This window comes from Heterodontus francisci, chromosome 3 (assembly GCF_036365525.1).
Source record: "Heterodontus francisci isolate sHetFra1 chromosome 3, sHetFra1.hap1, whole genome shotgun sequence".
In the NCBI taxonomy this organism is placed as follows: domain Eukaryota; kingdom Metazoa; phylum Chordata; class Chondrichthyes; order Heterodontiformes; family Heterodontidae; genus Heterodontus; species Heterodontus francisci.
Window position 1 is genome coordinate 134,075,710 of NC_090373.1, and position 121,896 is coordinate 134,197,605.

Genomic DNA, 121,896 nt, shown 5'->3' on the forward strand with positions numbered 1-121,896 from the left:
GTAATGTCACCTGTGCTAGCCTGGAATGACCCCAATGCAAAGAAATTTAAACTAATAGTTACTTTCCCTGCTACAGGGAAGGCCATTCTTTCTATGCACTGGGGCATAAGGTTGTCCTCCAGCATGGTACAAATCCCCTTACCACTTCCCTGACAAAGCCTTTGAAAAGCTTTAAACTGTAGAAATATTTAGGCCAAACCATCACCTGGATTCCCAAAGAGGTAAAAAACTTTGAGAACCTCTTTAGCTTTCTCATAAAGGAAGCCAGTGAGGCTAATGCATGGATCGTTCCGGGTGGCTAGCATCCCACTGGGGTAAGTACATTCTGCCACAGTTTGGTGGTCTCCTTGAGCAGATTGGTGCCTGCTATGCACGCCTAGGGCACCCATCTGGTATATTCAAATTAAGTGATCTTCACTGACACCACAAACGTTTCAATGTGAGTGCCAGAGTTCACAGGCTGGAGCATTCTGGTATTTATGGTAGTATGTTGGACCATGGAGTTTCACCCGCATAGCTGTTTTAGAATCTAGACCACCTGCCACAGCAACTAGCCGAAAAGGCATAAAAAAGTTCAGGATGTACATTTACATATGTTTACGGTCACCTTTAGTGGAAAATCTACCATTGTCAGACTGTGTGAAAATCCAGCCCAATATTTGTCATGAACACTTCTGCATTTTGGAATTTTCCATTTGGATCAACACTGCGTGTAAAACTAAATTTATTCTGATGCCTCCTAAACACACAACTGGATTTTCCCTTCTTCCTTCCCCCCACAATAGATCCAACTATAAATAGCAGGATGAATCTTCCTGAAAGCTCTTCTTAGATTTACAGTTAGCAGGCCCAGAAGAGACAGATCAGTTAATCTGTGGTCAGCACCAAGCCAAAAATAAAAAAAGCAGAAATGTTTTGTTTAACAGGAAAGTCTGTGTATGTTCTGCTCCCAAAGATGACAAAATATCCATAAATAAATTTGTTTAAACCAAACAGAACACAACATTTAGACAGACCAAGATCATAAATAAACATGTGTGTTTCTGAATGTATATATACTATCAATATATGTAACAATTTCAATCTCCCTCCTGCAATGGTTCAGGGTGAAAACCCACTCTATGGAATTTTACTGTCATCGAACTATATTGAGAAAGCAGATCCCAGGTCCAGTCTCTGATTCATCCTGAGTTAGCTTATCTCAGCTAGATTGCTAAAGCAGGCATCACTATTCTGAGGCTAGGAAAAGAATAATTAGCTAGTGTTCCTACTGTCTTTGTATAGAAATAATAGAAATTTACAGCACTGAAGGAGGCCATTCGGTCCATCATGTCTGCACCAGCCAACAAGTAGCCATCCAGCCTTATCCCACTTTCCAACTCGTGGTCTGTAGCCTTGTAGGTATGGCACTTCAAGTGCAAATCCAAGTACCTTTTAAATGTTGTGAGGGTTTCTGCCTTTACCACCCTTTCAGGCAGTGAGTTCCAGATCCCCACCACCCTCTGGGTGAAAAGAATTTCCCATTGAATCCCCTCTAAAGCTCCTACCTCTTATTCTGAATCTATGTCCCCTGGTTATGGATCCCTCAGCCAAGGGGAATAGGGTCTTCCTATCTATTCTATATAGACTATTCATAATTTTATACATTTTAATTAAGTCTCCCCTCAACCTCCTTTGTTCCAAAAAAAACACACGAGCCTATCAAATCTTTTCTCAAAATTAAAATTCTCCAGTCCAGGCAACACCAACATAAATCTCCTCTGTATCTTCTCTAGTGCAATTATATCTTTCCTATAGTGCAGTGACCTGAATTGCACACAGTAGTTCAGCTGTGACCTATGTAGAGTTTTATACAGTTCCAACATTACCTCTCAGCTCTTCTATTCAGCTATTAAAGACAAGTGTCCAGTATGTCTTCTTGATCACCTTATCTACCTGTCCAGCCACCTTCAGAGATCTGTGGACATGTACTCCAATGTCCCTCTGTTCTTTTACACTTCTCAGTATTCTACCATTTTTTGTGTATTTCTTTGCCTTGTTAGCCTTCCCCAAATGCATCACCTCACAATTCTCTGGATTGATTTCCATTTGCCACTATTCCACCCACCTGACTAGTCCACTGATATCTTCCTGCAGTCTACAGCTTTCTTTTTCATTATCAACCACACAGCTAATTTTTGAATCGTCTGCAAACTTTTTAATCAGACCCCCTACATTAAAGTCCAAATCATTGATATATACCACAAAAGGCAAGAGACCTAATACTGAGTCCTGCAGAACCCCACTGGAAACAGCCTTCTAGTCACAAAAATACCCATCGACTGTTACCCTTTGCTTCATGCCTCTGAGCCAATTTTAGATCCAACTTGCCACTTTGCCTTGAATCCTATGGGCGTTTGCTTTTGTGACCAGTCTGACATGAGGGACCTTATCAAAAGCCTTGCTAAAATCTATATAGACTACATCAAATTGTTATGACCGACTGCTCCAGTCAAAGCCCCCAATCAAAATTTAGGATTCTGATTGTGGTGGGAGAAACGCACTGATAATTCAATCCCGTCCCTCCACAGATCACCTAACATATCATTTTAAACTTGCCAAATTAAAGAAAGACACAGCCAAATTCTACCATCTATTAACCCCCGAATGAGGCTAACCAAACCAGGTGTCTTTAAATCAACAATTTAACTGTTTAGTTAAAAAGAGCTAAATTCTTAAACACTATGAAGAGATAAACATTTAAAATGGAAAAAAATTAGAGTCCTTGCAAATTTACAGTCCAATGTTGCTTGAAGTCCTCACAGCTGTCCTATGGGGAAAAAAGGTGCTTCAACAGTAGAACAGTCCATAGTCTAATTCCATCAGTAAGTGCTGCTTTCCTTCTCCTTTTCAACAATTAACAACTTGCAAACACTTTCAATAGAATCAATCTGACTTTAGAGTTTTTTTGAGGGATGAAGGATTGTCACAGTCTAACTTCGCTTCCTTCAGTTTAAATTATCAGAGATCTCTGTTTTGGCTTGATTTTTTTCGAATTTTGAGAGATAATAATAATTAAACAGACTAAGTTCTCTCCCTTCAGTTTAAATGGCTGAGAGCTCTTTTTTCAAGTGCTAACACTAGCTGTCTGTCTGTGTTCTCTGTTAGAACAGACTGTCGTCAACTATAAGCCAGTTCAAAATTGAATTGCAACAAATGTATCGCATGATGCTCAATCCAAGTGGCTGTATCCATGGTAATGAGAATGCAACCTTTGAATCACAGTTTCTGAATTGCTGTATCCAAGGTAACGAAAATGCACCTTCTCGGTAACTCTGGAGGCCTACTGTTTCTTAAAGCAGTACGCTCCTTTTCCAGCCTTAAAGACAAACCGCATATTCCCCAGAGAAAAAAAAACTACAGGACCATGACAAAATGCACTACCCTCATCGACCCTCCTTGTTATCTCCCCAGAAAAATTCAATCATGTTAGTCAGACATGACCTTCCCTTAACAAATCCGTGCTGACTGTCTTTGATTAATCCGTGTCTTTCTAAATGAAGATTTTTTGCGTCCTTCAGAAGTTTTTTCCAGTAATTTTCACACCACCAAGGTTAGGCTGACTGGCCTGTAATTACTCGGTATATCCCTTTCTCCCTTTTCAAACAATGGTACAATGTTAACTGTCCTCCAGTCCTCGGCACCATACCTGTAGACAGAAAGGATTGGAAAGTGATGGTCAGAGCCTCCATTATTTCTTCTCTTGCTTCCCTTAACACCTTCAGATATCTTTCATCCAAGCCTGGGCAATTTCAAAGTTGTTAAACCCCTTAATATTTCCTCTTATTTCCTATGTTAATTTTATCTACTATTTCACACTTCTGCTCCCTGATTGCAATGTCTGCATCGTTCCTCTCTTTTGTGAAAACAGACAGAAAGTATTCATCAAGAACCACACCAACGTCCTCCACTTCTACACACAGGTTACCTTTATGGTCCCTAATAGGCCCTACTCTTTCTTTAATTATCCTCTTGCTCTTTCTGCATTTACAAAAAATCTTTGGGTTTTCCTTGATTTTACTTTTTTTCATATTTCAATATTTTTCATGCTCTCTTGCTTTCCTAATTTCCTTTTTAACTTCACCCCTACACTTTTTATACTCCTCTAGGTTTTCTGCAGTTTTGAGCCCTTTGTATCTATCATAAGCTTCCCTTTTTTCTTTATCCTCTCCTTCAAGCCCCTTGACATCCAGGGAGCTCTGGATTTGTTGGTCCTACCCTTTTTCTTTAAGAGAACATACTTGTTCTGAACCCTCACTCTCTCTTCATTAAATGCCTCCCACTGATTTGGCTTGATTTGCCTTCAAGTAGCTGCTTCCAGTCCACTTTAGCTAAATTACATCTCAGCTTAATAAAATTAGCTTTCCCCCGATTGAGATCTTTTATTCCTAGTCTACCTTTGTCCTTTTCCATAACTACACTAAATCTAACTAAATTATGATCACTTCCACCAAAATGCTCCCCAACTGATATCCCTTCCAACTGCCCAGCTTCATTCCCTAAAGCTAAGTCCAGAACTGCACCCTTAGTTGTTGGACTTGCTACCTACTGGCTAAAAAAAGGTTCTCCTGAATGCATTTTAAGAATTTTGCTTCTTCTAAGTTTTCACACTAATTATATCCCAGTTAATATGAGGGTAGTTGAAATCCCCCATTATCACTGCCCTATCTCCCACTGACAGTTTAGGGATCTATAGTACCCTCCCAGTAGTGTGATTGCCCCTTTTTTCTTCTTCAGTTCAACCCATATAGCCTCATTTGATGATCCTTTTACCATATCATCCTTCGTCACAGATATAATTGTTTCTTTAATCAATATTGCAACCTCCTCTTTTTTTTTTCCCCCTCTGTCTTGTCTGAAAACCCTGTAACCAGGAATGTTAAGCTACCATTCATCATTCATCCCTTCCATTGTCTCAGTAATAGCTATATCATACTCCCATGTGTCACTCTATGCACTCAGCTTATCTGCCTTATTCCCTAGACTTCTTGCATTGAAATATACACCATCTAGCACTGCCAAACTCTCTTGGTGTCTATTTGCTAGCCTTTGTTTCATCTGTCACCCAAACAGGTTTACTAATTTTCTGCCCTTCAACTTTGCAACTTTTCTTCATTCCCTCTGAATCTACTGATTTCTATGATTACTCTCAGGTTTCTGTACCCCTGCCAACCTAGTTGAAACCCTCCCTAAAAGCACTAGCAAAACCCCCAGTGAGGATATTGTTTCCGGCCCTGTTGCCGGATAGGCCCACTGAGTCAGATGGTAGGCCCATTTGAAATGTTAATTGGGGTCCTGTGATGTACAGAGCACCCTGATTACCATTCTTGATCTGAAATGGGTGAATTGGCACTGCGCACTCGCTGACCAGTGTCAGCTGGTGACACGGCCAAGGAGGGTCCTGGAAATAAATACTTACATTCTTACTGGTACCAGAAGTAGGAGTGCTCCTTCAGGTTGCACAAATACATCCTGGGCTGCTGCCACTCGGCTCGCCACACTCCAGACACAATGGCCTCCCTTTTTACCCATCTTTACAGATGATATTGCGATGGTTTGGAGCCGACTTGCTGACCCCGGGTGCTTGATCTCCAGCCCTAGCCCTCTGGTCTGATGCTAATGAGGTCCAACTCTCAAAATGGACGAGGCCTCTTTCTGGGACGACCAGTCCACCAGCTGGCACTTTACACTGGCCAGTCGCCCAAAGTCTGTTCAGGGAGAAAACCAACCCCATTTAGTAGGTGTGGGAGTGGGTGCGAAATTCATGGCAATAAGTGAAACACGAGACGTCATTCAGGAAATGCGGTTTCAGCAATGCCCTAATGGCAGTGAAGATGGCGCACTGTTTAAAGAAAGTGACAGTTCACATAACACCAGTGATGATGTGTATGTCAGCAATAATGCAGAATTTTTCAGCTTCCATGATTAGTAAGACTTCACGCTGCATTGTTGTTTTTGTTTCATGATGGTAAATGTTAATATTAAATAGCTACATGCACTGAAATATTTTTTTCTTGGCTATTTCTTTCTAAAATGCTGCTGTGTCTTATAGTCTAGCAAATACTGTATAAGGCTATGCGGAATAGTGGGATTCATTTTGGAAGAGCCAGCACAATTAAAGTCAGGTCAAAAAGCCTTGTTCTGTGCTGTAAATGTCTTTGGAACAATGGATTACTTTTTAAAGGTCTGCATTTGGATGACTGACTGCTCCAGAAGACACTATTTCATTTCCAGCATGCACAACATTATTTGGCCTTTGCTGGACAACCACTATAGTAGAACAAAGAACAAAGAACAAAGATAATTACAGCACAGGAACAGGCCCTTCGGCCCTCCAAGCCTGCGCCGATCCAGATCCTCTCTCTAAACATGTCGCCTATTTTCTAAGGTTCTGTATCTCTTTTCTTCCTGCCCATTCATGTATCTGTCTAGATACATCTTAAAAGACTCCATCGTGCCCGCATCTACCACCTCCGCTGGCAATGCGTTCCAGGTGCCCACCACCCTCTGCGTAAAGAACTTTCCACGCATATCCCCCCTAAACTTTTCCCCTTTCACTTTGAACTCGTGTCCTCTAGTAATTGAAACCCCCACTCTGGGAAAAAGCCTCTTGCTATCCACCCTGTCTATACCTCTCATGATTTTGTACACCTCAATCAGGTCCCCCCTCAACCTCCGTCTTTCTAATGAAAATAATCCTAATCTGCTCAACCTCTCTTCATAGCTAGCGCCCTCCATACCAGGCAACATCCTGGTGAACCTCCTCTGCACCCTCTCCAAAGCATCCACATCCTTTTGATAATGTGGCGACCAGAACTGTACGCAGTATTCCAAATGTGGCCGAACCAAAGTCCTATACAACTGTAACATGACCTGCCAACTCTTGTACTCAATGCCCCGTCCGATGAAGGAAAGCATGCCGTATGCCTTCTTGACCACTCTATTTACCTGCGTTGCCACCTTCAGGGAACAGTGGACCTGAACACCCAAATCTCTCTGGACATCAATTTTCCCCAGGACTTTTCCATTTACTGTATAGTTCACTCTTGAATTGGATCTTCCAAAATGCATCACCTCGCATTTGCCCTGATTGAACTCCATCTGCCATTTCTCTGCCCAACTCTCCAATCTATCTATATTCTGCTGTATTCTCTGACAGTCCCCTTCACTATCTGCTACTCCACCAATCTTAGTGTCGTCTGCAAATTTGCTAATCAGTCCACCTATACTTTCCTCCAAATCATTAATGTATATCACAAACAACAGTGGTCCCAGCACGGATCCCTGTGGAACACCACTGGTCACACGTCTCCATTTTGAGAAACTCCCTTCTACTGCTACTCTCTGTCTCCTGTTGCCCAGCCAGTTCTTTATCCATCTAGCTAGTACACCTTGGACCCCAAGCGCCTTCACTTTCTCCATCAGCCTGCCATGGGGAACCTTATCAAACGCCTTACTGAAGTCCATGTATATGACATCGACAGCCCTTCCCTCATCAATCAACTTTGTCACTTCCTCAAAGAATTCTATTAAGTTGGTAAGACATGACCTTCCCTGCACAAAACCATGTTGCCTATCACTGATGAGCCCATTTTCTTCCAAATGGGAATAGATCCTATCCCTCAGTATCTTCTCCAGCAGCTTCCCTACCACTGACGTCAGGCTCACCGGTCTATAATTACCTGGATTATCCCTGCTACCCTTCTTAAACAAGGGGACAACATTAGCAATTCTCCAGTCCTCCGGGACCTCACCCGTGTTTAAGGATGCTGCAAAGATATCTGTTAAGGCCCCAGCTATTTCCTCTCTCGCTTCCCTCAGTAACCTGGGATAGATCCCATCCGGACCTGGGGACTTGTCCACCTTAATGCCCTTTAGAATACCCAACACTTCCTCCCTCCTTATGCCGACTTGACCTAGAGTAATCAAACATCTGTTCCTAACCTCAACATCCGTCATGTCCCTCTCCTCGGTGAATACCGATGCAAAGTACTCGTTTAGAATCTCACCCATTTTCTCTGAGTCCAAGCATAACATTCCTCCTTTGTCCTTGAGTGGGCCAATCCTTTCTCTAGTTACCCTCTTTCTCCTTATATATGAATAAAAGGCTTTGGGATTTTCCTTAACCCTGTTTGCTAAAGATATTTCATGACCCCTTTTAGCCCTCTTAATTCCTCGTTTCAGATTGGTCCTACATTCCCGATATTCTTTCAAAGCTTCGTCTTTCATCAGCCGCCTAGACCTTATGTATGCTTCCTTTTTCCTCTTAGCTAGTCTCACAATGGCTTATCACAAGCAGTTATATAGATAACCTCCAGTGATATAACCCACAACTTATGCAATTGGAGTTGACCCATTTGGCTGTTGCTTTGCTTTGGATTGATGCAATTTGCATTTAACATTTATTTGGTTGATAGAGACTTGTAGTGTAGTTTTCCCGTTTACTGAACTGACATTCAGTTGGATCAAATGCTCTCATTGGGAGGAATTTTCCTGGTCCTGTGGAGGTGGGTTTGGAGGTGGCAGGGACAGGAAAATAGTGGAAAACCCCGATGGGACAGTTCCTCGATGTGGTCCAGCCTCTGGGAGAGTTTCCAGGGCAGGCTGCACTGGAATCAGCAACCCACTTGACGGAGGTAGGCAGCCAAACAAGGCAACTAAGGCCTTAATTAAGAGGCATTTTGTGAGAGTAATGCAAGTTTGCCAGCACCACACACATTGTTGCCCGGGCCCCCTGCTGTGTTGTGAGCCTGGCAATGCTTCAGATGCGGCCTCTCGGCAGGAGGTCAAAGGACCATCAGAGGCTGCTGTAAATGCCAATATCAGGGCAATGCAAAGCTCAAAGGGGTGCACTTGTGGCCAAATGCATTCCTGTGGAGGGGTTCCTGCTCAAAGTATTTCACCTATTTCTCCTACTTTGCAGGATTGAAGTGAAAGGAAGATTTGTATTTATCAAGTGGCTTTCACAACCTCAGGACATCCCAAAATGATTTACAGACAATGATTTTTTAAAAAGTTTTAAACCTGCTTCCAATCTGCCCACTTCCAGTTTTAATGGAGTTAGGTTCGGGCGGTGGGGGGGGGGGGGATGGGGGGGGCGGTGGTGTAGGTTGGCAGGTGGGGGCAGTGCTGGCAGCCAAACTGCTCTCAGGTGGCCTTGTTCCTCCATTTTAACAGCATTTTTATTTTTAACCCATGGAGGCTGTTATGTCTTCTGGTTCCCATAAGTTAAAAATAATCACACTTTAGACTTGGAAAGGCTGGAGCTCTTTGTTTATTTCACTCAGCCTGCCATACTGCCTGGGAGGGACTGTCTGTAGACTGGTGTCACATGACTCTTCTGTGCAGCCTTGAATATGGCCCCCTGGAAGACTTATACATAAAAATTATTTTCTAGCTAATTAGTTCCTAGCTCTTTACAGATAATATAACAATATATAACATCCCTTTTTCTTTAAAAAACACAATGCCTCGATGTTGTGCAGGTTGCTCCTGGTGTCATAGAAGTCGTGCTTACCTTTGCTAATGTTGTGTCACTTGCTGGTGACGTTGATGTTGTCTCGCTGGATAGTGATCTTTCCAGTTTTGTTGATGGTGTTTTCTGTTCAGGTGTAAGCCGAATATGGACTCTCCTCATTTGCTTACCAGTTCTAGTCTCAATGATGTATGGACTTGGAGTCGCAGCTGCACCAACAACTTTTGCTGGGCTCCAGGTTTTCATGATTGGATCCTGTACATGTACAGTTTGTCCTTTCAACAGCTCAGGTAGGGATTGAATATGCTTGTTGAAGCGTTGCTCTCCTCTCACCTGTGCTTCAGTGAGTTGTTGTCTCACTTCCTCCTGGTCACTTGAAAGATGTATTTTGCTTGGGAGAGTTGTCTTATATTTTCTTCCATTTAACAGATCTGCAGGTGATTTCATGTCAGCCTTGAGAGGTGTGGATCAGAGTGACAATAAGTCCACATTTGGGTCTTCCTTCATCTCTTGGAATTTCACAAGTGTTCTTTTGACCATCTGGACGCCTTTCTATAAATCCGTGTCCCCGTGGGTCGTGTGGTGATGAGGTGATGGTGTTGAACCCATACTGGTCAGTTAATTCCTTAAATTCTCTGGATGTGAATTGGGTGCCATTGTTAAATGTTAATCTTTCAGGGATCCTTTGCTCAGCAAACAGAATACTGATGAGATGATTGTTGTGGCTCTCAAGTCTTTCACCTTCCAGATAAAAGGGAACTTTGAGTAGTCTTTTCTTTTCTTTCTTTTGGGCCTCCTTATCTCGAGAGACAATGGATACGCGCCTGGAGGTGGTCAGTGGTTTGTGAAGCAGCGCCTGGAGTGGCTATAAAGGCCAATTCTGGAGTGACAGGCTCTTCCACAGGTGCTGCAGAGAAATTTGTTTGTTGGGGCTGTTGCACAGTTGGCTCTCCCCTTGCGCCTCTGTCTTTTTTCCTGCCAACTACTAAGTCTCTTCGACTCGCCACAATTTAGCCCTGTCTTTATGGCTGCCCGCCAGCTCTGGCGAATGCTGGCAACTGACTCCCACGACTTGTGATCAATGTCACACGATTTCATGTCGCGTTTGCAGACGTCTTTATAACGGAGACATGGACGGCCGGTGGGTCTGATACCAGTGGCGAGCTCGCTGTACAATGTGTCTTTGGGGATCCTGCCATCTTCCATGCGGCTCACATGGCCAAGCCATCTCAAGCGCCGCTGACTCAGTAGTGTGTATAAGCTGGGGGTGTTGGCCGCTTCAAGGACTTCTGTGTTGGAGATATAGTCCTGCCACCTGATGCCAAGTATTCTCCGAAGGCAGCGAAGATGGAATGAATTGAGACGTCGCTCTTGGCTGGCATACGTTGTCCAGGTCTCGCTGCCGTAGAGCAAGGTACTGAGGACACAGGCCTGATACACTCGGACTTTTGTGTTCCGTGTCAGTGCGCCATTTTCCCACACTCTCTTGGCCAGTCTGGACATAGCAGTGGAAGCCTTACCCATGCGCTTGTTGATTTCTGCATCTAGAGACAGGTTACTGGTGATAGTTGAGCCTAGGTAGGTGAACTCTTGAACCACTTCCAGAGCGTGGTCGCCAATATTGATGGATGGAGCATTTCTGACATCCTGCCCCATGATGTTCGTTTTCTTGAGGCTGATGGTTAGGCCAAATTCATTGCAGGCAGACGCAAACCTGTCGATGAGACTCTGCAGGCATTCTTCAGTGTGAGATGTTAAAGCAGCATCGTCAGCAAAGAGGAGTTCTCTGATGAGGACTTTCTTTACTTTGGACTTCGCTCTTAGACGGGCAAGGTTGAACAACCTGCCCCCTGATCTTGTGTGGAGGAAAATTCCTTCTTCAGAGGATTTGAACGCATGTGAAAGCAGCAGGGAGAAGAAAATCCCAAAAAGTGTGGGTGCGAGAACACAGCCCTGTTTCACACCACTTAGGATAGGAAAGGGCTCTGATGAGGAGCCACCATGTTGAATTGTGCCTTTCATATTGTCATGGAATGAGGTGATGATACTTAGTAGCTTTGGTGGACATCCGATCTTTTCTAGTAGTCTGAAGAGACCACGTCTGCTGACGAGGTCAAAGGCTTTGGTGAGATCAATGAAAGCAATGTAGAGGGGCATCTGTTGTTCACGGCATTTCTCCTGTATCTGACGAAGGGAGAACAGCATGTCAATAGTCGATCTCTCTGCACGAAAGCCACACTGTGCCTCAGGGTAGACGCGCTCGGCCAGCTTCTGGAGCCTGTTCAGAGCGACTCGAGCAAAGACTTTCCCCACTATGCTGAGCAGGGAGATTCCACGGTAGTTGGTGCAGTCACCGCGGTCACCTTTGTTTTTATAGAGGGTGATGATGTTGGCATCGCGCATGTCCTGGGGTACTGCTCCCTCGTCCCAGCACAGGCATAGCAGTTCATGTAGTGCTGAGAGTATAGCAGGCTTGGCACTCTTGATTATTTCAGGGGTAATGCTGTCCTTCCCAGGGGCTTTTCCGCTGGCTAGGGAATCAATGGCATCACTGAGTTCCGATTTGGTTGGCTGTATGTCCAGCTCATCCATGACTGGTAGAGGCTGGGCTGCATTGAGGGCAGTCTCAGTGACAGCATTCTCCCTGGAGTACAGTTCTAGGTAGTGCTCAACCCAGCGGTCCATCTGTTTGCGTTGGTCAGTGATTATGTCCCCCGATTTAGATTTGAGGGGGGTGATCTTCTTGATGGTTGGCCCAAGAGCTCTCTTCATGCCATCATACATTCCTCTGATGTTTCCGGTGTCTGAGGCCAGCTGAATATGACTGCATAGGTGTTGCCAGTAGTCGTTTGCGCAACGCCTAGCTGTTCTTTGTGCAGTACTTCTGGCTGCTTTAAGTGCTGCGGATGTTAAATCGCTGGGGGCTTTCTTGTAGTTCAAAAGTGCAATGCGCTTAGCGGCTATGACAGGTTCCAGCTCTTCATTATGAGATTGAAACCAGTCTGCATTTCTCTTCGCACTTTTGCCGTAGGTGGTCAAAGCTGACTCATAGATGGCGTCTCTGATGTGGGCCCACTTGGTCTCAGCATCCCCTGTGGGAGTGTTTTGAAGGGCTGTTACAAGTGAATTTAGAAATTTTTGTAACAGCTGTGGGTGAGAAATTCTGCTCGTGTTGATGCGCGGGTGGCCCTTCTGCTTGGAATGATGCAACTTCTTTGGTCTGAGTCTAACCTTGCTGCACACCAGGGAGTGGTCGGTGTCGCAGTCCGCACTGTGGAAGCTGCGTGTGATTTGAACACTGTTTAAGGCGGCTCGCCTTGTGACAATGAGGTCTAGCTGGTGCCAACGATGTGATCTTGGGTGCCTCCATGAAACCTGGTGACAGGGTTTAGTGTGAAAGAACGAGTTGGTGATGCAGAGGTTGATAGGTACACAACTCAAGCAGTCTCTGCCCGTTCTCATTCATCCTTCCAACGCCATAGCGCCCAAGGCAGGAGGGCCATGAGTCATGGTCGGCCCCAACCCTGGCATTAAAGTCCCCCAGCAGGAATAGGTGTTCGGTGTTGGGGATGCTGCTAATGATGTTATGGAGTTGTTCATAGAACTGGTCTTTAGCTTCAGGTGCGGAACAGAGTGTTGGAGCATAGATGCTGAGTAGGTGTACTGGACCAGAGGTGGTGAGCAGTCGGATGGACAGTATGCGTTCCGAGCCATTTGAGGGAGGCTCTATCATGCTGAGCAAGGAGTTTCTGATGGCGAAGCCCACTCCATGCTGTCTTGGTTCTTCAGGATCCCTGCCCTGCCAGAAGAAGGTGTAGTCTTGCTCTGCTAGAGAGCCACTCGCGGGGAGGCGAGTCTCCTGAAGTGCTGCAATGTCCACATTGAGTCTACTGAGCTCGTTGTTAATGATGGCGGTCTTCCGAGAATCGTTGATTTGTGTAAGGTCTTCCGACAGGCCAGGACACATAGTTCTGACGTTCCAGCTTGCAAAGCGAAGGGCTGGTACCTTCTTTCCTTTTTTCATGTTGTTTGGTGCGGTGTATCAGTCCACCTTTCGGGCAATGACCCTGAGCTCCAAGCACCCATTGAAGCAGGCAGACTGTGGCGGGACAGAACCTTATTGACCGGGGGCTGCCCGGTTTGAGGCGGGCGGTAGCTGTCCAGTGAGGTGCAATGACCTCTCCCACCGACAAAGGCAACCCGTGGCGCCCAGTTTCTACGCCAATTTATCTGGACTTATAACCCGTAACTGCTGCCTTCCGTGTTGTTTCAGTCGCTGTGAGGCAACTATGGAGTGACCTCTCCATGGCGCATGCCTGGGCAAATTTATGGAGGTTGAGAGTTGCCCAGTCGTCAAAACCCCCCTCTCGGCCTTTCTGGTGGGGTCCAAAGGAGTGCAGGACACGACGTTTGGCACCAGTATGGCTGCAGGAACTGCCGGAAACATGCCAAAGGTGACACATGACCGCCTACGGGGTTCCGCTCTGGATTTTCTGTTAGGGTTTACTCCCTTAGCCTTGGTCTCTCCCGAGACGCCCACAAGGCAGTGGGGTTGTTGGGGCCCCTACACAGGTGTAGGATGGTGCCGGTGGGGGGGGGGTGCAGGGGAAGGGGGTGCGGGGTGAAGATGGTGCGAGGGGGGGGCGGGCTGGGACGGGGTTGTGAGGGGGTGAGCTGAGAGGGTGGAGCAGGGAAGGGGACGGGGGTGGGGGGGGGGTGGAAGGGGGGTAAAGGGGGGGGGGGAGGGGGGGTGGAATCTGGTGCAGGTAATAAGCCATTTCCTCAGTGCCCACCATCGACGTCCGGAAAGCTCATCCACGTCCTTCGGGAGGTGAAGCATCATTTGGCAGACTTAGAGGTGATTACATTTGCTAAGGGTTTTTTTTTTGCAGTGGTTTAAATAAAGGCATGCAGCATTGCCGACAGTGCGCTGCAGATGCTCTCCGAGCCATCTCCCGCGGGCGCTTTGAAGTTGCGGCCGGGGGGGCCGCTCGTGGATGTTTTGGGTGTTCGGGGCACCTTTTCACAGGACTTCTCTCGGGTCCCGCAGCTCCTTCTTCACCTCAATGGACTTACCGCATGCCGTGGCTGCAGACACTCTGGACTGTGAAGACAGCAGGATCGGAGATTAAAGTATCGGCAGCTGTTCTCGTCAGTTTCATCCGGATCAATTTCATTGAGAAAACAAAGAGCAGGTGTGGCTGGGGGAGGGCAGTGGGCCCAGGTAACATACACTAAACTAACTGTTAACTTTTAGATAGGGCTAAAATGAACTGATTTAAAGAGCCAGGGGAATTTAAACAGTTTCAGAGGGCAGATTGGGGGAGAAAACGTTAGGGATGGGAGCAGATGGCCATGGATAGAGTTGAACAGCAAGGGAGCTTCCTAGGGAGCTTCCAGCCCAGGAGCCATCTTGAAAGCCAGCTACTTTGAGTAGTAGTCTGCGATTATGAGATACGTTCTTGATTATGTGTGAATAAATCGGCTCCTACAGTATGTCATGGTCTATGTGGTACTTCAGTAGCTATCATCTCCTCTATCTGCTGTGTGTTTCTGTACTTCTGGCATACATTGCATGTAGACACCATATTTTCGATATCTTTGTATATGCCTATCTAGAACACAGCTGATCTGGCTCTGAGCTTACACTTCTCCATTCCCATGTGACCTTCATGTATCTTCTGGAGAAGTTCTTCTTGCATTACTTTGGGTATGATTATTCTGGATCCGGCCAGAAGAACACCATCTTCTAGTGAGATGTCATCTCTGATAGACCAGTACTGCGTATTGCTGGCTGTGTTTGCTGTATCCTATCAGGCCATCCCTGGATCATTTGCTGAGATAGCATCTGTAACTCCTCGTCTTTTGCTGGTCTCATCTCTAATTTGGTTTGGTTTCAGTGGTGTTATGTTCACCAGGTGATAAATCTTTATACCTAGATCTTCTTTGCTTCTGATCGGAGGGCGCTTTTCAATGGGTGTACAATCTTCAACCCTCAGTGTCACCTCCTTCACCTCATGGTTTACCGAGATAATCTGAAGTTCTTTGCAACTGCTCAACTCCAGGATAGCAGGATCATTTGTTTCAGTGACATCTTTTCCTTTGTGTGTCCCACTGATTTGGAACTGTCAGTTCCCCCGTATGCTGTTAGATGGTTTCAAAGCAACTTTCCTTGGATAGACATTTTCTTACAAATTTTCAGAAAAGATCTTCTGATATAGTCTGAGCGGGATGATGTTATTCCAGTATCAATCTTCACCTTCAGATTTATCATTGTGGGCTTATTTCTCACCCTCTTCCTGATCTGCATGGTTGTGTGAATTTCTTTTCTCTGGGAACTGTCGCATCCAGACATTTTGTGTAGTTGCACGGTTCCAATGTCTATTGTGTTCTCAAACTTGGCTATCTTCCAGAGTATGGATGTTTTGGTTTCTTTTCCTATTCATTCGCCCTATTGCGCTCTCTCTCTGGTGACTCATCTACCACCTTCTTCCTTTGTTCTGCACACCTTTTCCCAGTGATTGGCCTTTCCACAAGCTCTGCAGATTGATCCGTATGCGGGACATTCCCTTCCTACTGTGAATTCATGTGGTTGTTCACAGTAAAGGCCTGCTCAGGTCTTTACTGCAAATTAACCTGACCCGAGCCTGACAGAACCACATCTGACCCTAGCCTGACCTGGCCCGCGTCCTTTGACTTTTTCCTGCGCCCGACCCAACCCGACCACCAGAATATAATCAACTTTATTGAAGGGGTTGTGCTCTACCTTGGATGGAATTGCTTACTACAGACTAGTGTGGAGTCCAAATGCACATTTCCCGCTTGATGTCTTGGCTGTCACTGTGTCCGACATGGCTTGACCCGACCTGAGCCTGAATGCCGGACCCGGAAGAGCGACCCGACCCGAACCCGACACATGTTGTTAGGCCCGGTCGGGTTCGGGTCGGGTAGCCGCGTGCTAGTTTACAGTTCCTGCATGTCTTTCTCTCTCTCTCTGATGTGCTTCCTTTGTTGTTGTTTCACCACATCAAGCCTGCTGCCTTTCTCTTGGCTTAACTGAAGGCTAGCCGTTTGGGTAGTCAGTGTCTTCATCTGTCTGCTCGTGGCTTCATGTGCTCTGGCAGTGTCTACAGCCTGCGATATTGTGAGCTTGTCCTTTCCAATTAGAGCTTCTGTACTTCAGGATGTGCAGAACCCCAAATGAGCTGATCTATCAGCCTTTCATCTGTGTCCTTAAATTTACATTTTCTGGCTGCATTTTTCAATCTTGTTACGAAATTGTCAATAGGCTCATCTAGTTTCTGTCTAGGCCTTGAAATTCATACAGATAGGATGATTTGATTTTGGCTGGAGATGGATGCGGAATGTTTCAAAAAATTTGTCTGGATTTCTGCTGTCCTCATCACTCAGCTTCCATCTATTAAACAAAGTTAATCCTTTTTCTCCTGCCCATCTCCTCTTCGCTAGTGCCTTTTAGAAAATTACTGAATGTCAATCTGCACTTTTGTTTAAATTTCTCAAATGCCTCTATGACATGATCAGCTTCTCAATTCATTATGGGCTGTAGCTGTGCATTCATTGCTGTGCGGATGGTCATGTCGTTTTTGTATGATTCACTCAGTTTCTCTCTCTCTGGCACTAATTATGATCAATTTTTTCAATCTCAAAAGTCAGCATTAAATTAGTTTAAAATTTAAAATTTACCTACAGACACCTGCTGCCACCATATTATGTCTTCTGGTTCCCATAAGTTAGAAATAATCACACATTAGACTTGGAAAACATGGAGCTCCTTGTTTATCTCATTCAGCTTCCATGCTGTCTGGTAGGACTACCTGTAGACCTGTGTAATGTTACATGTCACATGATTCTCCAGTGCAGCCATGAATGTGGCTTCCTGGAACATTGGAACAATAACAATTAGTTCCGAGTGTTACGACCAGGTGAGAAAGGTGTCTGGGGGTCCCTCTCAGCCTTCACCTCGTCTTACCATAACAGGGTTTAATTTTAAACACATTGTGTTTTAGCTCCTCCTTGGTGAATCCTTGATCACCACTTTTCAATGATAAAGCAAAGAAACCAGCACAAACAGGTTTTCTAAGGTTTAAAGAAGAAAAGTTGGAATTTATTAAACTTGAACTTAAACTCAAATTTGGTTGACGCCTACAGATACACGACGTGCATACGCTCGCATGCATATACAATACACACATGCAAATAGAAACAGAAAAGAGCAGAAGAAAAATAAAGTGGAAAAATTTGAGGCAATCTCTGAAGAGCTTTTGTTACAGTTCTTTGAGCTCACTGTAGAGTCCTTGGTTGTAGATAGATCTTGCTTTTTGTTGGGGCCCAGTATTCTTCTTAAACCTTGTTCGCTGTAAGAGACTTTTCTCTCTTGAGATTCATGCATCTTCAGTGGATTCAGAGGCTTGTGAGAAAGAGATTGGAGCAGACAGGAGAGATCTTTTCAGCCCAGGAGCAAACAGTCTTTCTGAGTTCAAACTCTCTGTGGCTAGTTCAAAAGACCCTGGAACAGCCAGTTAGTCATGTGACCAGCTGGTCTAACCGCTCCTGGATTATATCACTTGAGCAGTCTCTGGAATGCTCCTCTTACACACAATACCTGGTGTTCAAGGTCCATTGTGGATTGAATGTGTCAAGGAATGGTCCTTTGTCCTTCCAAGCACTGTCTGTTAATATGCAAATATCTTTTCCAACCACAGCTGATCTGTTCAACAAGTCATTTCCTCGTTCCAGCAACAATTTAAGATCAATGTTCATGACAAAATTAATGTGCCTCATTCTTGGCAGGTGGGGGCCTAGCATGACACTAGCTAATTAGTTCCTAGCTCTTTACAACTAATATAACAACATATAACATAGTCCATGTTTCCCAGGACTCTGAAATCCTGGCAGGTAAAAGGAGTTCAGAAGGGTCCTTTCATGAAGAAACTGTTTTTACAGTGCTGCTTGTGTTCCAGGAGGAGCAGAAGTGTTTCTTCAAGGTACAACAAGCTAACCAACTGGAATATAATGTGAAAAAATGTGAAGTTATCCACTTTGGTAGGAAAAACAGAAATGTGGAGTATTTCTTAAATGGTGAGAGATTGGGAAGTGTTGATGTCCAAAGGGACCGAGGTGTCCTTGTTCATGAGTCACTGAAAGCTAACATGCAGGTGCAGTAAGCAATTAGGAAGGCAAATGGTATGTTGGATTAAAACAAGAAATGCTGGAAAAACTCAGCAGGTCTGGCAGCATCTTTGGAGAGAGAAGCAGAGTTAATGTTTCAGGTCAGTGACCCTTCATCAGAATGGCCCAATGGTATGTTGGCCTTTATTGAATGAGAATTTGAGTACAGGAGTAAAGCAGTCTTGCTGCAATTGTATCGAACCTTGGTGAGACTGGACCTGGAGTATTGTGTATAATTTTGGTCTCCTTACCTAAGGAAGAATATACTTGTCATAGAGGGAGTGCAATGAAGGTTCACCATACTGATCCCTGGGATGGCAGGATTGTCTTATGATGAGAGATGGAGGAGACTGGGCCTAAATTCGCTTGAGTTTAGAAGAATGAGAGGTAATCTCATTGAAACATACAAAATTCTTACATGGCTCGACAGGATAGGATGTTTCCCCTGGCTGGAGTGGGGGTGGGTGGGGGGTCTAGAACTAGGAGACACAGTCTCAGAAAAAGGAGTTGGCCATTTAGGACTGTGATGAGGAGGAATTTCTTCACTCAGAGGGTGGCAAAGCTTTGGAATTCTCTACCCCAAAGGGCTGTGGAGCCTCAGTCATTGAGTATATTCTAGACTGAGATTGATAGATTTCTACATTTTAAAGGCACCAAGGGATATATGGATAGTTTGGGAAAATGGTGTTGCAGTAGAAGATCAGCCATGATCTAATCGAATGGCAGAGTGGGCTCGTGGGGCTGAAAGGCCGATTCCTGCTCCTATTTCCAATGTTCCTATCTCCAACTCCCCCGGAATCTCTGACTCCCTCGATCTTTTACTCTGCCCACTGCCCTGCAATCTCCATCTACCCTGATCTCTGACTCCACGACCTCTCCAGGATCTCTGACTCCCCAGTCTCTGACTCTCCCCACAGCCCTGCAATCTCCAACTCCCCACTATTTCTGACTCCCTGAATCCCCCCACTCCCCCTGGATCTCCGACTCCTATGCTCTCTAATTCCGCCCACTACCCTGCAAGTTCCGATTCCCCCGATCTCCAACTCCGACCACTACCCTGCAATCTCGGACTCCCCCGATCTCTGACTCCCCAATCCCAGATCTCCGACTCCCCCAGCTTCCCCGGGATCTCTGACTCCTCCATGACCTCCGACTCACCCCAAACCCCTTGCTTCTGTGATCAGCTGACCGCCAGCACACTCACACCACTTTCCCCCCACCGTCCCCCCTTGTGTTCTCCTGTTTATCTGGCATCTGCACACAGGTTGTTTTCCCTACATTACAACAGTAACTACATTTCAAAAGTACTTCCGAATGGATTGTTCCCTCCGTGACACCCTCGCCCACTCCTCCATTAACCCCACCACCTCATCCCCTTCCCACGGCACCTTCCCCTGCAATCGCAGGAGGTGTAATACCTGCCCATTTACCTCCTCTCTCTTCACTATCCCAGGTGCCAAACACTCCTTTCAGGTGAAGCAGCGATTTACTTGTACTTCTTTCAATGTAGTATACTGTATTCGCTGCTCACACTGTGGTCTCCTCTACGTTGGGGAGACCAAAAGCAGACTGGGTGACCTCCGGAACATCTCCGCTCAGTCCGCAAGCAGGACCCCGAGCTTCCGGTTGCTTGCCATTTCAACACTCCCCCCTACTCTCATGCTCACATCTCTGTCCTGGGATTGCTGCAGTGTTCCAGTGAACATCAACGCAAGCTCGAGGAACAGCATCTCATTTACTGATTAGGCACACTACAGCCTGCTGGACTGAACATTGAGTTCAATAATTTCAGAGCATGACGGGCCCCCCCACTTTACTTTTATTTTTAGTTATTTTTTTCTTTTTCCTTTTTTAATATTTTTCTGTGTTTATTTTATTTTATTTCATCTTAGTTTGTTCAGTTTGCTTACACTCTTTTTTTCATGTTTGTACTTGCGGCTGTTCAATTTTCAGTCCGTTAACACCCTTTCTGTACTAATGCTTTGTCTTTCAACACACCATTAATATATCTTTGCTCCATGACCTTCTAGTCAGCTATTCAGTGACCTTGTCCTATCTACACCTTCTCCTTTGTTATCTCTTGCCCCACCCCCACTTTACCTGCTTATAACCTTTTACATTTCTAATATCTGCCAGTTCTGAAGAAGAGTCACTGACCTGAAATATTAACTCTGCTTCTCTCTCCACAGATGCTGCCAGACCTGCTGAGTATTTCCAGCATTTCTTGTTTTTATTTCAGATTTCCAGCATCCGCAGTATTTTGCTTTTAATTTCAAAAGTACTTAATTAGCTGTAAAGTGCTTTTGGACATCCCGAGGTTGTGAAAGTCACTTCATAAATGTGAGTCTTTCTTTCTTGTTAATTTGGCGAGAAAACCTGCTGAAGAAATTGAAAAGATGTCTCACAGTTCATTTCTGAAGGAGTGCCCTTTACTTCCAGGTTTCCCATCTGGAAATCCTACCACTGGCAGAAGATTCAGTGGGATGTGGCTACAACAGTTTGTTGCTAATGTTAATACATTAAGAAGTCTTTCCAACCAGAAGAATTGGATCTTTGAAAGGCATCAGGCCAACATGGCTGTGATTCATGTTTCTGCACACAAAAACATTATTAGCACTCACTTGAGAGATTTAGGGAGCTCCAGGAGGGAAATAAAAATCATAAAAAATACGCTGAGAAAAAGATTTGGCTGCCTCAGGTTTTTAGAAAAAAGATTTTCAAACAAACTCACTTCCTAGGAGCAATTATAAAAGGTAATCAAAGCGGGTGCTATTGGATAATGCAGCTACACACTGCAGAGTTTAATCTAACGCTAAATCACTTCATGGACCGAGTTGTTAAAACTTCATTAGACTTTGTTGTACAATGAACCTGGTAGAACCTGTAACTCGAGTGATTTAACAGCTCACAAGGCCACTTGGAAACACAGCAAAGCACCATAGCAACTGCATACGCTGAAAGCATCGTTGAGTTGTGTTTGGAAGCATTTTGACTCAATGGGAGACCAGCTGACATTTTATTTCTGTAAAAATGATTATATATGGCAGGGGAAAAAAGTTGTTGTAAAAAAATGGAAGCGATGAAGTTCCCCGGCGTCGTCAGTGTGTAAATAGTGCAGCCTGCCTGCACCCACGCTTTTTTTCACAACCAGTGACTCATATTTTTACTTGATTTTTGGTCAGCTTGTAAGACTTTCACCAATGCCAAACTCTTTCAGACATCCAACTTGTAACATCATACTGCCAAATATAATAATAACTATTTCACATTGAGCAAGGGCAGAGAGTCTTTTTTTAATGGAACCATTTCACCAGAGTATTTTGCCTTTGTCTGTCATTAACTTGAATCTGGATTTTGTTTATCACAGAGTTGTCTCACCTCATTTATTTGGGGTCAGAATTTCTCATTTTGACTTAAAAATGTGAGCTACTAATAATAGCACAGCATCTTGAAAATAAGCACAGCGCTGTACATTTAAAGGGGTGTGTGATGTGCCTCACACTTGTTGACCATGATCATTACTCCTATAACTTCCAGGACATTGAAAGTCTGCTTCGGTCTCTTTTCCACAATATCCATCCTTCTAACTTCTTCGCAAAACATACTCTGTTAAATGCTTGAAATATTAATGTGGGAACAGATATGTTACACAAGTGAAGAATTTCTTCAATAAATTGGGCTCTGAATTAGCAGGCATTTGCTTTATGTATGCATTATATGATCATCTACTGATGTTGCATCCTGTAATTTCTCAGCTTGTGTTTCTGTTCCACGATACTGCAGCATAGAGTTTAAAGATTACTGAAGCACCAAAGCAGCAGCAGCAACAGTGAACATTCCCAGTTTAACCACGTGTGCAAAAATCCAAACCCAAGGAAAGAAAATAAATGCATTGAGCAAGTCACTCAGACTTTGTTAGTGAAGCAGTGACACCTACAGACTTGGGGGCAAAACACAAATGTGAAAAGCCAACCAGCACAGGCAATGACTGTGCACACAAAGCTGGGGCAGGAAGTACTAGAATCATAGAAACTTACAGCACAGAAGGAGGCCATTTGGCTCATCGTGTCTGTGCTGGCTTTTTGAAAGAACTCATGCTTAGTTCCACAACCCCATATTTTGTTCGTAAACCATCCTTAAATACTTGCCCAACTCCATTTTAAAATTGTTTATGGAATTAGCTTCCACTGCCTTTTCAGATAGAGTGTTGCAGATCCTGACAAGTTGGAGTGAAAACATTTCTCCTCATCTCCCTGCTAGATCATTTGCCAATGATTTTAAATCTATGACCTCTTGTTATTGGTCCACTCACCAAAGAGAATAGATTTTCTCTATCGACTCTATCAAAACCTCTCAACAACTTGAAAACTTCCAATAGGTCACCTCTTAACCTTCTCTGTTCCAAGGAGAACAGCCCTAACTTTTCCAACCTCTCCTCATAACTGAAGTCCCTCATCCCTGGTAAACATCCTCTATACTCTTTATGAGAAATTTATATCTTTCCTGAAATGTGGTTCCCAGAATTGTCCACAGTACTCCAGCTGAGGCCTAACCAGTGATTTATAAAGTTCTAGCATGATCTTTTTGCTTTTATATTCTCTTCTTCCATTTATAAGAGTAACCCATTCTTTTTTAACTATCTTACCAACTTGCCCTGCCACATTTAAAGATTTGTATATGTGGACACCAAGGTCTCTCTGCTCAAATACAGTTTTACAAATCATGCTATTTATATTCACCTGCCTTTCCTTATTAGTCCTCCAAACTGCATCACTCCACACTTCTCTGCATTGAACTCAATCCATTTCACCATCCTGTTTATGTCATCATAAAGCCTATAACTGTCCTCATCACTTTCTACAAACTTTGCCAAGTTTGGCATCATCTACAAACTTTAAAATGCTGCTTCCTACACCCGAGTCTAGGTGGCTTATAAAATTAAAAACAGTAATGCATCCCAAACTGACTGTTTGGGAACACTGCAGCAAACCACCTCCCAGTCTGAAAAAGGTTCATCCACCTCCTTTGCTTCCTGTCACTATCCATACCACCACTTTCCCCGTAATTCTATGGGCTCCCAACTTCTTAATAACACATCTCCTCTGTGGCATTTTGTCGAATACTTTCCTAGAGTCCATATATACAACAGTTAATGCACTACCTTGATTAACCTACTCTGTTACCTCACCAAAGAACTCAATTGAGTTAGTCAGACACAATTTAGCTTTAACAAGTCCAAGATGGCCTCCTTCTGTGCTGTAAATTTCTATGATTCTAGTACTTCCTGCCCCAGCTTTGTGTGCACAAATCTTTCCAAATTAAATTTTATTTTGTCTCTCATAATGGTTTCCAATAACTGCCCCATCACTGATGTTAGGCTGATAGGCCAATGGTTTCCTGGTATATCCCTCTCCCCTTTCCTGAATAATGGTATAACATTAAGAACTCTCCAATCCTCCTGCATTATCCCTGTTCCAATAAGGATTGAAGGATAAAAACAGAAAATGCTAGAAATACTCAACAGGTCAGGGCAGCATATGTGGAGAGAGAAACAGAGTTAACAATTCAGGTCGATGCTTTTCTATCCTTACTAGCAAAGTGAATAACCTCACACTTCCCCACATTATACTTCATCTGCCACCTTGTCTATATCTCTTTGCAGCCTCTTTGTGTCCTACAGTTTACATTCCAACCTAATTTTTGTATCATTAGCAAACTTCGATACATTACTTTTCATTAATATAGATTGTAAATAGCTGAGGCCCCAGCACTGATCCTTGCAGCACTCCACTAGTTACAGCCTGCCAACTTGAAAATTCCACATTTATCCCTACTTTCTGTTCCCTGTCCATTAACCCATCCACCATCCATACTAATATATTACCCCCAACTCCATGAGTCCTTATCTTGCGTATTAACCTTTTCTGTGCCTTTTTGAAATCCAAGTATACCACATCTTCTGGTTTCCCTTTATCTATCCTAATAGCTACATCCACAAAAAACTCTAATAAATTTGTCAACGTAATTTTGTTTTTGTAAAACCATGTTGACTTTGACAGATCATACTGTTATTTTCTAAGTGCATTGTTAAGATTTTCTTAACAATAGTTTCCAACATTTTCCCAATGACTGCTGTCAGGCCAACTTACCTGCAGTTTCTAGTTTTCTCTATCTCTCCTTTCTTGAATAGCAGTGTTACATTTGCTAATTTGCAATCTGCTGGGACCGTTCTAGAATCTAGGAAATTTTGGAAAATAGTAACCAGTGCATCCACAACTGCTGCAGTTGCCTCTTTTAGAACCATCAGGTCCTGGGGATTTGTCGGCTTTTAATCCCTTATGTTTCTCCAATACTTTTTCTCTGTTAATATTAATTACCTAATGTTACCTTATGTAAATAATTACCTATGTACAAGCTTCTATAGGTATGTAAAAAGGACAAGATTAGCAAAGACAAATGTGGACAAAAATGGCAGGGAAACTAAACCAATACTTTGTGTCTGTCTTCATGGAGGAAGATATAGAAAATCTCCCAGGAATACTAGAGAACCAAGGGACTAGCGAGAATAAGGAACTGAAATAAATTAGTTTTAGTAAAAAGTAGTACTGGAGAAATTAATGGGATTGAAAGTTGATAGATCACCTGGACCCGATGATCTACATCCCAGCGTGTTGAAAGAGGTGGCTGTAGAGATAGTGGTTGCATTGGTGATCATCTTCCAAAATTCTATAGATTCTGGAACGGTTCCAGCAGATTCGAAGGTAGCAAGTGTAAACCCGCTATTTAAGAAAGGAGGGAGAGAGCAAACAGGGAACTACAGACCTGTTAGCCTTACATCAGTCGTTGGGAAAATGCTAGAAACTAGAATAAAGGATGTGATAACTGGACACTTATAAAATAATGGTAGGATTGGGCAGAGTCAACATGGATTTATGAAAGGGAAATTATGTTTGACAAACCTGTTACAGTTTTTTGAGGATGTAACTAGCAGAATAGACAAGGGGAAACCAGTGTATTTGGATGTGGTGTATTTGGAATTTCAAAAGGCTTTCAATGAGGTCCCACACTTGGCGCTGAATTTTACAGACCCCCCCCCCACCAACAGCAGAGGTCACGGCAGCGGCGGCTGGCAAATGCCTCCGGGAGAGGGCTGCCATGCATCCCGACACCGGGAAGACCCGGCCCGATGTTGCCGGTGGCGGCAAGGCCTTGTGGTGCCCACCCCCCACACTGCTTGGCAATGGGACCACCATTTAGATATTTGAATTAATTAAAATCAATGAATTAATGAGACCTATGTTCCCGCCGTCTGTCCCGGTGCGATCCTTGTGCCGTTGGCCAGCACTCCCGTACCTTCGGATCCCCATCCGGGGAACCGAAGTAGAACACTGGTGGGGAGGGGGGAGGAGGTAAGTTTCTCAGTGTGGGGGGAGGGAAGCAGGGTCAAAGTAATATCATTGGTGTAGAGGATGGTCGGAAGGGTTATAGTTTAAAGTTTATGTACTTTGAGGAGGAGAAAGGTCAGATGGACAAGGTAAGTGTTTTGGAGGGGGAGAGGGCAAGTAATTAATTTAACTGTTATTGGGGTGGGTGGAAGAGAGGTGGAATAAATGTATTTAATTTTTTTAATTAAATGCATCTTTAACTATTTAATTGGAATGGCAGGGCTTGAAGTTAGAGCACAGGCAGTTGATGTCAATGCTGGGGACGGACAGCCTGCCCCCGCCATGTCATCGGGTTGGAGAGTGGCCCACCCTGGCTACTTAAATGAGCCGCCACGATATTAAGCGCAGCAGCTCCGTGACGTGCAGGCCGCCATTATTTTCACCCACCACCGATTTCAGCGGCGGGAGTATAACTTTCAGCCCTAGAGATTAGTGGACAAAATCAGAGCACATGAAATTGGGGGTAAAATACTGGCATGGATTGAGAATTGGTTAATGGACAGAAAACAGAGAGTTGGAATAAACAGGTCATTCTCAAGTTTACAGGTGTGACTAGTGGGGTACCGCAAGGATCAGTGCTTGGGCCCCAGCTATTCACAATCTATATCAATGATTTGGATGTGGGGACCAAATGTAACATTTCCAAGTTTGCTGATGACACAGAACTAGGTGGGAATTTGAGTTGTGAGGAGGATGCAAAGAGGCTTCAAGGGGATTTAGACAGGCTAAGTGAGTGGGCAAGAACATAGCAGATGGAATATAATGTGGAAAAATGTGAAGTTATTCACGTCAGCAAGAAAAACAGAAATGTGGAGTATTTCTTAAATGGTGAGAGATTGGGAAGTGTTGATGTCCAAAGAGACCTGGGTGTACACACAGACATACACACTAATTGAAAGGTTAATCTTGATATTGTTGTCACTGTGAAGCTTTACACCAATGGTAATTCAGTAATACTGTCCAGCAATATTGAATGGCGTGATATCCCAATTTCTGCCTGGACCCAAATTTCAATGTAAACATTGAGGGGAGGATGGCTTTCAGAATACGTGCTCATACATACAGGGCAGCACAGGTATGAAAACACATGCTTATATATCTATGGGAGTGTGGGTATGAGAATACAGGTATTCAATAGGGTGGATGCTGAAAAACTATTCCCTCTCCTGGAGGAGTCCAGAACAAGGGGGCACCATCTTTAAATTACAGCTAGACAGAGACAGAACTGAAAGAGACCTAAGGGTTTTAGGCGACTTGATGCTCCTTATATTCAATTACTTCAGAACAAAAACCAACTAAGGAAGTGGAAATTAAACTAGAAAGCCAAACACTAAAATAAAAATCAATAAAAATTATATCCAAACTGTAATTTTCTTGATAGACCACACCTTGAGCATTGTGTCCATTAAGCCCAGGAGGCAGTTCAGAAAAAATCTCAGAAAAAAGTCCCGAGAATGACTCCTAGTGTCAGAATACTGCGATATGAGAAAAGACTGGAGCTTTTGCTCCTTGAAAGTTGTGAGTGAAGTTGCAGGGCAATTTTACCAGGCCCTTGCATGTGGGTTTGGAGGCGGGGGTGGGTGGGGGCTATGGAGGATGGGAGCGAGGAAAGTTAGAAAAAAATGAGATTGGACAGCCTCCTCCCACAGATCATGGAAGTACTTTTGTGTGCTGACAGCGACCCATCCGGCAGTGGTGGCAAGCCAATTCAGGTTGTTAATAAAGCAATTAGCAGGCATTTTCTGAGTGTAATTTTACCAGTGGTGCATGGGACTCCCACAGTGTCCGCAGCTTATCCATTCCCAGGAGACAAGTGGGGCGGCACAGTGGCGCAGTGGTTAGCACCGCAGCCTCACAGCTCCAGCGACCCGGGTTCAATTCCGGGCACTGCCTGTGTGGAGTTTGCAAGTTCTCCCTGTGTCTGCGTGGGTTTCCTCCGGGTGCTCCGGTTTCCTCCCACATGCCAAAGACTTGCAGGTTGATAGGTAAATTGGCCATTAGAAATTGCCCCTAGTATAGGTAGGTGGTAGGGAAATATATAGGGATAGGTGGGGATGTGATAGGAATATGGGATTAGTGTAGGATTAGTGTAAAACGGGTGGTTGATGGTCGGCACAGACTCGGTGGGCCGAAGGGCCTGTTTCAGTGCTGTATCTCTAAACTAAACTAAAGTGCACAGCAGGAGATCGGAGCGCTATGAAAATAATATGCAATCTGTACATTAAAGGTGCAACTTTGCAAACTTGTGGCAGAGGCATGCAATTACATGATTATCTTCTGGAGACTGATGTCACGGATAGTTCTGGTGGTGAAGAAATGGCTGCCATTTCCTCTAGCCATTTCACACCTCCATTTTGTCTCACCCTCTCTCATCTCATTCACCTCAGCAGCAGTCTCACTGTGAAGGCTGCCAACCACCCTTGTTATCGCACTGAATCACCCTCCTATCTCCTCAACCACCCCGCCATCCCGAATTGGATGGCAATCCTAGAGGCATTCTCTTAATTGGACCTCTCCCACAAGATTGCACCAGCAGCCTCACTGCTGCGGCAATAAGGTTCACAAACCCAAAATGGTCCCGCTGTCCAGAAAAACCTAACGTGGGAAAATACAGCCCTGAGGTCCTGATTTTCCTCATCCCCTTGCCTGTCAAAGTAGACTCACTTGATATGGCCTGAACCCACTTGTACTTCCAGGTTCAGATCATGAGTGTGGACCTGATGTTCCCAAGCAATCAGAAGGTTGGATTTGGAAAAGACCTCACCTCTGGTTGGGCTCCCAATGCCACACAGGCCCTGCTCAGATCCTGTAGGTTTGGAATTGTAACTTCCTAAAGTGGTTCTACAATGTGAGCGCACCATTGCAGCATGAGTCTGATGGCAATGACAATATAGGACTTACCAATTAGGCTTTTACGAACTATTAAGTGGCCTTTTTTAATTCTTTCTCCCAACAATAAATAATAACACAAAATACGCTGCTCTTTTTACTTTGATTTAAACCAATGCAGAAATAAGCCTGAGGATAAAAGCATTCATGAAAGATAAAATTAAGTGCAAAGTAATTTAAATACACTTCATGTGAGTGCAGCCTGATGGCATAATGGCTAAAATGCCTGCTTTATAACCAGGTGGCATCATGTTTGAATATGAACAAAAGTGCACTAGAAACCTGTTTGGAATATTTCCAGTAACAACTTGACATATTTCTAAATGGAGGAGTAATAGAAATGCCAAAATTCAGATACATGCAGAATGCAGAGAAGGATGGAGAGCAAGCGGTTAGTGACTGCACAGAAATGAGACATTTTAGGGCAGAAATTGGTATATGTACAGCAACTTCTGGGTGCAAGGTTCTGAGCCTGATCTGTCATGGTTGCCATTATATTAGTCCTCACTGTTTTAGTCTTCCCTTGCGGCGGCCTTGGAGCAGCATTGCCCCAGTTTAAATGTGCAAAGAAGAGCCCTGCACCTGTTTCAGGATCTTTCTGCAATAGTCATCAAAAATTAGGTGCTGCATGTACTGTGAAAACTCCGACCAGCAGGGGCAGCATTTGAGCTGTGCAACCCATGCAATTAAACAGGGCCCTGAGGCAGTCAGAGGCCCTGAGAAGATCCAGTGATGTTTAAGTATCATTGTCTAATAAAATCTAGGGACAAGGCAAACACTGCTTTTGTCAACTAATTTTTCCAGTTCTACAGTGGCTAACCAGCAAACTACAGAGGAGTCAGGGGAAACAGGAGTGCTGCTGCCAGATACACAGCATTGCAATGGGCTGCTACTGGCCCTCGGTCATGGCATCCCAACCACTCCTCTGCCGTTCTCCTCCCCACCTCCCAACACTTACCTGATGGCCACTGCCGACAAGGCAGGCAGTGCAAATTGCTCCCACGGGGTGCAGTGAGCTGCCTCGGGAAGTGCAACACACCCTGGCAGCTCACCGCAATTATTAAAATGAGGCCTGAGGACCAATTTAAGTAGATTCTCTTCGGGTGCGCACTGCAGTGATGCTGCTGGATTTGCATCCTTATTCAGTTGTGAACCAGTTTCTACCCTTTTGAGTAAAATGTCGAGACCTTGGAGAGGAAGCAGAAGAGATTTACAAGAATGATATGAGGGAAGAGGGACTTCAGTTATGTGGAGAGTCTGGAGAAGCTGGGATTGTTCTCCTGAGAGCAGAGAAGATTAAGGGATGATTCGATAGAAATATCCAAAATCAGGAGAGGTTTTGATAGAGAAAATTAGGAGAAACTGTTTCCAGTGGTAGGAGACTCAGTAACCAGAAGACACAGATTTAAGGCAAAAGAACCATGAGGGAAAAAAATTATGTAGTGAGTTATGATCTGGATTGCCCTGCCTGAAGGGGTGTGGAAGCAGATTTAATAATGACTCTCAAAAGGATAAATACGTAAAGGGGAAAAATTTGCAGGGCTATGGGAAAAGAGAAGGGGAGTGAGGATAATTGGATAGTTCTTTCAAGGAGCCAACACAGGAACGATAGGCCGAGTGGCCTCTTTCTGTGCTGTATGATTCTTATAATCCAATTATTTATTTATTTAATGAATTCATTCAGGAACAAAATTCCTTTGAAAGTTGGAATTATTCTCCTTAGAACAGAGAAGGTTAAGGGGAGAATTAATAGTGGTTTTGATAGAGTAGACAGGCAGCAACTGTTTCCACTGGCAGCAGGGGATGTAATGAGAAGCTTTTTATGTTGTCTGATGCAACATAAATGAGATGTGTGGGGTTCAAGTTGCTGAAGATCTCAAATAGGTTTATTAAACAACTAACTATTAACAGAACACTGCCTCTTGGTGTTACAGTTACAGAGTGAATCTAGCATGCAGTCACATGACTGCATTCTGGTACTTAGCTCATTAGCATACTAAGATCTTAAAGGGACATCACCCTGAAAGGCAATCACACAACAGGGGAATGCGACCAAGTGAATAGTTCTTACACTGATACGATGGGCTAAATGGTCTCCTTCTGTGTATTATACTTCTCTGAGTCTCAAAGAAACAGACTCATCATCATTGGTCTGACTGAGAGCTACAGGTGTTACAAATACTTATATAGACCTGCAAATTAGTTAAAAATACTGATGCAGGTGAAAGATAAAAAGAAGTAGAATACAACAATCCATTCATTTCAGGAATGAAGCTAACTAGTGTTTTTGTTTTTTAATAAACCTGTGATTCTTTGTTTTTTGTCCCTAACTGCATAATGCCTCTGTAGCATTGGATTTTCCATCAAGTTAATCTTTGCATTAAGGGGAAGGGTAAATTTCCAGCTGACAATATTATAGTGACACCAAGTGGCTTTTTATGGTACAATGAGTGATCTTTTAGGCTTAATGATGAGCACAACCAGGCCACAATTTGGGGTTGCGATTTCTTGTGTATTTGTGCCCAAAGACACAGGTGTAGGCCATTCAGCCCCTCGAGCCTGTTCCACATTTCAATCAGAACATGACTGGTCTGTCCCTCAACCCATTCACCCACATTTGATCCAAATCCCTTAATACTTTTACCAAACAAAATTCTGTTGATTCAGTCACAAAAATTCCAATTAACCCAGCAAGCACAGCCTAATCTTTTGGGCAGGGTGTGGGGGTTTGGGAGGGGGGGGAGGGGTTGGTGGGGGGGCTGGGGACAAGTTCCAGTTTTCTATGACTCTTTTTGTGTAAACAAGTACTTCCTGATATCATTCCTAAATGGCCTAGCTCTAATTTTCAGATTACGCCTCCTCCCAGATCCCCTATCAGAGGAAGTAGTTTCTCTGTATCTAGCTTATTGAATCCCTTTATCATTTCAAATATGTCAATTAGATCACAACTCAACCTTCTAAACTCAAACTTAAAGTCCTCATAATTTCACCCTTTAAGCCCTAAAGGCACATGTAATCGGGGTAAATATCTGCCATGAAAGATTGAGGAAACTCAGACACAGGTGTGTTATGCATGTAATTTTGCTAACCCCGAATTTCCATGATCTTGTATGCCTGTCTATTGATCCCTACGGTTGAATGTACTTCCGCTCATTAGCAAGCACGTGTCAAAGATATACAACTTGAATTTCTGAAATTACACAGGTTTAAAGTGGGGGTAAAATTGCACCCATAGTTTTAGGTGCAGCAGGTCACAAAGTCATCTTTCTGGTGTTTTATTGTGTGTTTTAATCAATTATTTTATCCGCACAAAAATTTGCCTTTACTATAATTCTTCCCCACTGCAGAATTCCTCTATCACCACAGTCTCTGTGTAGATGCTGATTAATGAGAAAATCTGGAGAATGTGCTGTCTAAAAATTGGTTGAGTCTCACAATTTGTGTACTCTTTGGAGGCAATGTCAAAACTCATGTGGAATGGGTTCTTGACTTGCAGCCATAACAAGTAAAAGGCAAGATGTCAGGAAATCATACAATTTTGGAAAAATGAACTGCTAATCTGTAAGGACTTGTACAAACCTCTTGGAAACTCATACAACTCGATAGCTTTACACATTTCCTTCACACTGCTGTGAGCTGTGAATGTGAACTCAACTGCTTCTTCCTTTGATGCTCAGAGCTGAAGTATCCCCTTTAAAATGGCACTATTTCACTAGTTCAGAATCAATTAGCTGTTTTTATATTTGAATGGATTTGCTGATTAGTAAATTGCTGATTTGTTAATTTAATGTGTGATACAGTTTACAAGATATTCCAAATCATAGTGCAAATCCAACTTTAAAATTAATGATATTTACTGGATGTAGTGTTTTGAGAATTGCATTGTGCATATTGTTCACTTGAGGCTACCTTGCACTAAAGGCCTGCTACCCAACCCAAACCTGACGGGACCTGATGACAATGTGTCGGGTTCGGGTCAGGTCAGGTTGCTCTTCCAGGTCCAGCTTTTGGGTTCGGGTCAGGTCGGACTGGGTCTGGGTCGGGCTGGGTCCGGGTCAGACACACACAGCAAGAATTGCATTTTGCTCTGCTGGTAAGTGTTAAAAGTAAAAAACCTACCTGAGCTGGGAGTCTGGGACGTCAAGGAGGGAAATTCTGAGTCTGCGCAGTGAGCGAGTGAGCGTCTCTATGACGTCATCACATTCATGCTGCAGCTTCCTGCAGATTTGGAGTCGCAAGGTAGGTAAAGTGAACATTCCAGTGGTCAGATTGGGCTCGGGTTGGGTCAGGTGCGGGGAAAAATGGAGGGATTTGGGCCGGGTCAGGCTCGAGTCCGATGTGGTTCTGTTGGGTTCGGGTTGGGTTTTTTTTTCGTGACCTGAGCAGGCTTTTACCATGCACACATGAGCCAGCAGAGGAAGCCAAAAGAGAAAGTGAAAGTAAAACAGAATAAAGAAGACTCCATTATGTTCAACACCATACTGTCTCTGTATCAATCTTTGCCTCATATTTCTTATTGAATGTGGCTAAACCTCACTCCAGCCCTGAAAACATCACACTGGATATACAAATTTCTCTTAGCTTTTTATAGGTGTACAGGTTAAAGGAACAACAGCATAGTCCAAGTCTAAGTAATACACATTTAATTATATAGACCTCCCCATGAGGGTCCAATAGACATTCACTAATAGAATGTTGTTATTTCTGTGCATTCAATTCAAAATCCTCTAGTTATCTCTGCCACATAACTGTTGGTTAACATTATTATGAAAGAATCATGCAAACATCTTACAAGCATCGCTTTTGTACAATTTGATGCCCCGAGGAAAATCCAATACACATTATAAGTAGATAAACTATTTAATAACCTTTCACAGGTGACAATAGATGGTTCACTATAACAAAATAATTTATACAAATAATCTGAACATTCAAAACAGCAGTCACGGAGTGGGAGGTGAAGACTACTTGCTTTGAGTTCCCTCTCAATACATGGCCTGATTTTAACTCTGTCTAAGTGGATGGGTTTTGAATGAGTTGGACCCAGAATGCTGTTGTGAGGAGGCAGCGAGTGGAGGCTAGGTGCTCCGTCAGAGGGAAAGTCACTTGGTTACTCTCAGAAAGCAGTGTTGATGGAAGCCTACCAGTCAATTTCCTTTTTGGCTTCTTATTTGGTGTGTAATGCAGGACATTGTAGATGGGAATCAGAGCAAAACTAAACTCACTTTGACACAAATTTATGGCACAGTTACAAAACACATGTTGGATTCAATGATGTCATCCTTTCCACAGTGTTCTACAATGCAATTAATGTGTTAACAGTTTGACAAGGTGCTGCACATGAGACTATTGGGGAAGACTCAGTGGTATGATATTTGGGTCAATACAACAAGTTGATTAAAAATTAGTTAAAAAGGGGAAACAGAGAATAGGAGTTATTGTCAGTTTTTCAGAGTGGTTGGAAGTGGGTCACAGTTTTCCACAGGTTCTGTTTTGGGACTGCTTCTTTGCACTGTATACATCAATGATTTAGATATTGTGCTATAGGGGATGGTGTTCAAATTTGCAAACAATATTAAAATGGGGGAACAAAGAAAATAATTCTAAGGGCCAAAAGAAGCTTCATGGGGATATTGATAAAGAAAAAAAGACCCAACAATTATACAGTGCCTTTCACAACCTCCGGACACCCCAAAACGCTTCAAGCCTATTAAGTACTTTTGAAGTGCAGTCAAGTGTTGTAATGTAGGAAAATGTGACAGCAAATGTCCCAAAACCAGCAATGAGATAATGACCAGATTACCTTTTCTTAGTGACGTTAGTTGAGGGATAAATATTGACTAGGACACCAAGGAGAACTCCCCTCCTTTTATTCAAATATTTTCATGGGATCTTTGAGGTCCACCTGAAAGAGTGCCTCATCCAAAACTTATAACATGCAGTATTCCATCAGTACTAATGCTCCCTCTAAGCCCCATGGGGGCACAGCTGCGCAGCAATCGGGAATGTGCCGCGCAAGGAACAAACAGGCCACGCACAAGCAAGCTCCCCTTAAAATGCACGCATGCACAACAACATGTCAATCTTAAAGGGACCGCGCAGTGCAACAAGCCAACCACACACAGCAAACAGAAATTAGAGAGGTCATTGCTCAGTACTGCTGCAAAAATAGTGGAATGCACAAAAAGGTAACAGAAGGAACTCAATGTCAGTAAATATGCTGTGGTACATATTGGAAAAAAAAGTAATAATTATATTTTGAATGGAGGAAATCTAGGTTTGGGCTCCACTTTGACGGAATAGAGAGGGTGCAGTGCAGATTGACGAAGATGCTACTCAGTATTAGGAATTACAAATATGTCGAAAGACATGAAAATTGGTGTCTGTTTTTGTTAGATCAGAGGAGATTAAAGTGTAATTTGATAGAACTTTTAAAATCATGGTATAGGGTTTATATGAACAGGCTGTTTGCAATGGTGAAGTGGTCTAGAAGAAGTGGACATAGATGCAAGATTAAATGTAAGAGATTTAGGACAGAGAGAAAGAGAAAGGTTTTCCTTTAAAAACAGAAAGTCGTGAAGTGTACACTACCAGAGTTAATGACTGAAGGAGAGATCATGTCAACATTTAAGAATACTTTCGATTGGTGGTTGAAGGAAAGCGAAATAAAGGGATATGGGAATAGAGTGGACACATGGGTATTAGGCCTACAGTAATAAAAGCAAAATACTGCAGATGCTGGAAATCTGAAATGAAAACAAAATGCTGGAAATACTCAGCAGGTCTGGCAGCATCTGTGGAGTGAGAAACAGGTTTAATGTTTCAGGTTAGTGACCTTTCATCAGAACTCTGATGAAAGGTCACAGATCTGAAACGTTAACTCTGTTTGTCTCTCCACAATGCTGCCAGACCTGCTGAGTATTGCCAGCACTTTGTTTTCATTATTAGGACTAGCAGTCATGTGCAGGGTAAACACCAACAAGGTTTCTACATATTTTATATTTTCAATGAAAACGATACAGTCAAACTATCCTCTAAATTTTGGGGGAAGGTATTTATTCTAAGCAAGTCATGGAACAAAATCATAAATTTGTTCTTCATAAAGAGTGTCATAATTCCTACCCTGGACTTTGTGGAGTCTTGCAATAGGAACAATAGTAATGTCATTTCATTCTGCTTTTGGTTATCCATGAGAAAAGCTCAGGATCACGCTTGCAGACTGAACAGAGATGTTCCACAAAGTGGTTACCCACTCTGCATTTGGTCTCCGCAATGTAGAGCAGACTGCATCGTGAGCAGCCAATACAATGTACTAAATTAAAAGCTTGTACTTCTTTCAATTTAGTATACTCTATTCACTGCTCAAGATGCAGTCTCCTCTACACAGCGGAGACCAAATACAGATTGGGTGATTGCTTTGCAGAACACTTCCATTTCATGTGACCTCCCCCAAGCTTCATGTTGCTTGTCATTTTAATTCTCCACCCCACTCCCACTCTGACCTCTCTGTCCTCAGCCTCCTACACTGTTCCAGTGTAACTCAATGTAAGCTTAAGGAACAGCACCTCATCTTTCGATTAAGAGCCTGACAGCCTACTAGACTCAACACTGAGTTTGACAATTTCAGATCATATCCTCTGCTCCCATTTTTTCTGATGGCAGCCATTGGTGATGAGTCTGTTATTCCCATTTATACTTCCTCTAGACCCATCTCTTGTTTCTTTACTTGTCCCATTATCATCTTTTGTCTGGTACAATCATCCCTTTCTTCATTTAATTTCTCCTGCCTTTCCCCATCCCCCCTTTCCCTGTCTCTTACTTCCTTAAAACCTGTTGGATCCAGTTCTGCCCAATGTTACCTCTAATTTTTCTTTGTTGTGCCTGGATTGTTCATTGCACTGTGCGGTCCCTATACGATTGCTGCTCAGCTGCACATGTGCACATCTTGAACATGGCCAGTTTGCAGCACTGCATGGTATGTTCTGATTGCTGCACTTCCATGCACCGTGCAGCTTAGAGGGAACATTAGTTCTGACTAAAGGTCATCAACCTGAAACGTTGGGCTGAATTTTATGGGCCCCATAGGGACGGGACGGAGGCAGGGGGCCCAAATAATTGCGTGATAAGGCAGGGGGTGGAGTGCCTGTCACCTTCCAGGTGCCTTCCAATTTAATCCAGGGTAGGGAAGGCTGAGAATGGCCTTCCTGCCCCAGGAAAATTGAGGCCCTTAAGTGGCCATCTCCACCTCAATTTAATGGAGGACGGAGGGGCCCGCCGCTGCATGGAGATGCTGCCAGGTAAAGCGGCCTCCTAGCTGGGCCAGGGACGGTAGCTCCTTTTGGGACAATCCAGGGCCCTTGGTGGGCCCCCCAGGTGGCGATTGCCGCCTCCTCCCAGGAAGACTCCCGCCCTCAGCAAACCTCCCCCCGCCCCCTGCCAACGTGTCGTCGGGGTGCCGGTGACCCCAACCCCACTTACCTCTCCCGGGGCTTTTTCCCCCCTTTGACACTGCAGGGCCACCTGTGGCCGTGGCTGTGGCCACTGCTCCCGGTACTGCAGAGCAGCTGGCTTTCTGATTGACGGCAGCTCTTGGAGGCAGGAGCTCGTGCCTTAAAAGGACAGCGTCCCCAATGGCAGGTAGTTAATTGTCTACCAACCATGGAATTACATGGGGTCCGACGGAAGGCCAAGGCAGCACCTCCCCTCAACTAGCAGCACACCTCCAGGACCCTCGTTGCCAGAATAAAATTCAGCCTATTAACTCTGTTTCTCTCTCCACAGATGCTGCTTGACTTCTTAAGTATGTCCAGCATTTTCTGTTTTAATTGACTTGTTTGATGTATCTGTGCACTATGAAGTGACTGAATTTGAACTGACTACACTTAAGAAGGAAATTAGGAGGGCAAAAAGAGGCCATGAGATTTCCCTGGCAGATAAGATAAAGGAGAATCCTAAAAGATTCTATGAGTATATTAAGAGTAACAGGGTAGTTAGGGAGAGAGTAGGTCCCCTTAAGGATCAGTGTGGCAATCTATGTGTGGAGCCACGGGAAATGAGCGAGGTCTTAAATGAATATTTTTCGTCCGTATTTACCGTGGAGAAGGTCATGGAAGCTAGTGAGTTTAAGGGAAGGAACACCGATATTCTGGAGCATATCAACATTACAAAGGAAGAGGTGTTGGAGGTTTTGAAGCGCATTAAGGTGGATAAATCCGCAGGGCCTGACCAGGTGTATCCTAGGATGCTATGGGAAGCAAGGGAGGAGATTGCTGGGGCCCTGGCAGAGATTTTTGTATCATCGTAAGCCACGAGTGAGGTACCGGAAGACTGGAGGATAGCTAATGTTGTGCCTTTATTTAAGAAGGGCAGCAGGGATAAGGCAGGGAACTACAGGCCGGTAAGCCTTACATCAGTGGTGGGAAAGTTATTGGAAGGGATTCTGAGAGACAGGATTTATATGCATCTGGAAAGGCATGGTCTGATTATGGATAGTCAGCATGGCTTTGTGCGTGGGAAATCATGTCTCACGAATTAGATTGAGTTTTTTGAGGAGGTGACCAAGAGGATTGACGAGGGCAGGGCGATGGACATTGTCTACATGGACTTTAGCAAGGCCTTTGACAAGGTCCCGCATGGTAGGCTGGTCCAGAAGGTTCGAACACATGGGATCCAGGGTGAGCTAGCAAATTGGATACAAAATTGGCTTGGTGATAGGAGGCAGAGAGTGGTAGTGGAGGGTTGTTTTTCAGATTGGAGGCCAGTGACCAGTGGTGTGCTGCAGGGATCGGTGCTGGGCCCTCTGTTGTTTGTCATATATATTAATGACTTGGATGTGAATGTAAGGGGCATGATTAGTAAGTTTGCAGATGACACCAAAATTGGTGGTATAGTGGACAGTGAAGAAGGTTGTCTAAGGTTACAACAGGATTTAGATCAACTGGGAAAGTGGGCAAGGGATTGGCAAATGGAATTTAAATGCAGACAAGTGTGAAGTGATGCATTTTGGGAAGTTAAACCAGGGCAGGACATATACAGTGAATGGCAGGGCCCTGGGGAGTGTTGTTGAGCAGAGAGACCTTGGGGCGCAAGTACATAGTTCCCTGAAAGTGACAACACAGGTAGACAGGGTGGTGAAGAAGGCGTATGGCATGCTTGCCTTCATTGGCCGAGGCATTGAGTACAAGAGTTGGGACATCAGGTTACAGTTGTAGATAACGTTGGTTAGGCCGCATTTGGAGTACTGTGTGCAGTTCTGGTTGCCGCACTACAGGAAAGATGTGATTAAGCTCGAGAGGGTACAGAAAAGATTCACAAGGATGTTGCCTGGTTTGGAGGGCTTGAGTTATAAAGAGAGATTGGATAGGCTGGGTCTGTTTTCCCTGGAGCGAAGGAGGCTGAGAGGGGACATGATAGAGGTATATAAAATCATGAGAGGCATGGATAGGGTAGATAGCCAGAGTCTGTACCCCATGGTAGGAGTGACTAAAACTGGAGGGCATAGATTTAAGGTGAGAGGGAGGAGGTTTAAAGGGGATCAAAGGGGTAAACTTTTCACACAAAGAATAGTGGGTATCTGGAATGAGCTTCCTGAGGAGGTGGTGGAGGCAGGAACAATAGCGACTTTTAAGAGGCATCTGGACAGATACTTGAATGAGCAAGGCATAGGAGGATATGGAATTAATGCAGGCAGGTGGGATTAGTATAGATAGGCATTATGGTCGGCATGGACGCGATGGGTCGAAGGGCCTGTTTCTATGCTGTACAACTCTATAACTCTATGACTAATTTGCTGATGTCCCCTGCGATAGCTTGGAATGAACCTAAGATATAGAGATTCAGGGCTCCTAAAGCCGTAATCACTGATGGCAATGTTATCCTGATAATGTAAGTTGTCTGCCAGTCCAGTTCCAGCACAACGCCATCACTGTCACTTGAGAAAGTATGCCTGCACATGTAGTTACTTTCTAAGGACATTGCCAGGTGGCAATGCCAGGAACTGCAGACACAGCCGCCTGGCTAATGGAAGGTGCAGACAGTGTTGCGTGCTTCCTTTTATCCTTTTTTTCATTCTCCAAAAACACAAAAAGAAATGAATCCTCTAGATCTTGCCATAGTTAGATATTTAGTTGTTGAAAACAAATACCTTGCAGCAAAAAATGTAAACAAATAAATGAGTAAAAGAAAATTGTACAACAAAATAATTGCTACTGCAGTTTTCAAAGTTCCAAACTTGAAGTTCAAAGTTAAATATGCTTCAATAAAAAATCCAATTAAAAAACCCTTCATAACTGACATTAGAAGGCCACTATACGTCTGACTTCCTTTGCCCAATTTATACAGGCAAGCTGCACACAGTTGAACACACCTTTCAAAAAATTGGGGACTCATTAAAATACACTTGCCATTGATTTTAGTACTTAAATGAAGATCTTAGCAACTGGAAGAATGCGTAATTTGTGAACTGGGTGTGAAACATACGAATAGTTCTCCTCAACCAATTTCCCAAGTCCGCAAGCTAGAAAATATGTCCTGAAGTGCAGCATGCTCCATTATACTTCGGGCAATTGTTTTACTTCCATGAGATTTTTTATGATAACTCAGTTTCTGTGTTGGTGTAAGGCATTTATGCAAAAATAGTGATATATCTGTGGTTTTACATTGCTAATTTGAGGGTGCTTCGAGGTTTGACAGATAGTGTGAGAATATCTCCAAGAGGTGCCTCTTTGGTTTCACACCCACCATAGTTTAACTGTAAGCAGTGGGAAACCAACTTTCTAAGTTTTAATGCAAAAGCAAAATACTGCAGATGCTGGAAATCTGATATAAAAACAGAAAATGCTGGAAATATTCAGCAGGTTACAGTCACAGACCTGAAACGTTAACTCTGTTTCTCTCTCCACAAATGCATATTTCCGGCACTTTCTGTTTTTGTTTCTAAGTTTCAATCGCAAAGTGGATTACCTTTACAGTTTTGAATGGTTGATTTGCCTCTTCATACTGCCCAATTATCAGTCGGCACTGGGAAGGGTGGGAGCAGAAAAGAGAGGAGGGACCCATTAAACTGAATCCCTGCTCACTTTTGCATACCAAGAATTTTCTGGTGCCCCGCCGCCGCCGAATGCCAGAATCACCCACCCAAATGGGGCAAATGCATTTATATGAGGCAGTGATGATATGGCGGCATCATTCATCCCCTATCCAGCTAATACTACTGGATATTAATGACAGCTGTATAAAATGGGTGTTCAACATAGATAGGTGCTAAGGAAAAGCTGAGATTCCCTAGTGTAGCTACTGTTTCTTTGCACTGTGTTTCCCCTTGTGCAAGTGTATGATGTGTGCCCTCTTAAACATTGTCTCATGTGACTCCTTGATGTTACGTAAATAACAGCAGACCATGAGCTGGCTGGCTACTGTTTTCCTCCAGAAGCCTATTGGTACTGACAAGGCCCTCATCTTACAACAAGTAGATCCTGAGATGAACCTGTTTTAGGCTACATCTTTTATGCTGCTACAAGGGTAGCCTGATCCTGCGTCCTCTCTATCACATTTGTAGACATCTGAGGAGGTTGGTAGGCAGGTACGTGTGCTGATATCGTGAGAATTGGCAGCATAATTTGAGAGCATTCCTGTCCTGCCATGAGTACTGGGGACCGGTTCTGTATGAACACAGTTTGGTGGGAAACTCTGGCCTCTTGTGCATCCCTGATTTTAATCACTCCACCATTAGTGGCCGTGCCTTCAGTAGTCCAAGCCCCAAGCTCTGCAATACTCTCTCTAAACCTCTCTGCCCCTCCACCTCGCTTTCCTCCTTTAAGACCCTCCTATAATCAATTACAGCTCTGAGGAGGGATGATATGTTAAATGAATTATCAAATGAGGCCATATGGGTTGATCTCCAAAATAAAAAAGGGGCAACCACACTACTAGGAGTGTACTATAGACCCCCAAATAGTGAGAGGGAGATAGAAGAACAAATATGTAGGCAAATTTCAGAGTGCAAAAACAATAGGGCAAAAATAGTTGGGGATTTCAACTACCCTAATATCAATGCGATACAAACAGTGTGAAGGGCACAGAGGGCATAAAATTCTTGAACTGCATTCAAGAGAACTTTTTTAGCCAGCACGTAACAAGCCGAATGAGAGGGGGTGCAATTCTAGATTTAGTCTTAGGAAATGAAGCTGGGCAAGTGGATGAAGTAGCAGTGGGTGACCATTTTGGAGATAGTGACCATAACACAGTTAGATTTAGCATTATTATGGAAATCGACAAGGATAGAACAGGAGTAAAAGTTCTAAATTGGGGGATGGTAAATTTTATGAAGCTGAGAGGTGATCTGGCAAAAGTGGACTGGATACAGCTACTTGAAGGAAAATCAATGGCAAACCAGTGGGAGGCATTCAAAAGTGAGATTCTACTGGCACAGTGTAGACATGTTCCCATAAAGAAAACGGGTGGCATGGCCAAATCTAGAGCCCTCTGGTTATCTGGAAGCTTACAGGGTAAGATAGTAGAAAAAGAAAGCTTATGACAGTCAGAAAAAACTTAATACTTCAGAAAGCCTAGAGGAGTTTAGAAAGTGCGCGTGTGAAGTAAAAAAGGTAATTAGGAAAGCAAAGAGAGGATATGAAAAATTATTGGCAGATAAAATCAAGGAAAACCCAAAGATGTTTTATCAGTACATTAAGAGCAAGAGGCTAACTAAGGAAAGGGTAGGGCCTATCAGGGATGTACAAGATCACTTATGCGTGGATGTAGAAGATATGGGCAGGGTTCTTAATGAGTACTTTGTCTCTGTCTTCACAAAGGAGAGGGATGGTGCAGACACTGTAGTTAAAAAGGAGTGTGAAATATTAGATATGATAAGCATAATGAGAGAGGAAGTATTAGAGGGTCTGACATCCTTGAAAGTGGATAAATCACCAGCACCCAGATGGACTTTACCCAGGCTGTTAAAGGAAGACAGGGAGGAAATAGTGGATGCTCTGAGGATCATCTTCAAATCCTCACTAGATACAGGTGAGGTACCAGAGGATTGGAGGTCTGCAAACATTGTCAAAATCAATCCTGAGAGATAGGATAAACTATCCCTTAGAAATGCATGGATTAATCAGGGATAGTCAGCATGGATTTTGTTGAAGGAAGGTCATGTCTTACTAACTTAATTGAATTTTTTGAGGAAGTAACAAGGAAGATTGATGCGGGTAGTGCAGTGGATGTTGTCTATATGGATTTCAGAAAGGCACTTGACAAGGTCCCACATGGTAGATGGGTCAGAAAAGTAAAAGCCCATGGGATACAGGGGAATGTGGTGAGTTGGATCCAAAATTGGCTCAGTGACAGGAAACACAGGGTAATGGTTGATGGATGTTTTTGAGAATGGAAGGTGGTTTCCAGTGGTGTTCCACAGGGCTCAATGTTGGGTCCCTTGCTGTTTGTGGTATATATTAATGAATTGAACTCAAATGTGGGAGGCATGATCGGAAAATTTGCAGATGACACAAAAATTGGCAGTACAGTTGATAGTGAAGAGGATAGTCGTAGACTCCATTAAGATATCAATGGTTTGGTTGAGTGGGCGGAAAAGTGGCAAATGGAATTCAATCTGAAGAAGTGTGAGGTAATGCATTTGGGAAGGGCAAACAAAGCGAGGGAATACACAATAAACAAGAGGATATTGAGAAGGGTAGAGGAAGTGAAAGAGCTTGGAGTGCATGTCCACAGGTCCCTGAAGGTGGTAGGACAGGTAGATAATGTGGTGACGAAAGCATATGGAATGCTTTCCTTTATTGGCCGAGGCATTGAATTCAAAAGCAGGGATGTGATGCTGGAACTGGATAAACGCTGGTTAGGCCACAGCTGGAGTATTGCATACAGTTCTGGTCACCACATTACAGGAAGGACAAAATTGCTCTGGAGAGAGTACAGAGGAGATTTACAAGAATGTTGCCAGGGCTTGAAAATTACAGCTATGAGAAAATATTGGATAGACTAGGGTTATTATCTTTAGAACAGAGGAGGCTGACGGGTGAATTAATTGAGGTGTATAAAACTATGAGGGGCCTGTTTCCCCTAGTGGAGAGGTCAGTTACCTGGTGGCACAGATTAAAGGTGATTGGTAGAAAAATTAGAGGGGACATATGGAAAAGCTCTTTCACCCAGAGGGTGGTGGGTGTCTGGAATTCAATGCCTGGATCAGTGGTGGAGGCAGAAACCCTCAACTGTTTTGAAAGGTACCTGGGACATGCACCTGAAGTGCTGTAACCTGCAAGGCTACGGGTCAGGTCCTGGAAGGTGGGATTAGATTGGGCAGCTAGTTTTTTCAGCCGGCGCAGGCACCATGGGCTGAATGGCCTCTTTCTGTGCCGTATCTTTTCTATGGTTCTATGGTTCTAAAACCTACATCTTTGTTCAAGCTTTTGGTCATCTGACCTAACAACTCCTTTTGTGGCTTGGAGTCATACTTTCTTTTATAATGTTCCTGTAAAGCACCTTGGGACATTTTATTATGTTAAAGGCGCTATAGTAATATAAGTTGTTGTTGAAAGCAGATAAATGTTGCCAATCAGTGCAGTAAAGCTGCTAGAGATGGTTGTCTGCAACCAGTCACTGAGCCTGCTGAAGCCTGAAGAGACAGCCCACTTCACTCTGGCACCCAAAGTCTCTATGGCAGCCATCTGGCCATTCAGGGGAATCTTTGACCATCCTATCCTTGACCATCTCGATTGTGGAGGCCTCCGATGGTGATCAAACTTGAGCTTTACACACTCCGAGAGGACTGCAAGGCTAGTGTGTACCACCCAAAGATGCTGCCATATTGCAAGGGTTAATCTGTTGTGTTTCTAAATTTGCAGCATTCTGCAGGTGCAGTCAGTGAAAGCATTTATTGTCACATAACTGGCTAAAGAGCTTTAATACCCTTGAATTAGAGTACAGTACATATCATTGGTAACTCAATCGTCACCCTATTGACCACCTTAAACATTCACTCCCTCCACCATTGGTGCAATGTGACTGCAGTGTGTACCAGATGCACTGCAGCAACTTACAAAGGTTTCTTCAAAAGCACCTTCCAAACCTGTGACTTCCAACACCCAGAAGGACAAAGCCAGCAGATGCAAGGGAACAGCAACAAGCTGCATGTTCCCCTTCAAGTCTCACATCATCCTGACTTGGAAATAAATTGCTGTTTGTTCATAGTCGCTGGGCCAAAATCCTGGAACTCCTGAGCTAACAGCACTGTGGGTGTACATACACCACACATGGTTCAACAAGGCGGCTCACCACCAATTTCTCAAGGGCATTTAGGATGGACAAGAAATGCTGACCTTGCCATAGATGCCAACATCCTATGCAAGAATAAACAGACAAATAGTTGCTTTTCTCTCCATTATAAGGAAACTTGAGATGCCTCATGAATACGGTCTTGGGCATGGGCTTGACGTTGAGAGTGATGACCCTGCCTCACTAAGGAACCTTTTAATCCCTCATAGACCACCCCTCAACTAGGTGACATGGAACCAGCCCAGTTCTGTACTCCAGCAGGTTCCACACCCCTGGGCAGGGGAATGCCCATTTTTAGTTAACTGTAACATAAAAAGAAAACTGGTTTACCAATAAAACAACTGCGTAGTGAATTTGTGACTGAAATCCTACTTCTCTTTATTCTGTTAAGCAGAGAAATCCCCGGAGGCATGCAATGAAACCTGAGCCAAGCTGAGCTGGGAAATGACTGTGCGATTACAGAAAGTGAAACTTCGCCTCACGTTGGTGCCTTTATTGCACCAAGACAGAACTTATGATAATGTTTCTTTGAAGTCGGCTGGACGGGATGCTTCGAAGTGGATTTCTGAGTCTTACTTTGTCTCTGTGCCTGTGTTGTGTGCCCCGGGATAGTCTGGGGTTGTCAGCACTTCTTCAGAAGAGCAACTCAAGGGGATCCAGTGAGAATGTCCTGAATACAAGTTAGTGAAATGTGTTTCTTGACTTGTTTGGGTTTAGGGTTTTTTTTGCTGTTATGTTCTGTTCTGTATGTGAAGTGTTGGGCGATGCATTTTTTTTTGTGCTTTCACTGACAACTTCTGGGGTATTATAATAATAATAAGAGAAAACAGACGGTCTCTTTTACATAAATTAAAAAGTAAACAGTATCTGCTGATGCACAGAGTGGTATTGAAAGAAGTACATCATGATAGAGGGCCAAACGTTGGGAATTTGATGAGACTGGGAATTCTCTGGTAAATATTGGTGAGCATATCTCAAACTGAAATTTAGTTTAACATTTGAATTTTAATTAGAACTTTAAAAACTGTAATAGAAACTGTAAGCTCGTAAACAGAAATTGCCTGTCAGTGACAGTCAACTGCGAATCGGCTGTAAGTGATTGCCTGAAGAGGTGCGAATTACTGTGTGGAGGAATGTGAGTCAGCAGTTGTAACTTGTGGTGTGGCTCAAAAAGATGTATAAAGTAAACAGTACCTGCAGACGCACAGAGTGGATCTGAAAGGAGTGCATTAAAAATAAAGTGCAAAAGGAGGCAGTAAGTTTTACATTTTTTGTCTGGTGTTTTACTGCTTAGTACAAGTTAGTGTGTAGAAAGAAATAAAAGGTAGATATAAATAATATAAATAATCTAGACTAAAGTATGGCAGAGCAGGCTGTGTGTCTGAACTGCACGATGTGGGAGTTTCTGGACAGAGACTGTCCTGAGCAAACACATCTGTAGTCGATGTCTCCATTTCAAATCTCTCTGAATCAGAGTTATTGAGCTGGATTGTGAGTTGGAGACAGTCCAACACACAAGGGAGGGGCAGCAGCATCTGGACGGTTGGCTACAAACATCGGTCACACCTTACAAAGAGGTGCAGGTTCAGAATGGGGTTGGTGCGACTGATAGCGTGCAGAGAAAGGGGAATGCAGGTGATCTAGAGAACGAGGATCCACAGAAACTGATCCGATCCAGCAGGTACAGTGTACTTGCTACACGTGGAGATGAGACTGTTGGAAGGACAACCAGTATGTGGATCATGATATCTTGGAGTAGGAAGCTGTCCAAAGTGAGGAGGAGAAGAGGGGAAGTGTAATGTGATAGTTAGAACAAAGAACAAAGAACAGTACAGAACAGGAACAGGCCATTTGGCCCTCCAAGCCTGCGCCGATCATGATGCCTGTCTAAAATAAAACCTTCTGCACTTCTGGGGTCCATATCCCTCTATTCCCATCCTATTCATATATTTGTCAAGATGCCTCTTAAACGTCGCTATCGTACCTGCTTCCGCCACCTTCCCCGGCAGAAAGTTCCAGGCACTCACCACCCTCTGTGTAAAGAACTTGCCTCGCACATCCCCTCTAAACTTTGCCCCTCTCACCTTAAACCTATGTCCCCTAACAACTGACTCTTCCACCCTGAGAAAAAGCTTCTGACTATGCACTCTGTCCATGCCACTCATAACTTTGTAAACCTCTATCAGGTTGCCCCTCCACCTCCGTCGTTCCAGTGAAAGCGATCTGAGTTTATCCATAGCGAATACCCTCCAGACCAGGGAACATCCTAGTAAACCTCTTCTGTACCCTCTCCAAAGCCACCACATCCTTCTGGTAGTGTGGCGACCAGAATTGCATGCAATATTCCAAGCGTGGCCTAACTAAGGTTCTGTACAGCTGCAGCACAACTTGCCAATTTTATACTCAATGCCCCGACTGATGAAGGCAAGCATGTCATATCCCTTCTTGACTACCTTATCCACCTGCGTTGCCACTTTCAGTGATAGTTGTAGGGGATTCAATAATTAGAGGGACAGATAGCATTTATTGTAAGCAGGATCAAGAGTCCCACTTGGCACTAGGCCTCCCTGGTGCCATGGTGAGGGACATCTCAAACTGGCTTGAAAGTGTATTGGAGAGGAAGGGGGAGGTTCCAGTTGTTGTGATCCATGTTGGGACCAACAACACAGGGAAGAGTAGGCAAGAGGCCCTTTTTGGAGTACTAGAAACTAGGAGCTAAATAAAAGAGTAGAATCTCAAGAGTTATAATCTCTGAGTTATTACCCAAACCACATACAAATTGCTACAGGGAAAAGCAGACTAGGAAGGTGAACATGTGGTTGGTGTGAGAAAAAACGGTTATATTTCATAGGACACTGACGGCAATGCTGGCACAGAAAGGAATTGCACCATTGGGATGGGCACCACCTGAATCAGGCTGGGATTAGAGTCCTAGCAGAAAGCGAAAATAGGACAATCACAAGAACTTTAAATTAGTAAATGGGAGACATGGGTCAGTTGAGAAAGGAGGTATAAATAATAGTTCCAAAACAAATAAAAGGGAAGAGAATAGAGCAATAGTTTGAAATTGTGCTTTAGCCACTACAGATAAAGAGAAATCTGAATGATGTAAGATAATTAAAGCAGAAGAGAGAAGTTAAAAACACATGTGAGTAAAACATTAGACCAGAAGGACAGGTTAAGGAGTATGGTCCAAATAAACGTTCCTTATACAAATGCACAGAGTATAAGAAACACATTAAATGAATGGCAGATGCAGATTCATGTTGGAGGGTATGGTATTACTGAGACGTGGCTGCAAGGTGGTCAGAACCGAACACTAAATATACCAGGTTATAAGGCCTAAAGGAAAGATAGAGAATATGGTAGAAAGAGAGGAGTAGTCTTAGTGATTAAGGACGAAATCACTTCAATGATAAGAGAGGATATAATGAGAAGTAAGCAGGCAGTGGAAACTTTATGGGTACAATTAGGAAAAAGGATTTAAGACTGTAGTGGGAGTTGGGCATAGGCCTCCTGGTAGCAGCTACGAAGTGGTAGATTGTACAAATGCAGACCTTAGACAAGCATGTAGCAAAGGCAGAGTAGTTTTAATGTGGTATTTTAACTTTCATATAGATCGTGATAGCAGGCTTACATGTCAGTTAGTGAATCTCTTGAGTTTATTCAGAATAGTTTTCTGCAACAGTATGTCCTATAACCAACAAGAGGGCATCCTATATTAGATTTAATAATGAGTAACAAGACAAACAGTGCATGAACATTTATCTAATAGTGACCATAATATGGTCGAGGAAAGGGAGAAATGCAAAACAGCTACTAAGATTCTAGATACAGTTAAGGCTGACTTTGATACAATGAGACAGAGTCTGTCCACAGTAAACTGGGCAAATCTGATAATGGATAAAAAGACTGATGTTCAAAAAAGAATTTAATGTGATGCAGAACCAGTTTATACCACTAAAGTGTACTTGCCAAAAAAAAATTATGCTTCCATCCCAAGGATTTAAAGGAAGTAGGTGAGAACGTTGCCGATGCCCTAACTATAATCTTCCATAGTTCTTTCAATTTGGGAACCATTCCTTTAGATTACGCTATTTAAGGGAAGTCAGGGAATTATAGTTAGCCTAACATCTGTTATTGGGAAATTACTGGAGTGTATAATTAATGATAGGGTGGCTAAACACCTTGAAAATTTTCAGCTGATCAAAGAGAGCAAACATGGATTTGTAAAGGGTAGGCCATGCCTAATAAACCTAATTGAATTTTGTGTAGACTACAATGTGGACAGGGGAATGTTTATGGAGGTTTAAATGGACTTCTAGAAGGCATTTGATAAAGTCCATCATAACAGACTGTTAACTAAAGTGGAAGTCAATGGAACTGAAGGCAAATTATTGACATAGTTAGGAAATTGGCTGAGTGACAGCAGAGTAGGGACAATGGGCAGGTACATTAAAATGGCATGAACACATACAGAAAATAATCACAAAGGCTCCTGGAATGCTTGCCTTTATATTTAGAGGTCTTGAAGTCATGCTTTAGCTTTACAAAGCCCTGGTTAGACCACACCTGAAGATCAGATTTTTTCGAGTACTGAGCAGTTCTGGGCACCACACCTCAGGAAGGATATATTGGCCTTAGAGGGAGTGCAGCATAGGTTCACCAGAATGATATCGGGACTCCAAGGGTGAAATTACGAGGAGAGATTACACAAACTAGAGTTGTATTCCCTGAAATTTAGAAGGTTAGGGGGTCATTTGATGGAAGTTTTCAAGACGTTAAGGGGAAAAGACAGGTTAGATAGAGAGAAACTGGCTGGGATTTTACGATGGGCGGACGGGAGCTTCCGCCTCACCTGGGGATCCGTATCATACGGTTCCCTGGGCTTTAATTGTCCCAAGGCAGGACTTCCACCTCCTTGAGGGAGGAAGTCCCGCCTCATTGAGCTGCTGGCCAATCAGCAGGCCTGAAGCTCTTAGTCCCAGCAGCACCACCGGGAGCGGTGGCCACTGCTGGGACTGCAGCCCAGCCAATCGCAGAGGAAGACATGGAGCCAGGTGTTAAGGTACGTTTTTGTTGCTTCGCCAGGGGTAATTGGTTGGGCCCTGGCGAGGCAAGGGTGGGCGGTTGGGTGGAAGGAGGTCATGTTGGGTGCTGGGAGCGGTTGGGTAGTGGGGGTGGCCCTCCATCAGGCATAGGGTGCTCGATCATGAGGGTCCCTCACCCCCAGGACGGTCAGCAGCCACCTGGTTTTCCCAGGCAGCTTTTCCCGGATCTAGGACGCCCGCTTTCCACGCGTAAAATCCGAGCGAAGCCTTGATTGGCCTGGGGCGGGTGGGCCGTTTTACCACCCATCTACATAGAGGGTGGCGGAGGCAGGAGCAGGTCAGGAAAGCCTCCCGGAGCCTCCCGATCCATTTTACGCCACCCCCACCGCCCCCCCACCATCCCGCTCGTTGGGGTGGCGTAAAATTCCGGCCACTATTTCTGCTGGTTACGGGGTGCGGGGATTAGGACTAGGGGTCATGGTTTAAAAATTAGAGCCAGACCTTCAGGAGTGAAATTAGGAAACACTTCTACACACAAAGGCTGGTAGAAGTTTGGAACTCTATTATTTCTATTCTGAGACTGTCTGGGGGAGACTACCAGTCATATCCTGCCAATTTAAATACATACCTCTCATCCCTACTCTGTCTTCTACCTTGTAACCAATTCATTACTCATGAAAACAGGTTTCCTCCAATTCTGAATGAGATCATGGCTGCTCTGTGACCTAGCTCCATATACCCGCTTTCCCCCCAATATCCCGCTGTTGTCAGGTTCAGTGTCATACACAGAAGTCGACAATGGAAATTTGTACCAGTTGCAGAATTGTTCACTGATTTAATGTGTGGCAAAGATTCAGGGCATTCTGAAGGAAGGGTTACAGAATACATGACTCCATGATGCAAATGCAACAGACTAATTTAGAACACATTATAAGGCAACACTACAAGTATTATATGAAAAATTTAAAATGGCTTGAAGTATCCTGCAGGGCTGTTGCACCTGTTTTGATGAAGTAAACTGGAACAAACATTGATCCATTTATAGTTTCTAGAAGTCTAAGCACTTGGGACATCCTGACGAAGTAATAAGGTTCTATATAAATGCAAGATCTTTCTTACCAATCCTGGCTACTTTCCTCCTTTTGGTGAAATGATTGCTATGCAAATTATGCACAATTGGAGAAAATCAGCACTGGGTGGCCTCACAGCAACAGAAATTCAGAAACTTGCAGTATACCCATACAATCTGCTCATTTGCGTGAGTACAGAGCGGTTTCAGGTGGATGTCAATGTGAAAGCAGAAGCACAACTCGGGCTGAGCTTCTGACCTAATACCCAAGACTGCTGACACCTGGAATTGTGAAGCCAATGCCATCTCTAGTAAATAGTCTTCAGAAATTGATCTTCACACTGGCTTCCCTATAACTCCAGTCCTGTGTGAACCCATTTTAAGAACACTTAGGGAGTCCATTAGACCTCTCGACACTTTTTAAAATTATTGATCACACTTGTCACTAAGCTTAGCATCACCCACAGCAAGGTACAGCCAACAGCAAAACATCATTCAATCTGAGACTGGTATCTGTAGCATAACAATCTGACAGTAAAGCATTTTGGAACATAGAGTCTTTTATTTACAGCGCAGAAGGAGGCCATTTGACTCATCGAGTCCATGCCAGCACTCCATGGAGCTGTGCAGTCAGTCTCACTCCCCGGCTCCATCCCCATAGCCCTGCAAGTCTATTTCTCTCAGGTGGCCATCCAACTTCCTCTTGAAGTCATTGATTGTCTCCGCTTCCACCACCCTTGTGGGCAGCGAATTCCAGGTCATTACCACCCGCTGTGTAAAAAAGTGCTTCCTCATATTCCCCTGGCATCTTTTGCCACAAACTTCAATCTGTGTCCCCTAGTCCTTTTACCATTTATTAATGGGAACGGTATTTCCTGTCTAACTTATCTAAGCCTGTCATAATCTTATACACTTTTATTAAATCTCCCCTTAGTCTCTTTTGTTCTAAGGAGAACAGCCCCAGCTTTTCCAACCTAACCTTGTAACTAAAATCTTCCATCACTGGAACCATTCTGGTAAATCTCCTCTGCACCCTCAGATCCTTCCTGAAGTTTGGTGACCAGAACTGGATGCAATACTCCAGTTGGGGCCTAACCAGAGCTTTATTAAGTTTCAGCATAACTTCTCTGCTTTTGTACTCAAAGCCACTATTTGTAAAGCCCAAGATCTCATATGTTTTACTAACCACTCTCTCAATACGTCCTGCCACCTACAAAGATCTATGCACATGCACCCCCAAGTCCCTCTGTTCCTGCACACTCTTGACAGCTGTGCCATTAAGTATATATTGCTTCTCCCTATTCCTTCTGCCAAAATACATCACCTCACACTTGTCAGTATTAAATTCCATCTGCCGCCTCTCTGCACATTCTGCTAGCCTATCTATGTCCTGTTGCTGGTGGTTCATAACATCCTCACTGTTTGCCACACTTCCAAGTTTATTAATCAGTAAATTTTGAGATTCTACTCTGTATTCCAAGATCCAAGTCATTTATATATAGAAAATAAATTCATGGAATTTGCAACAGTATGCCATGTTAATTTACTAGAATATTACCCAGCCTTTGTCTGGAGATATTAAAAAATTAATAATGCAGCAAAACTTTGATGTCTCCAAAATAGCCAAATACCCATATAAATATCAGCAGGTCCTGCAAGTTTTCCATATTAGCCACAGGATAACAATATAATTGCTGACGAGGAACAGCATTTGGCCCATCTGAGTAGCAGGAAGTTCCTGTATTCCAGCATCTAATTATTTCATAAATGCATTTTCACCTCCACCAGAAAGTCTATTCCATATATCAACTATATTTTGGGTGAAGAAGAATTTCCTGCTTTCAGGCCTAAATACCATATAATCAGGGAGGTTGTCATACATCAAACATGATAATAAGTTACACTGTGTGTGGTGTGTAAACATGCATCAGATGTAAACCTATCTGAAATAAATCTATCAAATTCCACTAAAAGATAACATGGCCTGAATCATCACAGCTGCCCCTTTGGTTTAACAGTGTTAATGGTGTGGAAGGTGACCAAAAACATCTCCTGTCTTGTGGGTGATGGTTTTGATTTTGTGGGTGAGCCAATGATGTTCTGAATGAATATATCAGTGGTGTAAGTATTGGAAGTTGTGCATTTTACATTTATCCTCATGATTTCAGCTTGAATGCACAGAGGGTGCAGTGATGGATATGACCTGCAGATGGCAGCATCACTGTAGACTTGTAAAGGTTGGACGTGACTGAATGCTGTTACGAGAAAAATATGTAATACTCGCCTAACAAATTTATCTCTGCTATTTTAATGGAGACACCGATCAGTTTGGTTTAAATAAGTTAATGCTTCTGTTGAGATAACAAAGAGGAATTGATACATGATTACTAAGCTTTTATACATTGCCAACAATAATTTCTAGTCAAAGGTGTAATCTCATCAAAGTATATAAATTATAAAATGATAAAGCTTTACTGTGCCCAGAATATTAATCAAAATGTGCCAAAAAAAAACTAGGTCCAGAAGAAAGGTAATTAGTGCAAAATATATTTCAAACAGATATTAGAAAAAAACTACACAGAGAGTGTGAAATAGGAGAATCAGAATAATCTACCAGACAAGTCCATAGAATCCATGTCAAGCTAACTTGATTGAATTTTTTGAGGAGGTGACTAGATGTGTAGATGAGGGTAAAGCAGTTGATGTAGTCTACATGGACTTCAGTAAGGCTTTTGATAAGGCCCCACATGGGAGATTGGTTAAGAAGCCCATGGGATCCAGGGCAATTTGGCAAAATGGATCCAAAATTGGCTTAGTGGCAGGAGGCAGAGGGTGATGGTCGAGGGTTGTTTTTGCGAGTGGAAGCCTGTGACCAGTGGTGTACCACAGGGATCGGTGTTGGGACCCTTGCTGTTTGTAGTGTACATTAATGATTTAGATGTGAATATAGGAGGTATGATCAGTAAGTTCACAGATGACACGAAAATTGGTGGTGTCGTAAATAGTGAGGAGGAAAGCCTTAGATTACAGGATGATATAGATGGGCTGGTAAAGTGGGCGGAGCTGTGGCAAATGGGATTTAATCCTGAGAAGTGTGAGGTGATGCATTTTGGGAGGACTAACACGGCAAGGGAATATACAATGGATGGTAGGACCCTAGGAAGTACAGAAGGTCAGAGGGACCTTGGTGTACTTGTCCATAGATCAATGAAGGCAGCAGCACAGGTAGATAAGGTGGTTAGGAAGGCATATGGGATACTTGCCTTTATTAGCTGAGGCATAGAATATAAGAGCAGGGAGGTTATGATGGAGCTGTATAAAACGCTAGTTAGACCACAGCTGGAGTACTGTGTACAGTTCTGGGCACCACACTATAGGATGGATGTGATTGCACTGGAGAGGGTGCAGAGGAGATTCATCAGGATGCTGCCTGGGCTGGAGAGGTTCAGCTACAAAGAGAGACTGAAAAGGCTAGGGTTGTTTTCCTTAGAACAGAGAAGGGTGAGGGGGGACATGATTGAAGTATACAAATTATGAGGGGCATTGATAGGTTAGATAGGAAGAGACTTTTTCCCTTAGCGGAAGGGTCAATAACCAGGGGGCATAAATTTAAGGTAAGGAGCAGGAGGTTTAGAGGGGATTTGAGGAAAAAAATTTTCACCCAGAGGGTGGTTGGAATCTGGAATACACTGCCTGAAGTGGTGGTAGAGGCAGGAACCCTCACAACATTTAAGAAGTATTTAGATGAGCACTTGAAATGCCATAGCATACAAGGCTACGGGCCAAGTGCTGGAAAATGGGATTAGAATAGTTAGGTGCATGATGACCGCCACAGATACGATGGGCCCAAGAGCTGTTTCTATGCTGTATACCTCTATGACTCTATGAGAAGTAAAAATATTAGTGTTATTTAAAGTATAGTTAGATGCTATGTTGGGAGAGTTGATGTATTGGAGGAATGAACTTGAACAGGTCAAATAATTTCCTCTCACCTCTGTCTACTTTTAACATTTAAAAATCTGTCAACAAAGGTCATTAAAAAATGCAGTATTTTTGCTGTGATCTCTGAATGCACCATTACCGCTCGTGTACTCCAAGGATCTATCCTTGCCCCCCCCTCCTATTTGTCATCTATGCTACCCCTCATCCAAAAACACATCAATTTCCACATGTAAGCTGACAACACCTTGCTCTCCCTCACCACTATTTCTCTGGACACCTCCACTGTCCCTACATTGTCAGACTATTTATCCGACATCAGTACTGGACAAGCAGAAATTTCCTCCAATTAAATTTTGGGAAGACCAAAGACATTGTCTTCAGTTCCCATCACAAATTCTGTTCCCTAGCTATCAGCTCCATCCTTTTCCTTGACAACTGTCTGAGACTAAACCAGCCTGTTCACAACCTCGGTGTCATATTTGACCCAGAGGAGAGTTTCCGATCACATAGCCACATCATCATTAAGACTGCCTATTTCCATCTGGGTAACATCCCCCTACTCTGTCCCTACCTCAGCTCATCTACTGCCGACCATTCCAACACACTCCTGGCTGGCCTCTTGCATTCTACCCTCCATAAACTTGAGGTCATCCAAAACTCTGCTGTCTGTGTCCTAACTTGCAACAAGTCCTGTTAACCTATCACTGCTGTGCTCACTGACCTACATTGGTTCCTGGTTAAGCAATGCCTTGATTTTAAAATACTCATCCTTATTTTCAAATCCTCCATGGCCTCGCCCCTCCCTATCTCTGTAATCTCCTCCAGCCTCACAACCCTCTGACATATCTGCGCTCCTCTAATTCTGACCTCTTGAGCATCCTTGATTTTAATCATTCCACCACTTATGTGACTTGGGGTCAAATTTTGCATCGTAATGTTCCTGTGGGATCCTTGGGATGTTTTATTACATTACAGGTGCTATATAAGTACAAGTTGTTATTGTTGTTGTCTTCCCACCAGATTGAAAACATACAAGGGAAGTATGGAAATATTGAAATGGCTGTGACATTATGTACATAGTAGAAATAACAGTTGCACTCTGCTGCTTCTGACTCACCCACTAGTGCTACTTCCACAATGGGCTCATGTATTGAAGGTGCCTTACACTAGCTTTCTATTTGGTGCTGCTTTTTCTGCACTGTCTTTAATGTCTGAATATTCTTACGATAGTGCAACAACCAGAATTGTACAACCTACCAAAGGTGGGGCCATTCCAATGCCTTGTACAGACACCTCCTCCGATTTCTCCTGTATCCATCAGGCTTTCTGTCCCAAGATCCAAGATTTCCTTGTTTTAGCTGTGTACATTGCATAGTTTCAGTGAGTTATCCACCAATACATCCAGAATCCCCTCCTGTCCTGTGCCCAGTACTCTAGAGCCATTTATTTTATATTCCTACATTACACTTTCTCTAATTTCATTACCTTTCATTATCTCATATTAAATATAATTTGCCAGTCCTCAACCTACCTTCCCCAACTATCCATATCCCTTTGTAATTGCTTTATTCTTATCATTTGAATCTCAGTAAATTTGGTGCCACTTGACAGTTTTGTTCTTTCCCGAACACCGATTCCCTTGCCACATTAATTCAGAGACATTCACAATTACTCTTTACTTTCTCTGGTTTAGCCAAGTGTTAATCCACCTCAGAAATATGACAATTGTTTCATGCTGTCTTACATGATGCAGCACAAAACCAAAGGTCATGCTGAAATCTGACTAAATCCCAATCACAGAATCTCTGTTATCAACAACAATCATTGAATCAGCAAAGAAGGAGGCCATTCGGCCCCATAGTCCCTTTGGCGACTCTTTGGAAGAGCTATCCAATTAGCCCCACTCCCCTGCCCTTTCCGCATAATCCTGTAAACTTTTCCCTTTCAAGTGTTTATCCAATTCCCTTTTGAAAGTGATTATTGAATCGGCATTTACCACCCTTTCAGGCAGTGCATTCCAGGTCACAACAACTCACTGCGTTAAAAAAAAATATTTCCTCACGTCATCTCTGGCTGTTTTGCCAATTACCTTACATCTGTGTCCTTTGGTTACTGACCCATTGGCCTTTGGCTGCACCACTTCTGATTACTACTAAACCCTCTGCAGCAAATTCTGATTCAGAATGCAGGAAAATATGGAGTAAGACATCAGCGGCTAGATGACAAAAAATGCAGTCATTTCATGGATGACAAGGTGTGTCATTTCCTCAATGAACTCCAGTGAATATGTTAGGCATGTTCACAAGCATGCAGGCAGAAAACCTAAGGGAATTCATTGGACACTATGCTTCTGGTTCCTTACATTGGCAAGGCAAAGTCAGAAGCAGTATTTCCAAACAGACCCTGGCTCTCATAATTACCAGCACTATGTATATATGGTTACGAGTAATGTTCAGTCTGTATGGTTGTTCTAGGAGTCTTTAAGTCAGCTGACGACTATTTGCTCCAGCACAGAAACTTATTTTGCTAGAATGTGGTGACAGTGAGTCATAGGACTATAAATTCCATTACCATAGAGTGCAAAGGACAAGTTGAGTATTGCTCAAGTTCCAGTTAAGGCTGAATCAAGCAGGTAGGTGGCAAGTGGTGAAGCAGGGAGAATGGGCAAATCTTAAAGTGTATGGGGGTGGGAAGAGTAAAGAATAAGTATATTGAAGGGGTAACAAAGGGTATTTCAGTCAAGTGTATTTTAAGACAGGTGGGAGAGTGTTTAAGGAGAAGGATGATGAAGAAAATAATACACAAATTTAGGAGGAAAAATGGTCCTAAGCAGTTTATCAGCAAGGCATTAATTAAAAGGGAGAGAGAAAATTTCCCTCAGCAAAATCTGAGAAGTAAATATTACTGGCTATAAAATATTCAGGAGAAATAGGGAATTAAAAAATGGAGGATGAGTGATTGTTAATTAAGCACATGACTGCATCCATACAACAGAAAGATTTTAATGGCAGTGATGCTCAGATGAAGCCTATTTGGACTGAGTTAAGAAGTAACAAGGGATCTGTTACTGCATTAGGTGTACACTCTAGACAACTGGATAAAGGGAAAGGAATTAAGGATGAAATTATAGGCAATTTAGAGAGGCTTGATGGAGTAACAGAGTTGTGTCACTGCCATGTCGAGATTAGAGCATGGCTACCCGACCGGACCCGACGACGTGTGTCAGGTTCAGGATGGGTCGGGTCGCTCTTCCGGGTCTGGCATTTGGGCTCGGGTCTGGTCGGGCTGGGTCGGACATAGTGACAGCCAGGATGTCAAGGCGGGAAACGTGCATTTGGACTCTGCACTAGTCTGCAGTGAGTGATTCCATCCAAGGTAGAGCACAACTTCTTTAATATAATCAACTTTATTCCGGTGGTTGTGTCGGGTCGGGTCGGGCCAGGCGCGGGAAAAAATTAAAGGACTTGGGCCGGGTCGGGCTTGGGTTGGATGTGTTCTGTTGCAGACCTGAGCAGGCCTGTAGTCTAGATGCAACTAGTATCTATCTCAGTCATAAAGCGCTTAACCTCATCACAATCCCTGTATTGAGATCAACTAAACATTGAAAGGAAGGACACGAGATCAACAGAATCAGAATAAGTCTCACTGCAACCAGATTCACATCTCAGGTAATTGACCAAATCAAGTTCTGCCAAGAGGTGTTAAAAAACAACCACTACCAGGTCCTCCCATTACAATAAATGCCATTTACTTTCAGTTCCCTGCGAGCGTATCTTTTGTCATACCTGCATTATAATGCTATCTATAATGGTAACCGTGTCTCTCTGTAACAGTGGACAAATGAGATGGTGAGGTTTATCTAAGGCAGCTTCTTCTGGGACCAATGGAGCCAGCAACATTGTGGTATCAATACATCTGCTGTCTGAGTATATACAGGCTGCCATCATTTCTGACCACAAGCAGACTGAATGCTCAGCTTACCTGTACAGACAGCATTGTAATGTTATTGCCGCTGGCCTGTTTGGATCTTATCTGGCCAGAGAATACACAATGACAAACTGTTTCTTACCAACAGCTAACTAAAGATGTTCAAGACCACTTACATCACTGGGCACATTCCATGAGTGTGGTAGCCAAAAGCTGTCCATAAGTATGTTATTAATTACCACACTTTACAGCCCCGATTTTAACTATGGGGCATGTTCGTGCGAATGGGTTGCGAGGTTCTCCTAGAATTTGTCTTTAAACCTGAGTTTGTTGTTGTCTAGTCACTATTTTTTTATCTCGTTCCCCCTCTTACTCTATGTGCCATCCAGCACTATAGACTTGGACCCTTCTCTTCTATTCTTCAGTTTGAAAAAAAGCTAAAATCCAAAATTAAAGTGATTTGGATCTTTAGCTCGATGAAGATCTCAGAATCACAGAATCACAGAATAATACAGTGCAGAAGAGTCCCTTCGGCCCATCGAGTTTGCACCGATGCATTAAAGACACCTGACCTGTCTACTTAATCCCATTTGCCAGCATTTGGCCCATATCCTTGAAGCTCATTCTTGCACGGAGTGAGAAGGTAGGACTCCCAACCATGACCTATCTGGCTTTGCAATTCCAAATGTGTTAATGTTTTGATGGCTTTTTAATATTCACAGATTTTTTATTTTATTTGGCAGATTCAGTTTCATTTTAATCTGGACAGAATGTGTGATTGGTTAGACTTTTTATGAATGATGAATATAATCATTTTAACTATAATGTTCTAACTAATGAAATGTCAGCAGATGTTTTAAATATTAATTTGTAACAGTGAGTTGCAATGATTGTTGAGGCCAGCAGGAAACCGACTATTACTTCACATTTCTAAGAGGCTTCCAACCATATTTCTTAATTCACACTTTCTTTGTGGCGGCAGTGGTGCCAGTTTGAGCATCATCAGGATGATTGATGAGATTAATGCCGCTCACAAGTGTAAACCCACTTCCGTCAGTAAGAGGTGTTAACAAATAGATAGCAGAAATGCTGGAACTCAGTGCTGCCGGAAGTCTGTGGCTGAAGCTGTTTTGCTGAAAGTTACTCTTGATTGTGGTTAAAAGAAGCAAGCCATGCATCTATCTATCTATATATTATATATTAAAATCTCTAAATTCTCCAAAGAGAAAAATAGAGAAGAAAAATCCAAATAGTTTATTTTACAACTCCATTGGCTGTGAAATCGGATGAGCACAGAATCCACTGGGAAATAGGCATTGAAAGGGAATGTGAGCTGGTCGGTGCCAGCTAGAGAAATGCTGGTAATTGGGCCTCAGGTTTATCTGCTTAAAAGCAGCAAGCTGTGGATGCTAATTTAGCGCTCCAGTGAAGCTCACTGGTCAAGGCCTCTGGAAATTGTCCAGCTCCAACACCGACAGATTCATGAGGTTGGGGGCAGTAGGGGGAGGGGTGATATTCATTCTTCTCCTTGCTCCATTTAAATGTAAAACAAAATAATTTGCCTTTTTGTCAGTGGCCTCTAGTTAGGCCACAGTAGACCCGGAGAAACTTAGCAAGCAGTGCACGGTGTATGCTCTGGCCAGTTTATGCTGAATTTGGAAGTGGGGACCTAAAATGGCCATTTGGACCCCGATTTGCATATTTAAGGGCCCAAACACCTGTTACGAGCCAGCGCACTAGACACTGGAAGTTATCAACTTTCAATTTGGCATTCGCCATACTCTGTGGGGAGGCCAGGCAAAAGAGATCGTGGCCAGAAATTGGTCTCTAATGCTAACTGTCATCCAAAAACGGGCATGATGGGCAGCTGCTTCTCCCCCATTGTCTTCCTAACCAAACCAGAAAAGGTTTGAGGAACAGAAGAGTTGATGGTACAAATTGCATCAAATGTACCATAGCATCATTCAAGCAAGATTTCTTCACAGTGACAAAGACCCTTTCAAATGACATTCCCTTGTCATTGTTATCATGAGTATATGTTACATAAAGTACTAACTTTCCTGCATTTTCTGTTTTTATTTGAACCCTCTGCTTCCCCTGGTGTGCTATATTCCTTGTCCCTCAGTGGCAAAAAGCGATTATCCAGCAGTCTGCACTGCATTGCTGCAACTTCCCTTTTATAGGGACTGTGCCTTTAAAAAGGGAAGGCTGCCTCGAGCACATGCTTTCTTCCTAACTGTACTTGTCCCCCTGGAGTATGCAGAGGACAACGGCATAGAATCCGGGTTGGATTTTCAATCTGGGATCATTTCAGAGTCCCAACCCCACACCGTATCAGTGTCAGTGATGCAATGCAATTTTTAAAGGTAAAGGCTCTAATTGGCCTGGAGGCAAGTTCACCACCCAATTAGTGGCGTCGGGCACAGGCTGGAGGTGGGAACTCTAAACAAAAGGTGATTTTAAAAGGCAAATGGTAGCCATGACTGGGCTTGCTGTTGCCTTTGAAAATGGAGCAGCAGAGTGAGCAGAGGGCCAGCAGTGACCTTGACGGCTGCAGGTTTGCGACTGCCATGGGTACTGCTAGGCCGCAGATCATTGTGGACAAGAGCACAAATAACAGAGATCAACTGTCTGGATAGGCACAGTCTCCTCGCGGACTTGCGTTCTGTCATTTGCAAGTAGCTGACTCTTGGGTGGTACACGCGATGTTGTGGGTAACACCTTCTTCCCCTTGCAGCCCCTCACTTTGCTCCCCGGCCTCCTCCTGACCTCAGAAGATGCTTCCTCGCTAGTCTCTCCAATGTAAGAGTAGCCTGCTCCCATCCTAACTTCACCTGCCACTCATTGGTTTACCAGGACTTCCTCAAACCACCTCTGATGCCCAAGTGATGCCAGCAGCCTCACGTCCATCTCAAGAGTCCAAACACTCACTTCACAAAGGAAAGCCTTTCAGCACCAGCAATGGCAACTCTGTGCTACTGCATGAGCAACTGAATTTAAATGTCCTGTTCTATACAACTTTTGCACACTGCAGTCATGAGCACTCATGGCTCCCCACTGTGTTCCTGACAGCTGTGCTCTAGTGGGCTCAATTTTACAGCCCCCTCCCCCAACCCCCAATATCAGGGAAAATGCATCCGGGAGAGGCCTGCCATGGGCCTCAATGCGGGAAGGCCTGGCCCAATATTGCCAGCGGCGGCGAGGCCTCGTGGAAGCCCCTCCGCTGCTCAGCAATGGGAGCAAATTTAAATATTTAAGTGTATTTAAATCAATGAATTAATTACTTACCCACTTCTGCTGTCCATTCCGGAATGATATTGCTGCGGGTGGCAGTGCCTTCGGATAGCTGTCTGGGGATCCGATGCAGGACACTGGTAGGGCGGGGGGAGCAGGTAAGTATTTGAGTGCGGTGGAGGGGTGGGAGCGGCGCACTGTGAGAGTGGCGGCCTTCTGGCATGGGAGTGCCGCCGCACAGCCCCCGCAATATTATGCGTGGGGGCTGATTTAAATAGAGGGGTCGGAGCGACCGCCCCCAAAGACGTAGAGGGGACGGCCTCCGTGCCCCGGCAACTGCGTCCAATGCCACCGCACAGCCGCCAGCACCATTTTTAAAGGGCTTCGGGCCCTGACAGCTGATTTAAAATTTTAAAGGAACCAGCACTTTAAATATCAATAAAAACATTAACTTCAACATAAAAGCACTACTTCCACACCCACAATGATCACAAAATAAATTTATTTCCCTCCCCCCACTCCCCTGAAAAACCATTTTTGACAATCCCGACCTTTAAACCCCAAACTTTGCACTCTTTGCCCTTCAACCCCTTCCCACCATCCCCACTGTCAATAAAAAATGTTTTCCCCCCTCCTCCACCCCTCCCGCCCTGAAAATTTTATTCCTCCCCCCTCCCCACCAGGTTCTCACTTTGGAACTCCATACAGGTTGCATTCGGCGGCTGTAAAATCAGCGTGGGACGGCCACCGTCTGCAGGTAAGTAATATGCGGCGGGCCCTTCTCGACATCACAGGTCGAGGCGGGCCTCTCCCCACAGAATTTTGCTGGCCTCTCCACCACAACCCACGGTGTCGAGGGGCTGATAAAATTCAGCCCCAGGGCTGAGCTGAAGCTGCTTGTAGCCACGCTACAAACATGGAAATGAAGTGGATTGGTGCATTTTGTGTCTCATACACCTCATTTCCAATGGCCCAGGCATGCTGCGAATAGCGGCTCCGGTGCCCACAAGTCAGGGTGAATGAATTTCATGCCCAATGAACCAAGTCAGGTAAATGGATTTAGGATACAGAGCAGCCATGATCTCATTGAATGGTGGAAGAGGCTCGAGGGGCTGGATTGACAACTCCCATTCCTATGTTCCTATAGGAATGGCAAGTTTTCAGCAGAGCGCTGGCAGAAGTGAATGGTGCAGTGGAAAATCCACCCCACAGTATGGCTTCAGTGGACATTGCTGCTTGTGACATGTGCAGTGGGATGCTGATGGCAGGGTGGTCTCAGGATCACAGAAGCAAAGGAGATACGCCATTCCCAGAGCAGGTTACCCCAGCCAGCAATCGACCAGAGTAGATGCAGCTACCCGGATAACACAGAGATCAGTGACTTGGGTTTTGATTCAACACCAATTTATCACATGTTTTTAGATTAGAAATGTATTTCATATGCACTTGCACAACAGTAGTTTCAGAAGAGTCAGGAACATGTAACATCTGAACTGTAAGTGTTGCCTCACTCTAGCTCCATCTTGGTCTTACATTGTATACCTCTGACACCAGTCTGCATGGTACTTCTCATAAACCACACTTACTGGTATACATTATTGGCATAATTCAGGGGATAGCTTTTGTCTGAATTTGAGAATATCTGTTAGTTTAATTGATTTCTTATAATGTATCTTTGAGATCCCATTCTCCAATAACTCTAATGATTCCACAAATCTATAATCTGGCAAGATGGTGGCTGTTGTTCCAGGCTCACAAGCACTGAACTGTGCACAATTCAGCATTTAATTTGCTGTATCTCTAAATAAATAAATAATAAAATAAATAATAATATCACTGATAAATGTCCTCCACTTGAAAATAAAGCTAACTTTTATGGCAGTAGCCCAGTATCAATAAAATTAAAAATGGCTTCTCAAGAAATGGTAGGTTGGGAAATGTTTTTTTTTTAATCAGCCAGATGTAATAAGCATTCTTTTGTGAAGCTGAGGTTAAATAGGTTTAGTTATCTTGTTGAGACAGACTGAACAAAGCTATGCTCCCTGTTGTACTTCATATGAGAATGCTAGATGTTGACACTTCACACCCAAAATAGAAAGTGTTCCATTGCACAGAAGGGAAATTCCTTACCTCAAAAAGCACATTTTAAAGAAAGTTAGTCGAAGAGACTTAGTAGTTGGTAGGAAAAAAGACAGAGGCACAAGGAGAGAGCCAACTGTGCAACAGCCCCGACAAACAAATTTCTCTGCAGCACCTGTGGAAGAGCCTGTCACTCTAGAATTGGCCTTTATAGCCACTCCAGGCGCTACTTCACAAACCACTGACCACCTCCAGGTGCGTATCCATTGTCTCTCGAGATAAGGAGGCCCAAAAGAAGAAGTCTCAATGTTATTGATAGAAATGGATAGACTGACAACCTCCTCCCCACCTCTCCCCCAAATGACTAGTATAGGCGCTTGGTAGTACAGAATCTGAGTATTTTTGAAAGAAGAGACATGCTGTTGAAGCTTTTCATCTTGCACTCATCAGGACAGATGCAAGAATGCCAAATGTAAAAGGGAGCAGTAATTTATACTGCATGAGAAAAGGATGCTGATTGGTTGCTTAGTCAACTCTGATTGGTCAAGGCATTGACATTGAAAATGCACCAGGAAACTATTGTCCCCCCAGGCTTTTGTTTAAAACAGCACGTTGTTACGACCAAGGCAGGAATAATGCACTGTCAATTCAGTCCCAATCCTCCACAGGTCCCAGCATATTATTAAAGTTTTCCCACCTACTGGAAATTAGCCAAATTAAACACTTTAGTAACCCCCAGAACAAAACAGACCAAACCAGGTATCTTTAAACAACAGTAACAAATTAACTCTTTATTAATAATCTAAATCTTAAATACTATTGAGATAAATTTATGTCCAAAGACCTTATAACTTCTTATTTATTCTAACTCCCCCATTCACACACATACATTCAAAAATCAATGGTTTACCGGTTTTTAAAAATTAGCTGTTTCTTAAGAATAAATAAATAACTGGGCTGTAAGTCTTTGTGAGTTACGTTCCTGGTTGATGGGGTGTCCAGATTAGAACAATCAGATGCCACTTGAAGTCTCCATGCGAATTCGATGAAACAGTCCTTCAATAGATAGGCATTCAAAGCACTTCAGCTGCAGCAGATGTCACACAGTTCTTTCAACATGGAGTATAACAACAGGTCTATATTTGGATTTTAAAATTGGTAGTTTTTCAGTCGAAACTTTACTGCGAATTCCAGAAAACACAGTCAAGAGAGAGTCAATCTTGAAGCAAAGACTTCTTAGGTTGGAAGTAAAGAAAAAGAATTTTGCTACCTCCAGCAATACAAATGTTCACTTCAAAGAGTTTTTTTTTTCTTCTGAGGCAATTAACACAGCCTGTAGCTCATTGTAGAATTTCTGCTGAGAGAAATAGACAGCTCCTTCCTCCAGTAAGCAGGCCTCGCTGGTGTCTCTCTAGTTCAAACCTGTTGAAGTTGGTTTTTACACACAGTCAAAAGTTACTGTACACCATGTGACCTCTCTCTCCTGGTGTGGCCCAGGGAACAGGTGCAGCTGTGGCACAGTGTTCTCAGAAATCTAAAACTTCTCTCTCGGTCTGAAAGGTACACTGTTTTTAACAGAGTCTTAAAAGCTCACTGTTTTAAACAGAGGAAAAAAATAGTTCTGAGACAATGTCCCTTCAGCTGTTCACAATAGGCAGAGTACTGATCGTATTCAAGCAGCCCGTGCTTGCAAAACTCAGAACATAATGTCTAATATTAGATTGGACAGCACTTAGCGAAAAATCCTGAGTGTGATAAGAATTACACTAACAACCAATTTAAGATTTTCAGTCAGGCTCACTTACACTTGCTAGAAGTAGATATATTCATATGCAGGGATGTGTCCTCTTTTTTGAATTAAACAAAAGCATGGGAGAAAATAGTTGCATTTTCCTGGTGCATTTTCCATGGCAAAGCCTCGACCAATCAGAGTCAACTTGCCAACCAATCAGCATGCTTTTTTCTCATTCAGTATCAATTGTTACTCCCTTTGACATATGGCATTCTTGCATTTGTCCTGATGGCCAGGATTTTATATGACCCCCAAGGCGGGGTCGGAGGCGGGGGGGCACAGAGTATCATGATGAAGGGGGTGCAGTGGGGGGGGTGCAGAGGGCCCGTCGCCTCCTCATCACCAAGCATTCTTCCCCAGTGGAATAGGCTGATGATGGCCTTCCCACCCAAAGGCCAATTGAGGCCCTTAAGTGGCCTATTAACAGCCAATTAAGAGCCTCTTCCCACCGCTGCTGGGATCTTGTCAGCGGCGGGGGCGGGAAGGAGGTACCTCCACCATGCAGGGAGGATGCCTTATAGCCTGAGGTACCCTCTCTGCAGGCTTGGGGGCGTAATCCCTCCTTCGTGGGCAATTTGTTGCCCATGCAGAATCCCCACCGGGAACCACTATATCCCCCAGGACCCCTCCCCCTATTGGACAGGCCCCGGCAACCCTGCCTCACTTACCTGAGGTCTGGTGTTCCAGCGCTGGGACTCGGTCCAAGGCTTCTGCAGTACCGCTCCCAATGGCGCTCCCAATACTGCTGATTGGCTGGCAATTCTTTGAAGCGGGATCCTCACCTTTAAATGGATGGGATCCCGGCTCATGAAACTTAGAGATTAAAAGACGGGAGAATCACTCCAGGAGCAGGCAAGAAATGGCCGAGGCAGGCTTCCCCTGTCTTTTCAACCCGACGCCATGAGTCCCGCCTCCAACACAAAATCCAGCCCAATGAGTGCAAGACGAAAAGCTTCGGCAGCAAATCTCTTCTTTCAGCAATACAATGACGTAGGCTTTTACCTTTATTTTCATGTCAAGGACATTTATCAAGCTCTGTGGGATTCTGTGTCAGAAGCAACTTCAACACAAATATTCCTTGACTAACTATATGCAGGGCTGTTGTTTTATAGTGGCTGAGTAGGGTAGATTTTCTGATCAATTTTGCCCAATCTTGAATGTAAATCAATGTGAACTTGATTGGAAACTTAGACTGAGTCCAATCCACTCTTCACTCACCTTTGGCCGTATCTAACAGTTCATTCACACAGGAAGCATCTTTCAGTTTGTGGGTAGATGTTTCTAAATGAGGCCAGAAGTACGTCATAATGTTGTACATCCAATTTTCATCATTCTGGCTCCTTAGTACTGTTTGTAATACTTGCTCATATTAACCAGATGTCGAGGGGTTCTGGGTACCAAGATGCAAATACAAGTAAGTTTAAAGTGACCAAAAACTATCAGGCCCTTTCTCAGTTGTTTTTGGCAATTTGGGCAGGATTTTATCCTGCCCTTGGAGACAGGAATGGAGGCAGGGGTTGGGGGGTGGGGGGGCACACAAAATAGCATGGTAATGTCAGGCGGCATGCCTGATGTTGTCCTGCCCCCATGCCATTTTGCTCAGGACGGGGAAAACCCTTAGGATGAGGGGCCTGCTGTCACATGGAGGTACTGCCAGGTGATACCAGGTGGCCTCCTAGCTGGCTCGGGGGGGGGGGGGTCCCTACTCTGGGGCAATCCATGGTCCAAGGCAACAATGGCCGACCTGTGGCAAGAACCCTCCCCCGCCCTCACCAATCCTAACCCCCCTGCCCCTCACTGGGGGATGCCTGACCCCGGCCCCACTTACCTGCATCCCGGAGTCTCCTCCACCTTCAACACTGCATGCCTCCTACAGTACTGCCAGTAGTTACTGCTCCCTTAAAGGGACTGCGCCCCCAACGGCTAGCAGTTAATTGGCTGCCTGCCATGGAACTCCACCGGGGGTTCGACATTGGACCAAGGCAGGGTCTCCCCCATCCTGCCAGCCCACCCCGGGACACCTGTCACTGGGATAAAATCCAGCCCTTTATTTTTCTGTTGCCACTTAAATTTTAAGAAGCCTGTCTGGCTAATGTTTTGGTGTTGTCTTTATCTTCACACAACATATTGGGGCAAGGTTTTGGAGCAAAGGACAGGAGTTTGTTTTTTCATTCATGGGATATGGACCTCGCTGGCAAGACCACCATTTATTGCCCATCATTAATGAGCTGCCTTCTTGAACTGCTGCAGTCTGTGTCATGTAGATACAACCCGCAGTGCACAGCGCTGTCAGTGAGTTGGTTCCAGGAATTTGACCAAGTGGTGATGAAAATACCCTCCCATCAAGGAGAATCAAAACCTGTGTGATAAATGGATATTTGGTCCTTATACTAGTCCAGCTAACTGTTTGAATGCAGTCCCAGCAGTGGTTCCAACCCTGGCAGAACATTACCTAGCAAAATGCTGAATTTATTTTAAAAAGAACTTAGCAGTAAATACTACATGTATGTTTTGGTCAGGAAACAACAATATCAACAACAAGCTTTTATATTGCACCTTTAATGTAGTAAAATATCCAAAGGCACTTCACAGGGACTTTGTCAAACAAAATTTGATACTGAACCACATAAACAGATATTAGGGCAGATAACAGAAAGCTTGGTCAAAGAGGTAGGTTTTAAGGACCATCTTACAGGAGGAAAGAGAGGTAGAGAGGCAGAAAGGTTTATGGAGGGAATTCCTGTATCTCTAAATAAAATAAATACCCAGTTTCTCATCATAGTTCAGTCTCTTTATCCCAGATATAATATAAATTGTTGCTAACCTTTCTCCAAGGCCAATATATTCTTCTTATGTTGGGATACTTAACCCTAAACCATACTCCAAATGAGGTCTGAGCCTGTATAATTGCATTAGTACTTACTCTTGTAATGAAGACCAGCATCCCAATTATGGGACCTGGACACCAAAATCCCTCTGCTTATGTACCTCTTTTTACTTCCCCACATAGTTTAGTTTAGTTTCGAGATACAGCACTGAAACAGGCCCTTCGGCCCACCGAGTCTGTGCCGACCATCAACCACCCATTTATACTAATCCTTCACTAATCCCATATTCCTACCACAACCCCACCTGTTCCTATATTTTCCTACCACCTACCTGTTTTAGGGGCAATTTATAATGGCCAATTTACCTACCAACCTGCAAGTCTTTTGGCTTGTGGGAGGAAACCGGAGCACCCGGAGAAAACCCACGCAGACACAGGGAGAACTTGCAAACTCCACACAGGCAGTACCCAGAATTGAACCCGGGTCGCTGGAGCTGTGAGGCTGCGGTGCTAACCACTGCGCCACTGTGCCAGCATCCCAATTATGGGACCTGGACACCAAAATCTCTCTGCTTATGTACCTCTTTTTACTTCCCCACATAGATTGAATTCTGTATTTTTTGCCAAAGATTTACAACACTATCCTTTGTAATGTTAAACTGACCCCATCATTATTCTGCCCCCTTGCTTAATCCTTTTCCAATCTTTTGCTACCTTCTTCACAATTCACAATGCCTCCTGGGTTAACATCATTTGCAAATTCAAATCTGCTCAGGTGACATGCTTGTCTCAGTGGTGGAACTCTTGCCTCTGAGGCAGAGGATGTGGTTTCAAGCCACCACCACCACCCCCAACAGAAAGTTAAGTATATGATCTAAGTAGGTAATTCAGTGAAGAACTGATAGGGTAGACAGAGCCTCAGTTTCACATTTCATCTGAAAGACAGTACCTCAGATAGTGCACTGGTGTTAAACTGAGGCTCTGTCTGTCAAGATTCCATGACATCATTCAAAGAAGAGCAGGGAATTCTCCCTGGTGTCCAGACCAATATTTATCCCTCAAAAGGTTCAGGGGTCTGTCACAGCACTATGTTTTCTGGATGCCTCTGCATTGGGGCTCTCAGAAAGCTTTCACACTGACAATACCCCCATCTGTCTTACTTAATAAGGGTCTGGGGTGTGCAGCTGAAAATGCTTCCTTAATAATATCAATATGACAGGCCTGTGCCTAATGCTGGTGTGGGTCAAGCTCAGCCAGTTCACCAGGTCTCTACCCCTTTTCCTTAACCTTTGTGCTTGGATAAATGGGCATTTCCTGAAGGAAAGAATCAAGAAAATCAACCATTAAGTCAACAGGAAGAACGTAAGATTGAATAGCAAGTTACTGGAGCAGAACTGAGCTGGTTGACTTTAGGTGGTCAAGTTAGCATAGGATGACTATCCTGACCCTACCACACATCAATTTAACTAACCTGTAACTAAACTTTAAAACTAAAAAAAACTAAGTCAAACCTGCAAAATCTTTGTTTAATACCTCCTTGCAGAGAAATTGGGGTGATATTGGACTTGAAATTACTTTTATTCTTCCATTCAATATAGGAAGCTCCTCAATTTAGAAGGCAATCTTTAGACCATATGATTAAGATGAATTTTGTGAATTCTCAGTGCAGTTAAAAAATAATAACATAGTGACAATGTTGCAGAACCAACTTCATAGCAGTTAGTTCCTTAAATGCATTGGGTGCATATGTTTAACAAAATATTGTTTCCTTATTGCTGAAAAAAGAGACATGGGCCAGAATTTTACGGTGGGCGGGGGGCCCATCCACTGGCCGAAAAGTCAATGGTGAGCCCTCCTCCGCCAGGCCTGGGGATCCAGACTGGATTGTACACTCCCCAGGCCCTTAATTGGTCTCAGGTGGGACTTTCAGCGGGCCAGCAGCTCTTAGGCCCAGCAACATCAACGGGAATGGTGGCCACTGCTCGGACTACACCCAGCTTCAGGTTGAAGATGAAGGACAGCCCCAGAAAAAATGTAAGTTTTGTGGGCCTCGACAGAGACAGTCGGTTGGGCCCCGGCGAGGCAAGGGGGATCTGTTGGGGGGGTGGGGGGAGGTGTGTTGTGCGTTAGGGCCAGTTGGGGCTTCGGGGGCAGCCCTCCGTGGGGCACAGGGTGCCCCATCAGGAAGCCCCCCCCCAGTCCGCAAGAAGGCTGCCTAGTTTCATCAGGCAGGCTTTCTGAGGTCTCAGCCACCTGTCTGTCAAGTGTAAAATACCCATGGCAACTGGCAGAGGCCCTTAAGTGGCAGCTCATTGGCCACTTAAGAGCTTTGGTTGATCTGGGGCAGGCGGGCCGTTTCTTGCCACCGCCGCCCCGCGTAAATTGGAAGCGGTGGTGGGAGCGGGTTGGGAAGGGCTCTCCCAGCCTTTCACTCCATTTTACTCCCACCCCCACTGCGCCCCCCCCCCCCACCCCCCACCACCAGCCCAGTCTTTTGGGGGGTGTAAAATTCCGGCCACACTGTCAAAGCTTTTTGTCTTGCAGTCATCAAGACAGATGCAAGAATGCCAAATTTCAAAGGGAGAAAAGGATGCCGATTGGTTGGCAAGTTGACTCTAATTGGTCTAGGCATTGCCATAGAATCACAGAATTGTTGCAGTGCAGAAGGAGGCTATTTTTCCCATCATATTTGCACCGGCTCTCTGAAAGAGCAATTCACTCAGTTCCATTCCCCTGCCTTCTCACCACAACCCTGTACATTCTTCCTTTTCATATAATTGTCTAATTTCCTTTTGAATGTTTCAATTGAACCTGCATCTACCACACTCTCAGGCGATGCATTCCAGACCTTCACCACTTGCTGCGTGAAAAAGTTTTTCCTCATGTCACATTTGCTTCTCTTACCATATACTTTAAATCTGTGCCCTCTCTTTCTCAATCCTTTCACAGGTGGCACAGTGGTTAGCACCGTGGTTAGCACTGCAGCCTCACAGTTCCAGCAACCTGGGTTCATTTCTGGGTACTGCCTGTGCAGAGTTTGCAAGTTCTCCAAGTGACCTGCGTGGGTTTCCTCTGGGTGTTCTGGTTTCCTCCCACATGCCAAAGACTTGCAGGTTGATAGGTAAATTGGCCATTGTAAATTGCCCCTAGTGTAGGTAGGTGGTAGGAGAATTGAGGGAAGGTGGGGATGTGAGAGTGAAATGGGATTAATGTAGGATTAGTATAAATGGATGGTTGGCACAGACTCGGTGGGCCAAAGGGCCTGTTTCAGTACTGTATCACTCTATGAGTGGGAACAGTTTCTCTCTAGCTACTACTCTATCCACACCCCTCAGGGTTTTGAATACCTCTATCAAATCACTTCTCAGCCTTCTACTCCAAAGAAAACAATCCTAACTTCTCCAATTTATCTTCATAACTGAAGTTCCTCATCCCTGGAACCATTCTCATAAATCTTTTCTGTACTCTCTCCAATGCCTTCACATCTTTCCTAAAGTGCGGCACCCAGAACTGGCCACAATACTCCAGCTGGGGCCGGACTAGTGTCTTAAATAAGTGCAACATAACTTTGTTGCTCTTGTCCTCTATGCTGCCATTACGAAAGCCTTGGATACAGTATGCTTTATTAACTGCTCTCTCTACCTGTCCTGCCACCTTCAACTACTTGATAAAAGGCCAAAAAGGTGACCTATGTGTATGGGTGGAAGATGTTGGTATTGTTCTTAATGAATACTTCGCGTCTGTCTTCACTAAAGAGGGGGATAATGCATATATTGTGGTTAAGGAAGTGGCGTATTGGATGTGATAAACATAGGGAGAGAGGAAGTATTAATGGGATTAGCATCCTTGAAAGTTGATAAATCACCAGGGCCGAATGAAATGTACCCCAGACTGTTAAAAGAAGCAAGAGAGGAAATAGCAGAAGGGCTGACCATCATTTTCCAGTCCTCACTGGATACAAGTGTGGTGCTGGAGGATTGGAGAACTGCTAACATTGTACCTCTGTTTAAAAAGGGAGCAAGGGATAGACCGAATAATCACTGACCAGTCAGTCTAACCTCAGTAGTGGGCAAATTATTGGAATCAATTCTGAGAGACAGGATAAACTGTTACTTATAAAGGCATGAATTAATCAAGGACAGTCAGCATGGATTTGTTAAGGGAAGATCTTGTCTGACAAATTTGATCAAATTTTTTGAAGAAGTAACAAGGAAGATAGATGAAGGTAGTGCAATTGATTTGGTCCACATGGATTTTAGCAAGGCTTTTGACAAGGTCCCACATGGCAGACTGGTTAAAACAAATAAAATTCCATGGGCCAATTATAGCCAATGTTGTTCCTTTGTTTAAGAAGGGTAGCAAGGATAATCCAGAAAATTATAGGCCGGTAAGCCTTACGTCAGTGGTAGGGAAATTATTAGAGAGGATTCTTCGGGAAAGGATTTACTCCCATTTGGAAACAAATGAACTTATTAGCAAGAGGCAGCATGGTTTTGTGAAGGGGAGGTTGTGTCTCACTAACTTGATTGAGTTTTTTGAGGAAGTGACGAAGATGATTGATGAAGGAAGGGCAGTGGATGTTGTCTATATGGACTTCAGTAAAGCCTTTGACAAGGTCCCTCATGGCAGACTGGTATAAAAGGTGAAGTCATACGGGATCAGAGGTGAGCTGGCAAGATGGATACAGAACTGGCTCGATCATAGAAGACAGAGGGTAGCAGTGGAAGGCTGCTTTTCTGAATGGAGGGATGCGACTAGTGGTGTTCCACAGGGATCAGTGCTGGGACCTTTGCTCTTTGTAGTATATATAAATGATTTGGAGGAAAATGTAGCTGGTCTGATTAGTAAGTTTGCGGACGACACAAAGGTTGGTGGAGTTGCGGATAGTGATGAGGATTGTCAGAGGATACAGCAGGATATAGATTGGTTGGAGACTTGGGCGGAGAAATGGCAGATGGAGTTTAATCCGGACAAGTGTGAGGTAATGCATTTTGGAAGATCTAATACAGGTGGGAAGTATACAGTAAATGGCAGAACCCTTAGGAGTATTGACAGGCAGAGAGATCTGGGCGTACAGGTCCACAAGTCACTGAAAGTGGCAACGCAGGTGGATAAGGTAGTCAAGAAGGCATACGGCATGCTTGCCTTCATCAGTCGGGGCATAGAATATAAAAATTGGCAAGTCATGCTGCAGCTGTACAGAACTTTAGTTAGGCCACACTTAGAATATTGTGTGCAATTCTGGTCGCCACACTACCAGAAGGACGTGGAGGCTTTGGAGAGGGTACAGAAGAGGTTTACCACAATATTGCCTGGTCTGAAGGGCATTGGCTATGAGGAGAGGTTGGATAAACTCGGATTGTTTTCACTGGAGCGACGGAGGTGGAGGGGCGACATGATAGAGGTTTACAAAGTTATGAGTGGCATGGACAGAGTGGATAGTCAGAAGCTTTTTCCCAGGGTGGAAGAGTCAGTTACTAGGGGACATAGGTTTAAGGTGCGAGGGGCAAAGTTTAGAGGGGATATGCGAGGCAAGTTCTTTACACAGAGGGTGGTGAGTGCCTGGAACTTGCTGCCGGGGGAGGTGGTGGAAGCAGGTACGATAGCGACGTTTAAGAGGCATCTTGACAAATACATGAATAGGATGGGAATAGAGGGATACGGTCCCCGGAAGTGCAGAAGGTTTTAGTTTAGGCAGGCATGAAGATCGGCGCAGGCTTGGAGAGCCGAATGGCTTGTTCCTGTGCTGTACTGTTCTTTGTTCTTTGTACTTTGGGATCCAGGGAAATGCAGCATGGTGGATACAAAATTGGCTCAGTGGCAGGAAACAAAGGATAATTGTTGATGGGTGTTTTTGCAACAGGAGGACTGTTTCCAGTGGTGTTCCACAGGGCTCAGTACTGGGTCCCCTGCTTTTTATGGTACATATTAATGATTTGGACATAAATGTAGGGGGAATGATCAAGAAGTTTGCAGACGACACAAAGATTGGCCATCTGGTAGATAGCGAGGAGGATAGCCATAGGCTGCAAGACCATATTGATGGTCTTGTCAGATGGGCAGAAAAGAGGCAAATGGAATTCAACCTGGAGAAGTGTGAGGTGATGCATTTCGGGAGTTCAGACAAAGCAAAGGAATAAAAGATTAATGGGAAAATACTGATAATTGTAGAGAAAGTGAGGGACCTTGGAGTGAATGTCCGCAGATCCCTCAAGGTAGCAGGGCAGGTGGATAAGGTGGATAAAAAGGCATATGGAATCCTTTCCTTTATTAACCGAGGTATAGAATATAAGAGCAGGGAGGTTATGCTGGAACTGTATAAATCTTTAGTTAGGCCACAACTTGAGTACTGTGTGCATATCTGGTCACCTCATTACAGAAAGAATGTAATTGCACTAGAGAAGGTACAGAGGAGATTTACGAGGATGTTACCAGGACCGGAAAAATGCAGCTATGAGGAAAGATTGGATAGGCTGGGGTTGTTCTCCTTGGAACAGAGAAGGCTGAGAGGAGATCTGATTGAAATGTACAAAATTTTGAGGGGCCTGGATAGAGTGGAGGTAAAGTGCCTATTTACCTTAGCAGAGAGGTCAGTGACTATAGGGCATAGATTTAAAGTAATTGGTAGAAAGATTAGAGTGGAGATGAGGAAAAAGATTTTCACCCAGAGGGTGGTGATGGTCTGGCCCTCACTGCCTGTAAGGATAGTTGAGGCAGAAACCCTCAATTTATTCAAAAGGAATCTGGATGTGCACCTCAAGTGCCGATATCTGCAGGGCTGCGGACCAAATGTTGGAATGTGGAATTAGACTGGGTGATCGTTTTTTTGGCCGGCACAGACACAATGGGCAAAGTGGCCTTTTCCTGTTCCATAAACGTTTGATGATTCTATGCACATATACGCCCAGGTACCTCTGCTCCTGCACCCACTTTAGAATTGGACCCTTTATTTTATATTGTCTCTGCATATTCTTCCTACCAAAATGAATCACTTCACATTTCTCTGCATTGAACCTCAACTGCCAACTCTCTGCCCATTCCACCAACTTGTCTGTGTCCTTTTGGAGTTCTATACTATCCTTCTCACAGTTCACAATGCTTCCAAGTTTCGTATCATCTGAAAATTTTGAAATTGTGCCCTGTACACCAGGTCATTAATAATTATTAGGAAAGCAAGGGTCCTAACACTGACTCCTGGAGAACTCCACTACAAACCTTCCTCCAGCCTGAAAAACATCTATTAACCACTACTCTTTGTTTCCTGTCACTCAGCCAATTCCGTATCCATGTTGCCACCGTTCCTTTCATTCCATGAGCTATAACTTTGCTCACAAGTCTGTTGTGTGGCATTGTATCAAACGGCTTTGAAAGTCCATGTACACCACATCAACAGCATTGCCCTCAACAACACTCTCTGTTACCTCCTCAAAAAACCCCAGCAAGTTGGTTAAACATGATTTTCCCTTAAGAAATTCACGCTGGCTTTCTTTAATTAACCCGCATTTGTCCATGTGTCTATTCATTTTGTCCTGAACTATTCTTTCTAGAAGTTTCCCCACTACCGAAGTTAAACTGACTGGCCTGTAGTTGCTGGGCTTATCTTTACACCCTTTTTTGAACAAGGGTGTCATGTTTGCAATTCTCCAGTCCTCTGGCACCACCCCCGAGTCTAAGGAAGACTGAAAAATTACAGCCAATGCCTGCACGAATTCCATCCTCACTTCCCTCAGTATCCTTGAATGCATCTCATTCAGTCCTGGTGCTTTATCCACTTTAAGAACAGACAGCCTATCTAATACATACCCTTTATCAATTTTAAAACCTTCTAGTGTCTGAATTACCTACTGTTTCACCATTGCTTGGGTTGCATCTTCTTCCTTGGTAAAGACAGATGCAAAGTATTCATTTCATATCTCAGCTATGCCCTCTTCCTCCATGCATAAATCCCCTTTATGGGCCCTGATCGGCCCCACTCCTCCTTTTACCACCCTTTTATTATTTATATGTCTATAGAAAACTTTGGGATTTCCTTGCTAGCTAGTTGCCAGTCTCTTCATGCTCTCTCTTTGCTTCTCTTATTTGCTTTTTCACGTCCCCTCTGGACCTTCTATATTCAGCCTGGTACTCAATAGTATTTTTTACCTGGCATCTGTCATAAGCACACGTTTTCTTCTTTACCTTAATCTCTACCTCTTTTGTCATCCAGGGAGCTCTGGATTTGTTTAACCTACCTTTTCCCTTTGAGGGAACATTCCTTGACTGTGCCCAAACTATTTCTTCTTTGAAGGTTGCCCATTGTTCAGCTACTGTTTTTCCTGCCAACCTTTGACTCCAATTTAATCGCCCCAGCTCCATTCTTACCTCATTGAAGTTGGCTTTCCCCCAATTAATTATTCTTACTCTGGATTGTTCTTTGTCCTTTTCCATAGTCAGCCTAAACCTTATGATACAATGATCACTGTCCCCTAAATAATCTCCTACTGATACTTGATCCACTTGGCACACCCTCATTCCCAAGAACCAGGTTTAGCACTGCCTGCTTTCTCGTTGGACTAGAAACATACTACTGTAGAAAATTATTCTGAACACACTCTAGGAATTCTTGCCCCTCACTGCCCTTTACACTACTACTATCCCAGTCTATGTTTGGATAATTAAAGTCCCCCATTATAACTACCCTATAATTTTTGCACCTCTCTGTAATTTCCTTGTAAATTTGTTCCTCCATGTCCTTCCCACTAGTTGGTGGCCTCTGGACAACATCGAGCAATGTAACTGCACCTTTTTTGTTCCTTAACTCTAGCCAAATTGATTCTGTCCTCAACCACTCTGGCACATCCTTTTTCTCCAGCACTGCAATGTTATCAATTTAAAAAACTTCCAGTGTCTAAATTAATCAATACCGCCACCCCTCCCCTTGTTTCCCTTTCCTATCTTTCCTGAAACACCTTGTATCCAGGAATATTTAACACCCAGTTCTGCCCTTCTTTGAGCCAGGTTTCTGTTATGGCCACAACATCATGCTTCCACATGGCAATCTGCACCTGTACCTCACCAATCTTATTTACCATACGCCGTGCATTCACATACATGCACATTAACCCTGAGAGTTTATTACTTTCTCCCTTACTCTGATCCCACCTAATAACATACTATTCCCTACTCTTGTGCTATCTATCTCCCCCAGTATTCTGTGCACCTTGGTATTCCTCCTTGATACTCGTTCCTGGCTCCTACACCCCTGACAAGTTACCAGTTTTGCTTCCCTCCAATCTGAACTCTCTCTCAGGTTCTCATCCCCCTGACAATTTAGTTTAAACCCTCTCCAACAGCACTAGCAAATCTCCCTGCGAGGATATTAGTCCCGGTCCTGCTAAAGTGCAACCCGTCCATCTTGTACAGGTCCCACCTGCCACAGAACCGGTCCCAATGTTTCAGAAATCTGATTCCCTCCCTCCACCAGTTCTCCAGTCATGTGTTTAATCCCTCAATTCTCCTATTCCTATGCTCACTTGCACATGGGACTGGGAGTAATCCTGAGATTACTGCTCTTGAGGTCCTGCTTTTTAATCTCCTTCCTAGCTCCCTAAAATCTGCTTTCAGGACCTCATCCCCCTTTCCTACTTAAGCTATTGGTATCAATGTGGACCAGGACCTCTGGCTGTTCACCCTCCCCCAGAAGAATGTCCTGTAGCCACTCCGTGAGATCCTTCACCCTGGAACCAGGGAGACAACGTACCATCCTGGAGGCACGTTTACTGCCGCAGAAATGCCTGTCTGTTCCCCTAAATAACAAATCCCCAATCACTACTGCTCTTCCAATTTGCTTAATTCAGATACTCCTAATTTATTTTTGCTGTCTGGTGGCTTGGGTGACAGATTTTGTGGGGAGCCTATTGTATCTGTCACTATACTGGGGACAGGGCCAGGCTTTAGGTGGGCAGCTGGAGCAGTCTGTTCTGCTTCAAGAAGTGAAACCAGCAAATGGTCTTGGTATATAAATGCAAGTTTTTGCTTTTGGCCGGCAGCATGTCAGAATCCATGAGGAAAGTCATTATCACCCTCATCTAAAAGCGGAAGGGTGAGAGGACAGAAATCAGAAATTGGCAGTCCATCTCACTGCTTAATGTAGACTACAAGATTCCATCCAAGGTCATCGTCAGTTGGGTCACGTCTGCTCTGCAGTTGGCGATTCACCCCAATCAAATCTATACTGTACCTGGCAGGAAGATCTCTGACAGCCTCGCACTACTCAGGGATATGATTCCCTATGTATGGGATGGGGGGGTGGGGTGGGGGGGGTGCGCGCGGTGGTGGATACCTGCCTCATCAGCTGGCCATTGACAGAATATCATACACCCACATGATGGACATACTCTCCAAGATGGAGTTTGGGGAGGGAATCCGCAATTGGATCCAACTGCTCTATACAAACATTAGTAGCGCAGTTTCAATCAATGGGTGGGAATCGGAAAGTTTTCCGATCAAATCTGGAGTCAGGCAGGGCTGTCCTGTCTCCCCTGTCTTGTTCATGTGCTGTATTGAACCTTTCACCAAGTCCATTAGGAAGGATGTGGGCATAAGAGGGGTGACAATCCCAGGCAATGGAGGTACTCAGGTCAAAGCCTCCCTGTACATGGATGACGTCACTGTCTTCTGCTCGGATCTGCTGTCAGATCTGCAGACTGATGAGCATCTGTGACCAGTTCGAACTGGCCTCGGGAGCCAAAGTAAATTGCGGCAAGAGTGAGGCATGTTCTTTGGGAACTGGGCTGACCGATCCTTTATCCCCTTCATTTCAGGTGAGACCACCTGAAGTTGCTGGGGATATGGTTCGGAAGGGCCGGGGCATGTGCCAAAAACTGGAAGGAGGTAATAGCCATGGTGAAACAGAAACTGGGCATGTGGGAGCGATGCTACCTTTCCATTGTGGGTTAGAACCTGGTCACAGGTGCGGGCGCTCTCGGTGTTACTGTACATGGTGCAGGTCTGGCCCATACCCTGCTCCTGTGCCATGGTGGCCACCTGAGCCATCTTCCGCCTTATCTGCAGATCGAAAATGGGCCATGTCAGCAGGGACACGATGTTCAAACCTCCATATAAAGGGGGAAAGAAAAGTGCTCAACGTCACCCTCATCCTGATGGCCACCTTTGTCTGCGGCTGCATCAAGCTGATGTGTAGACATTCCAGCATGCAAACACCAAGGGGGGGATTTTATGTAGGTGATGGGGGTCTCAGCCATTGGCTGAAGAGCCGGCGAGAGCTCACACCGCCTCCTCTGGGGAAGGTGCGCCGCATTAAGTGCAAATTAGGCACTTAGGTGGACAGAGGTAAGCCTTTCCGGGGTTAAGGACCCCCACGACGAAACTGAGAGCTGCCAGCAAATCAGAGGCCAGCAGCTCTTTTACTGAGCAGCTGAGGAGGTGATGGCTCCTGCCAGTAATGCGCCCACCAGAGGCCTTGGATCGTCGAGGGACCCAGGCCACAGTTGAGTCATGAAGGGAGGGGTTTCGAGAGGTGGGGTTTGCAGGGGAGGGGAGTGTAGGGGGTTCAGCAGCAAGGGAAGGGGGTAGCTCTCAGTGGGCATGCCTCTTCCCAATGCTGGATCCCTCGATCAGGCACTAAGTACCTTTTAACCAGGGCTCCCCACTCCCCCACCAGAGCTGGCAAGCAACCCACAAAGCAGGTCTGGAAAGAGATGTAGTGGTTTTTGTAGTGGTTCATCCTGAGCAGCTCCGTAAAACAGGACTCTGTGCTCTACAGGCTTTTTACAGGGACGCACACCGAGATAAAAATCAACTGCTGCTGGAGGACCCGAAACTTGCTGGTCATCCAGTGCAAATAGTTGTCCATGACCGAGTGTTGCACACTGGCGCACACAAGATCCCGGACTATGTGCTGAGGGACGTACTAACGCTTGGGACAGCTGCCGCAATGGCTGAATGGGGAAAGGCTACTGTGTAACGCCCTCCCACCATAGTATAATCAGGGGCTGGAACCCATGTAAAACTCCTCGGACTGTATGCACCAGAGAATGTTTTTGGTATGTCATGCAAATGTACAATGTAAATATAGCTTGTAATGTCAAAGGTAGTGAGGAAGATTATTTATTGTATTGCATTGTTTTGTAATGTATTTTTACAAATTTTATGAATGATGTATATGTTTGGGGGGAAAGAAATGCACGTTTTTGTTGTTTTTGTAAGGGATAAGGATTGTTATTCAACTTCAAAATTTAAAAATGTCTGGGGTGCACTCATGTTATGACGATGTTAGTGACTCTGTCCAAATAGTTCTAAATGGAAGGGTATCTCCTTTTAAATGAAAACAGGAAGTACAGGCACTGTACAGCAGGTCAGTCGACATCTGAAAGAAAAAGTTCAAGTTAATATTTTGCATGGGACCCATCATCAGAAATGAGTAAGCGCTGACATTTTAGTATACCATCTCTTTCAGAACTCGTTGCATTTCCAGTATTTCTGTTTCTATTTTACTATTTTTACCATTGCTGATTTTTTTAATGAGTCCTTGCACTGTCTGTGTTGACACACCGCAGTGATCTTTTATCAGAAGGGACTGCAGATAGAATGTGAGAGTCAGGTGTAAAAGCTGTTTTGGAGCATTTAAGGTTTCACAATAAAATTGAATCATGTTATTCTCAAGATGGTAGCCCAAAATATGAGGGAAATGACAGCACGAGTTTCATTTTAATGAGACTACCACCACTTCAACTGCTACTTAGAAGTTAGCCTTGACTAATACCTGACCCAGTCACAGTGCTGTTGTGTCTGAGTCAGAAGCGTGAGTTCAACTCCCACTCCAGAAACTTGATAACATTAAAATAAAAGCAAAATACTGCGGATGCTGGAAATCTGACATAAAAACAAGAAATGCTGGAACCACTCAGCAGGTCTGGCAGCATCTGTGGAAAGAGAAGCAGAGTTAACGTTTCGGGTAAGTGACCCTTTTTCGGAACTCCGAAGAAGGTTCTGAAGAAGGGTCACTGACCCGAAACGTTAACTCTGCTTCTCTTTCCACAGATGCTGCCAGACCTGCTGAGTGGGTCCAGCATTTCTTGTTTTTATTAACTTGATAACATTATCTAGGGTGACAATATGAGGGAGTGCTGGAGGTGCAGTCCTTTGGATAAATTGGTGAGCAGAAGACTTGTCTACTCTCTCACATGCCTGTAAAAGATCCCATGGCACTATTTGAAAATGAGCCATGTTGCTTTCCAGTGTCCTGGTTAACATTTATCCCTCAACCAAATACATTAATACTGTCATTTATCACCTTGCTGCTTGTGGGACCTTGCTGTACCCAAATCGGCTGCAGTAACTGCACTTAAAAAGTACATAATTGGCTGTGAAGTACACTTGGGACGTCCTGCGGTTATGAAAGGCGCTATGTAAATGCAAGTCTTTCTTGCAACAAAATGGAGCTCTCACGTTAACCATGTATAGGTGCAATCATTCGCTTGAATGTCTGAGGTTGTATTGTCATCAGATTGCTCACATCTGTTTCTCAGATGGCTGCGAAAACTCCTCTTTGTGAAACTACAAAATCCTTACTCTTGGCCACGGTTTGATCCTGGCAATTATGAGTTGCATTGAGCTGAATGCTGAGACACCTGCAGATCTGTATAATGCACTCTTGCCTTGGGACACTGAGCCGTTCTGTTGCATTTGTTTATATACTGCACAACAACACTTTTTAATTCTTTGACTGTTGACATGTTCAAGGAAACTTCTAAGTACCTGAGCTGACACATTCTATTTGTTTTCAGCCTCACATAACCTTGTTTTGAAAAAAATTAGCATAACATTGATCAAGCAATTCAAACATCAGCAATAATTTTGTAACTATAAGACCTACCCTACACATTCAAAATAAATAATGTAACTGAGGTCAAATGAAAACAACAAACTGGTAAATATTCCATCTTATGTAGCACCATTGCTGCTGATGTAATACCCAGCCGACATAAGTTCTTTCGAGCTGAGTGAGAACATAATAGGTGGAATTGGTGGACCTGGGAACATCCGCCCCAAAGCGGTGGGGAAGGGAGGGGGAGTGGGTGGAAGGTTTGAATCCGCCTGGAATTTGGGCTAAATTTATCAAGGGGTGAAATACACCCTAAATTGTAGCCCTCAAAAATGCAATGCAGTTAAGTTCTGCCCTATAGGTTAGCTATGTAACCTGCATGCAATTATCCAAACATACGTATTGATGCAGCGTTGCTAACATTAGGTTAGTAATGCAAATGGAGAGTTGCAGTTACACTTCCTGTTGGGACCTCTGGGGACCGAGGTCGCAGAACTAACTGAGTTTCCTTCATTGTGATGCTACTTAATTGTAAAACCTGCAGTGATAATAAAGCAGAAGTTAGTGATAAAAGTTGAATTAAGCTTTTATATTTAGTTCAGCCATGTTATAAGGTGTTTTCCCACCATTTTCCTTCACATTAATGCCCTATCTTTTACTTTGCAAGAAGAAAACTCAAACAGCCTCCTATCAGACTAATCTATTTCTGCCAATTGAGAAAAGTCTGCTCATATTTTCAATTATCACTTTTCAATCAGCAGTAGGCAGTATGGGTGACTGCTAAGCAATCATTTGAACATGTGGTGTATGAATCTCTGCCATATCACCCCTTCCCCTGACCCACAATCATCTCTAGAATTAATACCCTAAGATTTGATAAAAGGTGTTCTTCCTGCCAGTTTGCAGCTGAAGAATATTGCAGCAATAGAGAAAAATATCTTGAGGCATGTCAGAAGCACCCTATAATATGCTTCCTTTACTGATCAACAGTAATTAAATGGACAAAGCTCCTTCTGTCTTAACCGTTCCCCTCTGCTCCCCATAGTTTTGCCCTTGTTTCAGTCTAAACTGGTTTGTTATAAAATAAGCTATTTACTGCTGGTCCATTTCCACTTTAATTCTCAAACCAAATATGATCGCATCTTGTAAACTCCTTACATTGTTGGCCCTTCATAGGTTTTATGCAATATAGTATTAACCTGGAGTAAGGGTCACTTGAATACATCTAAATGTTACTCTACCTTCTATTAATTAAACTCTTCATTTGCAAATTGGCATCAAAATAAGAATTTATGTGATTGCTATGTAGGGTTTAATCTTTTATTGTTACACAGACCAGTGCAGTACTATTACTCAGGACTAGGTATAAAATTTCAATCTTCGCCACATATTCAAAACTTAGCATAATATAGATAGTAATGATAATGGCTATGTATACTTTCCCTTTATAAAGATATTTATTATGTTATCCTTTAAAGAATTGAAAGCTGTGTACATTCAGTACTTCTTCTATTGATCCATAAACTTGAATATTTTTTGCACTGACAACTATAGTACAGTGTAACTGTCCTCAGTAGAATAGGCTTTTCCAGTCCTGGCTTAATCTCGCTTCCTTAACCCATGACGCAGAGTTCTCTGTTTCAATTTCATGAAGGTACAGATCATTTTTGTAATAGACATTGCCCATTTTCCACAGCAGGATGCGGGAACCACAGTTTTTTTAAATATTTGTTCTTGGGATGTGACCAATGCTGCCAAGACCCATTTTATTGTCAGTTCCTACCTGTCCTGAAAAAGTGGGGGGGCCTTCTCCTTGAATCACTGCAAGCCTTGTGCTCCCACATTGTGTTAGGTAGTGAATTCCAGGATGACAGAGTAGTGATATGTGTCCAAACCATGATGGTGTGTTCCTTGGAAGGTAACTTGAAGACAATGGTGTTCAATGATATTACTGCCCTTGCCTTTCTCAGTGGTGCAGGGTATGGAGCTGGTGTCAAAGAAAACTTAGAAGGCTGAATTTTCCTGGCCCCGTGGTGGCAAGCTTGGAGCCGGGAGTGGGGGAGGTGGGGGTGGGGGGTGTGCTGGAATTAAGGGGGAAAGCACGGGACAATTCCCCGATGCATTCCTGCCACCAAAGAACTTTCTCAGGGCGGGCGGAGATCTGGATCAGCTGACCAGACCACCGAGGCTAATTTACATAGTTAAGTCCCAAATCAGGTGTGATGTTTCAAGGTTGCTGGCAGTGGAGAGGTCTCCCGCTACATGCGGAGGCCGCCAGCCCATTGGAGGCAGCCTCTCTTCGGGTGCCATTGTAGCCAGAGGCTCCATTCAATGGGGACGTTGCAGTGCTAATAAATGGTCACAATTGCAGCAGTGCCCGTTACTGTGGGGGGCTTTCCCCCTCCTGTTCGATGGCCCTAAACCTTTTGTCCCTTCTTAGATCCCCATTTGTGGCCAGCGACCAAGAATGGAGGAGTCCTCACACCTCTCTACATACTTCAGCAGTGCCCCACCTCTGAGGAGACTTCAAGGCTGCTGGTCCTCTGATTGGGCTGGCAGCATCAGGAGCCCACCCACTGTCCTTAATAGGACAGTGAGCGTGGAGGCAACTAATTAGGCTGCCTCTGGGAATATTGCTGAGCATGTCCCGCTGTCGGCAAGTGAGAGCTCGGGACCCTCATTTGTACACAAGCAACTCTGCGTTGTCGATGTTAACACATCCATTGAAGACACAGCCTGGAACTTCTAAACTCATAACATCAATGAAGCATTGCTGTCACCATTGAGGAACCCTTGATCTCCGTCTCCACCTCATATCTCTTCTTGTCCTGCTATCAATAAAAGGAGTCATTATTAATATAGTGCTCAAAAAGGAAAACAGTGCACAGGTACAGTAAGAAGACACCCCATTGAAGCATTCAATGCTCCATGGAGCGCTGTGGCCTCTGCACTCAGCCACTTCTATGTGGTGTTCCCCCATGGCCTTGGAGCAGGTGGAGACAGCCTTCTTAGTCGCCTCAGCTTGCAGCCAAGATGCACGTGGCGGTCATCCTCGTTATGAGGTGCCAGTGGGGCATCTCCAGAGGCTGCTCCACCTGAATTATTGCAGGGGCAGCCTCCATAACTGGGCCCTGATGCACAGAGGCACGCACTGTCAGATGGGCCAAGGAGGCCGAGGATGATGTTGACACCCCATGAGGGGCACCATCATCCTCCTCAGTGGCATCCTCAACCCTTGGCGGGCAGTCTGCATGACTGGAGAGAAGCACCAACTGGGGCACGACTGGCATCCACTCCAAATATCTCTCAACCATCATTGCCACTGATTGGCCCAGACAAGATAGTGTGGCATGCATCCTATGGACGTCAGTGCACAGTTCCTGTATGCACTCCAACCACTGCCACACATTGCTGTGCTTGGGCGTGGCTACTCTCTCTATGGAGGAGCTCATGCACTCATAGGCCTGAGCCATAATGGCGCACATGAGCTTGATGGTCTCCTCCATTCTCTACTCATGACCCCGCACTGCCTCAGGGAATTCCAGGTTGCTGGTCTAGGTAGGAGCCTCTTTTCCTGTGACTCCTGAGGCTCTGTATCTGTGCCCAACTGAGCAGGGCTGTGTTCATGTTCCCTCCTCCGAGGGAACTGCCCAGAGCTGCCTCTGTCTCTGGCACCTCCTCCTGCATATTAGTGCCATGTTCCTCACCCAGTGCCACGCTATCTAAACACATGCGAAAACTCACTGAAGTGAGAGTATCTGCACTAGCGGACGGTGTGCTTGTTAGGTGTGGTGGTGCTGCCTCTACTCCTTGGTCGTCATCTGGGATTGCAGAGGGAGACGGAGAATGTCTCAAGAGCTGGATCTCTGCACCTGTGGAAGAAATCATGTGAGTTAGCCTTGTAGTGCAGAAGTCTCTGCAGTGTTGAAACTTCCCAATGCAATTCAGTGTGCGGCATGCTGTCAGGCAGGGTGGAATACTAATGCACTCCCTTAATGAGTGTTTTGCCCTCTGTATTCAGCATCTGCAGACTCCAGCTTGACTATCAGTATCTGAGCTGGTGGCTGTGACTGTGAAATCGAATCACAGTGTGTCTTCATCATTACTCTCTTCTTGCTCATTCTTCACTGTCTGAGCAGAGTGCAGTTCTTGGGTATCTGAAATGAAACATGGACAAGTGTAAGGCTGTGGTGAGGGCAAATGAGAAAAGTGCATGTTTACACAATCTTTCAGAACAGATCATGGGATGATAGAAGGAACATTAGGCATGTGGATTCCTTCATCTTCTGTGGCTTCAGCCCTGCCGCTGGCCACAGCCTCAGCAATGCCTACTCTCATAATGGCCAAGAACGCCTCCTCCATGCAGTTAGAACATGCAGACTTGCCTGTCTTCTTTTCGTTAGCTCCTGCTGTCTCCTGTTATGTGCCACATTCTCCTACAACAGAGAGGAAAGTCTGTCAGTGAGGTGTTGTACAATCTATTTGGCTGATGTGATAGTCATGTTTGAATAGCTGCCAGTGTGTGCAAGCTGTGAGATGTATGTTTAAGGCTTGCAATAGTGCTAAGTGTGTGAGAGTGAGGTGAAACCTATGAATGTTAGGAGAATCACTTAAACGGCTCCCAGCACCTATTCCAGCCACAATGTATTGTTACAACCAGGTGAGAAGGGGTCTAGGGGTTTCCTCTCAGACTTTGCCTGGTTTCACCGTAACAGGGTTTAATTTTAAAACACTGTGTTTTTAGTTCCCCCTTAGTGAACCCTTGTTCACTGCTCCAATTGTAAGGCAAAGAAATCAAACCGATTTCCTTAGATTTAAACAAGAAACGTAGAAGTTTATTAATCTTAAACTCTAATCCGGTTAGCGACTACGAATACATGATGCAACCACTCCAGCATGCATACGTGATAAACACACACGCAGATAGAGACAGAAAAGTAGAAAAGAATAAAGGGGAAAAGTTTAAGGCAATATCTGGTAGTTACAGTCCTTTAAGTTCAATGTGGAGTCTTTGGTTGCCGGTAAGTCTTGCAATTTGTTGGGACCCAGTTCACACTTCAACTTGTTCTGATGAAGGAGTCTTTTCTCTCTCGAGGTTTATGTGTCTTCCTTGGGTGCGGTGGCTTGGGAGAAAGAGAGGAGAGAAAGAGGCTTCCTTGTTCCAGCTTCAGTTGCAAACTCTGCTTCTGTTCCTTTCTGTATAGCACAATTCAAAAAACACCAGGTTACCCAGCAGGTTAGTCATGTGACTAGCTCCTTATTTGGAACAATCTCTCCTGCGAGCTTTGTGGACTGTATTACCTTAGCAGTCTCTGGAATGCACTTCCTTACGCCTTCAATGTCTGGTGATCAAAATCCATTTGGGTTAATTGGAGCAGGGAATAGTCCTTTGTCTCCACAAGCAGCGTCTCTTCGTTTGCAAATGTTCTTCCAGCCCAGTGTCTGGTGACCTTCAAACAAGTCATTTCTTCACTCCAGCAACAGTTGAAAATCAATGTTCATATGATAAAAGTAATATGCCTCATTCTTGGCAGGTGGGGGTCTAGCTAGCTTTAAGTAATGGTAGGCACTTAACGATATTAAGCCAATTGGCATCCAGCCAAAGGACAGCATGGGGAGCTTTGGCTGCATGCAGCAATCCTGATGATGAGCAGGGAGCACACAGTTGCTGGGCTGCCTGCATTACACTGAACTGGGGTGGGGGGTTTAATTGCACATCGCAAATCCCTGCACCCATTTTCTTTATACACCCTTTCTTACCACTGCTATGTGACAACTCTACTGTGAGTCTTTCTTGTTTCTCAGCTCTCCTGTGAACTTTATTGCACTTGTATGAACAGGTTTTTTTCATTCATTCACAGGATGTGGGTGTTACTGGCAAGGTTAGCATTTGTTAACCATCTCTAATTACCCTTGAGAAAGTGCTGGTGAGCCACTTCCTTGAAAAGAACTGAGTGGATTGCTAGGTGAGTCTAGAATCACATAAAGGCTAGAATGTCAGCTGTGGCTCAGTTGGTGGTGTTCTTACCTCTGTGTCACAAGGTTCTAAATTCAAGCCCCACTCCAGGACAGGAGCACAAAAATCAAGGCTGACACTCAAGTGCAGTACTGTGGGTGCGCTGCACTCTCAGAGGTGCTATTTTTCAGATGAGATATTAAACCAAGATCCTGTCTGCTCTCTCAGATGGATGTAAAAGATCCCATGGCACTATTTTGAAGGAGAGTCAATATTTCTCCCTCGATCAACATCACAAAAACAGATTATCTGGTCATTCTCACATTGCTGTTTGTGGGAGTTTGCTGTGTGCAAATTAGCTGCTGCGTTTCCTACAACAGTGACTAAACTGCATAAATATGTCATTGGCTGTAAAGTGCTTTGTGATGTCTGGTGGTCGTGAAAGACACTATATAAATAAAAGTCCTTTTAGAGGATATTATTGAATCAGAAGGGTTTTTATGATATCCTGGTAGCTAAATGGTCACCATTTACAGAGACTATCTTTTTATTCCAGATTAATTTAATTTTAAAAAAAACTGTATTTAAATTCCTCAGCTGCCATGGTGAGATTTGAACTCATGCCTCCAGATCATTAGTCCAGGCCTCTGCATTACTAGTCCAGTAACAACTACTGTCCATTCCCCTCAATGGTGTCTCTTTTCTACGAATGCCCTTGTAATAACACCAGTAAATATCAATGATCTTTGACTCAGTAAAAAACTGTTCAATGGGGTAGTGGCGGGTGTCCATGTGATGGATCCAGGAATACGTCCTACCAGAGTTGGGGACCCTAATTTAGACAGGGTTAATTTTTCAAAATTCTACTCCATGTGGAGAGGTATCCTCCATGGTGAAGGTGAGAATTTTGGCCAGACACTCCCAGATATGGGCAAATTATATATTCAAATTAAATGCAAGCTAAAGAAATACACCCTCTTTTCATTTGAGTCACTACTAGAACAGAGGTGAGGATGTTGCCTGACCCAGGTGTTCTATGTTGCTAAAGTGAATGGGAGTGGGTTCTATGAATTTTTTTAGTTGCAGGGTCAGTGCAGTCACTCTCAAAGCAATGGATTTTATAGGCCCAAAAGACTGGCGCAAACATGCAACAGTGTTTCACCCCCATTTTCACAAGATTCTTCGGCAGAGACAGGAGAACCCATTACCAACATTCCCTTTAAAATGTTGTTGTTGTGCACAGCCAGTTTTTACAAATGCTCAATCCCTTTTTTTTTGCATGACCATACAAGCGCTGTATTTACATAGAACAACGTCTGCATGGTGTCTTCCAGGCTGCCATGCGGTTGCGCATGTGTCGCTGAACGGGCACATTGCTCACTACCAGTGTTCAAATGAGCCCGAGGAAAGAAGATCAGCTGAGGTTAGGGATGCATTTTGTGCCCATTGTGAGACAACCCAGTGCTGGGTCAAAATGGCGGGGAAATCCTGCCTCGGCCAGCTGGAGCCCCCCTCACCAGGAGCAATTCTACAGTGTTGGACCAATTGACAGCCTGGCGCCAGGATCCCTGTCCCTTTAAAGATGGGGATTCTGCTCCATGGGCTGCCGGCCAATCAGCTGGCCAACAGCTCAGCAGTGTCAGTAGCGATACCAGGAGTGGTGGCCACTGCCAGTTCTGCAGAGGCCTCGGACCCAGGCCCAGCACTGAAGACCTGGACCTCAAGTAAGTGAGGCGAGGTCGCTGGGGCCTGCCAGTCTGGCCTTGGCGAGGTGGGGGGAGGGTGGACTTTTAGTGCAGGGGGAGGGGGTTCAGGTTGGTGCACACAGAGGAGGGCCTCCCCATCCCAAGCCTGCAGGGAGGTCGCCTCATTTTACTAGGCAACCTCCCTGCATGACAGATAACCCCCACTCCCCAACACCCCTGCTGCTGGTTAAATTCCAACGGCGGCAGGAAGAGGTCCTTAAGTGGACGTTAATAGGCCATTTAAGGACCTGAATTGGACTCTGTGGGGGAAGGCTGTCATTGGCCTAACTTGCCCCTGACAAAATTGTGTTGTGATGGGGAGGCGACGGGCCCTCCGCTTCCTGCCTCCTGTCACGATTCTATGGGCTCCCCCCCATCTCCGAACCCATCTCGGGGGGCCCATAAAATTCAGTCCAAATGTCCTGCTCTTTTCCCAGTGATGGACCCAACAACAAAAGGACAGAAATTCTAGCTTGCCTGCCAACATGCACCCTTGTGTATTGGCAAAGAGCCAGAATAAATTATTTCATGTTATTTCCCTGGACAGTAACCAGTCAGATGTTTTGGAGAATGGGAATTTCCAACCATAATATTTGTTTTGAAAAATATTTGGAAGAGAGTATGGGTACCATTTCTATTTTATTTCTTTGAAAAATGCATAAGCCTTTAAGTCAATATGTCAGCACACAAAACGTAAAGGGAAGCGCAAGATTTTTGTTTCATTTTGCTTCCAAATCTGATATTGGGAGCTTTCTTGCAGAAATGCAATTGGGAATTCAGATGAAATTCTTTACCCAAAGAGTAATAAGAATGTGGAACTCTCTACCAAAGGGAATGTTGAAATGAACAGTATGGATGCATTTAAGGAGAAGCTAGACTAGCATATGAGGGAGATGGGAATAGAGGGTTCCAATGATAGATTTAGATGAGAAAGATGGGAAGAAGCTCGAGTGGAGCATAAATGCCAACATGGACTGGCTGAATGGCCTGTTTCTGTGCCGTATATCCTATGTAATCCTATGCAATATAAGGGCACTATAACTTGTTAGGAAGGGAGTTCCAGGTTTTTGACCTGCTATGTGTTTTTAAATCACGAATGGAACTCCAGTTTTTTAATGACAGGAGTGTCACACAGTCTCCAGGAACTTGTTCAGGGATTTGCCTGATCTGCCACCATAACTTCATCAGAAGATTGGTAGAAACTTCAGATGGATGTATAAACAGGATTTCTGCCAACATTCCTCTGAAGGCACAGTTGCTGATTGGAAAAACCCTTTAGGGAATGCTGGATAAGAGTTTTAAACAAGTTGATCTCTTGAGCATTGTTAATGGACAAAACAAATTATGGGAGTGAATTTCCCCAAGGTTTACAGTGCATTGATGATGTATAAATGGGGGGGAATTTTTTAAGCAAGGATATTCAAGTAGAAATAATTTCCACCAATGGGCTGAATTTAGTGTGACCGTTTGGAGCAGGAATGGTGGCTTGCAGGGCCGGAGAATCAGGTCAGACAAGTCCACCCAGAAATCTGATGTCATGACATCAGTTCTGACCTAGTGACGGGAAATTGCCAAGCCGGCCTCGATGCCCCAATGTGACAGGATTGCAATTTAAATTGCAGAATACTTAATTAACATATTAGCATTTAATTCATCGCGATTTAATACGGGGGTTGGAATTAAGTAGATGACGGGCAGCCCTCACAAGCATTCGGATTCCCAGCCATTGAAAGCTAGCAGCACAGAGGCGAGGCCTCAGTGTCACGAGGGTAGGCAGCCATGACCAGCACTGCATAGGGGGAGAGGGAGGAGCGGAGGCCCTTGTCGGTGTCCAGTGCTGTGCACTCTGCAGGAGGGGGGACCAGGATCTCGGGTGGTCTGCAAGTGGGGGTCTGGGTCTCGGGTGGGAGCGCTGAGCAGGGTCTTGGGTGGGAGGGCTGGGTGAGTGGTGTCTCAGGTGGGAGTACCAGGTGAGCAGCGTCTCAGTTTTGGGTGGCTGCATCAAGTGTCCAAACTGTTGGGTGAGAGGGTCCAGTGCGCATACTGCTGGATGAGATGGTCAGCTATCAGCAAGAGTGGGCACTGAGGGCCATCAGGGAGTCTCCCAGGAGAAGCAGCAAAACCACAGCTGCCAAGGCAGGTTTGTCTCTGCATCGTCAGCACTCTGGAGGCCCCTGATCACCTGGCATGGGCAACCTATACCCTGTATCTTTGAACCCCTGTGGCATGATGCAGTGCCTCTGATGGAGGGAGGGCCAAGAGGTAGCTGCGCCTGCCCGTGAAGCTCCATGACGAGAACAGCAGCAGAGAGCCATGCCAAGCTGGGCCCACCAGCACCAGAGAGTGTATCGGACTCGAATCAGCTACCTCCAAATGTCCGAGCAGCATTGTCAGCGAAGACTACAGCTCTCCAGGGAGGCCTCACCGACATATTTACCCTGCTACAGGACAACATGCGACCTCTGGGATTCAGGGGGCACTCTTTGCCAGCAGCCCTGAAGATCACCCTGAAGCACTAAACTTTTACACATCTGGATATTTCCAGGGCTCCACTGGGGTCATGTGTGTGGTCTCCCAGGCAGCAGCCCAAGGAGCTGCATCAAGGAGATGACCAACGCCCTGTTCAAGAGGGCAGGTGTTTATGTGCACTACTGGATCAACCATGACAGTCAGGACGAAAGGGTCACCAGATTCGGGGCCATTGCTGGATTCCCCAGGTGCAAGGTGTGATAGATTGAAGGGATGTGGCCATCAAGGCTCCCACGGAGCAGCCAGCCGCCTTCATCAACAGGAAGGGTTTCCATTCCCTTAACATTTGACTGCTCTGCGATCACCGAAAGCGTTTCCTGCAGGTGTGTGCCCACTTCCCGGGAAGCAGCCATGACACCTACATACTTCAACAGTCCCAAATGCCACAGCTTTTCAGGCCCCCCACTTGCCTTTAGGGATGGATTCTTGGGGACAAGGGCTACCACTGAAGACACAGCTACTCACGCCTGCTACGCAATGTTACGGAGGAGAGGTACAACACTTGCCACGGCTCCACCCAAGCGATCATCGAGCAGGCCATTGAGCTGCTGAAGATGAAATTCCGCTTACTGGATCGAACTAGACGAACCTGAGATTTCCCTGGCAGATAAGATAAAGGAGAATCCTAAAAGATTCTATAAATATATTAAGAGTAAAAGGGTAGCTAGGGAGAGAGTAGGTCCCCTTAAGGATCATTGTGGCAATCTATGTGTGGAGCCACGGGAAATGGGCGAGGTTTTAAATGAATACTTCTCGTCTGTATTTACCGTGGAGAAGGTCATGGAAGCTAATGAGTTCAAGGGAGGGAACAGCGATCTCCTGGAGCATATCAACATTACAAAGGAGGAGGTGTTGGAGGTTTGGAAGCGCATTAGGGTGGATAAATCCCCAGGGCCTGACCAGGTGTATCCCAGGATGCTATGGGAACCAAGGGAGGAGATTGCTGGGGCCCTGGCAGAGATTTTTGTATCATCGTTAGCCACGGGTGAGGTACCAGAAGACTGGAGGATAGCTAATGTTGTGCCTTTATTTAAGAAGGGCAGCAGGGATAAGGCAGGGAACTGCAGGCCAGTGAGCCTTACATCAGTGGTGGGAAAGTTATTGGAAGGGATTCTGAGAGACAGGATTTATAAGCATCTGGAAAGGCATGGTCTGATTAGGGATAGTCAGCATGGCTTTGTGTGTGTGAAATCATGTCTCACAAATTTGATTGAGTTTTTTGAGGAGGTGACCAAGAGGATTGATGAGGGCAGGGCGGTGGACGTTGTCTACGTGGACTTTAGCAAGGCCTTTGACAAGGTCCCGCAAGGTAGGCTGATCCGGAAGGTTCGAACACATGGGATCCAGGGTGAGCTAGCAAATTGGATACAAAATTGGCTTTGTGATAGGAGGCAGAGGGTGGTAGTGGAGGGTTGTTTTTCAGATTGGAGGCCGGTGACCAGTGGTGTGCCACAGGGATCGATGCTGGGCCTTCTGTTGTTTGTCATATATTTTAATGACTTGGACAAGAATGTAGGGGGCATGATTAGTAAGTTTGCAGATGACACCAAAATTGGTGGTATAGTGGACTGTGAAGAAGGTTGTCTAAGGTTACAACAGGATATAGATCAACTGGGAAAGTGGGCAAGGGATTGGCAAATGGAATTTAACACAGACAAGTGCGAAGTGATCCATTTTGGGAAGTTAAACCAGGGCAGGACATATACAGTGAATGGCAGGGCCTCGGGGAGTGTAGTTGAGCAGAGAGACCTTGGGGTGCAAGTACATAGTTCCCTGAAAGTGGCAACACAGGTAGACAGGGTGGTGAAGAAGGCGTATGGCATGCTTGCCTTCATCGGCCGAGGCACAGAGTACAAGAGTACAGTTGTACATAACGTTGGTTAGGCCGCACTTGGAGTACTGTGTGCAGTTCTGGTCGCTGCACTACAGGAAAGATGGGATTAAGCTAGAGAGGGTGCAGAAAAGATTCACAAAGATGTTACCTGGTTTGGAGGGCTTGAGTTATAAAGAGAGATTGGATAGGCTGGGTCTGTTTTCCCTGGAGCGAAGGAGGCTGAGAGGGGACATGATAGAGGTATATAAAATTATGAGAGGCATAGATAGGGTAGATAGCCAGAGTCTGTTTCCCATGGTAGGGGTGACTAAAACTAGAGGGCATAGATTTAAGGTGAGAGGGAGGAGGTTTAAAGGGGATCAAAGGGGTAAATTTTTCACTCAAAGAATAGTGGGTATCTGGAATGAGCTGCCAGAGGAGGTGGTGGAGGCAGGAACAGTAGCAACATTTAAGAGGCATCTGGACAGGTCCTTGAATGAGCAAGGCATAGAGGGATATGGAATAATGCAGGCAGATGGGAATAGTATAGATAGGCATTATGGTCAGCATGGATGTGGTGGGTCAAAGGGCTTGTTTCTATGCTGTATGACTCTATGCCTCTATGACTCTATTGATCCAGTGGAGCCCTGCAGTCTGCCCCAGCCAGGGTTTTGTGTATTGTTGTGGTCTGTTGTGCTCTGCCCAGTCTAGTACTGCAGAGCAGGGGTGGTGGTGGAGGTGCTTTCTATGATGAGGACATGATTGAACAACACTCCTTCACTGAAGAGGAGGAAGCTGAGGAGAGAGATGAGCAAGCAGCACTGGATGTTGAAGCCCTTCCACCGGAAGCCAGGCAGATTAACGATGTGCCAAGGAAGCAAGAGACAATCTCATAATCACCCGCTTCCAGCCAGCAGAGTAAAAACAATAAAGACTCACCTCAATGCATACAGTCTGTGTATGTGTCTGTGCTAGCGCCCAGCTGAACCACATGCTATGGCCCATGGGAGACGCTGAGCAAATGAGGGCTGTGTCGTCTTTGGCATCCACTAAGAGGGAAGACTGAAGTCAGCAGCTCACAATTAAGGCATGATAGAATAATCACTTTTACACAATGAAGGTTAATTTCCAAAACAAAAGAACTTTCTATGAGAAAGAAATTATCAAATTTCAAATACTACCTAGGTTGTTTTCTTTATATGTTTACAAGTGCTTCTATGACGTGTGATCCCCAGCTGGGATGGAGGCAGGCTGCTGATCAGGCTGCTCCTTAGCCTGTGATGGCTTTGGCGGTCATCCTCTGGCTGCCTGAGACCTGCAGAGCCCCGGCTGCCTGAGGGCTTCCTGCACTGGTGCAGGGCTCTCCTCAGGCATCACGGCTACTGGAGCTGGGATCATTGGCAGAGGGGCTGAGGAGCTGCTATCCAAACTCAGAGCACCCTGAGGGGAGTCCCCAGCTTTGGAGGTCAGCCTCTCTCCTTCTCCCTTTGAAAGCTCTCTTGAACCTCCCTGATCACCAGAGAAGGACGAGGTGCTGGAGAAGACTTCAGGTGTCTTGTCTGTTTCATGCCTTGCAATGACTGCATTGAGCTCATGGCCAAGGTGTTGGTGTGCAGATCTGCGTGCATCAGTGGGATCTGGCTCTCCATGAGGGTCGCCAACCTCTCGATGGAGGAAGCCTTGCGCTCACGTGCCTGAGACATGGCAGCTGTCATAGCATGGATGGACTCCTCCATCGTCCGCTCATGGCTGTGCATTGCCTCTGGCATCTCCGCCAGTCATTGCCTTATCTCTCTTTGCAACTCCAGCATGCCCTGTGCTGTCAACACCAGAGGCATTAGCCTGGGCTCAGCATGGACCTGGCCACCCACAGTCCGGCTGTCTCAGCCTCAGCCAGCTGCTTGGGTGCGTGTGTGGTGTTCTCACCAGCTTGTGACCCTGATTCTACAGCCGAGTGGAAACCCACCGAGGTGAAAGTATCTACGGTGGTGGAAAGTGCAAGAGAGTCATGGGACAGTGCTTCCTCTGACTGAGGATCCCCCTCAGAGGTGGAATTGTGTCCACCTTTCTGCTGGAGTCTCCTGTGGATGCTGACCTGCATGAGAGAACACAGACGTGTGGGTTAGGCTGTGCAGATCTCATCATGCCAACTGTGCATAATGTGGGTCTCCAGAAGTGAACTGTATGTCAATGAAAGACAATCCTCATTCTCTTGCATGGAGACTCCAGTCTCTCCATCAGATATGTAGCAGCTGCTCTGGGTCCCTACTAGTTCAAGTGCCTCCGCCTCATCTGTGGAGTGGGGCCTCCACCAGTCCAGGATGTCTCCCTGCTGTTAAGGACCCTCTTGTTCTGCAAGTGGAAAGAGGAAGAGAGTCTTACTTCGCAGAGAGATCAACATGACAGTTTTGCTAGTTTCAGCCCCTCGTCCCCTACTGGGTTTTCCTATATAGCTCATGATCCCATCAGCTCTGAGGGGAGTAAATCAGGGTGAGCTGTGAAAGGAGATGGCCTGTGGCTGAGATGCATCTGTTAGGATGAGGTGATGCCAAACCCCCTCTGCCAGCGCAGTTGTAGTGCCTCCCTCCCCATGTCCTGCTTCCTCCTGCATAGCTACTTGCAATCCCTAAAATGGAGAGAGTTAAGGAACAGTCATCTTGGTAGAATGAAGAAGGTTGTTGACCCCCTTGTGGCAATGGACCCAAGTCCGGGAGCGTGACCCACGGCTGCTAACCTCCTCAGCACTCTCCATCCAGGCTTGCTTGGTCAGGCAGGAGGACCTCTTCTTGCCATTGCTGGTGAAGAGGACCTCCCGTCCTTCCCTTGCAGCTTGGAGGAGAATCTCAAGGGAGGCATCGCTGAACTGTGGGGCCACCCGGTTTCTTGTCTCTGCCACGCTGCGGGGTCTGTCTCCGGAGGGGTGGGTGGTCCAGGAGTCAAAACTGCGATGGCTTCACCAGAAATCACTGAAAATCAGTGCAAGACAGCAATACAAACAGGGCTGGCAGGGCTTTAAATATGGCACCAGCACCTGTTCTGGAGTCATCTAATGCCACATTTGGCATCTCGCATCCCACCCTGCTGCGTGATTGGCTGGGACCTGCACCTCTATTATGTAACGTGGCCGCCCGCCCCATGATCCCGGTGGACTAGCGGGAACGGCACACATTTCGAGGTCCGCCGCCAGGACCCGCAACAGGCTCACTAAATTCACCCCCATGTGTGCCTTTAAAATAGTTCCCCCGACTTTCCTCACAATATTTGAGTCTTCCCACTCACCTGATTTTTATAGAAACATAGAAAATAGGAGCAGGAGTAGGCCATTTGGCCCTTCGAGCCTGCTCCACCGTTTATTATGATCATGGCTGATCATCCAACTCAGTTATCTGTTCCCGTTTTTGTCCCATACCCTTTGATCCCTTTACCCAAGAGCTATATCTAACTCCTTACATGTTAGAGTAGGAACCCGCGGCATAGCAACTGTGAGTTTCCTGGGTTTGCATTACTGAAGTGCTACTGCATGTAACTTAGGCTGAGATTTATGAGGCATAGCAGTTGCCAGGCTCAGCTGATACAGGTGGAACTGACGAATTCCTGACACAGAATGTTCTGGAGAGTTTGAATACAGACTTATGACGCGGGGAAACGCTTTCAACATTTTTTTTTACCATGCTGCCTAGACATGTGGATTTGCTTCTCACAGGGTCAGAACACTTGTATCTTTTTGGCTCACTTACTCACAGTCATGGGTTCTCAAGAGCAGGTATGGCATTACCTATGGGATACCCTTGTTATGTCATTATCATGGAGAAGGATGCAGCAAAGGAAACTCGGGTAGCATTTACTGCAAGAAGCCCTAAGCATGCCAACACTAAATTCTTCTGTGCAAAAAAAATCTACCTTTGACATCACAGGTGTCCTCCACTTCCAAATAAAGGCACATTCCCTCAAACCAGTATCCATTTATCATATCAACCCTGCAGCCCTTTGACCCCTACTTGACCATATCAAACATTATCACCCGAATGAAACTGTTCGCAATATATTACTGTAGAGTTAGACGCTAACCTCTATTGGTAACAAAGTGCTATATGAGTGCACGTTATATTTTATTACAAAAGCAAAATACTGCAGATGCCGGAAATCTGAAATAAAAACAGAAAATGCTGGAAATTCTCAGCGGGTCAGGCAGCATCTGTGGAGAGAGAAACAAAGTTAACATAACAGGTTGATGACATTTCATCACAACAGATGAAAATATTTCTAGCATTTTATTTTTATATATTTTATAAATATATAATTCCAAAGTGCGCACAATCAACCTGATCATACTTAACTGTGCATATAAGAAATTCCAGATCTCCATCCCAAGACATCACTGTGGGAATTCCTACAAGGGGTGGGGGTAGGTAGAAGTTCCATCTGCCACTGCAGTCCCAGGACAGTCCAGGCTCATGCATGGAAGATGGAGGGAAGTGTGAAAATTCAGGCGTGACCTGGATCCTCATGTGGAAGCAAGCAACGAGTGGAAAACCTGAGGTTTGCGCATGTGCACTAAGGCCTAACAAATATTGAGAAGGGAATTCCGTCTGACGAAACCATGCTTCAGGAATATAGCCAGCTTTTGGTTCCCAAAAGAGATTAGACCGAAAGTTCAAAGATGAAAGATCAATGACCTGAAATGTTAACCCTACCCATCCACTCTCCATAGATGCTGCCTTACATGCTGAATGTTTCCAGTATTTTCTGTTGACTTTTCAGATTTCCAGTATCTGTAGTAGTTTGCTTTTTGCTTTAGATGCTGTAAATTCTGGATGGCTGGAAGAACTCAGAATGTCTTTCTTCATCTGTAATTATCTTATAATCTTGTGAGACATTAGTGTGCACAAAATGACTGTCAAGTTTACCAATTTAACAGCAGTAACTATAGTGAAATTCATTCTTGATGAAGCACTTTGGGATGTTTCTGAAAGATGTCATAGATTTCTACAAATATTCAAATTCTTGCAGCCTTGTACATAAGTTTAAGATTTAACCACAAACAACAGAGGAATTCCAGAGGAAATCCCTTCTTCTCCCAATTTTCAGATGTGTTATCCAGTTTGACTCACAGCTCCAGCGACCTGGGTTCAGTTCTGGGTACTGCCTGTGCGGAGTTTGCAAGTTCTCCCTGTGACCGCGTGGGTTTCCGCCGGGTACTCCGGTTTCTTCCCACAGCCAAAGACTTGCAGGTTGATAGGTAAATTGGCCATTGTAAAAATTGCCCCTCGTGTAGGTAGGTGGTAGGAGAATTGAGAATTGGTGGGGATGTGAGAGGGAAAAATGGGATTAACGTAAGATTAGTATAAATGGGTGGTTGCTGGTCGGCGCAGACTTGTTGGGCCGAAGGGCCTGTTTCGGTGCTGTATCTCTCTATGACTCTATAATCCCCAGAGCCCAGCACTTCGTGCTCCCACCCACAGATTGCAATCTGGGATTTAACTGTTTGTGAAACAGTCTGTATGAGAATCACAGAATTGTTACAGCACGGAAGGAGGCCATATGGCCCATCGTGTCTGCACCGGCTCGCCAAGTGAGCAATTCACCTAGTGCCATTCTTCCGCCTTCTCCCCATAACCCTGTATATTCTTCCTTTTCAAGTAACTATATTTGTCCCTTTTGAATGCCTCGATTGAACCTGCCTCCACTGCACTCATTGGCAGTGTTTTCCAGATCCTAACTACTCGCTGTGTGATAAAATTTCTCCTCATGTCGCCATTGTTTCTTTTGTCAATTACTTTAAATCTCTGCCCTTTCGTTCTTGATCCTTTCACGAGTGGGAACCGTTTCTCTCTATCTACTCTGTCCAAACCCCTCATGATTTTGAATATCTCTATCAAATCTCCTCTCAGCCTTCTCCTCTCCAAGGAAAACAGTCCCAACTTCGCCAATCTATCTTTGTAAATTAAGTTCCTCATTCCTGGAACTGTTCTCCTGAATCTTTTCTGCACACTCTCCAACGCCTTCACATCTTTCCTTAAATGCAGCGCCAGGGAGTGGATGCAACGAATCACTTCACATTTCTCCACATTGAACTTCATCTGCTACTCCTTTAATTTGGTAATACTTGCTCATAAATTTTTCCTTTGAATGAAATCACAGAATCTGAACACTTTGTTAATGGATTCATAGTATTTAAGGAAGGGTAGCAATGTTTCTTGTGAATGCATGAATCTGGATTCTTTAACTTTCTTACATTTGAATGTTATTTATTTCACAGGTGATCGTAAACTTCCTCCTCCAGTGAACCTCTCTTTAACATCTTACAACTTTAAGACCATATTAACGTGGGCGTATGTAAATGAAACACCTGAAACAACAAACTTTACTGTCCAGTGCAGGGATTACCTGTGTGTATTTATTTTTATTTTTAACTTATTATAATTGTTTCAAATAGTTTGGAACTCGATAAGCTGAACAGAAATTCTTTTGCTTTTTCTTTATATATAGAACTGCACAATGGCAGCCGTACCCACCCTGCTCAAACACTACGTTGCATCATTGTGATGTCACCAAAGCCTTTAATGTGAACCTTACTGCATCAAATTCTTATTATGCCAAAATCAAAGCAATTACGCAATTTCAGGAGTCACAATTTGTTTTCACTGAGAGATTCAATTTTCACAAGAATGGTAAGCTGATTTTGTCTTTTAACAGAACTTCACAAGACTGAGTTTTACAAATCTGTGTAAAGATGTGGATGGCATTTCTATGAGATGCGGCAGCTTTTGAATGAACATACAAACATACGAGAAGATGGGGGAATGGGACTCGCTGATTTGCTCTTGCAGACAGCTGGCACAGACACGACAGGCTGAATGGCCTCCGTCTGTGCTGTAACCATTCTATGATTCTATGGATGGAATTTTACCAGCCATTTGGAGAGGGAATTGGAGGTGGGGATTGTGGGGGGTTTGCTAAAAAGGCGGCGAGAGGGAAGTCCATTGTGTTCCCACTGCCAGGGGATATTGCAAGCGCGGGAATGGCAGCGGCTCGGCTGCCCACCACCTGGAGGAGGGTGGCCAATTGAGACAATTTTTTTGCCTATTGACCGCCATTTTACCACCTGACTGACATTTTATACGCATCAAAATGTACCCTCCCCCCACCCCCCCCCCAACCCCGCTGCATGGTGAGTCCGTCAGCTTCATTGAAGTGGCCTCCCAGTAGCTTCCCGGGGTGAGAGGGCCTTCCATTCTGGAGGCTTCATGGCCCACAGTGGGGCCCACAAGGAGCAAGGTCCACCCTCGTGGCACCGATGCTGCTGCTAGAGGGTTCATCCCTCCAATCACCAGGGCCTGCCTGCCTGGCCCTGGCACATCAATGTTTTTTCTGCTGGCCGTTTGAGGGAACATCAATACGGAGGTGCCCTCACTTTCCCCTTGCAGCCTCAGCAGCGGCCACCTTTATCAGTGGCACTACAAGGCTGCAGAGCTGTCAGCCCTCCAATTGGAAAAGTGGTCCCAGCATCGGGACTGACGGCATGCCAATAAAATCCAGGTCTATGATTCTATCCTACAATGACAGACAGCGAAAGACTCTCGGGTCCATTCAGCCTATCCCATAGAATTGTGACACCTCTTGCATCACAAAATATACACTCACCACCCCACCCAAAAATTCTATCTCCTGGCTCCAACCCACCGTATTCCTGGCCTGCATCATTTTTATAATGTCAAATCAGTCCATCGATGTGGCTTCCACTAAAGGCAGGCAGAGGCCTACGCAACCTACAGAAGTCGTAGCCCGATGACATCATCAGCGCCACGATACAATATTAATATCCACCCGGCTGAGTCCTGCATTGTCCACAGCCTAGCTGCAGAGGCACAGCAAGAGGAGCTGACTGGTTTGAGAGGTAAATTGAGTCAAAATAAGTAAGTATAAGAGATTTGCTTCTGTTTGAACTCGTTGTTGGCCAGGGAGAAGCAAGAGTGCTGCCTCAGGGTCTGCAAGGAACCCTTAGGCTTTACCAGCCCCAGGCTCTTCCTGATCTCATCCATATCTGACAGTTTTTTATTCATTCGCGAATGTGGGCATCACTGGGCAAGGCCAGCATTTATTTCCCATCCCTAATTTCCCTTGAGGAGGTGGTGGTGAGCCGCCTTCTTGAACTGCTGCAGTCCATTTAGTGAAGGTAGATCAATAGTGCTGCTAGGGAGGGAGTTTCAAGATTTTGACTGCTGGGAACTATTCCCACAAGTCCCCAGCTGTGTCCTTCTGCCGCCAAATGTCCATCTCGCCTGCTGGTCAGGTAGTGGCTAAGTATCAGGCAGGACTCCAAGAACTTTTATTTAAGTGAGACCCTATTGTTACGATCAGCATCACTTTATAGATTTTGTTTCTCAGCTGCCAGTAAGTTAAAGAAAAATCCACCTGACATGCTGAGCATCACAGTGTCCTGGTGAATTCATGTAGGTATAAGAGTAGAAGGTGGTCGTCATGTTATTCTGTTCATGATGTTCTTCTGTCCACTAATTTAACTGAGACAGTAATACCATTACTTTAAAAAGGTCACGAACACCTTGAACATAAAAGGCAGAAAATATGTCATACAGGCACATTTAAGCATTGAGCTGCTAATTATTGTGAACAATAACTTCTATCCTATATGTGTATAGATTTCAGCAGGATTCTGAATGTTATTTAATTATATTGTTTCCATGCTTCGCACAGGCATATTAAGTGCTCCCACTGTAGAAGTTACAGTCCGTGGACAAGAAGTATTTTTGAGCTGTATATACCCTGTTGTTGCAAACCTGACTACAGAGACTGGCTGGAAAGTAAACCATGACTTTAGATGTAATATTTGTGTTTGGCAGGAAGGCAACAATGAATTGGTATGTACTGTTAAATAATCAAATGTTGTTAACAAATGTTGATGTGCACGGTTAAAGTGAATGTAATTTCACTGATCATGTCAAGCAATTTGACCTTGTTTAATTACGCTTCTTATTTTGTTCCATAGAACTAGAAAACTTTGCAGAACAGAATGAGGCCTGTTCTAGAGCTATCCATTACGTCCCATTCCCCTACCCTTTCCCCTCCTCTTTAAAAAATGTTGTTCAAATATTTATCCACATCAATTTTAAAAGCTATTATGGATTATGCTGCCACTGCTCTTGAGTAACCTGCATTAAAAAAAAAATTCAACCTCTCCCTTAGTTCTTTTGGTGATGTACTTAGATTTATGCCCACTATGCCATCAGGCAGTGGGAATATTTTCCCTATTTATCAAATTCCTTCAGAATTTGGAACATCTCTACAAATCTATTAATTTTCTTTTCAGAGTTGTGTCAATACCACAGAAAGTGTGCGGAAGATATTCACTAAAATGACAGCAGGGATGAGAAGCTTTAATTATGAGAAGATATGAATAAATAAGCCAGCAATCTCTCCAGCCTCTCCTCATAACTAAAGCCATTCATCTCTGATGCCAACTTAGTGACTCTTTACTGCACCCTTTTCATGGTCTTGATACCATTCTTAAAGTAGCACTGGATTTACTATTCTAACTGTGACTTAACAAATTATTTGAAGGTTACCTCTACAGTCCCCAAAGGATCTACCCTTGCCACCGCTCCCACCCCAACTCACTGCCCTCCACCCCCGCCATTTATCATCTGCACGTTGCCCCTCAACAACATCACCCCAAAACACATGGCCAAGTTTCAAATGTACACTGATGACACCCAGCTCTACCTCACCACCATCTCTCTTAACCCTTCCACTGCCTCTAATTAGTCACACTATTAATCCAACATCCAGTATTGGATGAGCAGAAATTTCCTCCAATTAAATATTGGAAAGACAGAAGTCATTGTTTTTGATCTCCGCCACAATATCTGTTCTCTAACCACCGACTCCATTTCTCTCTCTGGCCATTGTCTGAAGCTGAACCAGACTGTTTGCAACTTTAGTCTGCTGTCTGACCCTGAGCTGAGCTTCTGACCCCATATCCTTTCCATCATGAAGACTGTCTACTTCCACCTCCATAACGTGACCCAACTTGACCCCTGCCTCAGCTTATCTGCTGCTGAAACCCTCAGCCACGCCTTTTCTACCTCTAGACTTGACTATTGAATGATTTTCTGACCAGCCTGCCACAATGCTTCCAGTCCTGCCCTAACCTAAGTCCTGTCTGTGTTAATCATATTATATCATTTCTGCCCCCAAAGCAATTGTGCTTTTAGCTCACAAATTTTATTCACAACCTGCCTGTTTTTTTGACAATCTTACCCATTTTAATCCATCCCCTTCTGATCTGTTCTTTATCATTTTCCAGTTTTTCTCTTCTATCTTTTCTTACAATCTTTATTGCTTTTTCTTTCCTTTCTTCTTCTTTATCTTGTTTTGCTCACCCCCACGGCACTAGTTACTCTCCCAGTGAGGCCATTGATGCTAGCCTTGTTCAGGTGAAGCTCATTTATCCTGTAGAGGCCATTGCTGAAATGTCTCTCTAACCACACATATAACTCCCTTATCTTATATCCTTATACTGACTGCTGCATGGCACAGGGAGTAATACTGAGTTTACTACCCATGATGTCCTACTCTTTAATCTATATCCTAATTGCAGGGCCTCAATTTTATTTCTTCATGTACCTGGGATTCCAGCATAAAGCAAAAAAAGAGCTTGCATGTATACAGCATCGTTACATCTTCGGGATGCCTCAAATCCTTTCACTAAATGAATTATTTTTGAAGTGCAGTCCTGCAGTGGGACTTGAACTAGGCAAGAATGCTACCACTCAGCCAAGTTGAAAAATAATAAATGTCTGTTACCCTCCCCTATCCAAAATCTTTAGCAGCTACTCCACGCTATCCCTTACCCTGACACTTGGGAGGAACCACATCATTCTGGCCTTTGGTTACAGCTACAATAAAAGGACAAACTAATACCGGATGTATTATAAATGATATATATGAATTTATTAATAAATTAAATGACTTTGTAATCTTATTCTTTTATTTACAATTCTCTAGCCAAAGAAAAATTGTCGAATTAGAAAATCAAAATTAAAGCTTACTATAACACAGCCAAGAGTTACTTTATGTGTGTCTGCTCAAGTGAATTCAAAGCAATGGAAAATGAAAGCAGAATGGTCAACACAAAAGTGCTTCCAAGTTAATTCCTTAAATTTGCAAGGTAATGTGGCTATGCATACAACACAATTAGAATTACATTCAGAATTACATTGTAAATTGCAGCTATTTGAATGTCAGTGCAAATAGCCCAAGACATCAGATAAAGCCCATGGGCTGAATTTTCCTGGCCCAGTGATGACAGCTTGGATATGAGGAGCTGGGAAAACAGCAGGGAGCCGCATCAGGATAGCTTCAGTGCATTCCTGCCACTGGGGAAGTTTCCCATGGGCAGATGGTGACCTGGATCAAGGAGCCACCAGGAAGGCGGGCAGCCAATTAAGTTGATCATGGATACAATGAGGTCACCTTGCCACTGGTGGAGCAGCAACCACCATGTGCGGAGGCTGTCATCTCCATGGAGGCGGCCTCCCTGTGGCAGACCAGGGGAGCTATCCGAGCCAGAGGCTCCATGCCCCAAAGAGGGGGCCACCAGCAAGAAAGCCGCACCCACGATCCAAACAATGTACCAGGAGGATTTCCCCTCCGCTTTGAGAGGCCTAATGGCTTCGCCCCCTAATAATTTTAACTTAAAATAGACACCTCCAAGCCTTGTGGTCCCCAACCTGCCTCAGCAGTGCCCATATCTCCCAATGGGGCTGCTGATGCTCCAGATTATTGTGTTAAATTGCAGACCCAGTGTTAACTAATATTCACAACACCCATGATTATCATCTAAAACAGGGTTGTCCAACATATATCCCGCAGATATAAACTGTACCCGGGGCCATTCCTCATCCTCGCTAGGGGTCCGTGACTGGAGATGGGAAAGTTCCCATTGTCTTCTTCTTGCAGACCAGCCTTTTTAAAATCATTGCGCAGTTTCACAGCTGCTGAAGCAGGAACACTCTTCCCAACATCGACAGATTCGGGGTTTTCCGACTTTTTTTAACACTCCAGCAGAAAATCCTGAATCTGTCCAAAGTTGGGAAGTGTGTTCCTGCTTCAGCAGCGGTCAGCTGTGAAACTGACAGCGCGATGTTTTTAAACAAACTGACCAACCACAAAGCTGCTGTGCCAACCCTCCTGCTCGCTGCAACTTCAGAGAGAGGGAGAGACAGAGGGGAACAAAGAGAGAACAAACGGAAATGCTTATTGTTCCATCACCCTGCTAACCTTAATTCAGTTTCAGTTGTCATGGAGGTATTTTATTTTTAATGATGTCATGTAGCATTATTTCACTGCAGTTCAATTTTAATGACATTATACTTTGACAGCAGAGATATGATGGCAAGATCCAAGTACAATTCTAGATAGCATTAAAATATGGAACCAAAACTCTATGGTTCTATGACAGCAAAATGAACAATTTCTAGGCAGAAACGGGCAAAGTTATTTCAAGCCTCTATCCCTTTTGACCTAGGCAGAGACTCTAGAAGAAATGGGGTGGGGGGAGTAGGGCGCGGGCAGAGGTGGATAGATTATAATGTGATACCAATGAGGAAAATACATCATAGAGTATATTTCCTGCCTTAGCAATGCTAGGTGCAAGGGATACCTGTGTATTTCTGGTGTCCAGTGTTGTGAAGGACTTCCAAAGCAAGGGAGGAGAGGGTATGGGTGGTGGAATTAGAATTTAAACTGAAAAACAGGTTTCCTGAAATTGGAAACCAAAGACAGCTGCACTATTTTTTAACTTTGTTGATTTTCTTGGGTCACTTCTCCCCAGCGAGGTGATTACATTATTGATCTGTAAAGGTGTCGGTATCTGTTAACATCACAGTTTGTATTGGCTTCTCAATGTACGTCATTATATTTTATTTTATTTATTTTGCTTGATTAGGTATGCCTGATTTACCCCATTTTTATGTTTTTATATTTTATTTTAATTTAATGTTTTATATTACATGCCCCTGACCCTGAGATTCGGCATAGTGTCAGGGATTAATTTATGAATTTTAGGACTATAATTTATAAGAGAAGATATATTGCATTCTGTCCTGTGATGGATGTTCAAATATCATTATTCTAAAAAGAAGATAGTATGCAGCATTTTGCTTCACCTTTTACATAGAATAACAGTGCAGTTCCAATTTTATTGTCAGGAAATTTCTTACATCTGAGCAATAATGTTTTGTTTTTGTTTCTTCTTTTGCCTTGTAGAGACTCTAATTGTACCTCTAGCTGTGATAACATTTTTCTTGGGGCTTGTAACTGTCAGCATTGTCTGGAAACTTTTAAAGAAGCAATTAGTCTTACCAAGATCTTTGGTAAGTAATTACATACGAACATATGTACGAACCTATGAATTAGGAGCAGAAGTAGGCCATTCGGCCCCTCTAGCCTGCTCCGCCATTCATTTAGATCAAGGCTGATCTGTTTGTGTCTCGAATTCCACACTCCCATCTACCCTCGGATAAACCTTTGATTCCCTTGTCTAACAAGAATCTATCTACTTCTGCCTTAAAAATATTCAATGACCCCATCTCCACCACCTTCTGAGGCTGAGAGTTCCAAAGTCACACTACCCTCAGAAAAAGTTTCTCCTCATCTTTGTCCTAAAAGGGTGACCCCTAGTTCTGGACTCACCCACAAGAGGAAACATCCTTTCCACATCCACCTTGTCAAGACCATTCAGGATCTTATATACTTCAATCAAGTCTCTTCTAAACTCCTGTGAAAACAAGCCCAGTCTGTCCAACCTTTCCTCATAAGACAACCCGTTCATTCCAGGTATCAATCTAGTAAAACTCCTCTGGATTGCCTCCAACACATGCACATTCTTCCTTAAATAAGGAAACCAAAACTTCACATGGTATTTCTGTATTTCAGTGATTCTGTAATTTAAGAATAAAGTTTACAGGGGGACTGTTGGTGCATGTGTTGTTTATATTCAACTTTCATCTTGGGGACCTGAACCTAACCCGCACTGAATGAATGAAGGTTTCCTATTTCAGCTAGCTCTAAAAAACCTCAGTAAAATAAGCTTGTGTAGTGTCAATCCAAATGCTAGTTGCTGCCAGTGCAAATCAGAAAACTACTGAATTTTACTAATAATAGTAAGAAAAGCATCACACAGGTGCAATTTGGATGGACACTGCCATGAATTTAGGGTTAAGGTATATTACTGGGTAAATACATTTAATTTGTGTTACATCTCTTCGAGGTGATTGACACAGACATGGAGTATCCAAAGTGGAAAACTGTTCCATTCTCCAATCATGTTCCTCAGCTTAATAAACACAATATTAGAAAAATACTATTATTACTACATGTATATGCAGTATATTATACAATAACACATAGGACATTAATATCATTAGATTTTATCCAAAACTTTAATGGAGTGGAGCTCTTCAGCAGGTGTGAAATGTTGCAAAAATATACATTTCACATGTATCTATAAAAAAGATACAAACATACAAATTAGGAGCAGGAGTAGACCACTCAGCCCTTTGAGCCTGCTCTGCCATTCAACAAGATCATGCTTGATCTGATTGTAACTTCGACTCCACATTCCCGCCTGCCCCCGATAACCTTTTGCCCCCTTGCTTAACAAGAATCGATCTACCTCTGCCTTTTGAAGTAGTGGGTTTCAAAGACTCACGATCCTCTGAGAGAAAGAATTTCTCCTCATCTCTGTCTTAAATAGGCGACACCTTATTTTTACATTGTGGCCCCTAGTTCTAGATTCTCCCACAAGGGGAAACATGCTTTCTGCAGCCACCCTGCCAAGACCCTTCAGAATCTTATATGTTTCAATCAGGAAGTTGAAAAATGTACAAGGTCCATGTAGCAGTAGGAGAATTATATAAAAATTATAAACTGGCCATTTAGTTTAGCCAGTCCTTGTCCATGTGAGCAGAGGTCCTGTTCCAAATCTCTTTATTCCCCTTTCCTTCAACTATCAATCTAACGCAGTCTTGGAAGCATCATATACATAGAAACATAGAAAATAGGAGCGGGAGTAGGCCATTCGGCCCTTCGAGCCTGCACCACCATTCAATATGATCATGGCTGATCATCCAAAACGAGTACCCTGTTCCCGTTTTCTCCCAGTATAGTCTCTTCTTCAATCACCAACTTCAGTAATGAATGCCACAGCCACACAACCCTCTGTGTTAAAACATTTCACTGCTTCTCTATTCTAAATCTCTTACATTTAATTTTATGTCTACACCCCCTCATTCTAGACCCCTCAAGTACTCAAAATAGTCTACCTTGCCTTATCCAGTCATAATTTTAAACACTTCTATCAAATCGCCTCTTAGTCTCCTCTGTTCTGACAAAAACAGGCCCAATTTCTCAAAACATGCTCTGCATTTATATGTCCTCATACCAGACATCATCCTATTGAATCTGTGCTGTACCCTAGATAAAGCTTCAATATCCTGTACTCTCTCTATTACTTTATCTTCATTTTTATAGTGTACAGCCCAAAACTACATACAATACTCCAACTATGATCTAAGATTTTATATAGATTTATCTTAACATCAGTACTTTTAAATTCTACAACTCTTGCAATAAAACCGAGCATTTCATTTGCTTTTTTTATGACTTTATCCGCTTGAGGTGCAACATCCTGTGAACTTGAACTCCCAAATCGTTCTGTTTTTCCATGTCAACAAGCTTATTTTTTATTCTTTCACGGGATGTGGGCATCGCTGGCTAGGCTAGCATTTATTGCCCATCCCTAATTGCCCCTTGAGAAGGTGGTGGTGAGCTGCCTTCTTGAACCGCTGCAGTCCATGTAGTGTAGGTACACCCACAGTGTTGTTAGGAAGGGAATTCCAGGATTTTCCAGGAATGGATGGTATGTGGCTTGGAGGGGAACTAGCAGGTGGTGGTGTTCCCATGAATTTGATGTCCTTGTCCTTCTAGATGGTAGAGGTCATGGGTTTTGAAGGTGCTGTCGAGGAGCCTTGATGAGTTGCTGCAGTGCATCTTGTAAATGGTACACACTGCTGCCACTGTGCGTCAGTGGTGGAGGGAGTGAATGTTGAAGGTATTGGATGGGGTGCCAATCAAGCGGGCTGCTTTGACCTGATGGTGTCGAACTTCTTGAGTGTTATGGGAGCTGTACCCATCAAGGCAAGTGGAGAGTATAGCATCAAAGTCCTGACTTGTACCTTGTAGATTATGGATAGGCTTTGGGCAGTCAGGAGGTGAGTTGCCCACTGCAGAATTCCTAGCCTCTGACCTGCTCTTGTAGCCAAAGTATTTATATGGCTAGTCCAGTTCAGTTTCTGGTTATTAAACCCATTCAAAGTATAATTATATTTCTTCAACCTACATGTACCACAACATTCCATTTGCCTTCCTAATTACTTGCTGTACCTGCATACTAACTTTTTGTGATTGAATTGGACGGAGTTGGGAAGTCTTTCCTCCAGATTCTACAGCAGCCCTCCCACACCCGCACCCCCCCCCCTCCACCCCACCTTGCTACACGCTCCCATTGGCCGGATTAAATTTTATTCACTTTACTCTGGGAATTCCAATTGCTTGAGAGGTTGAAGTTGGGTAAATCACACATGGGAGAAGTCTTGCAATTTGGGGTGCAACTCAGATCTGTTGGGTATCTGAGGGAACTTGACAGGGTGAATACTGGAAGGATGTTTCCACTTATGGGCGAGACTAGAACTAGGGGACACAGTTTAAAAATCTCCCATTTAAGATAGAGAGGAGGAGAAATTTTTTCTCTCAGAGGGTCGTTAGTCTATGGAATTCACATCCTCAGAAAGTACAGGCTGGGTCATTGAATACATTCAAAGCTGAGTTAGACAGATTTTTGATATCTGGCGGGAGTCACGTGTTATGAGGGGCAAACAGGAAAGTAGAGTTGACGCAACATTCAGATTCACCAGGATCTTATAAATTGGCGGAGCAGGCTCGAGGAACCGAATGGCCTACTCCTGTTCGTATGTTCATAGGTCAAGGATTGTCTGCCTGTCCAGAGGCCAATTTAGATCAGTAGGTGGTCAATTAAAGGCCACTTAAAGGCCTCTTCCTGCCGCAGTTGGTATTCTAGGAGTGGCGCGGCGCCCTCCGTGGGCAGGGGAGGTTGCCCAGTAAAAACTGGTGACTTCCCTGTGAGCTCGGGAAGGCCCTCCTGATCAGGAACCCTGTGGCCCACTGAGGGCCCCCGCAGCAAGGGCCCCCCCTGCTGAACCATCCCCCCCCACCCCCAAACCTCACCAACGACTCCCCCTGCCCCTTGCTGGGGCCTGCCTGAATGGCCTTCCAGGCCCAACCCCACTTACCTGGGTTCCAGGGCCTGCTCTATCATGCTGCCCTGGGCCGAGTGCAGTCCCAGCAGTGGCCATCGCTTCCGGTGGTGCTGCTTGGACTGACGGCTGGCAGCCCTTGGAGCCAGGATCTCCACCCTTAAAGGGACAGGAGCCCTGATGCCAGGCAGTTAATTGCCTGATGGGCATGGAATCACATCCGGGCTCCCAGAAACAGCCATGGGGGGGTTGCCCCCAGCCTGTTGTCAGGGCCACCGTCGCCAGTATTAAATTCAGCCCTATGTCTATAGTCAGTAAACAACTCTATTGAGGGTGTTAATCAGCAGTATTAATTATTAATTTAATGGATCATAATAGATTTTTATATTGGCATTGAGTTTATCTGTGCTATGATTTTCAACTAAAATTGCAACTTCTATTTCCTAGATGCTTATTGTAAAGGCCATCAACCCATATCTAGATATGAAGACTGAGGAGGATGCTGTATCTGTTGTAATTAAATATGAGGAAGTGACTCCTGTTGAATGTGATCTTTTTTTTGAGGAAGTGGCAAAGCCCATTACAAATCCAGAGATCACTGAACCACTTACTGAGGATATGAAATATGCTGGGAAGGACAGGGCATATGATAGAGCTCAAACTCTGTTGAATGTTAACTAACTCTTTAATTCTCAAGAATGCCACATGCTGTCATTGCAGCTCTTTGTCCCAAGAAACTGGTAGATGTTATGCATCATTATTGCAGATGTATAGGGTTGATACAGGCTGAAAATAAAATAACATTTTGTGTGCACAGTGTAATGAATGAGTTAAAGAACTAGACAAAGTATTTCTTGATTCAGGACAGAACTACATGAAGTTCAATATTTGAATGAATTTACAGTTCAGAATCTGGTTGGTAGCAAGAATATTCCCAGCATTTAGGAAAGATTTATATGTTCTCTGTCTAGTGTTTGGCTGTACATGTTGATTTTGGGCCTGAATACAATTGTGAAAGAAATAAAGAACAAACATTTATATAGTGCCTTTCATGCACCCAAATCATTTTACAGCCAGTGAATTACTTTTGAAGTGTGGTCACTGTTGTTATGTAGGCAAACACCAATTTACACAGAGCAAGAGCTCACAAACAGCGATGCAATCAATGTGCAATTAATCTGTTTTGGTGATGTTGACTGAGGATGAATATTGGATAGAAAATGGAGAGAATTCCCATACCTTTCAAAATACTATCATGGGATGGTTAACATCCAGCCAAACTGACAGATGGGAGATGATTTTCATTTTCAGCATTCATTATCCAATCACACCATCTACCCAATGAAGCTCACCAAATGCCTAATGCATTTGCATTGGTCGATCCTCATTGGAATATTATCGCTGTGCTCTACTATTGGACTAGCGCCAATAGGTAGCTCACCGATCAGGGAGGGGACATATCTCGGGTCTCTTCCATGGAGCTGAGCTGTAAGTAGGTTGTTAAAGAGCTGCAAAAGCAATTCCACAGGGAGGGGGACACAGAGGGACTAATGGCAAATTAAAAGATTTCTGAGGGCCCAGGATGAGCACCTTTTAATGACCATTCATTCATAGAAACATAGAAAATAGGTGCAGGAGTAGGCCATTCGGCCCTTCAAGCCTGCTCCGCCATTCATTATGATCATGGATGATCATCCAACTCAGTAACCTGTTCCCACTTTCCCCCCATATCCTATGATCCCTTTCACCCCAAGAGCTATATCTAGCTCCTTTTGAAAACATACAATGTTTTGGCCTCAACTGCTTTCCGTGGTAGCAAATTCCACAGGCTCACCACTCTCTGGGTGAAGACATTTCTCCTCATCTCAGTCCTGAAAGGTTTACCCCGTATCCTTAGACTATGACCCCTGGTTCTGGACTCCCCCACCATCGGGAACATCCTTCCTGCATCTACCCTGTCCAGTCTGGCTACTTAATACTCATTTCAACTGGACAGAGAATGCCCTCCATCTTGTAGTACCCCAAAATTGCATTGGGGTCCTAAATATGCCATGTGACCCCAATTTTAATATTTCAATGAGACTCACACCTGTTTCTTATCCCACAATTTGAGTCAGGCAGGCTTGTGCATGCATAAGCAGTGGTTACTTTTTAAAAATGTTCTTCCGCCTGGTAACACTGAATAATAGAGTGGACAAAAATCACACCCTAGTTAGTGTGTTAGTTTAACAACTCATCTGAAAAAAGCCACCTCTAACAATGTAGCAATGCCTCAGTGTAATCCTGAAATGTCAACCCAGATTGTGTGCAGAAGTCATCGAATCGGAGAGGAAGCAAGTGATCCTCGATCCCGAGCGACTGCCTAAGAAGAAGAAGCTGAAGTCCTGAAACAAGGCATGAACCAAAGCTCTTTTGAATCAAAGGCAAGAGTGCTATCAGTGAGCTAAGGTGACATTAATCGGACAAAAAAATCTTGTGAACTCAATCTTCAGCCTTATCAGCTCTGCCCCTGCAAATATTTAATGCTCCCATGCAAATGAAGAAAATCTACCCTGTGATTTCATTTCTGATGAACTGATAGACTCAGGATAATTAGAATAAGAAAGGAATAACAGGTTTTCAATTAACTCTTCCACCAATTTTGTTCATTCTCCTCTTTCATAGATTTTTTAAAAGTCAGGCCCAGGAGGGTTTCCGAGCCTGCAAGGTCATCAAATGTATAACTGCTTGGAGCGAAGCATACTACGTGCCATAAGCACAGTATCTGTATTCAAAATTTGTCTCTATGGGCTGAATTTTCAGGTCCCACACAGGATGAAAATACCAGCTGTTGCGCTAGTTTCCCAATGCTGTTCCCACTGTCGGCAATTTTCATCTGGGTGGGGGGGGGGAGGGCGGCCCCACGATCCCACCCAATCCATGATGTAGGCCAATTAAGGTGGTTAAGAAGCTCATTAAAAGCCTGTTAATGGGGTTTGTTGCGATTCTCGCTGATGCGCATGGGTCGCATGCGCTGTCTGGGGCAGACCAGCCGAATGGAGGTGGACACACAGTGTGGATCCAGTCATGGTTGCCCCAGGCAATCAGGGTGAATATCGCGGAGGGGGGTACACCCAATGGGAGACAGGAGACAGGTGCCATCAGTACAGTGCATGTGGCAGGGAGAGTGGTCAGTAAACACTCAGGCATGTAAGAGGTGCAGGGGGAATCAAGGCACCCAGTTACCAGCCACTCAGATTCATCAACAGGAAGGGCTTCCACCTTCTCAAAGGTCAGCTGGTCTGTGACCACAACAAGAGCTTCTTCCTTATGTGCACTCACTTTCCTGGCAACTGCCCTGTCTTCTTCATCCTCCGCCAGTCCAGGCTGCCGCAGCTTTTCATTACAACCCCCAAAGTCCGTGGATGGATTCTATCCCTTGAAGAGATGGCTACTCACCCCTCTAAGAGAGCCACATTCAGCCCATCGGAGTCCATGCCAGCTCTCTGTGGAGCAATCCAGTTGTAGAACTGAGCAGAACGGCATGGCACTATGCTTAATGGGAAATGTAGCCAAGTTAGGAATAGTAGCTTTGTTGAGCTTTGATAGTATGATTTTAAGTGGCAGAAACCGCAATGAAATAGTTAAAAGTAAAGGCTGAGAGTGTGAGATTGTATAAACTAACAGACACTGGTAATTACAAGGACATTTGTTTCTTTATGGCATGATTGTGTAGCTTGGTGTTACTGCAGGCTGCAACTTGATAAAGATTACAGGATCACAGGACTCATGACAATTGTGGGAATCGAAACCAGAATGTTGTTTCTAACTCTTCTGCCTTTGCTAATTATCTTGATTGTCTGTTTTCTTTTATCTTGCTGATGCAAAACAATATTATGTTAATAACAAGTATGTATTGAGAACAGAGGGTATTGTTAACCTCAGTAACAAATGTACTCCACGTTATCACTTGGTTGAAAGTTAAATTGTACTGCACTGATTGGTTAAACAAGGGGGTGTAGCATGAATCTTAATGTATAAACAGTAGTATCTGTATCACGAACAACACTTACTCTGGTGGACCCGACAGACTCTGTTGGAGTCAGTGCCGCTGTGTCAGAGTAAGTCCGCCGGCTAATGCGCAAATAAAGTAATTGATTTTACCGACACATCCGACTCGGTATATTTACTGAACCAGACTGAAGGCAAAAAGAACTCAGATTAACACAGTCAGACCCATTCCCCCACTCTATCCCCGTGGCCCTGCAAGTTTATCTCCCTCAAGTGCCCATCCAATTTCCTCTTGAAATCATTGATTGTTTCTACTTCCAACACCCTCATCAGCAGTGAGTTCCAGGTCATGACCATTCGCTGCATAAAAAAGTTCTTCCTCACATCCCCTCTGCATCTCTTGCCCAAAACCTTAAATCTGTTACCCCTAGTCCTTACACTATCAACTGATGGGAACAGCTTTTCTTTGTCTACCTTTCTAAACCTGTCATAATCTGGTACACTTCTATTAAATCTCCCCTCAATCTCTTTTGCTCCAAGCAGAACAACCCCAGCTTTTCCAATATAAAAGCAAAATACGGCGGATGCTGGAAATCTGAAATAAAAACAGAAAGTGCTGGAAAAACTCAGCAAGTCTGGCAGTATCTGTGGAGAGAGAAGCAGAGTTAACGTTTTAGGTCAGTGACCCTTCTTCAGAACCCTGTGCCCGATCATGAGGGCCACCCCGCTGCCCCAAGTACCCCCAACACGCTATCCCCCACCCACCCGTCCCTCCAGTGGACCTTTCCTCACCAGGGCCCGACCGATTATCCCCGGCGAGGCAACAAAAACTTACCTGTGTTCTGGGCTCCCCAACATCTTCTTTCTTGAACTGGGCTGTAATCCCAGCAGTGGCCACCGCTCCCATGGGCGCTGCTGGGACAGTTAGCTGCCGCCATGCTAATTGGCCGGCAGCTCTATTCGGCGGGACGTCCTACCTCAAGTGGGTGGAAGTCCTGCCTCACACCAATTAAAGCCTGGTTTCCCGCAAAATACGGGTCGGATCCCCAGGCGAGGCGGAAGTGGGTTTGCCACCGACTTTTCAGTTGGTGGCCTGCTCCCGTCCACCTAGGGTAAAATCCCGGCCACTGTCAAATTCAAGTCTTCTGTGATCTTTCACTTTGCAGTAACAGCAGTCAAATGGCAGCCACAGTAATGGCTGCCATAGTCTGGTTAAATCAGGCCTGCACTTGAGCAGTCCCGCCTCCATTCCCACCCCCACGGCTGTTAATTGCCCGCCAAACCCATCTCCATAGAAATTAAGGGGCTCCCTCCTTTAAACCGGGGGCCCATTACTGTTTCCCCACTGCAGGCATAGTTGGGACCCGGAAACAGTCCTGACTTCCATTTCCCGCCCCCGCAGTGAAAATCCCGCCCTATATTTCTGTACCTGGTGACTTATTATCACATTATCTTTTTACTGTATACTATTTTACTGTATACTGTACAAAACTATTCTGTAATAATCACTATGTTTTCGTTTGGATGGCTAATACTGTCCTTTGTAAGTTAGAACAGCAAGTTGCCACATTAGTCAGGCAGCTTTTGCTCTCTTAGGTGAGCTGCATATCCTTCCCAATGGAATCACAGAAACAAACAGCGAGGAAGGCTTTCAGAAGGTTTTCGACAAAGTGTCACATAAGAGATTAGCGTGTAAAATTAAAGCGCATGGGATTGGGGGTAGTGTATTGCGATGGATAGAAAATTGGTTGGCAGACAGGAAACAAAGAGCAGGATTAAATGGATCTTTTTCCAAATGGCAGGCAGTGACTAGTGGGGTACCGCAGGGATCGGTGCTAGGACCCCAGCCATTCACAATATACATTCATGATTTAGATGAGGGAACTAAATGTAATATCTCCAAATTTGCAGATGACACAAAACTGGGTGGGAGGGTGAGTTGTGAGGAGGATGCAGAGAGGCGTCAGAGTGATTTGGACAAGTTGAGTGAGTGGGCAAATGCATGACAGATGCAGTATAATGGGGATAAATGTGAGGTTATCCACTTTGGTGGCAAAAACAGGAAGGTAGATTATTTTCTGAACGACTATAAACTGAGAGAGGGGAATTTGCAACGAGACCTGGGTGTTCTCGTACACCAGTCGCTGAAGGTAAGCATGCAGGTGCAACAGGCGGTAAAAAAGGCAAATGGTATGTTGGTCTTCATAGCGAGAGGATTCAAGTACAGGAGCAGGGATGTCTTGCTGCAATTATACTGGGTCTTGGTGAGGTCACACCTGGAATATTGTGTGCAGTTTGGTCTCCTTCTCTGAGTAAAGTTGTTCTTGCTATAGAGGGAATGCAACGAAGGTTTACCAGACTGATTCTTGGGATGGTGGGACTGACATATGAGGAGAGATTGAGTCGGTTAGGATTATATTCGCTGGAGTTCAGAAGAGTGAGGGGGGGGGATCTCATAGAAACCTATAAAATTCTAACAGGACTTGACAGGGTAGATGCAGGAAGAATGTTCCTTCTGGTGGGGGAGTCCAGAACCAGGGGTCATAGTGTAAGGATACGGGGTAAACCTTTCAGGACTGAGATGAGGAGAAATTTCTTCACCCAGAGAGTGGTGAGCCTGTGGAATTCACTACCACAGAAAGCAGTTAAGGCCAAAACATTGTATGTTTTCAAGAAGGAGCTAAATATAGCTCTTGGGGCGAACGGGATCAAAGGATATGGGGGGATATGGATGATCAGCCATGATCAAAATGAATGGCGGAGCACGCTCGAAGGGCCGAATGGCCTACTCCTGCTCCTATTTTCTATGTTTCTATGTTTCTAAGATCTATTCAGTCCTATGGTCTTCCAGATATAAGGAGAAATTGACAGAACACATGTGGCACTCAAATCCTCTTGCTACAACTCCCTCCATTTCATGAACAGGAAAGGCTTTTGTTCAATTGATTTACAGCTCATGTGCAATGCCAATCACCTTTCCTTGAACGTGAATGCTCTCTTTCCAGGAAGCTGTAATCATACTTTCATCATGCAACAATCTAACATACCAGCCCTATATCTCAGGTGATGACAACAGACACATAGGGCATGTCAAAGAGCAGATTATAAGCAATCTGGTCTGGTGGTTTGATAAATTTATAGAGCCTTGGATTGCAGCCCAGCAAGTTTCCAGAAGCTATGTTTTATGTCACATAGTTTGTTGCTTCTAAAAGCCATAGAGGATGATAATGAAGACGAGGTAATCTCCACCAGATTAGAAAGCTGCACGGGAGAAGGAGAAGGAGGATGTGGAACAGGAGAGTCAGCAGACAGTAAAAGGAGAGCACAACATAAGTAAAAGTGACACGCCAAATAAATTCATTTCACATCTCCCTGTTCTCTTATATCTTCATAATGATCTGCATTGTCAAAATAAACCTACCTATTTCCTTCATAAAACAGAAGTTTACAGATTTCATGCCATCATCCAACTGCCACAATTTGCATACATATAAATAAACTTTGAACTCAATATGGTGAAGCCATGCTTATATTTACAGAACAACTTTCACCCAAAGGCACCAATGTATTTGCCCAATCTAAATTACTTCTTAATATCACATTTACCCTTACTTACATGGAACCTACTGTACCACTCAGTACCTATCAATATGCTGCTTGTTTCTGTTATATTGTTGATACGCTTGTCATAAGAAATATATGAACCTAATGCAATAGTTTGTGCCTTATATGTCCTACTATATGATGTACACCTTCTCCTTTTCTAAACAGCTCCACAAATCTGAGATAAGCGGTATTTCCATATAAGTGCCAAGGTTTTTCCACCAGGAACCTCCACCACTGACCCTGCTGAAGTGTACAGAGTCAGGCGGAGATTCACTCGTTTGTCTTGGCTAGGGGTACATCAAGGGTGCCTGCCACAATTGAGACATCAGGAGTTTTTTTTCAGGGGTCCAGCCTATGATCATGGCAAGGACTCCTAGGTAGGCCCCAACTGCCTCAGTGGATTGACCAGTCTGACCAGGCAACTGAGGAAATTTGAGCACAAAACTCAAATGTATCTGATATGTGAAAGGGTATATGCTGCATGCATAAAAATGACAGCAGTCTTTTCTAAGAAAAAGACATTTGCAGGGTATGGGTGCGTATAAAAGAAAGAAAATCTTGCATTTTATAGCACCTTTCACAACCACTGGACATCCTCAAAGCACTTTATGGGCAATTAATTATTTCTTTTTGATGTATAGTCACTGTTGCAATGTAAGAAACACAGCAAGCTCCCACAAACAGCAATGTGATAATAACCAGATCATCCGTTCTTGATTAAGAGATAACTACTGACCAGGATACCAGTGCTCTTCTTTGAATAGTACCATGGGATCTTTCACATCCACCTGAGAAGGCAGATGTTGCATCTGAAAGAACACGATGTAGCAATCCCTCAGTACTACACTGGAGTGTCAGCCTAGGTTTTTATGCTTAAATCCTGGAGTAGAACATGAACCCACAACCTTCTGACTCACAGACTTAAGTGCTACCAATTGAGCCACAGGTGATATATGACACAGAATATATCTGGTATAGAATAGCCTTCATGTTAATGTGCCAGCCTTTACCTCAGAGTTGAGATAATGATAATGATTCTATTTTGACTATTTACCATAGTCCTGATGTAATATTTAATACATTCAAGTTGTATTGATGGAAGGGGAGGGAAAACTAGAAAGCTGGCAGGTTATCTGTTCTTTCTGGAAACTCACTTAACTATGTTAAAACACGTTCAACAGTATCAGGCTGGCATTCTTTTCAAGCTGAAAAGCATAAAGATTCTGGGTACTGCCTGTGTGGAGTTTGCAAGTTCTCCCTGTGTCTGCGTGGGTTTCCTCCGGGTGCTCCGGTTTCCTCCCACATGCCAAAAGGCTTGCAGGTTGATAGGTAAATTGGCCATTACAAATTGCCCCTAGTATAGGTAGGTGGTAGGGAAATATAGGGACAGGTGGGGATGTGGTAGGAATATGGAATTAGTGTAGTATAAATGGGTGGTTGATGGTCGGCACAGACTCGGTGGGCCGAAGGGCCTGTTTCAGTGCTGTATCCATAAAACTAAAAAAATAAAAAAACTATGACTCTAATAGCTTTTTTTTTGCAGAATCAGGAACCTACTTAAATCTGTTATGTTAGCTAGTGCAAAATCAAATCACTGCCAAATACATTGTTTCCTTTTGTTGGCTCAACATTGGTTTGAAATCTTATGATGGGTCGGAATGTTAGCTGCACACCAATCTCTTCTGGAACATGATTGAGGCAGCCTCTTCTCCCTACCTCCTTCACTCCAGGTGGCTAAATTACTGGTAACTAATTTAGATCCTTGATGAAATTTAGCACTGTACAGAGCTTCAGGAATAAAGAGTAGAGAACACATTTTATTTTCTGCCTTTA

The 121,896-nt window shown here is 44.3% G+C and overlaps 1 protein-coding gene across 1 annotated transcript; it reads left to right on the forward strand.

Moving 5' to 3' along the window:
• Window positions 1-45,795: 45,795 nt before the first annotated feature.
• LOC137361053 (interferon gamma receptor 1-like) lies at window positions 45,796-116,615 on the forward strand. The gene is made up of 7 exons (XM_068026051.1): window positions 45,796-46,004; window positions 101,373-101,502; window positions 101,603-101,784; window positions 103,829-103,992; window positions 106,139-106,301; window positions 108,401-108,507; window positions 112,915-116,615. Exons 1-7 carry the CDS (start codon window positions 45,872-45,874, stop codon window positions 113,146-113,148), a joined length of 1,113 nt encoding a protein of 370 aa, XP_067882152.1. The 5' UTR covers window positions 45,796-45,871; the 3' UTR covers window positions 113,149-116,615.
• Window positions 116,616-121,896: the final 5,281 nt, after the last annotated feature.

Bases quoted from the DNA above. Each gene is read 5' to 3' on its own strand.
- LOC137361053 (XM_068026051.1), top strand. From the start codon at position 45,872: ATGCTTCGAAGTGGATTTCTGAGTCTTACTTTGTCTCTGTGCCTGTGT. The intron at 46,005-101,372 runs GTTAGTGAAATG...TTTATTTCACAG, and splicing joins TGAGAATGTCCTGAATACAA to GTGATCGTAAACTTCCTCCT. The intron at 108,508-112,914 runs GTAAGTAATTAC...TCTATTTCCTAG, and splicing joins TAGTCTTACCAAGATCTTTG to ATGCTTATTGTAAAGGCCAT.